The sequence below is a fragment of the Coregonus lavaretus genome (assembly GCF_964263955.1).
Source record: "Coregonus lavaretus genome assembly, chromosome: 38".
NCBI lineage: Eukaryota > Metazoa > Chordata > Actinopteri > Salmoniformes > Salmonidae > Coregonus > Coregonus lavaretus.
Window position 1 is genome coordinate 31,741,563 of NC_140025.1, and position 144,179 is coordinate 31,885,741.

A 144,179-nucleotide genomic window follows, 5' to 3' on the forward strand; every position below is an offset into this window, starting at 1 on the left:
GAGAGTGAAAGACAGAAGCAGGAGATAGAGATAGGGAGAGAGACGGGAGAGAGACAGGGCAGAGAGACAGGGAGAGAGTATGAGGGAGAGACAGGGGAGAGAGACAGGGAGAGAGACAGAGGGGAGAGAGACGGGAGAGAGACAGGGCAGAGAGACAGGGAGAGAGTATGAGGGAGAGACAGGGGAGAGAGACAGGGAGAGAGACAGAGGGGAGAGAGACGGGAGAGAGACAGGGGAGATTGACAGGGGAGATTGACAGGGGAGAGAGACAGGGGAGAGAGTATGAGGGAGAGAGACAGGGGAGTAAGGGAGAGAGATTTGGGTCCACTAGACGTGTCCAGAATCTTCCACAGAAATTATATTACATTGGCTCCTTTAGTGAGGTGGCCACCCAACTACCACCCACTGGCATTTTTCTTTCATAATCCCTCGATGATTCAGCACTGTAAAAGCAAGACAGTATTGCTATTTCTAAAGAGGTAAATGGAAAGACATTTTTTCGTTGATGATTTCGATGGTTCATGTCATTTTAGACGGGGTGTACTGTATCTTTGAGAGGAAGTGTTAAAGGCCATTTTACGTTTAAAAAATGACATTTTAGTTTTTTTTTAACTGAAATTTAAAGCTGCAATATGTAACTTTTTGTGCGACCTGACCAAATCCACATAGAAATGTGAGTTATAGAGCTGTCATTCTAATTGAAAGGAAGTCTAAGAATCTGAAGATCTGTTCTATGTGCCCTATTTCTATGCTCCCCATTCTTAAGTTTTGTTTTTGCATCTTTTACTTTGTTTTTTTTACACAAGCTTCAAACAGCTGAAAGTACAATATTTTTGGTTATTGAAAAAAACAAGCAGAGGTTTTGATGGTACAATGATTCTCAACACTGCTTGTTTTGTCACATAAACTGAACTATTAGAATTTTCGCAAGCAGGAAATGGCGGAGCAATTTCTGCATATTGCACCTTCAAAAAAGGGTTTCTTTCCCAAATCTTCTTGATATTTCTCATCAGTTCACCATTATTATGTTCTTACATATCATTATTTTGCACATACACGTTGCAGAGCTCACCTATTGGTCATCAAAATGATGTGTTTTGACAGGAAGTAATCACAGGCCCACAGTTAGGATAGCAATGGAGCTTGTACTGTAAGTGCTAAATAAATATAATTTGAGAATACATGATAGGTGGACTGAATAGAAAGCGTTTTGAATTGGAAATATATGATGTTTTTTAAAGTAAAATGCTCCTTTAAATTAGTGTTTCTGGGCACACAGTGTGTCCCAGTACTGTCTTAACAACACATGTATTGCACAGTTAAACGTGAATGTCTAGTGTCCTCAGTAACAGCAGAATACATTTACCCACTAACCCATGTAATACAATCTCATTGTTTTGTCTCTGATTCCGCAAATACTTTCATAATTGATAGTTTAATCATCCTTAAAATCGAATGTTTACATGCACGTTATGTTTACTGCAGTCATTAGTTCAATTTGCCATCCAAAATGCCATATTAGGAAAAGAAATGCAAGCACTGTTGGCATCAGATTACTTCTGAAATTACATTTTTACAGTGAATTATTGAATGGTTTGTTATTCTTTCTGAGTAGGCCAGTGGGAGCCTGAAATGGATGGAAAGGATATCTCCGACTGAGAAAACACTGGTTCTTATCACTACAGTATTAGGGACCCTTTCAACCATGCTTGAACCATGCTGAAACCACCACAAATTATAATGGCCAAGAATTGAGCATAGTTGAGCATATTTCTGGGACTTCTATATTCAGAGCCTGAGATTTCCTGTAGACTTGTCTCCCAATATATTCCAAAATAATGCATTTCATTCAGAAGCATGGTGATGTTACTTACAGTGCTATCTACTGGGAGTATAAGTAAGGGCAACAACAGGAGGAGAATTGATAGGCTAATTGAAAAGCTTCACAAGGGAGAGTAGGCATACGAATTGACTTGAAAGACACATAGCTAGTTCAGTACATTCAGCTTGTCTGAGAATGGCAATAACAGTGTCAAATTGCACCTTGTCCATCCTGTCCTAATGTCATTATTGTGTGTATAATTTTGACCATAAAGGCCATGATGTCCATTATATATTGTCAAAACAATGCCTTTATCAGGAACCATTTTGTTTTTGAATATTGCTGTCCATTTATAGACGGTTATACACAGTAAATACCAGTTGTACAAAATGTTTACTCTTCTTTAAACTGTCAAAAAAATCACCACAAACGTGACATTTCCCACAATGCTTTTTTGATTTCATGTACAGTGATAATACAGTGTTACTGATAGTAGGACATCATTTAAGCATTCCATATTCCGCAGTCATGTCAATGAGTCTCTATATATGTCGGTGGCCATTTTTGTTTTACGATGCCATCCAGATGGTGAAGGGGACGAGCAGGGTGGGTACTGTGTTTAGCAGCGTTAGGGAGCCCAGGTACAACATGGTTCCCATTCCACACAGGGCTGTGAGGTAGGCGTTCATCCTACTGCAGATGATCTTCCTCACTGTCAAACAGAACTGCAGGAGAGAGGGTGAAACAAGAGTAAGCATCCTTTGCAGATTTTGTATCCACGAGATGACTAAAATAATACTAAATTGTATTAACATTGAGTGAAAGAGAGGAGTGCTTTTTGCCTTTGTCTTTGTTTGATTGAATTGGGGCCTTTGATATTCTAATGGTTAATCGTTATTGTCAATTTTATTTATTTATTCATCCATATCCATTTGTAACCATTGAGATGCAAATCTCTTTTTAAAGGAGCTCTGGCCAATCATACATACAAATGAAATACAATGACGATACAACAATTTATGAAACAGCATGAGATGTCTTAATTTGACAGACCATTGTGATTCAACCATAAATACCTCTATTCTATACAGTACTGTATAGCAGTGGTTCCCAACCAGGGGTACTAGGACCCCTGGGTACTTGGCCTATCCACAGGGGGTACTTGAGAAGACTCATGAGACCATAGGCTTACTGATCAAATGCACATGAGGGGTACTTCAGGGGTACTCCGGGCAGAGCAAAATTCAGTTGGTGGTACAGTAACTGAAAAAGGTTGGGAACCACTGCTGTATAGGGCTTCAGTACTGAACGTGTTTATCGTTACTTTGAATTATATTACAATGCATTTATTATTTAAATTGAGGACTTCCTGTGTCTACGTTAAAGGGGAAATCTGTGATTTAAACAACATCAAGGTGGGTACCCCTCCACTGTTTTGGTGAACAGCCGCAGCCAAACAGCGACGCATGAAGGCCTTTAATGCATTAACACTAGATGGTGCTGCTCACCAGTGCACTACGGTCCAACTCAACAAGTCTGTGGTTTTGTCCCGATTCTCCACACTTCTCCGTTCTCTCTTGGATTTAACCAAGGTTAGTAACTCCCTCCCTCCGCCACTGCTTACACCAATCAGATGCTTTTGAATCCATGACGTGGAGTGTGCAAGTGCACACTTTTGGAGAAGGGTAGAGAATCGGGAAGCAGCCTTTGAGTTCACTTTTCATTGGCCTAAAAGCATTCAATCCACCGCAACACAGAATCATCCGACCTTTTCAGAGAAATGTACAGCCTTTTAACCGCTCTCATCATACAGTACTTTGCATCAGTGTGCAGTATTCCCACATTGATTGGCTATTGTCTGTGCTAGGGGTGACCACAGCATGTGTAGATTAGACGTTGGTACCAGCACACCTGTGTTGTGTTCAGATAGAAATGCCATGATTAGAGCTTGCCCGATTCCTTACTTACATGCCAGAGAGGTTGCATGTCTGTTCTACCCGATATATTTCTAAGCGTTCCACAACAATGTGCCCTGCTGAACTCAGACCAGGGCTTAGGTGTGCTGATCTATCACCAGCTTTGACTTTTAGATGATAATGCAGGGATCCGTCTGGGACGCTTTATAAATATGGAGCCTGATGACACTCACTTATTATGCTTTAGAGATTTTGAGGAGGATGTCCATGAATCATGATCCGTTGATCATTTGAACCAGGCGTTTTACTGCTGGGCTGGAACAAATTAGCCACATCTGGTGTATGCCAACTGCCGTCATCTGAGCTAAGTTTCTGAACTAAGTAATATAATATAACATGCCACTTAGCAGACGCTTTTATCCAAAGCGACTTACAGTCATGCGTGCATACATTTTTGTGTATGGGTGGTCCCGGGGATCGAACCCACTACCCTGGCGTTACAAGCGCCGTGCTCTACCAGCTGAACTACTCCAACATAGGCTGACATAAACGAGAGACGTTGTAAATCCATTCTCAAACCAAAGGAGTTGAGCAACTAAGCCGCTATTTCACCATAGTTTCCAACACAGTCAGTCGACGTCAGCGTGAAACAGCACTTTTACTTGGAAGACCAAAACATATCTGACGGTTGTAGAAAGGTTTCGTCCTATGCATTTTCCTTTTCCCTATGTTCCGATTTGGCACGTGAGGTGACAGGTCAATTTAACGACAACACTTTATAGTCCCATAATCTGTGTTTTGTTCCATCAAATCCATTGAAATATCTGGCATATTTCCCACACAAACCACATGCCAACACTATTTTCTTTCAGAAAATATCCCTCACGTGTGACGTTTTGATCCTAAGACATAGGTGACTGGATAAATAGAGACATTTCTGTGGTTACAATCACATGTACCAAAAGGGGCATTTCAGAAAGGTTGGAGAGACTATATGCTCTGAGGTAAAGCTGATTCCTTCCAATAAATGTTTAATGTGTAGCCTAATGCTCTAACAGGAAAGCTATATACTAATGCAAGTCATTTAAGAACAAGTTTTTGTAGTTTTTGCTTCCCCTGCGCGTATTTATCGGTAGCTATTCACTTTAATATGTCTCAGTAAGTTCTTCACTCAATAATAAATGAACAGTATTACAAAAAGTTTGTCTGACCGTAATTTGAACCAGCAGTAACTCCTCCCGCCATTGGTTCGTTGCCCTGAGCATTATGTAACACCAAGTACTACAGTGTATAGTACTATTGGCTCATGGTCTACAATGTTATTCCTTCAGTCTCAACTAAAGCATTGTTTTCTTGAGTACCTCCAGCCATTCCACTGATCTATTCCAGGAGTCTAGCACACAACTATTAAAGGGCTTGATGATTGACAGGGTGAATCAGGTGTGCTAAAACTGGGATAGGTCAAATCAGTGGACTGACTGTTGAGGGGAGGTTTGGGAAACCCTATTGTCTAAAGTGACACACTCCTTTGCTTGATTTCAAGTGCCCTGGGGGTCACGTGATGATGTCGCTCTGAGAAGTTTGCAGTGACTGATCTTAGTCGTCCGTGAAATCACCATAGATTTTGCAATCACATCCTACCCCCAAAACGTGTAAGAACAGCGCCCTCTGACAAAGGAGAGAACCCCATACTCCACCTGGTATGTCTGGTAGCTGATGGCCATGCCATAGCGGCAGTACATGACGTAGTGTTCACAGTTGTACCACAGCAAGCTGTAGGTCATGGGGCCCAAGAGCTTCTCTGCCCTCCTGGCCACCTCGTCCCCCTTCAGGGGGGGCTGGCTGCACAGCTTGTCCATGTGGTTGACCAGGATCTCCGAGCCATACGCAAAATCCGCCAATGAGTCCACCCTGACGCTCGCCGACTTGGCGATCACCCCTAGAATCAGCCGGTTGTTGGTCACCATCTTGCCGATGGCTGCCTTGTTCTTGGTGAAGACTGGAAGGATGTCCGGGATGAAGTGGGCCACCCGGTTGTTGCCCAGGTAGATGCCGAAATGGGTGAAGAGAGTTCTAGGAACCTCCAAAAGGTCGCCACGTTTGTACAAGGACAGGTCATACTTAGAGTCTTTGTCCTCTTCATCCACTTTAGAAGAGATGAAGAGGAGGCTGAGGAGTTGGAGGAAGGGAATCATGGTGGCAGAACTATATCCAACGGTTTGACACCTGGCCGTTTTATCAAGGCTAAGGGTCTGGGAGGAGCCAAGCGCGTGGGATTAGAGGTTTCTCAACTTTGCAGTGCAATTTTGACAGAAATAAAGGAGCTTTCCGCTAATCGCGTGGTTTCGAGGGCGGCTTAATTTCACAACCGAGGATTTAATCAGGGAAAGTGTTCCAGTTATGCGGCTTTCATTGGCAAATCAGAAAAACAAACCCCCAGTTTAAAAGGTCATAAAAATGTTATAGCCTGAATAAACAGACGGTGAGTTAATAATGCTGACTCACTCTTGATATGTCTAAAATTGTGAATACGGTACAGTAGAAAGAAAATAATAATGCATAGTCATTACTCAGCAATATTATCCAGAAAATGTAGCTTTTACGTAAATTGACTTAATATGATTAAATATTGGGGATTTGAAATACTATGGGGATATATTGGGGATTTTATGTGGTCAATATTATATCAATAACATGATCATTTGAAAATGCTGTGGGTGGTATTGATAGAGATGCATTGTGAGTATTAAGATGCACTGTGATTGCATGTACCTAACGGTATTGAAACATGTTGGAAAATACTTCAAACGTCAATTATTTACATATTTTCTGGAACCAGACCAAAACAAACCAAATGATAACTTCCAATATCTTTATTAACATTTCTGATATTTACAATGTATTTGTACGAAATGAAATGATCTGCTCTCAAAACACATAGGTAAAAGTATTGTATTAATCAGCGTAGTACTCTTAGAGTTTCAAACTGAATGTATATATATACAAATTATACAAGAGTATCATCATTGAAGAAATTGAATTATTTACAGATTAGACTACAATGACTTACACAGTAAGATAAAAAGTAGAAAACGTGCCTTAGCCAATCTTTTGGGGGGAAATAGGGATGATACTTTGGTCACAGAGGGATCATATGGCCTTTATAATGCCTTAATGGCCTACATACAATACAGTAAGTGTTGACATGAACACTAAAATGTAAATTGCTAGGCCTACAACTACATCGCCCTCTGTTTACTTTTGGCTGGCAAGTATCAAATCAAAAGTGAATGAATGGTAGCGCTTGCTGTAACAATGGCCTATTATATGATATGCCACTATAGGCCTATACCAAAGGCATATGAGTTGGGAGGTGCCAAGTAATGTCATCATAAGGACCAATGAAAAGACACCATCCCAAATAGTTTCTATTGAAATGTCCATAGGATTGTTTGAAGGCTTTGAACTTTGGCCACTCAGCCGGCCATCCACAGAGTGAAGGGGATGAGGATTGTGGGTAACGTAGTTGAAGCCGCCAGGCCAAAGCAGATGATGTAGATCATTCCCAGAAGAACGCTGAGAAAGACACTCCTCTGGTCTCGGATGATTGATTTCAGGCACTCACAAAACTGCAGAGAAAGGAGATAAATAATACACAGGACTTTTATGAACAATTCATTTTAGGCATATTTAATTTCTTTATGTTTTAAATCGAAACTTTTATGAATTATGGAAGAAAAGAGAGAAGAAGACCTTGGATACAACAACACCAAAACAACAAACCAAAGCCCAAATAAATGTATTTTCAGTAACACTGAATAAAACACAATGTTTCTTAATATAGTTGCCTATTATATTAACCATGACATAATATAATTTAAAATGGAGATGCATTATCATGAATATAAATGCAAAATATGGGATTGGAAATATCAAAGGTTGGAGATGCTGTGCCCAATAAGTAATACAACCAGGTCTAACCAAATCTAAATGCAAATCTCTGAAAACATTATCTATGCCATAATCTAAAGATAACAGTCCTCACTGTGATACAGGTCATGCATAGGCAAAATATTTTAAGAAGACACTACATTTACAGTATCTCCAGTAGCGTAAAAGTTAAGGGGTCAGAATTATGCACAACTTAATTGTATTGAAAATAAATAAATAAATAATGCAAGGAAAATAAAATTACCATTTCCGTTTGCTGACTTTTCGCTGCACCGTATCTGCAGTATGTAACAAAATGTTCACAGTTATTCCATAGTAAACTGTAAGGGATGGTGCCGACGAGTTGTTCTGCCCTTTCTGCAACCTCTTCATTTGGGAACGGTTGTTGCGCATTGCATTTTCTATCCATATGATTCACCAATATGTTTGAGCCATACACAAAGTCCTCCAAGGTGTCCACGCGTACCGTGGCACACTTGTACAGGCAACCCATGATGAGTCTCTTATTTGTGATAACTTTTTTGATGATCATCTTATCATTGGTTAGCACGGGCATGATATCTGGGATCAGGTGCGCGACTTTGTTGTCACCCAAGTAGATACCGAAGTGCGTGAACAAAGTTCTCGGCACCTCCAAAAGGTCCCCTCTCTGGAGAGTCAACGGCGCGTGACTATGCGTCTTTCGCTCTTGGCATCCCGACTCTTTGCGTTTCCCATCAGTCAATTTAAACTCAAAAAGTTTGAAGTTGGACAGAAGGCATAGCTTCTCGACGATAAATGTCAACGAGTCGAGCATGGTGAAAGTTCCTTTCCAAAGTTTTCTGAGAGTTGTCTAGGAGAAGTGGGTTTATATGCGTAAGTGCACTAGGAGGGGACAGTGCATCTCAAAGGTAAACCCCGAAGATACGATTGGCCAAAACGGACATTCCCATGGCATTTATGGCACGTATGTTTTTTTCTTTAGTAAACAGAATTTGGCATATTGTTTACTTTACTTTTAATCATTTGTTTATGCTTAAGGTGGACGATGATTTACATAATTTAAGTTCGCAACCATTACATTAGTAGGATATACAAATAAAGTACTACATTATCAGCCTATAATTACAGGCTCATTCTAATCATATTGAACAAGTACATTCGATTTTTATATTATCCATTTTATAACCAAAAAGGCAGATTTGTAAAAATGTATTATTTTATTATGTACAGTATGGGACAGTTGGAAGGTGCTCTTTCAACATTTGGAAGAGCACCTTGTCTGACCTATTAGGCCTACACTGTCTTCTAATGTAACCTAACTCAGGGACCTTTACATTTGTTGTATTCTAAGTAAATTAACCTTGTCTGCAAAGCATTGTGCTACTTTTGGAGCAATCCCTTTTTAACTAATTTACAGTATCTCCCGGTACATTATCCCCAACATGATTTAATGAGACAATCGAGGATGTCTCAAGCATGTTAGCCTCTCCCATCCCATTCATTGCCAATGACCTGGAGTAAAATGGCTGACTTTTGTTTGTACTGTAGATGGTATTAGTTTGTGAAATGTGAGATTCTCTAATTAGACTATTTAGCCGAATACCTTGCAGACCGTAACCGTAGGCTTTTGGCCTGCTTTGTTGACTCATGGTGGCAGGTCTATTCGGACTATCTCCAATCAAGGATCATTTAGCGTGAATATAAATATTGTATTCATTGACCCAATTTCGCTTCCTGACACTGGCATATGATAACAAAGTGACATTCCATAGACCAGCAGTTTACCTGATAATCCTACTGGCTCCAATTCCAGGTTCATCCTTTGCACACAAAGAACTCCTTTAGTGAAAGGAGTTAACCTCCTTTGATATAATGTCTTTCAACATCTACCAACCTGAATACATTGCAATCCATGAAATCAACCTATTCTACACTAAAATATTTTGCACCTACTCATACATAACATTATCTGGCTGCTCATTTCAGAGTTTGGGAAAATAAGTGTGTGACCTATAAAACCTCAGATTTTCTAGGTTACCTGGAATCTAGATGTTTACAACTACGTCAAGTGTTTATTAAAAACTCGTGCCACTTGACCCCAAGAAACGGAACATCAAGTACAATCATCAAGCATTCCCTGTTAACATGTATAATATTTTAGCGTAAACGGGTCCATTCCTTAGCTAGCTAGCTACCTAAAAGAATGAGGAGATGGTAGCTGAAGTTGAACAGGAGAACCAGGTTTTTATTGCCCTCAAAATACAGGCTAACAGAGGGTTAGGAGGGCTGCCTTGGTAGGGCTGCCTTAGCGGGGCTATCGCTGTCAGTCCAGTTTTGGCCTGCCTTCGTTTTGGCCTGCCAACGACCCCCCTCAACCCCAAAACTAGTGGCTTATCATGTTATCATTGAAACTGTACATTAACTTGAGGTCCTGAGTCCATAACAAAGGCTCCAAAGCGGGTTGATGTTGAAAAATACAAAAGTAAACAAAGATGGGGTCCAAATGTCTTGCATGAACTTCTAACCCGCCTCTTATCAACCAAAATATTTGGGGTTGAAAGTTGAGGTCTGACTGTCACTGACCTTTGTAAGACTGCAGATTTGAAGTGGTCTTGTTGGGGTCAGAAAAGGGTTGTGTTGTGGTCACATCAAGGTCAAGTCAAGAGCCTGTTGACCTCAAACCTCCCTCAACCCTAACTGACTGGCGTCTTAAGATGTCAAATCCAACAGGATTTGCAGTTCAGTGTTTGTCTAAGTCTGGACAGATGATCAGATCTTGACAGTGCCTGAAGTGTAGACTTTATCATAAACCACTTCGATATATAGCCTAACAATCCTAACATATGCGCAGAACCTGTATAAATCCACTCTGCTTCCATTGTGTTAGAAAGTGACATGACATTTTGTAACGGTAAAAATTAGAGTCCAAGCGCCTTGTTGCGGAGGAAAATCAGTGCCTGATGACATAGTGCACCCAAAATGTACTTTTTCGCTTAAGTTTTCATGTACCAAATACAAATCTAATGTTCAATGTGTTTCCATTGCAGTTTCAACTCTACTGATAGTTTTGTCACAAAATCTGTTGTGTTAAATAGAAAATGTGCCCAGTCTGGTCTAGCCAACAGCTCGCAGATACAGTGCGGGTAAACTCTGCGGGTAGGTTAGTCTACAATAGCCTACATGATGAGATTATTATGGATAAGAGCAATAATATTTTTATTTACTAAATGGCAGTCAAGCATCGATCATCATGTCACCAGAATAAGACTCTCGATATTTATTGGAAAGGTGCATCAAGCTGATACCGTGCACTTTCACCACCCTGTGAAGTTCATCATAATTTATTTAATCTGTAGCCTAATAAACTCTGTGGTTTCCCGAGTCGTAGTGGGAGGACCACACATCATGTCATCGCGTGACTCCAAGTTTACTTCGAGATGTTGGTTATTATATCAATATTTGTGCATAAAGGAGTTTCCACTGCCATTTCTCGCATAATTAATTTTACGGTTACTAAAAGATCCCACCATGTCGAACGAACAAATGATCTGTCGGCATTTATAAAATGGTACGGAAACTTTCTGTTTCCATCACAGCTGTCATAAAAAATGTTATACGGTATAACTTTAAAAACTGTGGCTGGAAACATGGGTAGAGTGATTTATAAATCTTGAAGTTGACATTAAATTATGCAATTTACATAGATTTTGCATGACATTTTGTGATTTACAAATGAAACATAGACCTACTTATTTGTAACTAACACAACTCTATTCATGGGTATATACATTATTATATAAACCAAATGTTGTCACATTTTAAGAAATGATCATATGCAGAATGTGGTATAAAAATTAAGAACATTATGATAACCACATGTCAACCAGCGCTCTCACGTTCCACTTCTGGTGGTCATACCAAGTTCAGCTGAATGAGTTTACAGTCTGTGACCCTAAATTGAACTCCTAGGTGGTATTCAAACAAACCTTTGGGGTCTCCCCACTCAGAGATTTACTCCCCTGTCAAATGGCCCCATAGTTACAGTGGGGGAAAAAAGTATTTAGTCAGCCACCAATTGTGCAAGTTCTCCCACTTAAAAAGATGAGAGAGGCCTGTAATTTTCATCATAGGTACATGTCAACTATGACAGACGAAATGAGATTTTTTTTCTCCAGAAAATCACATTGTAGGATTTTTAATGAATTTATTTGCAAATTATGGTGGCAAATAAGTATTTGGTCAATAACAAAACTTTCTCAATACTTTGTTATATACCCTTTGTTGGCAATGACACAGGTCAAACGTTTTCTGTAAGTCTTCACAAGGTTTTCACACACTGTTGCTGGTATTTTGGCCCATTCCTCCATGTAGATCTCCTCTAGAGCAGTGATGTTTTGGGGCTGTCGCTGGCCAACACAGACTTTCAACTCCCTCCAAAGATTTTCTATGGGGTTGAGATCTGTAGACTGGCTAGGCCACTCCAGGACCTTGAAATGCTTCTTACGAAGCCACTCCTTCGTTGCCCGGGCGGTGTGTTTGGGATCATTGTCATGCTGAAAGACCCAGCCACGTTTCATCTTCAATGCCCTTGCTGATGGAAGGAGGTTTTCACTCAAAATCTCACGATACATGGCCCCATTCATTCTTTCCTTTACACGGATCAGTCGTCCTGGTCCCTTTGCAGAAAAACAGCCCCAAAGCATGATGTTTCCACCCCCATGCTTCACAGTAGGTATGGTGTTCTTTGGATGCAACTCAGCATTCTTTGTCCTCCAAACATGACAAGTTGAGTTTTTACCAAAAAGTTCTATTTTGGTTTCATCTGACCATATGACATTCTCCCAATCCTCTTCTGGATCATCCAAATGCACTCTAGCAAACTTCAGATGGGCCTGGACATGTACTGGCTTAAGCAGGGGGACACGTCTGGCACTGCAGGATTTGAGTCCCTGGCGGCGTAGTGTGTTACTGATGGTAGGCTTTGTTACTTTGGTCCCAGCTCTCTGCAGGTCATTCACTAGGTCCCCCTGTCTGGTTCTGGGATTTTTGCTCACCGTTCTTGTGATAATTTTGACCCCACGGGGTGAGATCTTGCGTGGAGCCCCAGATCGAGGGAGATTATCAGTGGTCTTGTATGTCTTCCATTTCCTAATAATTGCTCCCACAGTTGATTTCTTCAAACCAAGCTGCTTACCTATTGCAGATTCAGTCTTCCCAGCCTGGTGCAGGTCTACAATTTTGTTTCTGGTGTCCTTTGACAGCTCTTTGGTCTTGGCCATAGTGGAGTTTGGAGTGTGACTGTTTGAGGTTGTGGACAGGTGTCTTTTATACTGATAACAAGTTCAAACAGGTGCCATTAATACAGGTAACGAGTGGAGGACAGAGGAGCCTCTTAAAAAAGAAGTTACAGGTCCGTGAGAGCCAAAAATCTTGCTTGTTTGTAGGTGACCAAATACTTATTTTCCACCATAATTTGCAAATAAATTCATAAAAAATCCTACAATGTGATTTTCTGGAATTTACACCAATAGTCAGTGTCAGCTTTGTTCTTACCCCATAAACTTGAGATTATTACTGAGAGAAGCACGTTGGCGAGGTGCTAGGTGAGAGCTACCAGTTTGAGGATAACCCAAAAATGGCTCTTTATGCACATTGCTTTCTTTTGACTGAACTGGCAGTGATATACACTGTCTAACTAATTTAACCATTTAGGGTTGCAAAGGCAAATAGGGGTGAATCTAAACTTCCACTTAAAGCTGGAAACCTTAGTGGTAAAACTGCCACGTCCGTTTGCGATACAACAACAAAGAAGTTGCTGCAAACCACAAACACTGTTTTTCCCCTCGGACATCATTGCACGCGCGATAGAAGAGCATGATATGTACTTTTTTTTTTACATGCTGTGCGACGCCCCTCAGCTCGGTAACAAAACCTATAACAACAGTTGTGGGGCAGCCAGTTGTGCTGTTTCCCCCTTCTGCGGATTCCATCTTTAAGCAGAATTTCCACTTGGTCATGCATTGATGTCAATGGGAGACTAAATTAACATTTGTCTTAACATAATGTTAGGATTTGCCCCATATTGAGACTTGAAATTATTAGACTAACTGACTGAACAGCCAACTGTACTGTATATGTAATGAAAATGAAATACATCAGTTATCTCTTAGTGGTGAAGCCAATATAATGGCCAGTGAGAGGCTTTGGTGCCATTGGCGGCCATATTGGTACTCCCCAGAAGGAGCAGTCTTCCATAGGAATTAATGGAATTCGACACCACAAAATGTATTTAAGTATTTCTTTGTTGTAATGGGGACAGCAACATTAGTACTCTCTAACAAAATACTTTAAAGATTTTTTTTTTTTTTATGTTTAGTTCATATAATCTAATTTTAAAGTTTTAAGGTGTCTGTAAGGTGTCTGTAATAGAATATACTTGTCAAAAACGAATGTAGACATTAATAAATGAATTTGTATAGCTTCCCGAAAAAATTGTTGCAATGAAGGCGTACCACCAAAATGGCTGCGCGGTGGATTCAATACAGCGCCCCCTGTCAGTCATGTACGGTTTATACACATCAGTGGGTGCAGCAGACTAAATACAGGACTAGAAAAGGGCAGATTGCAGGTTCAAATCTCTCTGCAGTTACATCAGTGTAACTAATAAACAAAACTGCATCTTCGCTATTTACAAGAAGAGGTGTTCTGTTTTCTCATGGTAATGCATACGTGATTAAAAACTCTCCAACACAAACTCCCCTCAACAGACAGTCACACCAACACAGGACAGAGCATCCAAGCCCTATCTTATCAGTTGGTCTCGAGCCTAGAAAATAAGTATTTCTTACTGGCACTTGAGAGAGAACAAGAGCACTAGGAAACACTTTCCATCTGGCGTCTCTCTCCAGTCTCAAGGAGGAGGAAGAGGACAGTTCAATGAGAGTTCGTGGAGAATTCACGGTTGTTTAGGTTTGGGGGCCCGACAGTTCACTCCCAGGTCAGCCAGGCCTTATCTGTCTGGGTGCCTGTGTTTCGCATGTTGTTTCCCATAGTAAAAGTGGGTCACGGAGAGGTAGCCGAGGTGTGATTTATCACCTATGTCAACAGCGGGGTGATAAAAACTGTTTGCTTTGGTATGGAAAGTGAAACAGAACTGAGAGAAGATGTACGACACCCTTGCCAGAAATGTAGCCTGGCTACCAGTAAATAAGATACAACTAGCATTGTGTTTATGGTGGTGTGCATGGTGATACATGTGTGCCCAATACAAAACAGAGCTATTATAAGGGTCAGTTACGGTTAATTTACAGCATGTTACATATTGATCCATCAATAAAGGCCCTAGTGGAAATAAGAAAATGCCGGAGCGCTGCCTGGGTGAATATGTACAGGCCTATTTGTACAATTAAAAACAATTCCAAGGCGCTCTTTAGACTAGAAATGTTATAATGCCCTAGTTTTGTAATAGGTACTAGAGTACAGGCAAGTGCTAGCACAGTATAGCCAAGTTCCTGAGAGAACAATGAGTGCATTTTCTAGAGAGGAATACCATGAGAATGCCATGTATTGTAGATGGAAGTGGGACGAAGTAGAGGAGCACAGCTGGGCTTACTGATCCACCGAATGACCTCCAAGCATACTGTATGTTGAATATAATGGGCCCCTATTGGGGGCAAGTAGGTCTGAGAAAGTGGTCCCCCAGTGGGTCGATCTCTCACAGGAACAGCATTTTAAATATGTGATCTACATTTACATTTTACATTTACATTACATTTTAGTCATTTAGCAGACACTCTTATCCAGAGCGACTTACAGTTAGTGAGTGCATACATTTTCATACATATAGTGGCCTGTGGACTGTGTTTTAGTTGTAACACACTAGGGTTGGGCTGAATCAGCCGATATACAGTACCAGTCAAAAGTTTGGACACACTTACTCATTCAAGGGTTTTTCTTTATTTTTACTATTTTCTACATTGTAGAATAATAGTGAAGACATCAAACTGATGAAATAACACATATGGAATCATGTAGTAAAAAAAAGTGTTAAACAAATCAAAGTATATATTAGATTTTAGATTCTTCAAAGTAGCCACCCTTTGCCTTGATGACAGCTCTGCACACTCTTGGCATTCTCTCAACCAGCTTCATGAGGAATGCTTTTTCAACAGTCTTGAAGGAGTTCCCACATATGCTGAGCACTTGTTGGCTGCTTTTCCTTCAGTCTATGGTCCAACTCATCCCAAACCATCTCAAATAGCCTGTACACAGCCTTGTGGTGTGTTTTGGGTCATTGTCCTGTCGAAAAACAACTGATAGTCCCACTAAGCGCAAACCAGATGGGATGGCGTATCGCTGCAGAATGCTGTGGTAGCCATGCTGGTTAAGTGTGCCTTGAATTCTAAATAAATCACAGACGGTGTCACCAGCAAAGCACCCCCACACCATCACACCTCCGCCTCCATGCTTCATGGTGGGAACAACACATACGGAGATCATCAATTCACGTACTCTGCGTCTCACAAAGACACGGCGGTTGGAATAAAAAATCTCACATTTGGACTCATCAGACCAAAGGACACATTTCCAACGGTCTAATGTCCATTGCTCGTGTTTCTTGGCCCAAGCAAGTCTCTTCTTATTATTGGTGTCCTTTAGTAGTGGTTTCTTTGCAGCAATTTGACCATGAAGGCCTGATTCATGCAGTCTCCTCTGAACAGTTGATGTTAAGATGTGTCTGTTACTTGAACTCTGTGAAACATTTATTTGGGCTGCAATTTCTGAGGCTTGTAACTCTAATGAACATATCCTTTGCAGCAGAGGTAACTCTGGGTCTTCCTTTCCTGTGGTGGTCCTCATGAGAGCCAGTTTCAACATAGCGCTTGATGTTTTTTGTGACTGCACTTGAAGAAACTTTCAAAGTTCTTGAAATGTTCCGTATTGACTGACCTTCATCTTAAAGTAATGATGGACTGTCATTTCTCTTTGCTTATTTGAGCTGTTCTTGCCATAATATGGACTTGGTCTTTTACCAAATAGGGCTATCTTCTGTATACCACCCCTTCCTTATCACAACACAACTGATTGGCTCAAACACATTAAGAAGGAAAGAAATATCACAAATTAACTTTTAAGAAGGCACACCTGTTAATTGAAATGGATTCCAGGTGACTACCTTATGAAGCTGGTTGAGAGAATGCCAAGAGTGTACAAAGCTGTCATCAAGGCAAAGGGTGGCTACTTTGAAGAATCTCAAATATATAATATATTGTGGTTTGTTTAACACTTTTTTGGTTACTACATGATTCCATATGTGTTATTTCATAGTTTAGATGTCTTCACTATTATTCTACAATGTAGAAAATAGTAAAAATAAAGAGAAACCCTGGAATGAGTAGGTGTGTTCAAATTTTTGACTGGTACTGTATAATTACATCGAATATCGTGATATTTGACATTGACCATATATCGTGATGTGCAAGACTATACTTTGAACTTTACAAATCAAAACTGTGCCGTCTTGATCTAAGCCTTAGTTTTTTGCCACAAAAAGATTATTTATTGAGAATGTGACTATAATATCATAATTAAGGGCAACAATTGCACAGTCTGGGACCGAGAGAATGAAAAACAGCTTCTATCTCAAGGCCATCAGACTGTTAAATAGCCATCACTAGCACATTAGAGGCTGCTGCTGCCTATTGAAATCACTGGCCACTTTAAGAAATGGAACACTAGTCACTGTAATAATGTTTACATTTCTTGCACTACTCATCTCATATGTATATACTGCGTTCTATTCTATAATATTCTACTGTATCTTAGTCCATGCCGCTCTGTCATTGCTTGTCCATATATGTATATATTCTTAAATCCCATTCCTTACTAGTTTTGTGTGTATTGGGTATATGTTGTGAAATTGTTAGATATTACTTGTTAGATATTACTGCACTGTCGGAGCTAGAAGCACAAGCATTTCGCTACACCCGCTATAACATCTGCTAAACACATGTATGTGACAAATAACATTTGATTTGAATTGATTTAGTCATTTACGGTGCAAAACGATTATATCGGATATCGCGATATTTGGAGTAGCATATTGTAGAAGTCCGCCCAAATATCGCCCTACCCGATAATACACTACTCATAGCACATATACACTGGGTGTAGAAAACATTAGCAACACCTTCCTAATATTCAGTCATCCCTCTTTTGCCCTCAGAACAATTAGTCGAGGCATGGACTCTACAAGGTGTTAAAAGCATTCCAAAGGGATGCTGGCCCATGTTGACTCCAATGCTTCCCACCGTTGTGTCAAGTTGGCTTGATGTCCTTTGGGTAGTGGACCATTCTTGATATACACAGGAAACTGTTGAGCGTGAAAAACCCAGCAGCGTTGCAGTTCTTGACACAAACTGGTGAATCTGGCACCTACTACCATACCCCGTGCAAACGTACTTCAATCTTTTGTCTTACCCATTCAACCTCTGAATGGCACACATACACAATCCATGTCTCAATTGTCTCAAGGCTTAAAAATCTCCTCCCCTTCATCTACACTGATTCAATCAAGTTCAATCAATCACATTTTATTTATAAAGCCCTTTTTACATCAGCAGACAAAGTGCTATACAGAAACCCAGCCTAAAACCCCAAACAGCAAGCAATGCAGATGTAGAAGCACGGTGGCTAGGAAAAACTCCCTAGAAAGGCAGAAACCTAGGAAGAAACCTAGAGAGAAACCAGGCTTTGAGGGGTGGCCAGTCCCCTTCTGGCTGTGCCGGGTGGAGATTATAACAGTACATGGCCATTAAGGCCAGATTTTTCTCCAAGATGTTCAAACGTTCATAGATGACCATCAGGGTCAAATAAAAGTCACTGTGGTTGTAGAGGTTGCAACAGGTCTGTACATCAGGAGTAAATGTCACTTGGCTTTTCATAGCCGGGCATTTAGAGGTTGAAATAGCAGGTGCGGTAGAGAGAGAGAGTTGAAAACAGCAGGTCTGGGACAAGGTAGCACATCCGGTGAACAGGTCAGGGTTCCATAGCCGCAGGCAGAAGAGTGGAAACTGGAGCAGCAGCACGACCAGGTGGACTGGGGACAGCAAGGAGTCATCAGGCCAGGTAGTCCTGAGGCATTGTCCTAAGGCTCAGGTCCTCCGGGACGGGAGGGAGAGAGGGAGATAATTTAAAGTGGATTGAAGTGGATTTAACAAGTGACATCAATGAGGGATCATAGCTTTCAACTGGATTCACCTGGTCAGTCTATGTCCTAATATTTTGTACATTCAGTGTAGGTTGACCCCAGAGACTGGGGGTTCGATTCCCATGTCCACCCTACCTACTCTGTGTCTCCTTCATCTATCTCCCCCTCTTCCACTAATCTGTCTAAATGAAGCAGAAAAAGATACCCCCCAAAATATTCCATGCATATGGTTCTGTGGTGGAACATGCAACCACACAAAACCCAACAGAACCACGTGGAAATGCTCCAAGCAACCTATTACTGTCTGAGACAGTGAAAAATCAGAATTGAGTTTGAGGTGTTTTGATTGCACTGGTGCAGTTTGTCCTCATTTAAACCTTTGAATACATTCCATTGTAGAAACGCTATAAGCAACCAATTACTGTCTGAGACAAACAGAGATGTGACAGTTTTCCCCTCAGTAAAAAAATCAGAAATTAGTGTTTTGGTTGCACTGGCTCAGTTAGCCTTCGTTTTGAATGCATTCAGATGGCACTGCTCAGAGCAGTGTACCACTACTGCCCAGTCAGAGATCCCAATTCCTCAGATTTCTCAACCCCCTGAATGCTTGAAATCCCTTGGAAAACAGCTTAGAGGAGTGTCAGGCATTTTGCTGGGATTCAACTCCTGGCCTAGTAGGCCTGTATGAAGCTAATGTCTCACAACTCATGCCCAACGTATCAGAACACGGAGCTCAATTCAATCAAACCCTCGTTGTGGAATTGTTCGCTACCACTCTTTTGCCCATGGTCAAATGAAAGCACATGAGCGCTACAACATTGAGATTGCATTCCTAGTCGTCTTTATTGCAGTCTTGTTGGGCATCTCAGGAAATTGCTGTATTGTATTGTAACAAACAGTGACAGGGCAATGTCCCTTGTGGGTCTTGAACCCCTGGTCTCCCAGCTCGAAAGCCTACCTAGGCAAGGGTCTTTACACTGCACTTTATTATAACAAGTCCTTCACACGAACACGACTCTCCGATGACCTCACAGACAGCATCCCACTTCTGACACCAATGTAGCGAAAGGCGACAGTGCAACCCTCCTTGCGGATCTCTTGCAACGCCAGGGTCGTGGGTTCAAATCCTGCTGGGGCCACCCATACGACAATGTATGGCGGCGCTACTGTAAGTCACTTTAGATAAAAGTGTCTGCTAAATGACATACTTCAGGAGATCATAACCAGGCTGTTTAGGCTAGGGTCCAGGCTGATAATCTGTGTCAGGCGACTGAAAACAACAACGACCTAGAACGCCCTGATGGTTCATATTCAGTAGTAGGCCTTTAATAAACAAACAGGAAATATTGTCTCTTCCATGGCCTCAAATGAACCAAGTATTCCTCTCCAAGTCTTGGGACATATGAGGACACTGATATGTTGTTTATAGTCTCGCTGCCAGAAACAAATGGCCATCTGGTTCCATCCTCCAAAAGTTCCTTAAAAATACATACCAGATACCGCAGCCAATTAGGAGCAAAGTTGGCCATTGGAAGCCTTGTTTTTGTTCATAGGCTTTGTTGCTAACAATGTGTGTAGCTTTGGGGCTACACAGTACACCCAATGTGTGTAGCTTCAGTGTTAGCTTCAGGGCTAACAATGTGTGTAGCTTCAGTGTTAGCTTCAGGGCTAACAATGTGTGTAGCTTCAGTGTTAGCTTCAGGGCTAACAATGTGTGTAGTTCGGAACAACTCTCTTCCCAGGAGGACCACAATGAAAAGGACTGTCACAACATTTTTTGGTTGTTTTTACAATGGTGATTAATGTAATTGATTACAGACCGATTATTGATTTTGGACAATGAAATGTGTCATAGCTTTCACATCCTGCCTCATAGTAAAACTTGGTGTGTCAGTATGTCTGACAAACTTTCTCAGGAGGTTCAAAGCCATTTTAGGTCAGCCACTGGCTGCAGTGATGTTTATTCTTTTAGACAGGACAGGAGATGCATGCATATTCCTGAATATAAATACTGAATGCCCTCTATTGTAATATATCCAGGGGGCTAAATGCTTTACCAATTATCCACAACAAACAAGTTTTTCTATTTTCAAAAGGAATTAAAATGTAATCAATGTGTTTCAATACATTGAAATACAATAAAGTCCAAAATTATTGGCACTCTTGATCAATGACTGACTGTATACAGTGCATTCGGAAAGTATTCAGACCCCTTGACTTTTTCCACATTTTGCTACGTTACAGCCTTATTCTAAAATGGATTAAACTAATTTTATTCCTCATCAATCTACACAAAATACCCCATAATGACAGAGCAAAAACAGGTTTTTAGAAATGTTTGCTAATTACAGAAATACCTTATTTACATAAGTATTCAGACCCTTTGCTATGTGACTCGAAATTGAGCTCAGGTGCATTCTGTTTCCATTGATCATCCTTGAGATGTTTCTACAACTTGATTGGAGTCCACCTGTGGTAAATTCAATTGATTGGACATGATTTGGAAAGGCCCACACCTGTCTATATAAGGTCCCACAGTTGACAGTGCATGTCAGAGCAATAACCAAGCCATGAGGTTGAAGGAATTGTCCGTAGAGCTCCGAGACAGGATTGTGTCGAGGCACAGATCTGGGGAAGGGTACCAAAAAATGTCTGCAGCATTGAAAGTCCCCAAGAACACAGTGGCCTCCATCATTCTTAAATGGAAGAAGTTTGTAACCACCAAGACTCTTCCTAGAGCTGGCTGCCCGGCCAAACTGAGTAATCGGGGGAGAAGGGCCTTGGTCAGGGAGGTGACCAAGAACCCGATGGTCACTCTGACAGAGTTCCTCTGTGGAGATTGGAGAACTTTCTAGAAGGACAACCATTTCTGCTGCACTCCACCAATCAGGCATTTATGGTAGTGGCCAGATGGAAGCCACCCCTCAGTAAAAGGCACATGACAGCCCTCTTGGAGTTTGCCAAAGGCACCTAAAGGACTCAGACCATGAGAAACAAGATTCTCTGGTCTGATGAAACTAAGATTGAACTCTTTGGCCTGAATGCCAAGCGTCACGTCTGGAGGAAACCTGGTACCATCCCTACAGTGAAGCATGGTGGTGGCATCGTCATGCTGTGGGGATGTTTTTCAGCGGCAGGGACTGGGAGACTTATCAGGATCGAGGGAAAGATAAATGGAGCAAAGTACAATGAGATCCTTGATGAAAACCTGCTCCAGAGCGCTCAGGACCTCAGACTGGGGCGAAGGTTCACCTTCCAACAGGACAACGACCCTAAGCACACAGCCAAGACAATGCAGGAGTGACTTTGGGATAAGTCTCTGAATGTCCTTGAGTGGCCAAGCCAGAGCCCGGACTTGAGCAGAGACCTGAAAATAGCTGTTCAGCGACGCTCCCCATCCAACCTGACAGAGCTTGAGAGGATCTGCAGAGAAGAAAGGGAGAAACTCCCCTAATACATGTCTGCCAAGCTTGTAGCATCATACCCAAAAAGACTCGAGGCTGTAATCGCTGCCAAAGGTGCTTCGACAAAGTACTGAGTAAAGGGTCTGAATACTTACATCAATTGGATTTTTTTTTTTAATACATTTGCAAAATATCTAAAAACCTGTTTTTGCTTTGTCATTATGGGGTATTGTGTGTAGATTGATGAGGGGAAAATAACGATTGAATCAATTTTAGAATACGGCTGTAACATAACAAAATGTGGAAAAAGTCAAGGGGTCTGAATACTTTCCGAATGCACTGTATATGAATGGACAAAGCCATCGATCACCATTCAGTCTTATGTGAAGACTCAATACCGCATTGAAGCCAAATCAAGTCGGTTAAGATGGTGTCTCAGGTCAGAACAGTTTGTACTGCAGGCTGACATTAGCAACTAAATTATCATTATAACTTATTCTGTGTGCGATTTAAAAGTAATTGGTTCAAGGACATACATCTGGTGTATTATAAGCAAATATTGGTACAATGATTGTCTTCGAAAAATGTGTTTATTTATATGAAGATTGACCCCGAAGACCAATTCACTATAATGGGGTATCCTGTTTTCTGCTAACAATGCCTGCAGTACCGAGGTCGGCCTTGCAATTCGGTGGCAGGTAACAACCCTATGTCCGTCCCAAATGGCACCCTATTCCCCTATAAAGGGCACTACCTCAGAGGGGGCCGTTGTTCTCCCCTGCCCTTTATAAAGATTATTTAAAAAAGACTGTGTAAAATAAATAATACACACACTGAGCTATGTTATTGTTTTTGTTGCAGGGCTGAGGAGACATCGTGCAGCATGGTAAAACATATTGTGTTCTTCTATCCCACGTGCTGTGATAGAAGAAAAAAAAACAGTGTTTGTTGTTTTCAGTAACTTTTTTGTTGTTGTAATATCGCAAAAGGACCTGGCTGTTTCACCATTAAGGATTTCGGCATTAAACTAATACAATTGCTCAGAAAAATAGATTTTGTTTAACAAGTAATATATTTTTTCTATAAAAGATAGTTTTCAATACCTTTCAATACCTCACCTTGCGAGGATAACGGCACTGATCCTTTTTCTCAAATGTTTTAGGAGATTGAAGAACACATTGGGAGGGGTCTTAGAACATTCCTCCATACAGAATCTTTCCAGATCCTTGATATCCTTCATTTGCACTAATGGACTACCCTCTTCAATTCAAACCATAGGTTTTCAATGGGGTCCAAGTCCGGAGACTGCGATGGCCTTTGCAAAATGTTGATTTTGTGGTCAATTAACCATTTTAGAAAAAGGCTCAGTGCCTTAGGTGAAGTATTGAAAGGTATTGAAAACAGTAGTGCCAATCATTTTGACCCCTATCTTTTTGAGAGATAAAAAGTATTACTTGTTAAAAAAAATATATATATATATATCTGAGCAATTGTATTAGTATAAAGTAATATAATTTTCCAAAAATGTTGAGCATACAATATAGCTCAGTATTTGTATATTATTATATATTATATATATATTATCTCTATTTTATAGTATTTTTTGCTCATCAAGGGTGCCAGACTGTAGCACACCTTAACTGTAAAACTATTATTATTATCTTATCATATCGCTCCCTTACCAGTAGGCATGCTTTAGTTACAATTCAATGACGTCAAAAAAACACACTTGAACATGCTGCATTGTCCTTGCGACTTTCGAGTGGGGACATTTGCATGCAATGTACGTAAGCAGGTCTTTTTGGGGGGCACAGCAGTGGAAGTAGCCTCCATTCTAACATTTCTCTACCCTATTCAGCCCCTACGTGCTCTGCTAGGCTCCAATTCAAATCACAAAGTCCTAATAGCTTAATTGTTTGTGTGAGAGTGTCTCAAGAATACGAATAAAAACGTTTTGAGCTCTTCAAAAAAAAAAAGCTGCTTTGGTTTTTGCGCAACTCCAACAAATGGAAACGTGTTTGCCTGACAGGCCGAAGCGAAACTAACAATTAGTGCCCACATGTTACTGAAACTATAATTAAATGCCCTGTCGTAAACAAACGTTTCTTGACAGTGAGGTATTGAAGTGGAATATTGTTTTGACATGCGTCACCACCGACCGTGCCGTCTTTGCCCGCATTGTTCTTTTCTCAACGGGACACAAAAGCCTTTTCAGAAGTGTGTTTGTTCATTAAGTTTGATTCACTTTATAGGCTTAACAACGCTCATTCAGATAGATTGACTGGTTAAAAGAGATTTATCTGTGATTCACAGGCCTGTTAATGGTTGTGGGAACGTTTCCTCCTTTTCACTGTCTGTCAAAAGAATGGTTGTGGGAACGTTTCCTCTTTTTCACTGTCTGTCAAAAGAATGGTTGTGGGAACGTTTCCTCTTTTTCACTGTCTGTCAAAAGAATGGTTGTGGGAACGTTTCCTCCTTTTCACTGCCTGTAGAAAGAATGGTTGTAGGAACGTTCACTCTTTTAGTAACTGTCTGTAAGAAGCTGAGACCCAAACTGAGGCTGTTCTAATATGGACACCGTTGTCTTAAATTTGAGCTCCTGGGTGAAGTTTCTAGTATCATCTTTCCCTCCCCCCAATCCTAACCTTAACCAACTGAATTGTATGGCCTCTCTCTCCAGTGTTCCTCAGATCATGGTAGCTCAACTCCCACTGGTGGTTATCCTAAGAAATGAAGCCATGGTTGGAGTAGGACAAATTTGCCCACCCAACTACTGACAGAGGGTCATTACCAGGGTTGGAAAGAGTACTGAAATATCCTACTCAAGTAGAAGTACTGTTACTTTAATGACATTTTACTCAATAGAAGTCAAATTACTGGTGTGGTGTGGTGTGGTGTGGTGTGGTATGGTGTGGTATGGTATGGTGTGGTATGGTGTGGTGTGGTGTGGTGTGGTGTGGTGCCTTGCACTTCATGTATCGTTTGTTTATTGTTTTGTCGTTGTGTTTATTCGTTAATAAACATGTATGCATATCACGCTGCGCCTTGGTCCGTCCCGTCGATGAATGAACGTGACAGTTACACATTATATTTTCCATGGACTAAATTGAAAAATGAAGCGAGGAAAGGAATGTACTGCAGGAACTAAGTTCATTTATTTTATGAGTTGCAACCAGGCACATATATCTGTATGTAAAAGATTAAGGATGTCAAAAACATACTATTACATTTGAAAATAAATTAAACATTCAAAGCAATTCAAATGTATTGATAAATAAAAAAGCTATACAAAATAAAGTACATAAACAATTAAGTTGCTAGTATACTTCAGTATACTTCAGCCTTCAGAAATAAACGTCTAATAATTTCACCCATTCAATCCCTCATACTTGTTACCTGTCTATGTGACCGGCTGACATTCACTCACTCATTCTCCCTCCCTCCCTCACTCACTCACTCACTCACTCACTCACTCACTCACTCACTCACTCACTCACTCACTCACTCACTCACTCACTCACTCACTCACTCACTCACTCATTCACTCACTCTCTCCCTCTTTCCTTCACTCACAAACTCCCTCTTTCACTCACTCACCTGGGGTGGAAAGTGTACTGAAATATCCTACTCAAGTAGTACTGTTACTTTAATTAATATTTACTCAGGTATAAATAAAATTACTGACTCAAAAAGTACAAGTACTCTGAAAAGCTACTCAATGACAGTAACGAGAGTATTCGTAATTAGTTACTTTACCCCTCTGGTCATTTTTCATCATTACAGATACTTTTCATCCCCCTAATGGTTAAAATTAGTATTGGGGGAAAGGGGAATTTACCCCAATACTAATGTTGTTAACCATTAGGGGGATCAAGGATTATCTGATCTGTGGTTAATAGCAATTTCTACCTCGAGTAGCATGGGGAGAATCTCAATTGCATAATCCTCACGTCCTCTCTCCTCAGCTCCTTCTCAAAACCCATTGGATCAGAAAGCCAGATGTCGCAAAAAGTATGCAATTGAGATTCTCCTATGGTATGCCAGAGCATTGATCCATACCAATGTCTCCTTCAATCATCGGCAAGAAACAAAATAGCATCAGCAAGATTGCTCTAACTGTCTGCCTCAGCATTGCCTATCAAAGACTCCCGAGTGGCGCAGTGGTCTAAGGCCTAGCTGTGCCACTAGAGATCCTGGTTCGAATCCAGGCTCTGTCGTAGCCGGCCGCGACAGGGAGACCCATGGGGCGGCGCACAATTGGCCCAGCGTCGTCCAGGGTAGGGGAGGGAATGGCCGGCAGGGATGTAGCTCAGTTGGTAGAGCATGGCGTTTGCAACGCCAGGGTTGTGGGTTCGATTCCCACAGGGGGCCAGTATGAAAAATAAAATAAAAAGATAATATAAGAGCGTCTGCTAAATGACTAAAAATGTAAAAAAATGTAATATTAACACAAATGAGTCTCCATAATGGAAAATAAATGTTGTGTTGGTGGTAATCATTAGCCTACAGTGCAGTGGCAGTGGCTCTGTGCCCACTAGTTCTGTTAGTATTGAGGGAGGATGGATCAAGTTGTTCCTAACTGCTGATCCAGGGCTAGGTCTATTTGTACTCTCCTAATGTTTAAAGGAAGGATTTGGGGTTAAAGGGGCAATCTGCAGTTTAAACAATAACGTCACCGTCTCTGTTTCGGTAAACAGCTGAGGGATGGGCCTGAAGAAATGTTGGCACTCTCAAATTCATAGTCAGCGCTATGGGTGAAAGGACTGACCATCCGCGTCTGCTAAATGACTAAAATGTAAATATACGAATTATAGTTTTAAGGTTATACAGCCTTTGTTTACAATTGCATTGTTTACTAACTAAGCTTATACACTACATTACCAAAGTATGTGGGCGCCTGCTCGTCGAACATCTAATTCCAAAATCATGGACATTACTATGGAGTTGATCCCCCCTTTGCTGTTAAAACAGCCTCCACTCTTCTGGGAAGGCCTTCCACTAGATGTTGGAACATAACTAACGCCACAAGAGTGAGGTCGGGCACTGATGTTGGGCGATTAGCCTGGCTCACAGTCAGCGTTCCAATTCATCCCAAAGGTGTTCGATGGGGTTGAGGTCAGGGCTCTGTGCAGGCCAGTCAAGTTCTTCCACACCGATCTCGACAAACCATTTCTGTATGGACCTCGCTTTGTGCACGGGGGCATTGTCATGCAGTTGGAGGCACAGAATCATCTAGAATGTCATTGTATGCTGTAGCGTTAAGATTTCCCTTCACTGGAGCTAAGGGGCCTAGCCCGAACCATGAAAAACAGCCCCAGAACATTATTCCTCCACCACCAAACTTTACAGTGGGCACTATGCATTGGGGCAGGTAGCATTCTCCTAGAATCCGCCAAACCCTGATTCGTCCGTTCGACTGCCAGTTGGTGAAGCGTAATTCATCACTCCAGAGAAAGCATTTCTACTGCTCAAGTCCAATGGTGGCGAGCTTTACACCACTCCAGCCAATGCTTGGCATTGCGCATGGTGATCTTAGGCTTGTGTGCGGCTGCTCCGCCATGGAAACCCATTTCATAAAGCTCCCTACGAACAGTTATTGTGCTGACATTGCTTCCAGAGGCAGTTTGGAAATCGGTAGTGAGTGTTACAACCGAGGACAGCTTTTTTTTACACATTACGTGCTTCAGCACTCGGCGGTCCCGTTCTGTGAGCTTGTGTGGCCTACCACTTTGCGTTGTTGCTCCTAGACGTTTCCACTTCACAATAACAGCACTTACAGTTGACCAGGGCGGTTCTAGCAGGGCAGAAATTTGACAAACTGACTTGTTGGGAAGGTGGCATCCTATGACGGTGCCACGTTGAAAGTCACTGAGCTCTTCAGTAAGGCCATTCTACTGCAAATGTTTGTCTATGGAGATTACATGGCTGTGTGAATCCACTAATTTGAAGGGCTGTCCACATACTTTTGTATATATAGTGTATCACTCTCCCCACAAAAACAGCCAAATAGTAGAGGACTGTAACTTAAGGAGTGATTGCGGTCCTAAAATAACCATAAAGGGGACTAACTAATTATAGCTGTCAGAAATAGACAATTTTATTTAGAAAACACTCTAAAATAATATCTAATATAGTATCTTGTCATATGTTTTATACTGGTTTGAGTGGAATTTGCAAGGTAATGTTTGGTTTGAGTGGAATTTGCAAGGTAATGATATGACATGGTTGACCCAGTGTTGTTTTGACCCCAACGAAGTTCACCACGTGAACCTACTGCCCGCGACTATCCCTGTGATCACAAAGCCATGGAAGGAACCACACCAAACCTGTCAATCAATCCCAGTCACATCTGGGAAAGGATGAGTAATAGGACATTTGAGTCACAACGTTATCCCAACATTGAGTCATCTACTAGGACATGAGTGGGATGACCCGGCTCTGTTTACACTCGGACCCCTTATCTGCTACCGAAAGGAGGACCTTGATCTGATAAATATGCCATCAGGGGCCAGAGGCTCTTCATTCTCCAACTGGACAACACCACAACTGGTGTGCCAAAGGCTAGCAACATGGCTCCTTCACTTTTGTCTACAGCCACAGGCGTTCTTTTGCTATTCTCCCTCTCCTCTGCAGTAAGTGTCAAATTTCAATGAACCTGTTTCATTTTCGACGTGTTCTCTCATAAACAGTGTTCTGCAACAACAAGAGATACAGTAGCATCTACTCAGGTAACAGAATGTGCTGTTTTGCTTCTGATCCACAGCAAATAAGGGGAGACTATTCCGAGGAATGCACACCAAGGGACGGATTTGTAAGTATGATTGTACATGGGATGCACCGATGTACTCTACACCGCTCGTTAAGTGGTGTGTGTACTGGAAGAAATTCCCTATCTTACTATTTCATCCTCTTTGTATTGTATGCTTATTGACATTGTTATTTAGATGGATTTGTTGCTAAATTATAGTCCTCACAAGCATATGATATGTAGTTATGCTGGGGTATTACAACCAATTTAGTTGGTGCCTCTTCAAGAACACACGTAAATAAACATTTTCTAGTTTCTTTGAATCCAATGAAATGTTCCAATACTTACACATCCACTGTCACAATATAACAATATATTATAAATATGCATCACAAATGTCACTCTAGTCCATATAAAGTGCACTACTTTTGACCAAAGCTCAATGCACCTTGGTCAAAAGTAGTGCACTATAAAGGGAATGGGGTGTCATTTGTGATGACACCCCATCTCTCACATAGTGTTAAAATTAAAGCATCTGTGTTCTGTGCCTGTTGTAGGGCAAGTACTGCCCAACGACATGTGGCGTGGCTGACTACCTCAACAAGTACAAGCCGGTGGTAGACAAGGACCTTGATGAAATGGAGGATATCCTGAAAAGAATAACCAACCTTACCACAGGGGCCACAGAGAAAGTCACCTATATGAAGGATTCGACAACACAACATCAGAAGTCTGGTGCAGGTAATTGACTTTTCTGTATCTTGGGTTATTTGACTTTTCTGTATCTTGGGTTATTTGACTTTTCTGTATATTGGGTTATTTGACTTTTCTGTATCTTGGGTTATTTGACTTTTCTGTATCTTGGGATATTTGACTTTTCTGTATATTGGGTTATTTGTTAAACTAGCTAATACAAAATAAAAATAAACACAAAATTAACACTATTAGATGTGGTGGAGAAGTCAGTAGCAGAAAAGTCGAAACTTTAAAGAAATACATCAATGAGGTACACTCTGCTTTTCATTGCTATGTGATTTATTTTGCATCACTTCACAAACAGTTTGTCTATAACCTTCATCGAGGTTGTGTTCGATAGGGAGAAACGTTTTGAAACAGAGTGAATCCGAGAGGAACTGTCTGAACTCGTCCAATAAGAGCACATATTTTTGTTTTCCTTTGTAAAATGTTTTTCTACAGTTTGCCCTACTGAAGACACCCAGGTGTTAGGCTCATTTTAAAATAACTATAGACTCTGGTAATTCATGTAGGTTACTGTAACTGAAGCAGGTATTTTGATTGTTCCACAGACGTCCACTACAAAAGGTCATCGAGCATACTGGATGATGTCCTGCGCTTTGAGAAGACCATCGTCTCTCAGGAGGAGCAAATATAGTAAGAATCTAATTTGGTCTCAATTCACTTAGAATTGGACTTGGAACTTCTCCTTAGGAGAGCAATTCACTTCTGGAATTGATTGGCATTTAGTTGGAATTGACCCCGAATGGTCGTATGTCTCTCAGCGGCTAAAGCTGGTTGAAACCAGTCAATGACATCAACAAACAATTATTTCAACCAGTTTTTCCTGCTGGGGACGAAATACCTGCTAAAATTGGAAATACCAGGACTAAGTAAGGGTACAAGTGTCAAATGCTATGTACTTCAAACACATTGATAGTCAAGTCATACACCCACTGACCTACAATTTAAATCACAATCTAAGTTTATGTCCAAATCACCTGAGAAACATTATCAATCTGTTCCCCTCTTTTGCTCAGTCAACTCCAAGGGACACTGGAATCCAACAAGAAGAGGATGTTAGACCTCAAACAGATGTCCATTCAGCTGGATCAGAAATGCAAAGATCCCTGCAAGGATACTGTGGAAATCAAACCCACTACAGGGAAAGGTGAAATCAACAACGTTCTGCTGGTCGTTCTCATTTCATCAGAGAGGTTGCTCAACCCTGCTCCTGGAGAATTCACTCTACATACCCGTCATTTGTCCTTGTTGCTTGTTTAGTCAGAAGCGAGTCAATGGCACAATCAATATAGGCTGAGCAGATTTGTCTCAATCCAGTTATTTGGATGCACTTTAGGGATGGTTAATGAATTATTTTGTTTATATCATATGTTGGCATTTATAAGTGATATTCTTTAAGTAAGGGGTATCAATCCAGTTATATGAATGCATTTTTGATTAGTTTAATTAATTAGTTTATAGCATTTCTTGGCATTTATAAGTGATTCTTCCATAAATAGGTATAGCTTTAATTTAAATGATCAAAAATGGCTGTTAATAAATACCACAGAGTGGATCTTTACCAGGGACAAGGGACAATAATCAACAATGAGCAAGATCATAATCAACATAATCAACATAATCAACATAATCAACATAATCAGCAAGGTAATAGTGCCAGAGCTCATTTCCATCTGTAGTCCCGGAACAGGCTAAAAACAGAATCAAAATACTACAAAACCATTGGGTATAGCGCATTGTCCTATGGGAACAGTAGTCCTTGTTATTAACACATAACAACATGATCATGGCATGTTGTTTTTTTTATATTAGATTGCCAGGATATTGCCAACAAGGGTGCCAAAACCAGCGGTCTGTACTACGTGAAGCCACTGAAGGCTAAGGAGCAGTTCCTGGTCTACTGCGAGATCGACAGCTTCGGCCGCGGCTTTACCGTCCTGCAGAGGGTACGTGTGTTCTTCCCTACACATAGTATATTAATTATGGTTGGCCCATGCAGGATTCAAACCCCAACACCACCATGCTCCAACCCACTGAGCCATTGGAAGTTGGAACCAGGGTTGGGGACAATTCTATTTGAATAAGTAAACATTCCAATTGGGATTTAAGTTTTCGGATTGACTAAAGTGAAATGGTATTGACCCAAACCTGATTGGAACCACATACTGTATTATTATCATAACCACCGTCCAACATATATCTCCACAGAGACGTGATGGCAGTGTGGACTTCAACAAGGACTGGGTCCAGTATAAAGAGGGCTTCGGCTACCTGACCCCAGATGACACCAGCGAGTTCTGGCTGGGCAATGAGAAGATGCACCTGCTCTCCACCCAGTCCACCATCCCATACGTGCTCAGGATCGAGCTTACCGACTGGCAGGGCAACAAGAAGTATGTACAACTAAATTCGCTACTAAGGCTACTATTAATGCACAGTTAGGTTCTACATTCCCCCTCCTGAATAGAAAATGAATTAACTGGTGTTCATAATGTGGTGGGAACGGCTCGAAGTCTTATCCCATCAAGTAAAACTGGTTCCAATGATGTCACTCCAACCTGTTGTAAGGACGTTATAATGACATCATTGCAACCAACTTGACCCACTGGGATGCTTACCAATCCAATTCTGTGGTGTCTAGGTTTCACGCATTAGAAATGCTATAAATACCATATTTCGCTATTATCAATTCCCCCTCAAAGTTATTGGGGGCTTGGCATCATTGGTCTTGCCTGTATGACACATTTACTCGCGCAATTCTCTCCACTAAATTAATGAAATATTTAGGGGTGAATCCTAACTTCAGCAAGGCAACTTTTCACTTAGTCATTAATATCAAGAAGAGACTAAGTTGAAATTCAACTTAAGTGGAAGTTAGGATTCGCCCTTTAATATATTTAGTGCTGAAATATTTAGTGCCATTTAGTGCCATTTTTATGAGGAATTGTGGAAATAAGCAGCAGTAAGCCTTTTCTTTGGTGAGGTGTCAAACTTTCAAATAACATGTTTTTCCACACAAACCTCTGGACTTTAGTTTGCGGAATAGATTTTCTGGTGCCAAGTTACATAGCTGAAAGAACTGACCTCCACAATCAAAGCAAACAACGTATTCTACTTTGTGACACTGGTTTTGGAGGCCAGTACTCAAGCCGTCAGGCTAATATGCTGCATTTTATATGAATACTTTGTGGCCTGTGTGGTCTAATGCTTAGTGCCGCGGACCCCGGCACATGCACCACAGTAGGCATGGGTTCAAATCCGACCCAATGCCTTTCTGACCTGCACCGCTCCTACCTTTCTTGTCATCTTCTCACTGGCTTATTTATTCAATAAAACCACACGCATAAAACCAATTTATAAAAATAGCTAATCATTTTATTTCTTTAGACATGCTGACTACGCCATGTTCAAAGTGGGTCCGGAAGTCGACATGTACCGCCTGACCTACGCCTACTACTTCGGCGGTGATGCGGGTGACGCGTTCGACGGCTTTGACTTCGGAGATGACCCCAGCGACAAGTTCTACACGTCCCACAACGGCATGCAGTTTAGTACCAGCGACAAGGACAACGACAAGTTCCAGGGTAACTGTGCTATGCAGGACGGCTCCGGTTGGTGGATGAACCGATGCCACGCCGCCCACCTCAACGGGAAATACTACCAGGGTAAGGACACGCACAGGTGCACACTCTCACACTCTCGCTTTTCTTTTAACCCCTTTTTCTCCCCTATTTCGTGATATCCAATTGGTAGTTAGCGTTGTCCCATCGCTGCAACTTCCGTATGGACTTGGGAGAGGCGAAGGTCGAGAGCCATGCGTCCTCCAAAACACGACCCTGCCAAGCCGCACTGCTTCTTGACACAATGCTCACTTAATCCGGAAGCCAGCCGCACCAATGTGTCACAGGAAACACTGTACAACTGGCGACTGTGCTAGCGACCCAGGAGTCGCTAGAGCGCAATGGGACAAGGACATCCCGGCCGGCCAAACCCTCCCCTAACCCAGATGACGCTGGGCCAATTGTACGCCGCCTCATGGGTCTCCCGGTCGCGGCCGGCTGCGACACAGCCCGGGATCGAACCCGGGTCTGTAGTGACACCTCAAGCACTGCAATGCCATGCCTTAAACAGACCGGCCTCCTGAGTGGAGCAGCGGTCTTCCTTTTAAAGAACACTACTCTCCAAGTAACATGAACCATACAAGAGTTATACATTTATGCAAATCACTACCAACCTTTACGAATGTCCGTTTTGGGGGTTCTCTGAAATGTTTACTGTTATCGTTCCAAGAAGGCCACATTTACGAGTAGGCCCAACACTGTTATTTTCATACTTATAACAAACTTTTGATTGACACCTCTGTCTTTCGATCTTTCCATCCCTAGGTGGGAAATACACGGAGAAGGACGCCGGCGAGTCAGGCTACGACAACGGCATCATCTGGGCCACGTGGCAGAGCCGCTGGTACTCAATGAAGGAGACTACCATGAAGATCATCCCCACCAATAGGATCGCGGCGGCGGACGGACAGCAGACCGGAGGGGTTAAACAGTTTGGAGGGCTGGGAGACAACTAAAACACATATTGCAATATCGTCTTAGCTAGAACTTTCTTGAAATTTCCAGGCACAGATTAAGCCAAGTCCTGGACTAAGAAGCACATGGAGAATCTCTATTAAACATGCATTCCAGGATTAATCTATGTCTGGGGAAATGGCCCTCTGTCTTGTTGTATCTTTGTTTTATTGGTTCAATCAATTTCGTGTTTTGTCCTCTTGCCTAAAATATGATCTATGATCAAATCCCTGTTGTTGGATCTTGGTAGATTGGTTTGACTTCTTCTATTTAGCACCTTCTGTTAGAACAAACTTGATCTAGTGTCTATGGAGTTTTATTAGATCTGGTTGGTTTGACCAATGAATAAATGTTTTTCTAAATGTAAGATGTATTTTGAGCTGGTTTTAGATACCCCTGCCCCCACTACATTATCTAAGGTGCACGTGTAACTGAACCCGGGTGGTCTGAATGCAATAAGATTGTGTAAGCCCTCTGAGCTAAAAGCCAAGGCAATACCTCAGGGAGCTAACACAAGTCTTCAAGTCTCAGGCCAAGGCACTGAATCACGTTGGTTACACAAGGGTCTAGCATTTAAAAGACCATGCCAATTTCTTTATTGTACTTTCCCTGATATCCATTCCTGGTACCGCTTGTAACTGCGCAAAATATGATACCCATTTATATGACATACATTTTCTTTAGAAATACAACAAGCAGGATATGATAAGTTGCACATAGGCATCTGATGATAAATTGCAGAAGCATGGAAGTTGGTGGCGGCATTGAAATGCTTTTAAAGAAAAGGCACTGTGCTGGGAAGACATAACTCAATCAATTCGTTCAACTATTTTTAACTATTCTAGATAACGATTTTTAGAAGCTATTTTGATACACTGGTCCCCTCGGGCCTTATTGCTGAAATAGAACATCATAAAGGACATACCAGGATTTTTTATAATTTAACTCTGTTTCTGTATGTTTTTTCCATACTGAACATGACCCTGTTTTTGGTGGGCACTTTTGTCTTAGAGGGGAAAAAACACACCACATACTCTCTTTAATAGGGTAAATTCCTACTTCACATTCCAACCTAATAGTGTTACTTTGTTTCCCGTTGACACATCCTCTCAGAATTCAACCCAGGCATAATCACCCCCCCCCCCCCCCCCCCCGGATGATTATTCTGCTATTCAGAAGTTATATATGTTATATATATGTGATATCAGAACTTATATATGGCCAATATACCACGGCTAAGGGCTGTTCTTACGCATGACGCAACGCGGAGTGCCTGATACAGCCCTTAGCCGTGGCACACCTGAGGTGCCTTATTGTTATTATAAACTTGTTACCCATGTAATTAGAGCAGTAAAAATAAATGCTTTGTCATACCCGTGGTATATGGTCTGATATACCATGGCTGTCAGCCAATCAGCATTCAGGGCTGGAACAACCCAGTTTATAATACAAAATAAATACCTACAGTGGGGGAAAAAAGTATTTAGTCAGCCACCAATTGTGCAAGTTCTCCCACTTAAAAAGATGAGAGATGCCTGGAATTTTCATCATAGGTACACGTCAACTATGGCAGACAAAATGAGAGAGAAAAATCCAGAAAATCACATTGTAGGATTTTTTATGAATTTATTTGCAAATTATGGTGGAAAATAAGTATTTGGTCAATAACAAAAGTTTCTCAATACTTTGTTATATACCCTTTGTTGGCAATGACACAGGTCAAACGTTTTCTGTAAGTCTTCACAAGGTTTTCACACACTGTTTCTGGTATTTTGGCCCATTCCTCCATGCAGATCTCCTCTAGAGCAGTGATGTTTTGGGGCTGTCGCTGGGCAACACGGACTTTCAACTCCCTCCAAAGATTTTCTATGGGGTTGAGATCTGGAGACTGGCTAGGCCACTCCAGGACCTTGAAATGCTTCTTACGAAGCCACTCCTTCGTTGCCCGGGCGGTGTGTTTGGGATCATTGTCATGCTGAAAGACCCAGCCACGTTTCATCTTCAATGCCCTTGCTGATGGAAGGAGGTTTTCACTCAAAATCTCACGATACATGGCCCCATTCATTCTTTCCTTTACACGGATCAGTCGTCCTGGTCCCTTTGCAGAAAAACAGCCCCAAAGCATGATGTTTCCACCCCCATGCTTCACAGTAGGTACGGTGTTCTTTGGATGCAACTCAGCATTCTTTGTCCTCCAAACACGACGAGTTGAGTTTTTACCAAAAAGTTATATTTTGGTTTCATCTGACCATATGACATTCTCCCAATCCTCTTCTGGATCATCCAAATGCACTCTAGCAAACTTCCGACGGGCCTGGACATGTACTGGCTTAAGCAGGGGGACACGTCTGGCACTGCAGGATTTTAGTCCCTGGCGGCGTAGTGTTTTACTGATGGTAGGCTTTGTTACTTTGGTCCCAGCTCTCTGCAGGTCATTCACTAGGTCCCCCCGTGTGGTTCTGGGATTTTTGCTCACCGTTCTTGTGATCATTTTGACCCCACGGGGTGAGATCTTGCGTGGAGCCCCAGATCGAGGGAGATTATCAGTGGTCTTGTATGTCTTCCATTTCCTAATAATTGCTCCCACAGTTGATTTCTTCAAACCAAGCTGCTTACCTATTGCAGATTCAGTCTTCCCAGCCTGGCAGGTCTACAATTTTGTTTCTGGTGTCCTTTGACAGTTCTTTGGTCTTGGCCATAGTGGAGTTTGGAGTGTCTGTTTGAGGTTGTGGACAGGTGTCTTTTATACTGATAACAAGTTCAAACAGGTGCCATTAATACAGGTAACGAGTGGAGGACAGAGGAGCCTCTTAAAGAAGAAGTTACAGGTCTGTGAGAGCCAGAAATCTTGCTTGTTTGTAGGTGACCAAATACTTATTTTCCACCATAATTTGCAAATAAATTCATAAAAAATCCTACAATGTGATTTTCTGGATTTTTCCCCCTCAATTTGTCTGTCTTAGTTGACATGTACCTATGATGAAAATACAGGCCTCTCTCATCTTTTTAAGTGGGAGAACTTGCACAATTGGTGGCTGACTAAATACTTTTTTCCCCCACTGTACCTGAACATAAGGCTCAGTCAATCCTTTATTTCCTACAATACCAACAGTACAGGAATTACAACCCATACTGTTGTTGTCCCATTGGTGTGTGGCATTTTCAAGACAAATGTTCTCCACACATGCTTTGAGAACAACATTTGTAATTGTTGTCACGTGATCTACTAGACTGCATGGACAAAACCATGTTTGGATGTTATTTGGTAGATTTGACACTATGACCAAAAATACTCTCTCTCTCGCTCTCTCTCTTTCTCCCGTCTAATCATAGGGATCTCAGAAAGGCCTTGTGTGCGTGTGTGTGCACGTTTGCGTGTCTGGGTGGGTGTGTGTTTGTGGGTCGATGCGTTGGTTTCTGCTGACTGGTATTAGGCTATGTGTGGGTGTTTATTTGTCTTTGTTTGTACATTGTGCAGGTCCCCTATGTGACCACTCATTATGTCAATATTACCCAACATACATTACATTTTCCTATCAGCATTTTTATGGGGTCATCCAAAATTCAAAATGAGTAAATTAATGTATTTAATAACATACTACTGTACTACAGGCTACTATCTCTGAAGTAAGGTTAAACAACAGCAACTGTCATCAATTGACTATCACTTTTCCATCCAGTAGATGGAAAGTAGGATCAGGGAAAACTTTCATTCATCCCTTTGGGAATGTAGTATCGATGTTGGTTGATTAGAAGTCCACGTCTCTGACAGACATTCCATACTTGTAAGGCAGTTACTCATATTGAGTAAAATATGTTAGCTGCAATATGCTTAATCGTATTTTTGAAGCATTGGACAGCAGGGAAATAACACAAACAGACTAAAATCTACAGTTGAGATTAAGAGATTTTTGTTTGTTCTTGATTGTGATCGAAATACACATTGAAAATTGCAGAATGCAGATGTGGGTCTTGAATGGGGGTAATTTAGAATTTAGACTATTAGACAAATATTAATATATGTACTTTGCTTGGCAAACATGGTCCGAGTGCCATTTTTTCCAGAGGTTTTCAAAATGCAGTATTGACATATTCAGAACATAAGGTCAGGATGAAATCCAAATAGACACTTTGAACTGTCTGAAACCCCCCCAAAAATAAAATAGCAGTTTTGCCAGGATAGTCATCATAGCTTGTCTATCTTGAATTAAAAGCTGGCATTATATAAACTATAAATAAGCACTGAATTGTTATTGTGTAGGGTTCAGCAGCACAGCATAATTAATCCTTAAATCATACAAGTTACTGATGTGGCCATAGGGTGGCGTTTACCGTCAGCTATATGGGGAAAAATTGACCCGGAAATGAACACGTGAATTTGGTTGTTTACCTCCGGTGCATCTAAACAGCATCTGCGTTTGTTTAGCAAGCTGGATCTAGCTACATTTCTACATCTGTTTTATCTAAAGTTTTTATAGATAGTCAAGCTATCTGGCTAAATAACATCAGAAATGACTGAGGTATGTGCTATTTCGTGCATCTTTATGCCAGTAAAGCTGAAATAACAACAGGTGTAGCTTACGCGCCAGTAGCTAACGTTAGCATGATAGCTAGCTAGCAACGTTAAGTTATGCCTGGCCTATTTGAAGCACACTTGAAAGTATTCAATTTGGAAAATTAATATTAGTTAGATCAGCTGTATGTATATATACATCTAGCCCAAGTAAGTTACATCCGCGGATGTGGTATCGTGGAGTTGATATATACTTGGCTAGCTACCATGCATCATGAATATGTAGCTAGGTAGCTAGCAATTAAAAAATTCGAAAGTAATATTTCCGTGTATTTCATTTTTCAGGATGTGCAGAAGCACTCTGTGCACACGCTCGTGTTCAGGTCCCTCAAGAGGACTCATGATATGTTTGTAGCTGACCATGCCAAACCAGTCTCCTTGGATGAAACAAGGTACTCATGTTTTGGATATATGCTTTCTTTATTCTGCCATCTAACTACTCGTTTCTGTGTCGTTGTGTGAGATAAAGAGAAGCTGGGTGGGGGTGTGTTGGTCCAGTCTGTCTGTCTGTGTGTTCAGGATAGACATAATAGTTTCCAACCATACACTTGCTTACAGCACCACTCGGGTTGGACAGGCTTCCTCTTTAGATTAAGACACTGGGACCCAGAGCGAGATAAGGCTCGGAAAACCTACCTCCGTCCAGGGATGAGAAATTCGTTGTACTCTGAATTGTCCCATTATCAAATAAAATACAATATTATTTGTTACATGCTTCGTAAACAACAGGTGTAGTGAAATGCTTACTTATAGGTCATTTTCCAAAAATGCAGAGTTTAAGATAAACATAATAGAAATAGTAACACGAGGAATAAATACACAGTGAATAACGAGTAAAAATAACATGGCTATATACAGGGAGTACCAGTACCGAGTCGAATGTGCAGGGATACAAGGTGATTGAGGTAGCTATGTACATATAGGTAGGGACTAGGCAAAAGGATAGATAATAGACAGTAGCAGCAGTGTATGTGGTAAGTGTGTGGTGTCAGTATACATGTGTGCGCATGTTATGTGTGTGTGTGGGCGTACGTAGTGTGTGTATGTATGTGTTGGGGTGTGGGTAGAGTCCACTGTGTGCACATAGGAGAGTTAGTGAAAACAAGTGTGTGTTCTGGGGTGTCAGTGTAAGTATGTGAGTTACACTCTGTTCTGTCGAGAAGAGTGAACGACTCGTTTTTAAGTGAACTGCCGTTTTCATCTTCAAGCTAGCTAGCAATAGCCATGCAGCCATTATGGAGTGGCACGTCACATTGAACAACAAAGGAGCTGATTGGCTGACACTGCCCTTCCAAAATGGCTGCTGTGGGTTCTGCTACAGCAGTCGTTCAAACTTCTCGGTGTAACGGTTGGGATAATGGGACAATTCAGAGTACAGCGCATTTCTCATCCCTGGAACGAGTTATGTTTTCCAAGCCATATCTCGCGCCACGTCCGCAGTGTCTTAATCTAAACAGGAAGCCTGTTAGACCCCAGTGCAGCTGTAAGCAAGCGTAGGGTCTGAATCTATTCTGGCTATATTCAGGACAGAGGCTCAGTCTCTGAAATGGCTAAGGTTTTCCAGTAGGGTTGGGCGATATATGTAATTAATTTCAATGTATGTTTTAGCACGGTATTCCAAATGCCTGTATCGCAATCATCTATTTTTTGTTTGTTTTATAAGTGTTTATGTCCACTTGTTCTCGTGTTGTCTTTTGGTCTCGTCTCCTTCGCTCTTTCTGCTGTGAAGGTGTGCCTTCCCATTTACACACACAGCAAGCTCCTCCCCTGCCACTCAGAACAACAAAGATGAAAGATCACTTCTTCCTCTCTGACAACAAGCGGTTTCAACTCGCTATTTGTATTTGAGGTTTGGTCCAACAGAATCGCTCATATGGACACTGAAACACATTGAGACATTATCTTACTGTAATAGAGGAGAACTTTCTATACCTTTTTTATGTGTCAACTGCTCAAGTTGTGCAAAGAGCAGACCCTATTACAACGGGAGGATTATTGAAAATTGATTCTGGAAAATGAATGCTCAGTTTCTGTCACGCGCAACATTGCGGTACCACTAGCAGTATTTTAGCCACTGACTATTACACTAGCTGTCTAGTTTGTGTTTTATAAATATAAGGAATTGGCAACTCATTCTGAGAAATAAGGTAGGCCACTTGATTTCAACATCTGAACAAAGTGGACAGGCTAGCATGCTGTTCAAACAGTTGGAGACGTACAGAAGGTTGTGTTCATAACAATTCAACTGTTCTACCTTGTTATCTAGCAAATAGATCCAAGTTGGCTAGACCGTAAATATGATGATTAGCTGGCTACTCACTAGCACTTGGGCTTGTGCTTGAGAGATTGTTTATGAAACCTGTGTTCATTTGCTATAATGCCTGCTACAAGAAGTTGGTCATTGTTAGTGAATGTACATTGTGCATGGTTCTGGTTAAATTTGTAACAAAAAGGGCATTTTCATAGACAGACTTGAAAGCCAGATCAGTGATCATTGCAAGCCAAAAAAAAGCAGGTAACACTATTTTGATAAAATACTGTAATCATTAGAGGGTCGTATGATTGTGGAAGGCTTATATTTAGCCTCTGTATAATTTCACAAGCGCTGAATACATTAGATTATTGCTGATTGTTTGAAATGTAGTGTATTTTACCTTTTAATTGTACAACAAAGCTTTTTTTTTTTACTACAAGTTTATATATATTGTTAATCACCTATACGTTTGAAAATATCTAGATATTATTTTTAGGCCATTTCACCCAGCCCTACTTTCAGGCTCTGATATGTTCAATTGATATGTTCAATTGAGTTAACTAGTGTTTCCATTCGTAGTCACAAGGTGAAGATGGCAGCGAAGCTAAGGGCTGACTACAGTGCCGTTCTACACATGCCCGTTCTGAAAGAGGGAAAGGACAGACCACTGGGATCCAACATGCATAGCAATCAGAACAATGCCCAACCTGGTAAGAATGCCATCACGTCAACATCAATCATTGACAAATCATTATTGATTTCATGGGCAATGAATGAGCACTTTAAAACTGTTACAAGTTCAAAACCTCCAAGTATTTCTCATTATAACCCTCTGGCCTTCCAGGTGATGATCCAGAGTACTTGATCACTGGGACCCACGCATACCCCTCTGCACCTGGTAATTAAAACAGTCTTACGGTAGGGTTCCCTTACTGTGGTCCTGGAGAGGTACTGGGGGTGCAGGCTTTCGTTCCAGCCCTATCCGAACACACCTGATTCAGCAAATCATGGCAGAAGATCATGATTATTTGAATCTAGTGTGATAAATAATGGTCTGGAACAAAACCCTGCACACCCAGTATCTCTCCAGGACCAGACGTGGAGAACCCTCCCTGTGGTTAACCCCAATACCCAAACAACACTACTGTTCATATTGTCATCCTCAGGGGTGTTACGTCACTTTTATAATGCTGAGTATTGTCATCCTCAGGGGTGGCTCTGACGGTGGACACTCAGATTCATAGGAACCCCAGTGAGGGGGGAGTTCATGCCATGGCTCTTGCCCTGCCACCATCACAAGCCAGGTACTTACTTCAGATGATGCACGGTAGATGTGTTGAAGGGAAAAGACAACAGACATAATTCAATAGTTCAATCTTTTTGACACAATACTGTAACACTACAACCTCTTGTACAGACCCCAGATGTTAGAGAAATAATCAAAGGGTTATTGTATCCAAGCAACACGAGACCCTAATCGGGGTTGCCTATCTTAGAAGAGTGCACTTTGAGACCATCCGGCATCCATTTAGTTTTTTGTGTAATTGCAGGCTGGACGCCAGTCGTACAGCAGCCAGTGTCGGGGACATTCACCGACACGCAGGGGGGGCAGAGAGGTCTCATGCTCCTCACTCACATGCTATGGTGGGTAACGCTCTCTGATACTTAGTGTTATTGCTACACACCTTTCTGCACCAACATTCCACTAACGTGACAACAGTCTCGTATGATATAATGCTACCACTACGAATAATAAATCCCTTTCTGTCCTCTTTCTAGTCTCTTCTGGAAGGAGGCGGCACCAAAAACTCTTCCCTCGTGGCCAGAAAAGCCCCCACTATGCCCAAGCCCCAGTGGCACGCGCCATGGAAGCTCTTTCGGGTAAGGACATCATTTTGTCATATCTAGGGTTCCTGAATTTCCTCTACATTGTGCACAAACTTTATCCCTTTGAATGTACTACAATAATCATAGAATATCTTTATGTAGGGCCTATGAGGTTAAGATACCTTCAGGGGTGTTGACTTGCTCCCTGTTTTGTGTGGTAGCTGATACAGGTTTGCTTTATCCCTTCCAGGTCATCAGTGGTCATCTGGGCTGGGTGAGGTCTATTGCCGTAGAACCCGGCAACCAGTGGTTTGTCACCGGCGCTGGAGACAGAACCATTAAGGTGAGTACAGAGCGAGACCGAGAGATCTGTAACTTCTAAACAGTAGAAAAAAGGTGCACTATGTAGTAATCACTTCGCCATTTCCTGGTTGCAAAAATTCTGATAGTTCGTCTAATTTCAGTTTGTGACAAAACAAGCATGTGTAGTGCAGAGAATCATTGTACCACCTAAACCGCGGTGAAATATATTTTCCATAACCCAAAATATTGTTTTTTCAGCTGTTTTAAGCTTGTGTACAAAACCGAAACACAGACACACAAACGAAACATAAGAAATAGTGCACATAGAACATATATACCGCTTCTTCGACTTGCTTTCAATGAGAATGACAGATCTATAACTCAGATTTCTATGTGCATTTGATTGGGTCGCCCAAAAAGTTACACATTGCAGCTTTTATAAGAAGTGACATCATAAGGGTATTGGGGCACCCATTTGATCTATTCAATGTCTGTCAAATGGTGGCATTTAGTCATGTATCTCGTAATAGATCTGGGATCAGCTATAAGTTTGACCGTGACGTTAAATCCCCATTGCTTCTCATTCTCCTGACAGATCTGGGACCTGGCCAGTGGTAAGCTAAAGCTCTCCTTAACGGGACACATCAGCACGGTGCGCGGCGTGGCCGTGAGCACCAGGAGCCCCTACCTGTTCTCCTGCGGTGAAGACAAGCAGGTCAAGTGCTGGGATCTGGAGTACAACAAGGTACTGTACTAGTACCCTTTCATTTCTGCTTTACTTTATCTGATGTGTTTCAATGCACTGCTGTTGGCCCATTTATTATTTACCGTAATTTTCGGACTATAAGCCGCGCCTTTTTCCCAATTTTTCGACCCTGCGGCTTATATAACGGTGCGGCTAATCTATGGATTTTTACAGCTAACGGCCACTAGAATACCTCCTAAATCTATGGATTGTACAGGTTACAGTCCACCAACTTTAACTCTATGGGCTCTATGACCGGTCCGCGCCCCCCACCTTTAAGCGGCGGGCTCCAGCAGGAAAAGCTGGAGGCCGGAAAAGAGTGAGACAGGTAGCGCGCAAAAGTGAAAGTGGAACCGAGAGTGGTACGAGAGACAGAACGAGAGACAGAACGAGAGCAAGACAGTTTGTCTCTTTCCCGACAATCCCCTCTGTGCACGAACCCTTACATATGGTAATTAAACATTAAAACACCTGCGGCTTATAGTCCAGTGCGGCTTATAGTGCGGAAAATACGGTAGTTAAGTATTTAGTATAGTTACGCCCACTCATTTCTGCTCTACTTCACGTGTTTCAATGGCGTATTGTTTTTCCAATTATGATGTCGTTTTTTAGGTGATTAGGCACTACCACGGCCACCTCAGCGCCGTGTACGACTTGGACCTGCACCCAACCATCGACGTGCTGGTCACATGCAGTCGAGATGCCACAGCCAGGGTAAGTGTTGCTAATGACCAGTTGGCTTGACTTTCAAAAACATTATTTCTGTGGAACATTTTGGAGTGTATTGGGAGTTCAATATGACATTTCTGTGTCTATAGGTGTGGGATATCAGGAGCAAAGCCAACGTGCACACCCTGTCCGGACACACCAACACAGTGGCCACAGTCAGATGCCAGGCTGCCGAACCTCAGATCATCACCGGTACGGACACGGATACATTGCACCTCTTTTGCCTTGCTGTGTTCATATATTGGGTAGTTGACTCACTCCAAAGTACCATCAATGGCTTGTCATCTTGAACATTTTATTATGAGCTGGCGCGAGGAGAAATCAGAATTGTTAAAATGTTGACCTTTTCTCCTGGTTCATGTTCAGTAGGGAGAAAATAGGAGATACCACTTGAACTTGTCCAATAAGAACAGTGTTTTATTGTTAGTTTCAAAACGTTTTGCTACATTGTGATCTTCTGAACACAACCCCGCTCTTTCCGTTCCAGGGAGCCACGACTCCACCATCAGGCTATGGGATCTGATAGCTGGGAAGACCAGAGCCACACTCACCAACCACAAGAAGTCTGTCAGAGCACTGGCCCTACATCCCAGACAGTACGTAAATTCCTGCTATGTTGTTAATGATGATGCATATGTTACACCCAAGTTAGTCAACTTCTATTATCTAATTGTAGTTAATGATAGGATTGCTAATTGCATTTGTATAATGACACGTTGGCTGCACGTTACAGGTATACCTTGGCCTCTGGCTCTGCCGACAACATCAAGCAGTGGACGTTCCCCGACGGCAACTTCATCCAGAACCTCTCTGGACACAACGCCATCATCAACGCAATGGCGGTCAACTCAGACGGCGTGCTGGTATCAGGAGGTATGAAAACGTCCTTCACTTTTTCCAACAGACCTAGTGTATATATGTTGCTATTGAAATAAGACAGTTTTGAGCCTCTGTCATGATGATTGGGTCAGATTCTTTCAATTCATAGTACATTGAATGACTCTGAAGGGAATTGTTGCTTCGAAGGTGCACTACTAAGGATGGGCAACAAACAAAAAGTGATAACTGCAGAGGCTGGAAGCAAAGATATTGAAGGGCTAAGTAATAGGAAATCCTATAAACGGCTAGGACCTAGACACTGCTGTCTATCTATACCGACGTCTTGATCTAGATACAGCTAATCCTTACGGTTTTTTATTGTCTCCGTTAGCTGACAACGGCACCATTCACCTGTGGGACTGGCGGACAGGCTACAACTTCCAGCGTATCCACGCTGCCGTGCAGCCCGGCTCGCTGGACAGCGAATCGGGAATCTTCGCCTGCATGTTCGACCACTCAGAGAGCAGGCTGATCACGGCCGAGGCCGACAAGACCATCAAGGTGTACAAAGAGGACGACACCGCGGTAAGAGATACTTTTGTCCTGTGCTGTATATCTACACAGGTTTTTGTTGTTTTGAGATGTGGATTTTTTATTTACAACCTCATACAAAGTGGATGTTTCTTCAAACTGTGAAAATGACAAAGTCACTAAAAATACTGCTAAACTAATGAAACTGAATAAGTATTACTTTGAGTGCTTCATAAGTTCTTGTTTCTGACTAGGGTGGTATTGTTTTTTCTTTCAGACTGAAGAAAGCCACCCAATCAACTGGAAACCGGAGATCCTCAAGAGGAAAAGATTCTAGTAAAAAATCTAAAATAATAAAATAAAACTTCCTTCATTAATTTCTGTTGTAAATATTCCCATCAATAGAACTCCCATAATTTTTGAAAGAAGAATATTCACACAAAAACATATTTTGAACAAGTTGGCTTTTATTTTCACTTGAATCTTTTTTGCTTTCAATGTACTCCTTTTTCTAAGTACCATTTACAGTCTTCAGTGTACAATGTTAGTCCAACAAAGCAGCCATTTTGGATAGCCAAGAACCTTCCAGAATGTTTGTTCTTGATGATGACCGCTCTCTCATAGCTCTGGTCACTCTCGTCCACCATGGGAAGCAACTCCTCAACTCCGTAAGGGCTCGCCTTAGTGTCACATAGTCCCCACTCAAATCCTGTAAATGTGGCAAATTTTAGATTTTCTCATCATTAGAAACCGTAGTTTGAAAAGGTCAGGTTTAATTTTTTTTATTGATCCAAGAGAATCACCAACTGTATATACAAGAGAAACGTAATTTGTTGTGCAATCTGGTGTATGAAATAAATCACTGTATGATGAACAGAACAACCATTAAAAAATAACATGTTGCTTCTCATTTGAAGTGCCGTGAAGCGTGACTCACCCATGTAACCATTGGTGACAACGTTCCGATAGTGTTTGCTGCCACCCCTTGATCTTCTCCCGGTATCCGTTGTCTCCTGTGTGTTCCTGGAGGTCAACCATATTCCTGGTTTCACTGATAACAGGGATCTTCTGCTCACCTGTTAGACAAAGCAGAGGTACACTGTAATGGAAAACTAATTTATACAGTAATTTGGGGTATTATCAACATTAAAATACACAAACATTATTATTGCAGGTTAACACTGAACTGATTGAATCTGGGCCGTAATTCAGATATTTTATTAGACTGTTCATGGGCAAGATTTGAAACTGTGACCTGATCTTTATCCAGTGTGCCAGCAGGGGGGAGGGCACCAGGCTTGTTTGTTTACATATTTAAAGCTGTTCAGTTAGAAGTTTAGAAACGTATAAAGCTAGTAGATTAGAAATGTGATAAGTTAAGAAGGTTGGGTAAGGTTGGAATGGGGACTTGAACTGGGAACCTTGCAAGTCACAACCTCCATGTAACGCCCACCTCCAACCTTCTCCTGTAAGACAATACATTTTTCTGTCTCTACACCTAAACTTTGCCTACTGTTTTCATCCAACCAATCACGTTTGGTTTGGCTATGAGGCGGAGCTTTCCTCATAACAAGATTGATGCCAGTCTTATGGTACTGATGGTTTGTTTACGTAGCAGGTTAGGAGAACTAACGTAGACGGTTAGGAGAACTAACATAGCTGGTTAGGAGAACTAACGTAACTGGTTAGGAGAACTAACGTAGCAGGTTAGGAGAACTAACATAGCTGGTTAGGAGGACTAATGTAACTGGATAGGAGAACTAACGTAGCAGGTTAGGAGAACTAACATAGCTGGTTAGGAGAACTAACATAGCAGATTAGGAGAACTAACATAGCTTGTTAGGAGAACTAACATAACTGGTTAGGAGAACTAACGTAGCAGGTTAGGAGAACTAACATAGCAGGTTAGGAGAACTAACGTAGCAGGTTAGGAGAACTAAAGTAGCTGATTAGGAGAACTAACAAAGCAGGTTAGGAGAACTAACATAGCTGGTTAGGAGGACTAATGTAACTGGATAGGAGAACTAACGTAGCAGGTTAGGAGAACTAACATAGCTGGTTAGGAGAACTAACATAGACGGTTAGGAGAACTAACGTAGCAGTTTAGGAGAACTAACGTAGCAGGTTAGGATAACTAACGTAGCAGGTTAGGAGAACTAACATAGCAGGTTAGGAGAACTAACGTAGCAGGTTAGGAGAACTAACGTAGCTGATTAGGAGAACTAACAAAGCAGGTTAGGAGAACTAACATAGCTGGTTAGGAGAACTAACATAGCTGGTTAGGAGAACTAACGTAGCTGATTAGGAGAACTAACATAGCAGGTTAGGAGAACTAACGTAGCAGGTTAGGAGAACTAACATAGCAGGTTAGGAGAACTAACGTAACTGGATAGGAGAACTAACGTAGCAGGTTAGGAGAACTAATATAGACGGTTAGGAGAACTAACGCAACTGGATAGGAGAACTAACGTAGCAGTTTAGGAGAACTAACGTAGCAGGTTAGGATAACTAACATAGCAGGTTACGAGAACTAACGTAGCAGGTTACGAGAACTAACATAGCAGGTTAGGAGAACTAACATAGCAGGTTAGGAGAACTAACATAGCAGGTTAGGAGAACTAACGTAGCAGGTTAGGAGAACTAACGTAGCAGGTTAGGAGAACTAACGTAGCTGATTAGGAGAACTAACAAAGCAGGTTAGGAGAACTAACAAAGCAGGTTAGGAGAACTAACATAGCTGGTTAGGAGAACTAACATAGCTGGTTAGGAGAATTAACATAGCTGATTAGGAGAACTAACGTAGCTGATTAGGAGAACTAACATAGCAGGTTAGGAGAACTAACGTAGCAGGTTAGGAGAACTAACATAGCAGGTTAGGAGAACTAACGTAACTGGATAGGAGAACTAACGTAACTGGATAGGAGAACTAACGTAGCAGGTTAGGAAAACTAACGTAGCAGGTTAGGAGAACTAACGTAACTGGATAGGAGAACTAACGTAGCAGGTTAGGAAAACTAACGTAGCAGGTTAGGAGAACTAACGTAACTGGATAGGAGAACTAACGTAGCAGGTTAGGAGAACTAACATAGCTGGTTAGGAGGACTAACGTAACTGGATAGGAGAACTAACGTAGCAGGTTAGGAGAACTAACATAGCTGGTAAGGAGAACTAACATAGCAGGTTAGGAGAACTAACATAGCTAGTTAGGAGAACTAACATAACTGGTTAGGAGAACTAATATAGACGGTTAGGAGAACTAATGCAACTGGATAGGAGAACTAACGCAGCAGTTTAGGAGAACTAACGTAGCAGGTCAGGATAACTAACGTAGCAGGTTACGAGAACTAACGTAGCAGGTTACGAGAACTAACATAGCAGGTTAGGAGAACTAACATAGCAGGTTAGGATAACTAACATAGCAGGTTAGGAGAACTAACATAACTGGTTAGGAGAACTAACGCAACTGGATAGGAGAACTAACGTAGCAGTTTAGGAGAACTAACGTAGCACGTTAGGATAACTAACGTAGCAGGTTACGAGAACTAACATAGCAGGTTAGGAGAACTAACATAGCAGGTTAGGAGAACTAACATAGCTGGTTAGGAGAACTAACGTAGCAGGTTAGGAGAACTAACGTAGCTGATTAGGAGAACTAACAAAGCAGGTTAGGAGAACTAACATAGCTGGTTAGGAGAACTAACGTAGCAGGTTAGGAGAACTAACGTAGCAGGTTAGGAGAACTAACGTAGCAGGTTAGGAGAACTAACATAGCTGATTAGGAGAACTAACGTAACTGGATAGGAGGACTAACGTAGCAGGTTAGGAGAACTAACGTAGCAGGTTAGGAGAACTAACGTAGCTGATTAGGAGAACTAACGTAGCAGGTTAGGAGAACTAACATAGCTGGTTAGGAGGACTAACGTAACTGGATAGGAGAACTAACGTAGCAGGTTAGGAGAACTAACATAGCTGGTTAGGAGAACTAACATAGCAGGTTAGGAGAACTAACATAGCTAGTTAGGAGAACTAACATAACTGGTTAGGAGAACTAATATAGACGGTTAGGAGAACTAACGCAACTGGATAGGAGAACTAACGTAGCAGTTTAGGAGAACTAACGTAGCAGGTCAGGATAACTAACGTAGCAGGTTACGAGAACTAACGTAGCAGGTTACGAGAACTAACATAGCAGGTTAGGAGAACTAACATAGCAGGTTAGGAGAACTAACATAGCAGGTTAGGAGAACTAACATAGCTAGTTAGGAGAACTAACGTAACTGGATAGGAGAACTAACGTAGCAGGTTAGGAGAACTAACATAGCTGGTTAGGAGGACTAACGTAACTGGATAGGAGAACTAACGTAGCAGGTTAGGAGAACTAACATAGCTGGTAAGGATAACTAACATAGCAGGTTAGGAGAACTAACATAGCTAGTTAGGAGAACTAACATAACTGGTTAGGAGAACTAATATAGACGGTTAGGAGAACTAACGCAACTGGATAGGATAACTAACGTAGCAGTTTAGGAGAACTAACGTAGCAGGTTAGAATAACTAACGTAGCAGGTTAGGAGAACTAACGTAGCAGGTTAGGAGAACTAACGTAGCAGGTTAGGAGAACTAACGTAGCTGATTAGGAGAACTAACAAAGCAGGTTAGGAGAACTAACAAAGCAGGTTAGGAGAACTAACATAGCTGGTTAGGAGAACTAACATAGCTGATTAGGAGGACTAACGTAGCTGATTAGGACAACTAACATAGCAGGTTAGGAGAACTAACGTAGCAGGTTAGGAGAACTAACATAGCAGGTTAGGAGAACTAACGTAACTGGATAGGAGAACTAACGTAGCAGGTTAGGAAAACTAACGTAGCAGGTTAGGAGAACTAACGTAACTGGATAGGAGAACTAACGTAGCAGGTTAGGAAAACTAACGTAGCAGGTTAGGAGAACTAACGTAACTGGATAGGAGAACTAACGTAGCAGGTTAGGAGAACTAACATAGCTGGTTAGGAGGACTAACGTAACTGGATAGGAGAACTAACGTAGCAGGTTAGGAGAACTAACATAGCTGGTAAGGAGAACTAACATAGCAGGTTAGGAGAACTAACATAGCTAGTTAGGAGAACTAACATAACTGGTTAGGAGAACTAATATAGACGGTTAGGAGAACTAACGCAACTGGATAGGAGAACTAACGTAGCAGTTTAGGAGAACTAACGTAGCAGGTCAGGATAACTAACGTAGCAGGTTACGAGAACTAACGTAGCAGGTTACGAGAACTGACATAGCAGGTTAGGAGAACTAACATAGCAGGTTAGGAGAACTAACATAGCAGGTTAGGAGAACTAACATAGCTAGTTAGGAGAACTAACATAGCAGGTTAGGATAACTAACATAGCAGGTTAGGAGAACTAACATAACTGGTTAGGAGAACTAACGCAACTGGATAGGAGAACTAACGTAGCAGTTTAGGAGAACTAACGTAGCACGTTAGGATAACTAACGTAGCAGGTTACGAGAACTAACATAGCAGGTTAGGAGAACTAACATAGCAGGTTAGGAGAACTAACATAGCTGGTTAGGAGAACTAACGTAGCAGGTTAGGAGAACTAACGTAGCTGATTAGGAGAACTAACAAAGCAGGTTAGGAGAACTAACATAGCTGGTTAGGAGAACTAACGTAGCAGGTTAGGAGAACTAACGTAGCAGGTTAGGAGAACTAACGTAGCAGGTTAGGAGAACTAACATAGCTGATTAGGAGAACTAACGTAACTGGATAGGAGGACTAACGTAGCAGGTTAGGAGAACTAACGTAGCAGGTTAGGAGAACTAACGTAGCTGATTAGGAGAACTAACGTAGCAGGTTAGGAGAACTAACATAGCTGGTTAGGAGGACTAACGTAACTGGATAGGAGAACTAACGTAGCAGGTTAGGAGAACTAACATAGCTGGTTAGGAGAACTAACATAGCAGGTTAGGAGAACTAACATAGCTAGTTAGGAGAACTAACATAACTGGTTAGGAGAACTAATATAGACGGTTAGGAGAACTAACGCAACTGGATAGGAGAACTAACGTAGCAGTTTAGGAGAACTAACGTAGCAGGTCAGGATAACTAACGTAGCAGGTTACGAGAACTAACGTAGCAGGTTACGAGAACTAACATAGCAGGTTAGGAGAACTAACATAGCAGGTTAGGAGAACTAACATAGCAGGTTAGGAGAACTAACATAGCTAGTTAGGAGAACTAACGTAACTGGATAGGAGAACTAACGTAGCAGGTTAGGAGAACTAACATAGCTGGTTAGGAGGACTAACGTAACTGGATAGGAGAACTAACGTAGCAGGTTAGGAGAACTAACATAGCTGGTAAGGATAACTAACATAGCAGGTTAGGAGAACTAACATAGCTAGTTAGGAGAACTAACATAACTGGTTAGGAGAACTAATATAGACGGTTAGGAGAACTAACGCAACTGGATAGGATAACTAACGTAGCAGTTTAGGAGAACTAACGTAGCAGGTTAGAATAACTAACGTAGCAGGTTAGGAGAACTAACGTAGCAGGTTAGGAGAACTAACGTAGCAGGTTAGGAGAACTAACGTAGCTGATTAGGAGAACTAACAAAGCAGGTTAGGAGAACTAACAAAGCAGGTTAGGAGAACTAACATAGCTGGTTAGGAGAACTAACATAGCTGATTAGGAGGACTAACGTAGCTGATTAGGACAACTAACATAGCAGGTTAGGAGAACTAACGTAGCAGGTTAGGAGAACTAACATAGCAGGTTAGGAGAACTAATGTAACTGGATAGGAGAACTAACGTAGCAGGTTAGGAAAACTAACGTAGCAGGTTAGGAGAACTAACGTAACTGGATAGGAGAACTAACGTAGCAGGTTAGGAAAACTAACGTAGCAGGTTAGGAGAACTAACGTAACTGGATAGGAGAACTAACGTAGCAGGTTAGGAGAACTAACATAGCTGGTTAGGAGGACTAACGTAACTGGATAGGAGAACTAACGTAGCAGGTTAGGAGAACTAACATAGCTGGTAAGGAGAACTAACATAGCAGGTTAGGAGAACTAACATAGCTAGTTAGGAGAACTAACATAACTGGTTAGGAGAACTAATATAGACGGTTAGGAGAACTAACGCAACTGGATAGGAGAACTAACGTAGCAGTTTAGGAGAACTAACGTAGCAGGTCAGGATAACTAACGTAGCAGGTTACGAGAACTAACGTAGCAGGTTACGAGAACTGACATAGCAGGTTAGGAGAACTAACATAGCAGGTTAGGAGAACTAACATAGCAGGTTAGGAGAACTAACATAGCTAGTTAGGAGAACTAACATAACTGGTTAGGAGAACTAACGCAACTGGATAGGAGAACTAACGTAGCAGTTTAGGAGAACTAACGTAGCACGTTAGGATAACTAACGTAGCAGGTTACGAGAACTAACATAGCAGGTTAGGAGAACTAACATAGCAGGTTAGGAGAACTAACATAGCTGGTTAGGAGAACTAACGTAGCAGGTTAGGAGAACTAACGTAGCTGATTAGGAGAACTAACAAAGCAGGTTAGGAGAACTAACATAGCTGGTTAGGAGAACTAACATAGCTGGTTAGGAGAACTAACGCAACTGGATAGGAGAACTAACGTAGCAGGTTAGGAGAACTAACGTAGCAGGTTAGGAGAACTAACGTAGCAGGTTAGGAGAACTAACATAGCTGATTAGGAGAACTAACCTAACTGGATAGGAGAACTAACGTAGCAGGTTAGGAGAACTAACGTAGCAGGTTAGGAGAACTAACGTAGCTGATTAGGAGAACTAACATAGCAGGTTAGGAGAACTAAAGTAACTGGATAGGAGAACTAGCGTAGCGGGTTAGGAAAACTAACGTAGCAGGTTAGGAGAACTAACATAGACGGTTAGGAGAACTAACATACAGTGAGGGAAAAAAGTATTTGATCCTCTGCTGATTTTGTACGTTTGCCCACTGACAAAAACATGATCAGTCTATAATTTTAATGGTAGGTTGATTTGATCAGTGAGAGACAGAATAACAACAAAAAAATCCAGAAAAACACATGTCAAAAATGTTATGAATTGATTTGCATTTTAATGAGGGAAATAAGTATTTGACCCCTCTGCAAAACATGACTTAGTACTTGGTGGCAAAACCCTTGTTGGCAATCACAGAGGTCAGACGTTTCTTGTAGTTGGCCACCAGGTTTGCACACATCTCAGGAGGGATTTTGTCCCGCTCTTTGCAGATCTTCTCCAAGTCATTAAGGTTTCGAGGCTGACGTTTGGCAACTCGACCTTCAGCTCCCTCCACATATTTTCTATGGGATTAAGTTCTGGAGACTGACTAGGCCACTCCGGGACCTTAATGTGCTTCTTCTTGAGCCACTCCTTTGTTGCCTTGGCCGTGTGTTTTGGGTCATTGTCATGCTGGAATAACCATCCACGACCCATTTTCAATGCCCTGGCTGAGGGAAGGAGTTTCTCACCCAAGATCGTCCCTTTGATCCGGTGAAGTTGTCCTGTCCCCTTAGCAGAAAAACACCCCCAAAGCATAATGTTTCCACCTCCATGTTTGACGGTGGGGATGGTGTTCTTGGGGTCATAGGCAGCATTCTTCCTCCTCCAAACACAGCGAGTTGAGTTGATGCCAAAGAGCTCGATTTTGGTCTCATCTGATCACAACACTTTCACCCAGTTCTCTGAATCATTCAGATGTTCATTGGCAAACTTCAGACGGGCCTGTATATGTGCTTTCTTGAGCAGGGGGACCTTGCGGGTGCTGCAGGATTTCAGTCCTTCACGGCGTAGTGTGTTACCAATTGTTTTCTTGGTGACTATGGTCCCAGCTGCCTTGAGATCATTGACAAGATCCTCCCGTGTAGTTCTGGGCAGATTCCTCACCGTTCTCATGATCATTGCAACTCCACAAGGTGAGATCTTGCATGGAGCCCCAGGCCAGATTGACAGTTATTTTGTGTTTCTTCTATTTGCGAATAATCGCACCAACTGTTGTCACCTTCTCACCAAGCTGCTTGGCGATGGTCTTGTAGCCCATTCCAGCCTTGTGTAGGTCTACAATCTTGTCCCTGACAACCTTGGAGAGCTCTTTGGTCTTGGCCATGGTGGAGAGTTTGGAATCTGATTGACTGATTGCTTCTGTGGACAGGTGTCTTTTATACAGGTAACAAACTGAGATTAGGAGCACTCCCTTTAAGAATGTGCTCCTAATCTCAGCTCGTTACCTGTATAAAAGACACCTGGGAGCCAGAAATCTTTCTGATTGAGAGGGGGTCAAATACTTATTTCCCTCATTAAAATGCAAATCAATTTATAACATTTTTGACATGCGTTTTTCTGGATTTTTCTGTTGTTATTCTGTCTCTCACTGTTCAAATAAACCTACCATTAAATGTATAGACTGATCATTTCTTTGTCAGTGGGCAAACGTACAAAATCAGCAGGGGATCAAATACTTTTTTCCCTCACTGTAGCAGGTTAGGAGAACTAACGTAACTGGATAGGAGAACTAACGTAGCTGGTTAGGAGAACTAACATAGCTGGTTAGGAGAACTAACGTAGCAGGTTAGGAGAACTAACGTAACTGGATAGGAGAACTAACGTAGCAGGTTAGGAGAACTAACGTAGCAGGTTAGGAGAACTAACGTAGCAGGTTAGGAGAACTCTGTAGCTCAGCTGGTAGAGGACGGTGCTTGTAACGCCAAGGTAGTGGGTTCGATCCCCGGGACCACCCATACACAAAAATGTATGCACGCATGACTGTAAGTCGCTTTGGATAAAAGCGTCTGCTAAATGGCATATTATATTATTATATTATTATTATAACTAACGTAACTGGATAGGAGAACTAACGTAGCAGGTTAGGAGAACTGACGTAGACGGTTAGGAGAACTAACGTAGCAGGTTAGGAGAACTAACGTAGCAGGTTAGGAGTACTAACGTAACTGGATAGGAGAACTAACGTAGCAGGTTAGGAGAACTAACGTAGCAGGTTAGGAGAACTAACGTAGCAGGTTAGGAGAACTCTGTAGCTCAGCTGGTAGAGCACGGTGCTTGTAACGCCAAGGTAGTGGGTTCGATCCCCGGGACCACCCATACACAAAAATGTATGCACGCATGACTGTAAGTCGCTTTGGATAAAAGCGTCTGCTAAATGGCATATATTATTATTATTATTATTATTTATCACAAATATTTAATTTCGTTCAATATATTGTTTTATTGTTGGGTATATATACATGATTGTTTTTAGATTTGGGTGTATTGTTTTATTGTTTGTCTCTCTTAGTGGATATCTTAATGACATACAGACACAATGTCATGCCCTGACTTATGGGACTCTAGTATGTTGAGTCAGGGTGTGGTATTCTATGTTGTATTTTCTATGTTTACGTTCTAGGTGTTGTAGTTCTATGTTTGGCTGGGTGTGATTCCCAATCAGAGACAGCTGTCGCTCTGTGTTTAGCCTGAGGACTTCACGTTTGGTTTGGTTTGTTGTTTTGTTCGTGTGTTTATCGGTGAAATAAACATGTATGCCTTTCACGCTGCGCCTTGGTCTGACCCGTCCTTAAACGAACGTGACAGAAGATCCCACCAAACACGGACCAAGCAGCGTGCCCAGGAGCAAACACCCTGGACACAGGTGGGGAAGATGTGGTCTTGGGAGGAGATATTTGCAGGGAAAGGACCATGGGCGAAAGTAGATGCCCAGGCAGGAGAGGAGCAACGGCAACACAGAGGGCGCCAGTCGAGAAGGAAGCCCGAGAAGCAGCCCCAAGAAAATGTTTGGGGGGGGGGCACACGGGGTGGTTGGCGGAGCCTAGGTTCAGAGCAGAGCCAACTCCCCGTACTCACGCTAGGAAGCGTGTGACTGGGCAGGCTCCGTGTTATGCGGAGCTGCGTACTGGGTCGCCAGTGCGCCGGCACAGTCCTGTACGTCCTGTGCTAGCACCACGCACGTGCCGTGCGAAAATGGGCATCCAGCCAGGACGGGGTGTGCCGGCTCAATGCTCCTGGTCTCCAGTACGCCTCCTCGGTCCCGCATATCCTGCGCCGGTTCTACGTACTGTATCGCCAGTGCGCGTGCACAGCCCAGTGCGTCCTGTGCTGAAGCCTCACACATACTGTACGGAAGTAGGCATCCAGCCAGGACGGGTTGTGCCAGCTCTCTGCTCCAGACCTCCAGTCCGCCTCCACAGTCCGGCCCGGCCCGTTCCTGTTCCTCGCACCAAGCCAGTGGTGCGTGTTCCCAGTCCGGCCCGGCCCGTTCCTGCTCCCCACACCAAGCCAGTGGTGCGTGTTCCCAGTCCGGCCCGGCCCGTTCCTGCTCCCCGCACCAAGCCAGTGGTGCGTGTCGCCAGTCCGGCCCGGCCCGTTCCTGCTCCTCGCACCAGACCAGTGGTGCGTGTGTCCAGTCCGGCACGGCCCATGCCCATTCCACCGGTGCCAGACCAGACCAGGGGCGTAACGGGGTGGCTGAGAGAATGTGGTCGTCACGCCCGGAGCCGGATCCGCCTCAGAGGCGGAATACCCACACGGACACTTCCCTGTCATGTCAGGTTGGTGCGGTCGGAGTCTGCACCTTTGGTGGGAGGGGGGTACTGTCACTCCCTGACTTATGGGACTCTAGTATGTTGAGTCAGGGTGTGGTATTCTATGTTGTATTTTCTATGTTTACGTTCTAGGTGTTGTAGTTCTATGTTTGGCCGGGTGTGATTCCCAATCAGAGACAGCTGTCTCTGATTGGGGATCATACTTAGGCAGCCTATTGGCAATCATGGGTTGTGGGATCTTGTTCCGTGTAGAGGCTTGTTTTGTGTTTAGCCTGAGGACTTCACGTTTGGTTTGGTTTGTTGTTTTGTTTGTGTGTTTATCGGTGAAATAAACATGTATGCCTTTCACGCTGCGCCTTGGTCTGACCTTAAACGAACGTGACACACAAACCCATGTCCAAGATTGAACTGATCCTCTCTTGCCCCACAGCTCTCACAAAGACAAGCGGACATGGACTGTTTTCATTTTATTTTATTAATCTGCATAAAATGTTTAGTAATGACTTAACGTTTCCACAATTGGGGAATGGATCAGCTTAATATTGCAGATAGATTGTATCTTCTATCAATGTAATTGTCTGCATCACATCCAATCCCCCATGTTTTTTTTATATTTTATTTATATATATACTCCCCTTTATTACTTTTCAACCCCACCATCCTTTCCCTACTTGGAGTAAATTAGTGAACAACAATGCCCAGGCCTCTACTTCCGGTCTATACTTACTATCTACACCTTATGGACAGAGTTAATTTTACAATAATTCTATTATATATATATATATATATATATATATAATTTTTTTTAATTTTATTTTTTTTTGCTCCTGAACTTCTTCTACTCTCAACCTCTCCGATCATTTTCATGATGTCCATCCGGTTTGCTTCTATATGCCATATCTTTCTAACTGTGCTCTTTCCCAAAAGTTCCCAACATACAACCTATATACTTATTATGGACACAGTATGCTTACATTATTAGCTATCTTTGTTATTATTTGTTGTTATTTGTTATTAGTCCCATCCTTCAACTCTATTCAATACCTCCCATCTATCTCTTAACACCATCCATATAGGATTTCTATTTGCCATATATATTTCAACCGTACTGTGATGTTTTACAAAAGTTCTGAACCTTTCTATTCTCATTGCTTCTACAGATTGTGAATTAAAAATAAACAGTTTTGCTAAAAGTATTATTATATTGTTGATTGATTGACTATGACTTTTCAGATCACCCAGTAATGCTATCTGCAAGGTTAGTTCCAGGTAAATATTGCAATCCTTTAGCCATTCCTGGACCTGTGTCCAAAAACAAGCTACAAATGGACAGAACCAAAACAAATGATCCAATGATTCCGTCTCTTCACAGCAAAATCTGCAGAGCTGGGAAGATTGTATCCCCCATATAAATAACATTCTATTGGTAGCAAGAATTTTATATAATAATTTAAATTGAAAGATTCTAATTTTTGAATCCGGTGTCGTTTTGCGTGTCAGTTCATAAACACTATGCCATGGGATCGGTACATCAAAGATCTCTTCCCAACTATTTTGCAATCTATATGGGACGGCTGTCAATCCTTTGGTCCTTAAGTGAAACTGATATACTTTTTTATTTATCACAGTTTTCCTTAACCAATTATGTTCTTTAATGCAAGGCCGACAGACAAGTTCCTTACTTTCTCCCCCTTCCACTTTCCTCTTCCATTTTTGCGGTAAGGCTGCAATTATTTGGTTGTAATTTTGGGTAGAGCAGACATTTCCATATGTTTTTGTTAGCTGCATGTGCATCATAACTCCACCAGTCCTACCGATGATAGCATTTACGAAGATTATACCTTTTTTAAACATTCTGTCAAAAAATAAAGGTTTTTTGTCAATTAGTATATTTGAATTTAACCACAATATTAGTTGCATTATTTGTTCTGTCGTTTCTGGAGGATTAAATTGAAATTGCAACCAACTTTCTATGGCTTGTTTTAGAAATAGTGACATTTGGGAGATTATTTCCTTTTCAAATAACTGAAAGTGAGAGGTTGTAATCTGAATAAAGGGAAAAAGGCCTTTCTTGAACATTGGGTGAGACAATCTTACTAATTTGCTTGAGAACCAGTTCGGATTTAAGTATAACTTTTGTATGACTGAAGCTTTTAGTGATAGGTCTAATGCTTTAATATTTAATACTTTCTGTCCTCCGAATTCATATTCATTATATAAATATGGGGAGAACACCTTGCACAAATTTAGAATAAAAAATAATCACAAACTTTCCAAAAATATCCATGCAAGAAGACTTTAAACAAGCTCTAGACTGAGACGGAGTTTTTTCAGACAGAAAAGTACCTGTTAATCATATGTTATGCTAGTCAGTTGTATTTGTCTTACAGTTATTGAGCGCATACATTTTTTTTCTTCCATACTGGTCCCCTGTGGGAATCGAACCCACAACCCTGGCGTTGTAAGCGCCATGCTCTACCGACTGAGCTACACGGGACTCGTCACCACACGCCTACAAAACCCCCCAATAAAATTCCTAGAAACTGGCCATGAGTAGATATGATGGTGAAAGCTACATATACGTACACATAACATACTGTTAGTTAGCTGTCTGTGAGTGCTGTTAATGTAGAGACTAATGACTACTTGGAAGCTCCATTTGAGGAGATTTGTGCGTATGATGTCCTTTGTAAATTAGTTGTAACATGGAATGTTCCATTCAAGGATGCAAAGTTGTTCTTTACAACGTGTTTTGATTGGATGCGTAGCAATGACAAGGGGCCTTTCTGAAATGCTGACTCACGTTACTATGAAACAAAGAATGAATAGAGATCAGCCATGTGAAGGGTTAATTATGTTCCAGAGCACAGAGCAACACTGGGTGGGGAGGAGCATGTCAACATCACTTTAAGTGAAACTGAAGTGTTTAGACGTACTGTATGTTGCGCACACAAGTAAACTGTCTCAAACTCTTCTGAAAAATCTGTTACGACAGCTACGCAGTCTCTGTTTTAAAAAGAATACTACAGTATATAGTACCGAAAAATCGGAGAAAGCACCCACACTCTTTCACACACAGATACAGGTGAGTAGAGATTAACAAGGGCAGGTGAAGATAAATTCTACTGTGTGAATTCTTGCATTCTACTGTTTTCTTTATCAACTACAATACTCTCTGTTTGTTTAACTTTATTTTGAACATTGACTAATTAAACTGTATGTTGTATAGTTAAACAACTTTAATCAAGATTTGTTAGTGTCTCTAAATGCCGTGTTGACAATGGAACTGAAACTATCGGGAGCTGACTCATTCCAGGAAATCATTTAAAGTTCCACTTTCTCTCACTAGATATGGCATCATCTAGCAGTCTCCAGTCTGAAGAGCGGTTCCTGTGCTCTATATGTCTGGACATTTTCACTGAGCCAGTCACTACTTCATGTGGACACAACTTCTGCATGGCCTGTGTCACAAAGTACTGGAATAGCAAGGACCTGTGTCAATGTCCACTGTGTCGGGAGACATTTCCCAGACGACCTAAGCTTCGTGTCAACACAACGTTCAGAGAGGTTGTAGAGAATTTTAAAAAGATGAGAGAAAGAGGTAGAAATGGGTCCCCTCCTAAACCTAAAATAGTGCCCTGTGACGTCTGCACTGGGACGAAGCGCAAGGCCCTAAAGTCCTGCCTGGTGTGTCAGACCTCGTTCTGTGAGACTCACCTGGAGCCTCATCAGATAGCCTCACCCTTAAAGAGACACAAACTGATCGACCCTGTGGTGAACCTAGAAGACAGGATGTGTAAGAAGCATGACAGACTCCTGGAGATGTTCTGTAGGACTGACCAGACATGTGTGTGTCAGTTCTGCACTGAGGCAGACCACAAGACTCATGACACTGTCTCTATAGAGGAAGAGTGTGGAGAAAGGAAGGCTCAGCTGGGGAAAACTGAGGCAGAAGTGCAGCAGATTATCAAGGAGCGACTGATGAAGGTTAAAAGTATCAAACTCTCAGTAGATCTCAGCAAGAGAGGCGCAGAGAGAGAGATAGCAGAGAGTATGCAGGTTTTCACTGCTCTGATGTGCTCCATTATGAAAAGCAAGGGTGAGCTTGTTAAGGTAATTGAGGAGAAGCAGAAAGCAGTAGAGAGGCAGGCTGAAGGGCTCATTAAAGAACTGGAGCAGGAAATCACTGAGCTAAAAAGGAGAAGCACTGAGCTGAAGCAGCTCTCCCACAGTGAGGACCACCTCCAACTTCTCCAGAGCTTCCTATCCCTAGTGTGCAACCCTCCACCGACCAAGAGCTGGTCTGAGATCAGTGTTCACAGTGATCTGTTTGTGGGGACTCTGAGGAGAGCTGTGTCTCAGCTGGATGAGACACTGAATAAAGAGATGGAGAAGCTGCCTGGAGTCAAACTGAAGAGGATTCAGCAGTATGCAGTGGATGTGACTCTTGACCCTGATACAGCACATCCCAGTCTCATCCTGTCTGAAGATGGGAAACAAGTAAGATGTGGAAACACACTACAGAATCTTCCTGACAATCCAAAAAGGTTTGATTGTCATCGGTTTGTCCTTGGAAAGAATGGCTTCTCCTCAGGAAGATTTTACTATGAGGTGACAGTTAAGGGTAAGACTAGATGGAATTTAGGAGTGGCCAGAGAGTCCACTGACAGGAAGGGGATTATCACACCGAGACCTGAGGATGGACTCTGGACTGTGTCGCGAAGGGATGAGAATGTGTACCTTAATGGAACCTTGAACTCTATCCTCTCCCTGAGAGAGAAGCCCCAGAAGGTAGGGATGTTTGTGGACTATGAGGAGGGTCAGGTCTCCTTTTATGATGTGGAGGCCAGGTCTCATATCTACTCTTTCACTGGATGCACCTTTACAGAGAAGCTCTATCCATTCTTAGGCCCCTCTGATAATGATGATGGTCAAAACTCAGCCCCTCTCATCATCTCTCCTGTCAATCACACACATTGATTAAACGATGGAGAGGGAACAGATAATCAATTAATTACATTCACAAATCATTAAATATATCAATTTAGAAATGATTATATTTAGTCAGTTGACATGACACATGACTAGAATTTCCATGTATAATAATAAAATATATGCCATTTAGCAGATGCTTTTATCCAAAGCGACTTACAGTCATGCGTGCATACATTTTTTTTTTTTTTGTGTATGGGTGGTCCCGGGGATCGAACCCACTACCTTGGCGTTACAAGCGCCGTGCTCTACCAGCTGAGCTACAGAGGACCACATGTATGTCCTCTGAAATCTCATCATCAAATGAAAATGGAATCTTCTTTACTCTGTTAGGGACAAATTGAAAATGACTGGGGAAGGGGTGGTCCAAAATATGGGAGGGTTGTCAAACCTTTTTTATTGCTTTGGGGAGGGTTGTGTGTTTTTTTTGGGGGGGGGCACAGGGGAGGTTGGTGCGTTTTATCCCCTGGTTTACATTTGCCATTCTGCACGTATTTTCCCTATAAACAATGGCTTAACTTACTTTCTATATTATCCTATTACAGTTTAGAAACGTTTGGGGAAGGTGTGGCTATTATTAAGCTTTAGCTACTGCAGGCCTTTGATATGAACGCAGTGTGCCCCGGCGCTCCCACTGACTCTGGCAGTTGAATTTGAGGTGAGGAAGGACGTTTTAGGCCTACCAGAGTTATTCCTATAATCTAACAATATAATGCTTATCTTTATACAACATATTCAGATAGAAAATTAACGAATGACCTTTCTTCTGTAGGTCTATATCTGTATAGCAGATGCAGTAGCCATCTGACATAAATAAATGCATATCGGTGTCGTAGCATGCCACCAGCATATCTCTATCTCTCTGGGGTTAGGCCTAAGCTTATTTTCCTGTATATACAGTGGCTTGCGAAAGTATTCACCCCCCTTGGCATTTTTCCTATTTTGTAGCCTTACAACCTGGAATGAAAATTGATTTTGGGGGGATTTGTATCATTTCATTTACACAGCATGCCTACCACTTTGAAGATGCAAAATATTTTTTATTGTGAAACTAACAACAAATAAGACAAAATAACAGAAAACTTTAGCGTTTATAACTATTCACCCCCCCCCCCCCCCCCCCCCCCCCCCAAAGGCAATACTTTGTAGAGCCACCTTTTGCAGAAATTACAGCTGCAAGTCTCTTTGGGTATGTCTCTATAAGCTTGGCACATCTAGCCACTGGGATTTTTGCCCATTCTTCAAGGCAAAACTGCTCCAGCTCCTTCAAGTTGGATGGGTTCCGCTGGTGTACAGCAATCTTTAAGTCATACCACAGATTCTCAATTGGATCGAGGTCTGGGCTTTGACTAGGCCATTCCAAGACATTTAAACGTTTCCCCTTAAACCACTCAAATGTTGCTTTAGCAATAGGCTTAGGATCATTGTCCTGATGGAAGGTGAACCTCCATCCCAGTCTCAAATCTCTGGAAAATTGAAACAGGTTTCCCTCAATAATTTCCCTGTATTTAGCGCCATCCATCATTCCTTCAATTCTGACCAGTTTACCAATCCCTGCCGATGAAAAACATCCCCACAGCATGATGCTGCCACCACCATGCTTCACTGTTTGGATGGTGTTCTCGGGGTGATGAGAGGTGTTGAGTTTGCTCCAGATATAGTGTTTTTCTTGATGGCAAAAAAGCTCAATTTTAGTCTCATCTGAACAGAGTACTTTCTTCCATCTGTTTGGGGAGTCTCCCACATGCCTTTTGGCAAACACCAAATGTGTTTGCTTATTTTTTCGGCCCACTCTTACGTCAAGCCCAGCTCTGTGGAGTGTACGGCTTAAAGTGGTCCTATGGACAGATACTCCAATCTCTGCTGTGGAGCTTTGCAGCTCCTTCAGGGTTATCTTTGGTCTCTTTGTTGCCTCTCTGATTAATGCCCTCCTTGCCTGGTCCGTGGGTTTTGGTGGGCGGCCCTCTCTGCAGGTTTGCTGTGGTGCCATAATCTTTCAATTTTTTTATAATGCATTTAATGGTGCTCCGTGGGATGTTCAAAGTTTCGGATATTTTTGTATAACCCAACCCTGATCTGTACTTCTCCACAACTTTGTCTATGACCTGTTTGGAGAGCTCCTTGGTCTTCATGGTGCCGCTTGCTTGGTGGTGCCCCTTGCTAAGTGTTGTTGCAGACTCGGAGGCCTTTCAGAACAGGTGTATATATACTGAGATCATGTGACAGATCATGTGACAATTAGATCGCACACAGGTGGACTTTATTTAAATAATTATGTGACTTCTGAAGGTAATTGATTGCACCAGATCTTATTTAGGGGCTTCATGGCAAATGGGGTGAATATATATGCATGCACCACTTTTCTGTAATTTATTTCTTCGCATTTTTTGAAACAAGTTATTTTTTCATTTCACTTCACCAATTTGGACTATTTTGGTATGTCCATGACATTAAATCCAAATAAAAATCAATTTAAATTACAGGTAGTAATGCAACAAAATAGGAAAAATTCCAAGGGGGAGGAATACTTTTGCAAGGCACTGTAACTAAATGAGGGGGGAGTGTGTTCAATTTATTTGACAGTACTTATGTACATGTGATATTTCCAGTATTATTATTTTTTTATTATTTTCTTTGCAAATATGTATAAAAACTTGTTTTTATCTTTGTCATTATGGGGTATTGTGTGTAGATTGAATTCACTATATATCGTTTTATTGTTTCTCCCTCTTAGTGGATATCTTAATGACATACAGACACAAACCCATGTCCCCATTGATCTGAACCTCTTTTACACAACAGCTCTCACAAACACAGGTGGACATTGCTTATTTTTGTTGTTTTATTACTCTGCTAAAAATTTTATGAAAAATATTCCGGGTTAAAACTCTGTTTGCATTCATAAATAGAGATACTGTCATATATAATCATTTTTCTATGTATAGAGTATTACAAACTCAATAAGCAGTAATGACTCAATGTTGCCACAATATAGGGATTGTCAGTTATGATAATGCTTTTCCTTTAACATAAGACAATATATTTAACAAATATCATGGTAAACCTATTACACATGTAATAAAGAAAATGGTTAACTTGGAATGCCTTTTGGTTTCTGTCTTCTGGTTTGTTTTGGTCAAACCGAAGTCCCTCCTCCATGAGTCTACAACAATAAACAAGTGTTCAACTTTACTATCGTCTTCATCAGCATTTTGGGTGGATGGTTCTAGATTATGGAGTTACAGGGAAAATCCACTCCACATCGATTTTTTGGTATTTGTTTCATTAGTTCATTGTTGATACAGTCCCACAATGTTTGACATGTCAGGTGTCAAGTTTTCAAGATATTGGACTTCCAAGAAGCAAAGTGTCACCTGCCACATCATCATGATGATGCAAAACATTTTGGAACTGTATCTACAGTGGACGAATGGAAAAAAATACCAAATGTTGTTGAGTGGATTTTCCCTTTAACTTCATGATGAATTGGCCAATACGGATAAAGCTAAATTGAAATGTTTCTTACAGAAGAAATATGAAAAGCATATGCATAAGCATAGTAGCAATTGAAAAGGAACAGTTTGGAGATTATGTGAAAATTATTAGACCAAAGTTGAGGACACAACAGTTCACCTGACAAAAGAATGAATCCAAACATTACACTGGTGATTTTATGTGCATTTTACATTTACTGTATTTTTCACCTCATTTGTTACATTCAGTAACATGATAAGACTATTCCTGGAAAATGTGGGGTAGGTGCAACATAATACAAAAGAATGACAAGGGTTTGAATGAGAGGACTAACTGGTGTCTCCAAGTGGCCACACACCTCTCCAAAGTAATGGCAATGGACATTTAGGACTCAAAGAAGAGTCTTTAACTATAAGGTGCATTTTTGAGCTCTCCTAGCTGTGTCATTGAGGAACTAGAGCAAGCACACTAGTAGTTGTTTGGTTTGGAACACAACCCTGCATCCCCGCCATCACACAATTACTATTGTTGTTTACGCAATCCAAAAAGAAAGCTTGTTCTATTGGCAGCATGACTAGCTAGGTTATAAAAGACGATCTTGAGGTGTTAGGCTTTCGTAAGGCAATTTGAGGAAAAACAGATTGTAATTTTGGTCTGCATAGAAAGGAGCAATGAGTACATTCACGTGCTTGTTCTGCTGCAAATGTTCTTCACAATAGACAAAAATAGGCTCATTCTGCTCAGAACAACCCAGGGTATGACGCCATGTCATCTTGTAACTTGACATCACACATAGTGATAAAAAACGTTGGCATTGTATATGACATGAGTTGTTGATATGGAAATGTGAAGTACACGTTTGGACTCACAGGTGTTTGGCTTACTTGTATGACATCAAAGCGGTATTTCTTATAATCCTCAACGTCTCATCTTTCAAAATACATAGAGTCCTCTTAATTTACAGCATTTCCCTCACTCAAGCAAACAAAAGTTGCCCAATAAACGGGCGGGATGGGGGCAACTTCTTGTCGCGTGCAGTGTTGAACTTCAGAACAGCTGTCAGTCAAAACCCATATAGCGCTGCAAGGCGCAGAGCCTGAGCTCTGACGTCATTTATAGCATGTTACTGTACAGCCACTGACTTCCAATTTAAATGCTTATCAGTGCCCACATTTTCAACCTTAACACCTAAAAAACGATGTATTCTCTGTTGGAATGGTTTTGTTAACTCCCCATGTACTTCATATCATGACCGTCTTGGGCCGATCCCTTTACAACATTTTCTTACTGTTCTCTACACACTCCTGGAGAGAGGGAGAGAGAAGAGAGAGAGAGAGTGACCGTGTGTGTTCTGTGTTGACATGATAGGGGGCAAGTATAATTTAGTGTAATACAGTATGTGCATAAACGCTATTCACCATAAAGGAATTGATTAAAGTGGTACTCTGTAGAAAAACAGGCTATGTTCCATTATCCACAGTAGCATAACACTAAGAATGTTTGTCCTGATGTAATTGGAATGATAGTGTGGATAATGGAACAGAGACATATATAAGGCTACATCCCGATTCTCCACCCTTCTTGAACGGAAAGGCTGGAGCAACGAACAGCCCTTGCTGTCTCTGCCAGGCCGGTTCCCCTCTCCACTGGGGTTCTCTGCCTCTAACCCTGTTGCAGGGGCTGAGTCACTGGCTTGCTGGTGCTCTTTCATGCCGTCCCTGGGAGGGGTGCGTCACTTGAGTGGGTTGAGTTACTGACGTGATCTTCCTGTCTGGGTTGGCGCCCCCCCCTTGGTTTGTGCTGTGGTGGAGACCTCTGTGGGCTATACTCGGCCTTGTCTCAGGATTGTAAGTTGGTGGTTGGGGATATCCCTCTAGTGGTGCGGGGGCTGTGCTTTGGCGGAGTGGGTGGGGTTATATCCTTCCTGTTTGGCCCTGTCCGGGGGTTTCTTCGGATGGGGCCACAGTGTCTCCGGACCGCTCCTGTCTCAGCCTCCAGTATTTATGCTGCAGTAGTTTATGTGTCGGGGGGCTGGGGTTAGTTGGTTATACCTGGAGTACTTCTCCTGTCTTATCCAGTGTCCTGTGTGAATTTAAGTATGCTCTCTCTAATTCTCTCGTTCTCTCTTTCTCTCTGAGAACCTGAGCCCTAGGACCATACGTCAGGACTACCGGGCATGATGACACCTTGCTGTCCCCAGTCCGCCTGGCCTTGCTGCTATTCCAGTTTCAACTGTTCTGCCTGCGGCTACGAAACCCCTACCTGTCCCAGACCTGCTGTTTTCAACTCTTAATGATCGGCTATGAAAAGCCAACTGAGAGACCTGAGCCCTAGGACCATACGTCGGGACTACCGTCCGTGGTGACTCCTTGCTGTCCCCAGTCCGCCTGGCCTTGCTGCTATTCCAGTTTAAACTGTCCTGCCTGCGGTTATGGAACCCCTACCTGTCCCAGACCTGCTGTTTTCAAACTCTTAATGATCGGCTATGAAAAGCCAACTGAGATTTATTCCTGATTATTATTTGACCATGCTTGTCACTTATGAACATTTTTGAACATCTTGGCATGGTTCTGTTATAATCTCCACCCGGCACAGCCAGAAGAGGACTGGCCACCCCTCATAGCCTGGTTCCTCTCTAGGTTTCTTCCTAGGTTTTCGCCTTTCTAGGGAGTTTTTCCTAGCCACCGTGCTTCTACACCTGCATTACTAGCTGTTTGGGGTTTTAGGCTGGGTTTCTGTACAGCACTTCGAGATATTAGCTGATGTAAGAAGGGCTATATAAAATAAAATTGATTGATTGATCTTCTAAAGTGAACACAACATGAAGTTAACAATGGTTGAAACTCCTTCTAGCCAATGATTACACCAATCCATTCCTTTTTGGTGGAGAATCGAGACGCAGCCATAGTCTCCCACCCAGCCTCACCTCCCTTCCCCTCACCATTAGGGCCTAGTCCATGTAGAACTTTGGGCTGGGGCTGCGGTCATTGTGCTTGGTGTCCACAGCGAAGCAGACGAAGAGCATGTCCACCACGATCTCAAAGACAGACAGGAAGCAGTGGGCCACCAGCCAAGAGAACAGACAGACGATGAGCAGCGGCAACACCCACACCGTGTAGTCCTGCTGGTAGTTGACGCCAGAATGCCGGCGAACGCAGTGCATGAGACGATCAGTACCTGGACACTCAGGAAAAGATGGAGAGAAAGGAGGGTGAGAAAGGGAGAAAAGAGGAAAGGGTGTCATGACTCTCCTGACAGTGGATCAAAGGACCCATCAGCTAGGCAAATGTTTGAAGATAGCCAGACCCCCTCTTGACACCTTAACACTGGGTCATACATTTATGCAGGAGAGAAACTTTCTCTCTCTGCCTTTCGGTATCCACCAAAGGAATGCCTTTGTCTAGAGAGAGTGTGGCCCGTCTAAAACTGTAACGTCAAAAGATTGGACATTGGAACATTATTTCAGACATGCAAACAGGGACGGCTTGTTCAATAGGGCGATATGGGCGACGCACTGCCAAACGGGAAAAGGAAGGGATTTTTTTTTTAATCAATTATTTAAAAAAAAAAAAATATATATATATATATTTTTTTTTTATAAATTTATAAAAAATTATATCACGGCAACAGCAGTTATCAGTGTTCACGTCTGATCTGCCAGCCACTAAATGTCAAATCAGGCTAAAGTCGTGCTTCAAATGGCCCCGCCCGTTTTTTGGGCGATTTCAGTCAGGTTGAAAATCGCCCAGAAGTCTCTCATAGCCTGTCATGTAAAATCTATTTTTTTCACATTTCAAAGCTTTCAATACATTCTCTATGGGTGTCTGTGGGCTTGCACTTACGCGCTTTCGTCATACATAACGTAACCACGAATGAACGTAACTAAGAAAAGACCAGGTAGCAGCCTCAATCAATTCACTACTACTATCAAAATGGCTAGGCTTCAGTCCAACTCGATTGTGTCTTTGAAAGAAGTTCCTTTTTGTCGGCGAACAAATTAAGATAAATTGGCAACGAAACAATTAGGACCTCCCAGACCAAATTTAATAATTCAACAGGTTTCTACTAAAGGCGGAAAGTCCTACACCCGAGGATTTTCCAAAAATTGGTACGAACGAAAAAAGACATTGCGACTCACTCAACTGGATGACGAGGGATACAGGCTAGCTGTCCGCCGCCACAACGATGAGGTTAGTGTTGATAATCACAAGTTTACTGGATGTGGATATGGTGTAATAAAGGCAGTTTATTCAGAGGTAAATATATCTGGAATCGCGTTCACGGACCCGTTCGTCAAACTCTTAGGGAGCTATACATTAAGCCCCATTACTTACCATATCAGATAAGAGAAATTGCTGCAGCTACATATATTTTACATCCTGGCCCTACATAGTTCACTATTTGCATCACTTACCAAAATATTACATGTGGTCATATATGCTTGGAAAGTGGAGATGCCATAGAACGTCAAAAAAGTAAACATTGCTGGAGACACATTGTCGTTTTGGAGAAGACATCGCGTTTGCTAGCGAAGAGATTTGTTGTGGCAAATGAACTTGGGCTGGGAATTGCCAGGAACCTCACGATAAGATATATGCATCAGCATTGCGAGTCTCATGATTCTATACGTATTGCGATTCGATACTGTGATTTTATTGCGCACCATATGTCTGTTGCAGAGGGATCAGAAAGCCATGAGAACGAGTTTTGATCAGTCATGGAAATAAAAGTGCTGAAAACTAATTGGCTCCCAATGTGAAAAGATTGAGAACAAGCTATGAAGGAACAATAATGGTGTTTTGGTGCAGGTACAGCCAACTAGCGCTAAAATATTGCGATATTGTCAATACAGTATATCGTAAAGTATCACTATGTAACTCGATTTCTTTCACCCCAATCCCTCAAATTAACGGTAAATAACTGAATTGTTTGCCCCACATTTAGCTAAGATGATTAGCTAGCCAGCTAAAATGTTTTATTTAGTTAGCAGTCGCATCTACAATAGTTTACTGTCAATAACATGTCTCCAAAAATGACGTGGTGTCTCCAATTGTGTTGACATTTTACAATTGCAATGCGCATCCATGAGTATCCACTTTCTGTAGCTCAGCTGGTAGAGCATGGTGCTTGTAACGCCAAGGTAGTGGGTTCGATCCCCGGGACCACCCATACACAAAAATGTATGCACGCATGACTGTAAGTCGCTTTGGATAAAAGCGTCTGCTAAATGGCATATTATTATTATTATTATTATTATTATCTGAAGAGAGCCCCGAAACATTGTGTGCAGACATTTTATGCAATAAATGAAGTAGGTTCAATCTAGTAGTTCTGATCTTCTGATTGGTCCTGATGAGTTGGGCGAGGTCACCTCCAGGCTACTGTCACTGTTGCATTGGCTCTGAGTCGGGTTCTCTGTCTTCAAATGTTCAGCCTAAGAGAGGGGATTTTTGTGTGTGTGTGTGTGTGTGTTTAACAGTGATGATGTGTGTGTGTGTGTGTGTGTTTAACAGTGATGATGTGTGTGTGTGTGTGTGTGTGTTTGTGTGTGTGTGTGTCCTCAGAGCAAGAACTCGTGAGTTGGAAGAACTGAGAGGCCTATGGCGTGGGTGTTGTCCTTGGCCACCTGCTGACAAGGCTGACAAGATAGGACCCTTTTGTCCATTGTTATTGGATAGGAACAGAACTTATAACCAGCTCCTGACCTAAATAGATCTTAGCACAACATTTTACTCAACATATCATATTCCATATTCACTATAACAAATATATTTACTACGACATTAGCAAGAACCGCCACATCCTCAGCCGGCTAATCCAGTGTGTGAAGTTTTGCGGAGTGTTTGAGTTAGCTTTGCGAGGCAAAGATGAAACTGAGGGCTCCACCAACCCTGGTAAGCCAACACTTTTGAGATCAGTCAATAAATGCTTCTGGTATTGACTTATATGCTGCCCCTGTCTTCATGTTGTTGCTGGACATATCTTTTTTTTAAATGTGTGTAGGTCACCTAAATCATCAGAAAAATTGCCCCTCCTGAGAATTTTTTCAGGAGCCGCCACTGCATGATGCAAATGTGTGGAATGGTCAGTGGTGATCTAAAAGTATAATCATGTCATATTGTTTATTATTTTGTGATGTCATTAAGGATGGTATCAAGAAATAACTGTAACTCTGAAAGTGTACATATTCTACTTGTCAAGTTTACATCTACATGTTGAATTAAATATATGATTAAGTATGAGAGTATTTTGGTTAAGATAGAATGTGATTTTAGCCTTCTAATGAGATAATTGTTTTCTCATTAGAACTTTTGCCCAGTCAGTAACCACGCCCAAGTGAGCACAGACTTTGTGTCGGCATGATGGAACGCCCCCTTTTTACCCGAGGATAAAAGCCTTGGTAACTAAATATACATTAGACCAGGAAGCGTGGAGCTGTGGCTACACAGCTTTAAATGGTTAGACCAAACAGACCAGCCGACGTACAGCGCGAGCTGAACGTTACAAATGGTTGAAACTCTAAGACCAGGAAACATGAGACGTTAGTCCACACGTTTGAATTGGTGAGAAACTCTGAAACTCTCAATCTCTACACAAGAAGAAGAAACTCACTAGACCGTAATGCAGCTGGCATGTAAAGTAGTCTAGAACTTTGACTAAAGACACGAGGTGACAAGGACAATCCCATCTCAGACAACCACTGGTACTTCTGAAGTATCTGTCTAACAACCACTTCACATCCAGAGAAGCTCTACAAAGGACATTGTGACCTCTGGTGGACAAACCAGAGCCTTACACCCATTGACACCTTCCCCATAGGAGTGATTGGTTTCAACAGAGAGACAACGGAGAAGACATTCTACACGTAAATACATTGCATTTCTTATCCAAACGGCCGGCGGTTAGGGTGATAAGTATTCTGATTACCGTGATCGTAGTTTCCAAATGTATGTACGATAAGTTCGACTCTCTTTGTCCCTCTCTCTCTCCTTCTATTGACCCCTCCCTTTTTGATAACAAAGCAGTCATGCTTTTGTTAGTCCGCTAGGGTTTTTTCTCATGCATTAAGTATGTCTGTATTCTGTGTTATTATTTAGTTAGCTAGTAAATAAATATTTAAGCCAATTTGTGTATTGTTGATTCATAAGTAAGGTTAGAGTTCTTGCAGGTTCAAGGATTATGCGATGTTCATAATGAGACTGATGAGGTAATGATTAGTAAGTGACTGTTATTGGTATATAACATATATATATATCTTCTAAGAGTTTAATTCGGGAGATGGTAACTCGTTAAACAACTTCTTCCGTGGTGCCCCAAATTCCTAATGAGTTAATTGTTACATGATCGCTATGTGGCCGCTACCTTTCCAAGAAAGAGGACAAAGTCCCCCACGGTGTTGATGGTGGCCACTCTGAAGGCATTCTCTACCAGGATGACGAAGGCGTTGCACGCCGACATACAGAAACTGGTGCTGTTGATCTCTGTGGCCGTGTACGCATTCTGTGGTGAACAGGAGACAGGAGTATCATCAATAACAATGTGTGATTGCCGTCATCTTGGAATGAGTCTCCATTGTAAAATAGATTGTTGTCAATGATATAACATGTGTAATAGTAAGAATAATCAATGTCTCACATGAAAATCAATCTGATTCTGATAGAACACTTACTTGATTCAGGTATGTTAGACACTTCTTCAGGCACCACAAGCAGCAGATGCAGGCTTTCAGCATACAGCGATCACAGGCATTTTCCTACAAACAGAAAATACATTCAGCTTTAGTTCTCCACCCATTGTCTGGTTTGACTTGACAAACTGGTGGTTGGTATGAGCGAAAGTGAGTGTGTTTAAAGGCATAATCTGGGATATTTCTTGCTGCTAATGGTCAAATCTTGCCTGGCTACCCAGACTCATTGCTCTGGCCAAACGCCACGCCCACAAACGTTTGTTTCTTATCGATAGAGCAGCTAAATAATTCAGTGTGAGTCTTCAGGCAAGGTCAAATCTACCTAGACTGAGTTATTTGTTCATCCCCATGTGGAATTTGACTTCTGTTGTTTTTTATGTTTTTGGAAAACCTTCCAAACATCTGAAATAATTCCTTGTTTAACATTTCTGATTCACACTTTTTCTACCTTGATCAGTAACAAAATTAGAACACTTCAGTGGAGAGTCCGGATTCCGCCCTCCAGCCCAACATTCCACGTGAGTACGCAGATCTCTCTGATATCTTCTCTTCATCAGAGGCTAAGTCTCCCTCCTCACACGCCCTGGGACTGCACCATTGACCTGATGGAGGGACAACAACCCCCCGAAGAGTCGCATTTACTCCCTTTCCAGGGCGGAGACTGAGGCCATGGAGAAGAATGTGGCGGAGACCCTGAAACAGGGGTTCATCAGACGCTCTACCTCTCCTGCCTCCGCCAGCTTCTTCTTCATGGCAAAAAAAGACGGAGGACTCAGGCCATTTTTTGACTACATGGGGCTGAACGCAGTCACCACCAAGTACCGGTACCCCCTCCCTCTTGTTCCGTTGGCCATCGAGCAGCTATGAGGGGCCCGGTACTTTACCAAGTTGGACCTGAGGAGCACCAACATCCTGATCCGAATCCGGGAAGGAGACGAGTGGAAGACGGCTTTCAGCACTACCTCAGGCTACAATGAATACTGCGTCGTGCCCTAAGGCCTCGCCAACCCACCTTCTGTATTCCAGTCCTTCGTCAATGACGTGTTCCGAGACATGCTGAGTAAACAGGTGGTGGTGTACATCGACGATATCCTGATCTACGCGGCTACGTTCGAGGAGCTCGTCAGGGACATCAGAGCTGTCCTACTCCGCCTCCAGGAACACAGCCTGTTGGTGAAGGGGGAGAAATTCGAATTCCACCAACAGGCCATCTCTTTCCTGGGATACACGATCAGTCCTCAGGGGGTGTTCATGGAAAGAGAAAAGACAGACGCCGTTAGGTCATGGCCAGTCCCCACCACCAAGGGCCTACAGAGGTTCCTGGGTTTTGCCAATTTCTACCGGCATTTCATCAGGTCCTTCAGCTCCATAGCCGCCCCGCTCACCTCTCTCCTTAAGGGTGGGCCTCAGAAGCTGGCCTGGAACCCTGATGCTGACGCTGCCTTCAAGAGGCTGAAGGAGAGGTTCACCACCGCGCCCATCCAGAATATGCCCAGAACTCCCTCGTTCACTCCTCCACAGGGCCAACTCCCTTCCAATGCGTCCTGGGGTACCAGCCGGCCCTGGCCAATTGGACACCCTGTCAGACCGATGTGTCCGCTGTCGACGAGTGGTTCCACAGGGCCGGACAGGTCTGGGATGCCGCCCATGTCCGTCTCCAGAGGGCCATTAGTCGGCAGAAGGACCAAGGACGTCTCCTCCCGTTGCTCCCCTCCGGCGCTCTGATTCGCCGGTCTACTGAGTCACCGGTCTGAGTGCACCACCTCGGCAACACAGGAATGGAAACCCAACGCACCCTAATGACCTCCAGTGCACCTGCTCCTCATCATCTCATCACCACCACTATATAGACCTGGACTGTTCAGTCATTGTTGTGTGTAATTGTTAGCGTCGTGTCGTTTACTCGCTCCTTGTTATTCTCTTTCTCATTGTTAAGTAAACCTTGACCTTGTTGATTCCTGCGTCTGCGTCCTGCCTCTTCGTATCCTCAGTACTCGTCACAGAAGTGGGCCAGTCGCAGAATAAGGACATGATGGAGGTCAGGGTCATCTGGGATTTATTCCTGATATCCACCACAGGGTAGAATAAAATGGAGTTAGGAAATAGTCAAACTGATACCGGACAGACCTGGATTCAAATAGTATTTGTTTTCTTTCAGGCACTTTGAGCGTTTGACTGAGCCTGTATATGGAGTGCCAGACATAGACATTTAATAATTATATTTCTATGGTGCCAGATTGGTGGGGTTTGTACTTCTGGGCAGGGACGGCTTGTTCAATAGGGCGATATGGGCGACGCACTGCCAAACGGGAAAAGGAAGGGATTTTTTTTCTAATCAATTATAAAAATAAAAATAAATATATATATATATATATTTTTTTTAAATAAATTTATAAAAAATTATATCACGGCAACAGCAGTTATCAGTGTTCACGTCTGATCTGCCAGCCACTAAATGTCAAATCAGGCTAAAGTCGTGCTTCAAATGGCCCCGCCCGTTTTTTGGGCGATTTCAGTCAGGTTGAAAATCGCCCAGAAGTCTCTCATAGCCTGTCATGTAAAATCTATTTTTTTCACATTTCAAAGCTTTCAATACATTCTCTATGGGTGTCTGTGGGCTTGCACTTACGCGCTTTCGTCATACATAACGTAACCACGAATGAACGTAACTAAGAAAAGACCAGGTAGCAGCCTCAATCAATTCACTACTACTATCAAAATGGCTAGGCTTCAGTCCAACTCGATTGTGTCTTTGAAAGAAGTTCCTTTTTGTCGGCGAACAAATTAAGATAAATTGGCAACGAAACAATTAGGACCTCCCAGACCAAATTTAATAATTCAACAGGTTTCTACTAAAGGCGGAAAGTCCTACACCCGAGGATTTTCCAAAAATTGGTACGAACGAAAAAAGACATTGCGACTCACTCAACTGGATGACGAGGGATACAGGCTAGCTGTCCGCCGCCACAACGATGAGGTTAGTGTTGATAATCACAAGTTTACTGGATGTGGATATGGTGTAATAAAGGCAGTTTATTCAGAGGTAAATATATCTGGAATCGCGTTCACGGACCCGTTCGTCAAACTCTTAGGGAGCTATACATTAAGCCCCATTACTTACCATATCAGATAAGAGAAATTGCTGCAGCTACATATATTTTACATCCTGGCCCTACATAGTTCACTATTTGCATCACTTACCAAAATATTACATGTGGTCATATATGCTTGGAAAGTGGAGATGCCATAGAACGTCAAAAAAGTAAACATTGCTGGAGACACATTGTCGTTTTGGAGAAGACATCGCGTTTGCTAGCGAAGAGATTTGTTGTGGCAAATGAACTTGGGCTGGGAATTGCCAGGAACCTCACGATAAGATATATGCATCAGCATTGCGAGTCTCATGATTCTATACGTATTGCGATTCGATACTGTGATTTTATTGCGCACCATATGTCTGTTGCAGAGGGATCAGAAAGCCATGAGAACGAGTTTTGATCAGTCATGGAAATAAAAGTGCTGAAAACTAATTGGCTCCCAATGTGAAAAGATTGAGAACAAGCTATGAAGGAACAATAATGGTGTTTTGGTGCAGGTACAGCCAACTAGCGCTAAAATATTGCGATATTGTCAATACAGTATATCGTAAAGTATCACTATGTAACTCGATTTCTTTCACCCCAATCCCTCAAATTAACGGTAAATAACTGAATTGTTTGCCCCACATTTAGCTAAGATGATTAGCTAGCCAGCTAAAATGTTTTATTTAGTTAGCAGTCGCATCTACAATAGTTTACTGTCAATAACATGTCTCCAAAAATGACGTGGTGTCTCCAATTGTGTTGACATTTTACAATTGCAATGCGCATCCATGAGTATCCACTTTCTGTAGCTCAGCTGGTAGAGCATGGTGCTTGTAACGCCAAGGTAGTGGGTTCGATCCCCGGGACCACCCATACACAAAAATGTATGCACGCATGACTGTAAGTCGCTTTGGATAAAAGCGTCTGCTAAATGGCATATTATTATTATTATTATTATTATTATCTGAAGAGAGCCCCGAAACATTGTGTGCAGACATTTTATGCAATAAATGAAGTAGGTTCAATCTAGTAGTTCTGATCTTCTGATTGGTCCTGATGAGTTGGGCGAGGTCACCTCCAGGCTACTGTCACTGTTGCATTGGCTCTGAGTCGGGTTCTCTGTCTTCAAATGTTCAGCCTAAGAGAGGGGATTTTTGTGTGTGTGTGTGTGTGTGTTTAACAGTGATGATGTGTGTGTGTGTGTGTGTGTTTAACAGTGATGATGTGTGTGTGTGTGTGTGTGTGTGTTTGTGTGTGTGTGTGTCCTCAGAGCAAGAACTCGTGAGTTGGAAGAACTGAGAGGCCTATGGCGTGGGTGTTGTCCTTGGCCACCTGCTGACAAGGCTGACAAGATAGGACCCTTTTGTCCATTGTTATTGGATAGGAACAGAACTTATAACCAGCTCCTGACCTAAATAGATCTTAGCACAACATTTTACTCAACATATCATATTCCATATTCACTATAACAAATATATTTACTACGACATTAGCAAGAACCGCCACATCCTCAGCCGGCTAATCCAGTGTGTGAAGTTTTGCGGAGTGTTTGAGTTAGCTTTGCGAGGCAAAGATGAAACTGAGGGCTCCACCAACCCTGGTAAGCCAACACTTTTGAGATCAGTCAATAAATGCTTCTGGTATTGACTTATATGCTGCCCCTGTCTTCATGTTGTTGCTGGACATATCTTTTTTTTAAATGTGTGTAGGTCACCTAAATCATCAGAAAAATTGCCCCTCCTGAGAATTTTTTCAGGAGCCGCCACTGCTTCTGGGACTATTATATTGGTGATATTGCACCTGGGAAGCTCAATCAAGTGCAGCTAACGTATTTGACAGAAGAAGAAATACACGATGAACCCTGGTCTGATACAGGAGTAGATATGATGGTGAAAGCTACATATACGTACACATAACATACTGTTAGTTAGCTGTCTGTGAGTGCTGTTAATGTAGAGACTAATGACTACTTGGAAGCTCCATTTGAGGAGATTTGTGCGTATGATGTCCTTTGTAAATGAGTTGTAACATGGAATGTTCCATTCAAGGATGCAAAGTTGTTCTTTACAACATGTTTTGATTGGATGGGTAGCAATGACAAGGGGCCTTTCTGAAATGCTGACTCACGTTACTATGAAACAAAGAATGAATAGAGATCAGCCATGTGAAGGGTTAATTATGTTCCAGAGCACAGAGCAGCACTGGGTGGGGAGGAGCACGTCAACGTCACTTTAAGTGAAACTGAAGTGTTTAGACGTACTGTGTGTTGCGCACACAAGTAAACTGTCTCAAACTCTTCTGAAAAATCTGTTACGACAGCTACGCAGTCTCTGTTTTAAAAAGAATACTACAGTATATAGTACCAAAAAATCGGAGAAAGCACCCACACTCTTTCACACACAGATACAGGTGAGTAGAGATTAAACAAGGGCAGGTGAAGATAAATTCTACTGTGTGAATTCTTGCATTCTCCTGTTTTCTTTATCAACTACAGTACCTACTGAATGTTTAACTTTATTTTGTACATTGACTAATTTATACTGTATGTTGTATGGTTAAACAACTTTAATCAAGATTGGTTAGTGTCTCTAAATGCCGTGTTGACAATGGAACTGAAACTATCGGGAGCTGACTCATTCCAGGAAATAATTTATAGTTCCAACTTCTCTGTCTAGATATGGCTTCCTCCAGCAGTCTCCAGTCTGAAGAGCAGTACCTGTGCTCTATCTGTCTGGATGTGTTCACTGAGCCAGTCACCACTTCATGTGGACACAACTTCTGCATGGCCTGTATCACAAAGTACTGGAATAGCAAGGACCTGTGTCAATGTCCACTGTGTCAGCAGAAATTCTCCAGACGACCTAAGCTTCGTGTCAATACAACGTTCAGAGAGGTTGTCGAGAATTTTAAAAAGATGAGAGAAAGAGGTAGAAATGGATCCCCTTCTAAACATAAAATAGTGCCCTGTGACGTCTGCACTGGGACAAAGCGCAAGGCCATGAAGTCCTGCCTAGTGTGTCAGACCTCGTTCTGTGAGACTCACCTGGAGCCTCATCAAATAGCCTCACCCTTAAAGAGACACAAACTGATCGACCCTGTGGTGAACCTAGAAGACAGGATGTGTAAGAAGCATGACAGACTCCTGGAGATGTTCTGTAGGACTGACCAGACATGTGTGTGTCAGTTCTGCACTGAGGCAGACCACAAGACTCATGACACTGTCCCGATAGAGGAAGAGTGTGGAGAGAGGAAGGCTCAACTGGGGAAAACTGAGGCAGAAGTGCAGCAGATTATCCAGGAGCGACTGAAGAAGGTTAAAAGGATCAAACTCTCAGTAGATCTCAGCAAGAGAGGCGCAGAGACCGAGATAGCAGAGAGCGTGCAAGTCTTCACTTCTCTGGTGCGCTCCATTAAGAAAAGCCAGGGTGAGCTTGTTAAGGTAATTGAGGAGAAGCATTTAGCAGTAGAGAGGCAGGCTGAAGGGCTCATTAAAGAACTGGAGCAGGAAATCACTGATCTAAAGAGGAGAAGCACTGAGCTGAAGCAGCTCTCCCACAGTGAGGACCACCTCCAACTTCTCCAGAGCTTCCTATCCCTAGTGTGCAACCCTCCACCCACCAAGAACTGGTCTGAGATCAGTGTTCACAGTGATCTGTGTGTGGGGACTGTGAGGAGAGCTGTGTCTCAGCTGGAGGAGACACTGAATAAAGAGATGGAGAAGCTGCCTGAAGTCAAACTGAAGAGGATTCAGCAGTATGCAGGGGATGTGACTCTGGACCCTGATACAGCAAACCCCTGGATCATCCTGTCAGAGGATGGAAAACAAGTAAGATGTGGAAACACACTACAGAATCTTCCTCACAATCCAAAAAGGTTTGATTGTCATCGGTTTGTCCTAGGAAAGGATGGCCTCTCCTCAGGAAGATTTTACTATGAGGTGACAGTTAAGGGTAAGACTAGATGGAATTTAGGAGTGGCCAGAGAGTCCATTGACAGGAAGAGGATTATCACACAGAGACCTGAGGATGGATTCTGGACTATGTCGCGAAGGGATGAGAATGTGTACCTTAACGGAACGAACTCTATCCTCCAATCCCTGAGAGAGAAGCCCCAGAAGGTGGGGGTGTTTGTGGACTATGAGGAGGGTCAGGTCTCCTTTTATGATGTGGAGGCCAGGTCTCATATCTACTCTTTCACTGGATGCACCTTTACAGAGAAACTCTTTCCATGCTTAGGCCCCTCTGATAATGATGATGGTCAAAACTCAGCCCCTCTCATCATCTCTCCTGTCAATCACACACACTGATTAAACGATGGAGAGGGAACAGATAATTTATTAATTACATTCACAAATCATTAAATATATCAATTTAGAAAGTATTATATTTAGTCAGTTGACATGACACATGATTAGAATTTCCATGGATGTCCTACTAAATCTCATCATCAAATTAAAATGGAATCTTCTTTACTCTGTTAGGGACAGATTGAGTGTTGCTTTAGCAATATGCTTAGGGTCATTGTCCTGATGGAAGGTGAACCTCCGTCCAATTCTCAAATCTCTGGAAGACTGAAACAGCTTTCCCTCAAGAATTTCTCTGTATTTAGCGCCATCCATCATTCCTTCAATTCTGACCAGTTTCCCAGTCCCTGCAGATGAAAAACATCCCTACAGCATGATGCTGCCACCACCATGCTTCACTGTGGGGATGGTGTTCTCGGAGTGATGAGAGGTGTTGGGTTTGCTCCAGCGTTTTCTTGATGGACAAAAAGCTAAATTTTAGTCTCATCTGACCAGAGTACTTTCTTCCATATGTTTGGGGAGTCTCCCACATGCCTTTTGGCAAACACCAAACGTGTTTGCTTATTTTTTTCTTTAAGCAATGGCTTTTTTCGGCTTAAAGTGGTCCTATGGACAGATACTCCAATCGCTGTGGAGCTTTGCAGCTCCTTCAGGGTTATCTTTGGTCTCTTTGTTGCCTCTCTGATTAATGCCCTCCTTGCCTGGTCCGTGAGTATTGGTGGGCGGCCCTCTCTTGGCAGGTTTGCTGTGGTGCCATATTCTTTCCATTTTTTAATAATGGATTGAATGGTGCTCCGTGGGACGTTAAAAGTTTCTGATATTTTTTTATAACCCAACCCTGATCTGTACTTCTCCACAAGTTTGTCCCTGACCTGTTTGGAGAGCTCCTTGGTCTTCATGGTGCCACTTGCTTGGTGGTGCCCCTTGCTTAGTGGTGTTGCAGACTCTGGGGCCTTTCAAAACAGGTGTATATATACTGAGATCATGTGACAGATCATGTGACACTTAGATCGCACACAGGTGGACTTTATTTAACTAATTATGTGACTTCTGAAGGTAATTCGTTGCACCAGATCTTATTTAGGGGCTTCATAGCAAAGGGGGTGAATACATATGCAAGCACCACTTTTCCGTTATTTATTTTTTTGAAGTTATTTTGGACTGTTTTGTGTATGTCCATTAACACGTTGTTTACACGTCAATCCTGAGCATCCCAAACATGCTCAATGGGTGACATGTCTGGTGAGTATGCAGGCCATGGAAGAACTGGGGCATTTTCAGCTTCCAGGAATTGTGTACAGATCCTTGTAACACTGGGCCGTGCATTATTATGCTGAAACATGAGGTGATGGCTGCGGATGAACAGGATCTCATCACGGTATCTCTGTGCATTCAAATTGCCATCGATAAAAGGCAATTGTGTTCATTGTCTGTAGCTTATGCCTGCACATACCGTAACACTACCTCCACCCTGGGGCACTCTGTTCATTACAATGACTTCAGCAAAACGCTCTTCCACACAACGCCATCCATGATGTCTGCCATCTGCCCGGAACAGTTGAAACTGGGAGCACACTTTTCTAGCGTACCCGTGGCCATCAAAGGTGAGCATTTGCCCACTGAAGTCGCTTACGATGCCGAAATGAAGTCAGGTCAAAACCCTGGTGAGGATGATGAGCACGCAGATGAGCATCTCTGAGACGGTTTCTGACAGTTTGTGCAGAAGTTCGGTTGTGCAATACCACAGTTTTATCAGCTGTCTGGGTGGCTGGTCTCAGACGATCTCTAAGGTGACGAAGCCGGATGTAAACTGGTGTGGTTACATGTGGTCTGCGGTTGTGAGGCCGGTTGGACGTACTGGCAAATTCTCTAAAATGGCGTTGGAGGAGGCTTATGGTAGAGAAATGAACATTATATTATCTGGCAACAGCTCTGGTGGACATTCCTGCAGTCAGCTTGCCAATTGCACACTCCCTCAAAACTTGACACATCTGTGGCATTGTGTTGTGTGACAAAACTGCACATTTTAGAGTGGCCTTTTATTGACCCCAGCACAAGGTGTACATGTGTAATGATCATACTATTTAATCAGCTTCTTGATATGCCACACCTGTCAGGTTGATGGATTATCTTGGCGAAGGAGTAATGCTCACTGACAGGGATGTAAACTAATTTGTGCACATAATTTGAGAGAAATAATGTTTTTTGTGCGTATGGAACATTTCGGGGATCTTTTATTTCAGCTCATGAAACATAGGACCAACACTTTAAAGGCTGTGTTTATATTTTTGTTAAGTCTAAAACATCCTCATCAAGGTAAATGGCTCTTTCATATGTGATTCACAGTAGTAACATTATCCTATTAACAGGCGAGGGAGCACACCTTGCACACATTTTAATTTCTAATAATTAATTAATTAAATTAAAACATTTAAAAAATGTCCATGCAAGAAAATGTCTGTTATGCTAGTCAGTTGTATTTGTCAAAAAAAAAATGTATGTACCAATGCAACACAATTAGCGACCATTATCATCATTACCACAATCTAAGAAGACATTGATATACAAACACTTGTACTGTACAGTAGTAGTGGTTACAAAATAACAGTGAAGACATGGAACGCATTTGAACAATTTAGTTTCACCCACAAGAAGCTAAACTAAAAAACACCAACTTTACAGTCTGTAAAATAGAACCAAACTACACTATCTATATTCTTGACAGATATACTTTTGTTATACATATATAAAAATAAATATAACAAAAAGGCATTGTGCTTTCAGAAAAAAATTGTTTAATGTAAAGTGTGGCATAAATTAATAAACAGGTTATTGAAAATATTGTAGTCCCTGGGACTGGAGTGATATCATGTAAACCTATTACACATGTAATAAAGAAAATGGTTGGAATGCCTTTTGGTTTCTGTCTTCTGGTTTGTTTTGGTCAAACTGAAGTCCCTCCTCCATGAGTCTACAACAATTTTATTTATTTATTTATTTTATTTCACCTTTATTTAACCAGGTAATCCAGTTGAGAACAAGTTCTCATTTACAACTGCGACCTGGCCAAGATAAAGCAAAGCAGTGCGATAAAAACAACAACACAGAGTTACATATGGGGTAAAACAAAACATAAAGTCAAAAATACAACAGAAAATATATATACAGTGTGTGCAAATGTAGCAAGTTATGGAGGTAAGGCAATAAATAGGCTATAGTGCAAAATAATTACAATTAGTATTAACACTGGAATGATAGATGTGCAAGAGATGATGTGCAAATAGAGATACTGGGGTGCAAATGAGCAAAAATAAATAACAAGGGGTGAGGTAGTTGGGTGGGCTAATTTCAGATGGGCTGTGTACAGGTGCAGTGATCGGTAAGCTGCTCTGACAACTGATGCTTAAAGTTAGTGAGGGAGGTAAGAGTACCAATAAACCAGTGTTAAACTTTACAGTTGTCTTCCATCAGCATTTTGGGTGTATGGCTCTAGATTCTGGAGTTACTGGGAAAATCCACTCAACATCGATTTTTTGGTATTTGTTTAGTTAGTCCATTGTTGATACAGTCTCACAATGTTTGACATGTCAGGTGTCAAGTTTTCAAGATATTGGACTTCCAAGAAGCATACTGGGACTGTATCTACAGTGGACTAATGAAGAAAATACCACATGTTGTTGAGTGGATTTTCCCTTTAACTTCATGATGAATTGGCCTATATGGATAAAGCTAAATTGAAATGTTTCTTACAGAAGAAATATGAAATGCATATGCATAAGCATGGTAGCAATTGAAAAGGAACAGTTTGGAGATTATGTGAAAATTATTAGATCAAAGTTGAGGACACAACAGTTCACCTGACACAAGACTGAATCCAAACATTACACTGGTGATTTTATGTGCATTTTACATTTACTGTATTTTTCGCCTCATTTGTTACAATCAGTAACATGATAAGACTATTCCTGGAAAATATGGGGTAGGCGCAACATAATTCAAAAAAATGACAAGTGGCCACACACCTCTCCAAAGTAATTTCAATGGACATTTAGGACTCTAAGAAGAGTCTTCAACTATAAGGTGCGTTTTTGAGCTCTCCTAGCTGTGCCGTTGTGGAACTAGAGCAAGCACACTAGTAGTTGTTTGGTTTGGAACACAACCCTGCATCCCCGCCATCACACAATTACTATTGTTGTTTACGCAATCCAAAAAGAAAGCTTGTTCTATTGCCAGCATGACTAGCTAGGTTATAAAAGACGATCTTGAGGTGTTAGGCTTTCGTAAGGCAATTTTTACTCTGTAAAAAAACAGGCTATGTTCCATTATCCACAGTAGCATAACACTAAGAATGTTTGTCCTGATGTAATTGGAATGATAGTGTGGATAATGGAACAGAGACATATATAAGGCTACATCCCGATTCTCCACCCTTCTTCTAAAGTGAACACAACATGAAGTTAACAATGGTTGAAACTCCTTCTAGCCAATGATTACACCAATCCATTCCTTTTTGGTGGAGAATCGGGACGCAGCCATGGTCTCCCACCCAGCCTCACCTCCCTTCCCCTCACCATTAGGGCCTAGTCCATGTAGAACTTTGGGCTGGGGCTGCGGTCATTGTGCTTGGTGTCCACGGCGAAGCAGACGAAGAGCATGTCCACCACGATCTCAAAGACAGACAGGAAGCAGTGGGCCACCAGCCAAGAGAACAGACAGACGATGAGCAGCGGCAACACCCACACCGTGTAGTCCTGCTGATAGTTGAGCGCCAGAATGCCAGCGAACGCAGTGCATGAGACGATCAGTACCTGGACACGCAGGAAAAGATGGAGAGAAAGGAGGGTGAGAAAGGGAGAAAAGAGGAAAGGGTGTCATGACTCTCCTGACAGTGGATCAAAGGACCCATCAGCTAGGCAAATGTTTGAAGATAGCCAGACCCCCTCTTGACACCTTAACACTGGGTCATACATTTATGCAGGAGAGAAACTTTCTCTCTCTGCCTTTCGGTATCCACCAAAGGAATGCCTTTGTCTAGAGAGAGTGTGGCCCGTCTAAAAACTGTAACGTCAAAAGATTGGACATTGGAACATTATTTCAGACATGCAACTGTGTGGAATGGTCAGTGGTGATCTAAAAGTATAATCATGTCATATTGTTTATTATTTTGTGATGTCATTAAGGATGGTATCAAGAAATAACTGTAACTCTGAAAGTGTACATATTCTACTTGTCAAGTTTACATCTACATGTTGAATTAAATATATGATTAAGTATGAGAGTATTTTGGTTAAGATAGAATGTGATTTTAGCCTTCTAATGAGATAATTCTTTTCTCATTAGAACTTTTACCCAGTCAGTAACCACGCCTAAGTGAGCACAGACTTTGTGTCGGCATGATGGAACGCCCCCTTTTTACCCGAGGATAAAAGCCTTGGTAACTAAATATACATTAGACCAGGAAGCGTGGAGCTGTGGCTACACAGCTTTAAATGGTTAGACCAAACAGACCAGCCGACGTACAGCGCGAGCTGAACGTTACAAATGGTTGAAACTCCAAGACCAGGAAACATGAGACGTTAGTCCACACGTTTGAAATGGTGAGAAACTCTGAAACTCTCAATCTCTACACAAGAAGAAGGAACTCACTAGACCGTAGCATTACCAGTCTGCAGCTGGCATGTAAAGTAGTCTAGAACTTTGACTAAAGACACGAGGTGACAAGGACAATCCCATCTCAGACAACCGTTGGTACATCTGAAGTATCTGTCTAACAACCACTTCACTACCAGAGAAGCTCTACAAAGGACATTGTGACCTCTGGTGGACAAACCAGAGCCTTACACCCATCGACACCTTCCCCATAGGAGTGATTGGTTTCAACAGAGAGACAACGGAGAAGACATTCTACACGTAAATACATTGCATTTCTTATCCAAACGGCCGGCAGTTAGGGTGATAAGTATTCTGATTACCGTGAGCGTAGTTTCCAAATGTATGTACGATAAGTTCGACTCTCTTTGTCCCTCTCTCTCTCCTTCTATTGACCCCTCCCTTTTTGATAACAAAGCAGTCATGCTTTTGTTAGTCCGCTAGGGACTTTTCTCATGCATTAAGTATGTCTGTATTCTGTGTTATTATTTAGTTAGCTAGTAAATAAATATTTAAGCCAATTTGTGTATTGTTGATTCATAAGTAAGGTTAGGGTTCTTGCAGGTTCAAGGATTATGCGACGTTCATAATGAGACTGATGAGGTAATGATTAATAAGTGACTGTTATTGGTATATAACATATATATATATCTTCTAAGAGTTTAATTCGGGAGATGGTAACTCGTTAAACAACTTCTTCCGTGGTGCCCCAAATTCCTAATGAGTTAATTGTTACATGATCGCTATGTGGCCGCTACCTTTCCAAGAAAGAGGACAAAGTCCCCCACGGTGTTGATGGTGGCCACTCTGAAGGCATTCTCTACCAGGATGACGAAGGCGTTGCACGCCGACGTACAGAAACTGGTGCTGTTGATCTCTGTGGCCGTGTACGCGTTCTGTGGTGAACAGGAGACAGGAGTATCATCAATAACAATGTGTGATTGCCGTCATCTTGGAATGAGTCTCCATTGTAAAATAGATTGTTGTCAATGATATAACATGTGTAATAGTAAGAATAATCAACATCTCACATGACAATCAATCTGATTCTGATCGAACACTTACTTGATTCAGGTATGTTAGACACTTCTTCAGGCACCACAAGCAGCAGATGCAGGCTTTCAGCATACAGCGAGCACAGGCATTTTCCTACAAACAGAAAATACATTCAGCTTTAGTTCTCCACCCATTGTCTAGCTTGACTTGACAAACTGGTGGTTGGTATGAGCGAAAGTGAGTGTGTTTAAAGGCATAATCTGGGATATTTCTTGCTGCTAATGGTCAAATCTTGCCTGGCTACCCAGACTCATTGCTCTGGCCAAACGCCACGCCCACAAACGTTTGTTTCTTATCGATAGAGCAGCTAAATAATTCAGTGTGAGTCGTCAGGCAAGGTCAAATCTACCTAGACTGAGTTATTTGTTCATCCCCATGTGGAATTTGACTTCTGTTGTTTTTTATGTTTTTGGAAAACCTTCCAAACATCTGAAATAATTCCTTGTTTAACATTTCTGATTCACACTTTTTCTACCTTGATCAGTAACAAAATTAGAACACTTCAGTGGAGAGTCCGGATTCCGCCCTCCAGCCCAACATTCCACGTGAGTACGCAGATCTCTCTGATATCTTCTCTTCATCAGAGGCTAAGTCTCCCTCCTCACACGCCCTGGGACTGCACCATTGACCTGATGGAGGGACAACAACCCCCCGAAGAGTCGCATTTACTCCCTTTCCAGGGCGGAGACTGAGGCCATGGAGAAGAATGTGGCGGAGACCCTGAAACAGGGGTTCATCAGACGCTCTACCTCTCCTGCCTCTGCCAGCTTCTTCTTCATGGCAAAAAAAGACGGAGGACTCAGGCCATGCTTTGACTACATGGGGCTGAACGCAGTCACCACCAAGTACCGGTACCCCCTCCCTCTTGTTCCGTTGGCCATCGAGCAGCTATGAGGGGCCCGGTACTTTACCAAGTTGGACCTGAGGAGCACCAACATCCTGATCCGAATCCGGGAAGGAGACGAGTGGAAGACGGCTTTCAGCACTACCTCAGGCTACAATGAATACTGCGTCATGCCCTAAGGCCTCGCCAACCCACCTTCTGTATTCCAGTCCTTCGTCAATGACGTGTTCCGAGACATGCTGAGTAAACAGGTGGTGGTGTACATCGACGATATCCTGATCTACGCGGCTACGTTCGAGGAGCACGTCAGGGACATCAGAGCTGTCCTACTCCGCCTCCAGGAACACAGCCTGTTGGTGAAGGGGGAGAAATTCGAAATCCACCAACAGGCCATCTCTTTCCTGGGATACACGATCAGTCCTCAGGGGGTGTTCATGGAAAGAGAAAAGACAGACGCCGTTAGGTCATGGCCAGTCCCCACCACCAAGGGCCTACAGAGGTTCCTGGGCTTTGCCAATTTCTACCGGCATTTCATCAGGTCCTTCAGCTCCATAGCCGCCCCGCTCACCTCTCTCCTTAAGGGTGGGCCTCAGAAGCTGGCCTGGAACCCTGATGCTGACGCTGCCTTCAAGAGGCTGAAGGAGAGGTTCACCACCGCGCCCATCCAGAATATGCCCAGAACTCCCTCGTTCACTCCTCCACAGGGCCAACTCCCTTCCAATGCGTCCTGGGGTACCAGCCGGCCCTGGCCAATTGGACACCCTGTCAGACCGATGCGTCCGCTGTCGACGAGTGGTTCCACAGGGCCGGACAGGTCTGGGATGCCGCCCATGTCCGTCTCCAGAGGGCCATTAGTCGGCAGAAGGACCAAGGACGTCTCCTCCCGTTGCTCCCCTCCGGCGCTCTGATTCGCCGGTCTACTGAGTCACCGGTCTGAGTGCACCACCTCGGCAACACAGGAATGGAAACCCAACGCACCCTAATCACCTCCAGCGCACCTGCTCCTCATCATCCCATCACCACCACTATATAGACCTGGACTGTTCAGTCATTGTTGTGTGTAATTGTTAGCGTCGTGTCGTTTACTCGCTCCTTGTTATTCTCTTTCTCATTGTTAAGTAAACCTTGACCTTGTTGATTCCTGCGTCTGCGTCCTGCCTCTTCGTATCCTCAGTACTCGTCACAGAAGTGGGCCATTCGCAGAATAAGGACATGATGGAGGTCAGGGTCATCTGGGATTTATTCCTGATATCCACCACAGGGTAGAATAAAATGGAGTTAGGAAATAGTCAAACTGATACCGGACAGACCTGGATTCAAATAGTATTTGTTTTCTTTCAGGCACTTTGAGCGTTTGACTGAGCCTGTATATGGAGTGCCAGACATAGACATTTAATAATTATATTTCTATGGTGCCAGATTGGTGGGGTTTGTACTTCTGGGACTATTATATTGGTTATATTGCACCTGGGAAGCTCAATCAAGTGCAGCTAACGTATTTGACAGAAGAAGAAATACACGATGAACCCTGGTCTGATACAGGAGTAGATATGATGGTGAAAGCTACATATACGTACACATAACATACTGTTAGTTAGCTGTCTGTGAGTGCTGTTAATGTAGAGACTAATGACTACTTGGAAGCTCCATTTGAGGAGATTTGTGCGTATGATGTCCTTTGTAAATGAGTTGTAACATGGAATGTTCCATTCAAGGATGCAAAGTTGTTCTTTACAACGTGTTTTGATTGGATGCGTAGCAACGACAAGGGGCCTTTCTGAAATGCTGACTCACGTTACTATGAAACAAAGAATGAATAGAGATCAGCCATGTGAAGGGTTAATTATGTTTCAGAGCACAGAGCAACACTGGGTGGGGAGGAGCACGTCAACGTCACTTTAAGTGAAACTGAAGTGTTTAGACGTACTGTGTGTTGCGCACACAAGTAAACTGTCTCAAACTCTTCTGAAAAATCTGTTACGACAGCTACGCAGTCTCTGTTTTAAAAAGAATACTACAGTATATAGTACCAAAAAATCAGAGAAAGCACCCACACTCTTTCACACACAGATACAGGTGAGTAGAGATTAACAAGGGCAGGTGAAGATAAATTCTACTGTGTGAATTCTTGCATTCTCCTGTTTTCTTTATCAACTACAGTACCTACTGTATGTTTAACTTTATTTTGTACATTGACTAATTTATACTGTATGTTGTATGGTTAAACAACTTTAATCAAGATTGGTTAGTGTCTCTAAATGCCGTGTTGACAATGGAACTGAAACTATCGGGAGCTGACTCATTCCAGGAAATAATTTATAGTTCCACCTTCTCTGTCTAGATATGGCTTCCTCCAGCAGTCTCCAGTCTGAAGAGCAGTTCCTGTGCTCTATCTGTCTGGATGTGTTCACTGAGCCAGTCACCACTTCATGTGGACACAACTTCTGCATGGCCTGTATCACAAAGTACTGGAATAGCAAGGACCTGTGTCAATGTCCACTGTGTCAGCAGAAATTCTCCAGACAACCTAAGCTTCATGTCAATACAACGTTCAGAGAGGTTGTAGAGAATTTTAAAAAGATGAGAGACAGAGGTAGAGATGGGTCCCCTCCTAAACCTAAAATAGTGCCCTGTGACGTCTGCACTGGGACGAAGCGCAAGGCCCTAAAGTCCTGCCTGGTGTGTCAGACCTCTTACTGTGAGACTCACCTGGAGCCTCATCAGATAGCCCCACCCTTAAAGAGACACAAACTGATCGACCCTGTGGTGAATCTAGAAGACAGGATGTGTAAGAAGCATGACAGACTCCTGGAGATGTTCTGTAGGACTGACCAGACGTGTGTGTGTCAGTTCTGCATTGAGGCAGACCACAAGACTCATGACACTGTCCCTATAGAGGAAGAGTGTGGAGAGAGGAAGGCTCAACTGGGGAAAACTGAGGCAGAAGTTCAGCAGATTATCCAGGAGCGACTGAAGAAGGTTAAAAGGACCAAACTCTCAGTAGATCTTAGAAAGAAAGAAGCAGAGAGAGAGAAAGCAGAGTGTGTGCAGGTCTTCACTGCTCTGGTGCGCTCCATTAAGAAAAGCCAGGGTGAGCTTGTTAAGGTAATTGAGGAGAAGCAGAAAGCAGTAGAAAGGCAGGCTGAAGGGCTCATTAAAGAGCTGGAGCAGGAAATCACTGAGCTAAAGAGGAGAAGGACTGAGCTGAAGCAGCTCTCAAACAGTGAGGACCATCTCCAACTTCTCCAGAGCTTCCTCTCCCTAGTGTGCAACCCTCCACCCACCAAGGACTGGTCTGAGATCAGTGTTCACAGTGATCTGTTTGTGGGGACTGTGAGGAGAGCTGTGTCTCAGCTGGAGGAGACACTGAATAAAGAGATGGAGAAGCTGCCTGATGTCAAACTGAAGAGGATTCAGCAGTATGCAGTGGATGTGACTCTGGATCCTGATACAGCACATCGCTGGCTCATCCTGTCTGAAGATGGGAAACAAGTAAGATATGGAGACACACCACAGAATTTTCCTGACAATACAAAAAGGTTTGATCGTTTTGGCATTGTCCTAGGAAAGAATGGCTTCTCCTCAGGGAGATTTTACTATGAAGTGACGGTTAAGGGGAAGACTATGTGGACTTTAGGAGTGGCCAGAGAGTCCATAGACAGGAAGAGGAAAAGTACACTTGGCCCAGGAGATGGACTCTGTGTTGTGTACCTAAGGGATGTGAATGTGTATAAAGCCAGTAACTCCCCCCCTGTCGTCCTCTCCCTGAGAGAGAAGCCCCAGAAGGTGGGGGTGTTTGTGGACTATGAGGAGGGTCAGGTCTCCTTTTATGATGTGGAGGCCAGGTCTCATATCTACTCTTTCACTGGATGCACCTTTACAGAGAAGCTCTTTCCATTCTTAGGCCCCTCTGATAATAATGATGGTCAAAACTCAGCCCCTCTCATCATCTCTCCTGTCAATCACATACACTGATTAAACAAATCAGTTACTTTTCCAAATCATTACATGTATCGATATATTTCCAAATTAGCATACAGTTGAAGTCGTTAGTTTACATACACCTTAGCCAAATACATTTAAACTCAGTTTTTCACAATTCCTGACATTTAATCCTAGTAAAAATTCCCTGTCTTAGGTCAGTTAGGATCACCAAATGAAAATGTAAACTGTTCTGTACATCTAAACATGGATAATACATGCTTGTATTTACTGAAAATGAAGACTATCAACTGGATTAAATAAAATAAAAGTAGTCCTTAAAGTTATGTTGTTTTGATTATTCATATAATATACCCATCATTATTTTACAGAGGGAAAACTATCCTTTAAAGTGATATTCCTTTTCTCTGTTTTTTCTCTTATTCCCTCTCTAAGTTGATCTGATGATGAAAGCCAAACTCAGCCTTTGAACTTGTTTTGGATGTAGGTGAACGTGACAAAGCACTTTAAAGAGCGAATCCACAGAAGCTGCCCGCTTCTGTTTTGGTAAACAGCTGAGGGATGGGCCTGGATCATTTTAACCACTCAGATTAATAGACAGAGCTATGGATGCAAGGACTGAGCATCCATGATATCAAAATTATAGTTTTAACTATGTTTTGAGGCTATATCGTTTTTTTTCTTCATTTAGAATGTTCACAAACATTGGAGACAAACAAGCTTATATTTTGGGTTCAAATGGGGTGTAACAGTTGAACTAAGGGCATGAGGCATTTATAAGTTATATTTTTCAAGAAACAATGGGCGTATATCATTCATTTATAAGTCCAGAAATTGAGGTAGAAACTACAGATTGCCCCTTTAAGCTTGTTTATACTGTATAAGTGAATTGGTAAAGGACATACTCAGCCTTTCTAAATCAAATCAAATCAAATTGCATTTGCCACATGCGCCGAATACAACAGGTGTAGACATTAGAGTGAAATGCTTACTTACAAGCCCTTAACCAACAATACATAAAAAAATATATATATATTTATATATATATATATAAAAAAGTGTTAAGTAAAAAAATAAAAGCAAATAACTATAGAGCAGCAGTAAAATAAAATAACAGTAGGGAGGCTACATACAGGGGGTACCGGTACAGAGTCAATGTGTGGGTGCACCGGCTAGTCAAGGTAATTAAGGTAATATGTACAAGTGGGTAGAATTAAAGTGACTATGCATAAATAATAAACAGAGTGGCAGCAGCGTAAAAGAGGGGGTAGCCATGGGGGGGCAGTGCTAATAGTCCGGGTAGCATGATTAGCTGTTCAGGAGTCTTATGGCTTGGGGGTAGAAGCTGTTGAGAAGCCTTTTGGACCTAGACTTGCCGCTCCGTTACCACTTGCAGTGCGGTAGCAGAGAGAACAGTCTATGACTAGGGTGGCTGGAGTCTTTGACAATTTCTAGTGCCTTCCTCTGACACTGCCTGGTATAGAGATACTGGATGGCAGGAGGCTTGGCCCCAGTGATGGACTGGGCTGTACGCACCACCCTCTGTAGTGCCTTGCGGTCAGAAGCTGAGCAGTTGCCATACCAGGCGGTGATGCAACCAGTCAGGATGCTCTCGATGGTGCAGCTGTATAACTTTTTGAGGATCTGAGGACCCATGCCAAATGTTTTCAGTCTCCTGAGGGGGAATAGGCTTTGTCGTGCCCTCTTCACGACTGTCTTGGTGTGTTTGGACCATGATAGTTCGTTGGTGATGTTGACACCAAGGAACTTTAAGCTCTCAACCTGTTCCACTACAGCCCCGTCGATGAGAATGGGGGTGTGCACAGTCCTCTTTTTTTTCCTGTAGTCCACAATCATCTCCTTTGTCTTGATCACGTTGAGGGAGAGGTTGTTATCCTGCCACCACACAGCCAGGTCTCTGACCTCCTCCCTATAGGCTGTCTCATCGTTGTCGGTGATCAGACCTACCACTGTTGAGTTGTCAGCAAACTTAATGACGGTGTTGGAGTCATGCCTGGCCATGCAGTCATGGGTGAACAGGGAGTACAGGAGGAGACTGAGCACGCACCCCTGAGGGGCCCCCGTGTTGAGGATCAACAAGGCAGATGTGTTGTTACCTACCCTTACCACCTGGGGGCGGCCCGTCAGGAAGTCCAGGATCCAGTTGCAGAGGGAGGTGTTTAGTCCCAGGATCCTTAGCTTAGTGTTGAGCTTTGAGGGCACTATGGTGTTGAACGCTGAGCTGTAGTCAATGAACAGCATTCTCACGTAGGTGTTCCTCTTGTCCAGGTGGGAAAGGGCAATGTGGAGTGCAATAGAGATTGCATCATCTGTGGATCTGTTGGGGCGGTATGCAAAATGGAGTGGGTCTAGGGTTTCTGGGATAATGGTGTTGATGTGAGCCAAGACCAGCCTTTCAAAGCACTTCATGGCTACATGGTGAGCACTACGGGTCAGTAGTCATTTAGGCAGGTTATCTTAGTGTCCTTGGGCACAGAGACGATGGTTGTCTGCTTGAAACATGTTGGTATTACAGACTCAGTCAGGGACATGTTGAAAATGTCAGTGAAGACACTTGCCAGTTGGTCAGCACATGCTCGGAGTACACGTCCTGGTAATCCATCTGGCCCCGCGGCCTTTTAAATGTTGACCTGCTTAAAAGTCTTTCTCACATCGGCTACGGAGAGTGTGATCACATAGTCATCAGGAACAGCTGGTGCTCTCATGCATGCTTCAGTGTTGCTTGCCTCGAAGCGAGCATAGAAGTGATTTAGCTCGTCTGGTAGGCTTGTGTCACTGGGCAGCTTGCGGCTGTGCTTCCCTTTGTAGTCTGTAATAGTTTTCAAGCCCTGCCACATCCGACGAGCGTCAGAGCCGGTGTAGTACGATTCAATCTTAGTCCGGTATTGACTCTTTGCCTGTTTGATGGTTCATCGGAGGGCATAGTGGGATTTCTTATAAGTGTCTGGGTTAGAGTCCCGCTCATTGAAAGCGGCAGCTCTACCCTTTAGCTCAGTGCGGATGTTGCCTGTAGTCCATGGCTTCTGGTTGGGGTATGTACGTACGGTCACTGTGGGGACGACGTCATCAATGCACTTATTGATGAAGCCAGTGACTGATGTGGTGTACTCCTCAATGCTATCTGAAGAATCCCCGAACATATTCCAGTCTGTGCTAGCAAAACAGTCCTGTAGCTTAGCATCTGCGTCATCTGATCACTTTTTTATTAACCGAGTCACTGGTGCTTCCTGCTTTAGTTTTTGCTTATAAGCAGGAATCAGGAGGATAGAGTTATGAGACTTCCTTAGTATTAGATTTTATGCACCAGCTGTTGTTTACAAATATACACAGACCGCCACCCCTTGTCTTACCGGAGTCAGCCGTTCTATCCTGCCGATGTAGCGTATATCCCGTCAGCTGTATGTTGTCCATGTCGTTGTTCAGCCACGACTCGGTGAAACGTAAGATATTACAATTTTGAATGTCCTGTTGGTAGGATAACCGTAATCTTAGGTCGTCCAATTTGTTATCAAATGATTGTACATTGGCCAATAGGATTGATGGAAGAGGCAGTCTACTCGCTCGCAGTCGAATCCTTACAAGGCACACCGACCTATGTCCACAATATCTCTGTCTCTTTATCATGCAAATGACGGGGATTTGGACCTTTTCGGGTGTCTGTAGGATATCCTTCGCGTCCGACTCGTTGAAGAAAACATTGCTGTCCTGATATCCAGAAGCTATTTTTGGTCATAAGAGACGGTGGCAGAAACATTATGTACAGAATAAATTACAAATAACGCGAAAAAACACACATAATAGTACAATTGGTTAGAGGGCTGTAAAACGGCAGCCATCTTCTCCGGCGCCACTTCGAGACTGGTTCCACAGTTCTGTACTCTGATAAAGGACATACTTTTCCATTGAGCTGGCTATGGATCTAAGACAGTAAACATAATAATGGAAGTACTGTGCCTTTGAGCAGGTTGTTGGTTTAGGATAGTGATTATGATAAAACAAATAATTTTCCTTTGAGCTGGCTGTGGATGTAGGTGAGGATGAGTTGAGGGATCTCCAAAAGGGTAATGATGAAGGAGACTTTGGCCACAGTGCCCAAGTGGTAGCGGGCCAGACTCAGCATAGACGACAGGATGAGGGTCGGCGGCAGCTGGGATTTATTCCTGATTTCCTCCCCAGGGTACAGGAAAAGCAGAGTTAGAAATAGAGAAACTCATACAGGACAGACCTGGGTTCACAATATATTTGTTTTCATTCAAATACTTTGATTGAGCAGGTATGGACTGAAAAACGAATACTTTGAACGTACTGGATCACTAAAAAATACAATTATTACGTTATCTTGTAGTTTTCCAATAAAATGGTCTGATGGTGATGTGGATATACTCGGAATACATATCCCAAATGAAATAAATGATCTCACTCCAATAAATTGTAATAGAAAGTAAGTAAAAATAGATAAGATCTTGCTAACATGGAAATGTAAATACCTGTCTATTTGTGAAAAAATCACCCTGATTAACTCTTTAGTATTATCCCAGTTTACCTATTTGCTTATGGTCTTGCCTACGCCTAGCGAACAGCTTTTTAAATTATATGAGAAAAAAAATATTCTATTTTCTTTTGAACGGCAAGCCAGACAAAATTAAACGGGCCTATTTATATAATGAATATGAACAGAAATTATTACATATTAAAGCATTAGACCTATCACTAAAAGCTTCAGTCATACAAAAGTTATACTTAAATCCGAACTGGTTCTTTAGCAAATGAGTAAGATTGTCTCACCCCATGTTCAAGAATGGCCTTTTCCCATTTATTCAGATTACAACCTGTCACTTTCAGTTGTTTTAAAAGGAAATCAACTCCCAAATATCACTATTTCTAAAACAAGCCATAGAAAGTTGGTTCCAATTTCAATTTAATCCTCCAGGAACGACAGAATGCAACAAATATTGTGGTTAAACTCAAATATACTAATTAATAAAATAAATGTTTAAAAAAGGTATAATCTTCGTAAATGATATCATAGGTAGGACTGGTGGAGTTATGTCGCACATGCAGCTAACAAAAACATATGGAAATGTCTGTTCTACCCAAAATTACAACCGAATAATTGTAGCATTACCGCAAAAATGGAAGAGGAAAGTGGAAGGGGGGAAAAGTAAGGAACTTGTCTGTCGGCCCTACATTAAATACCATAAATGGTTAAAGAAAATTGTGATAAATAAAAAAGTATACCAGTTTAATTTAAGGACCAAGGGATTGACAGCCGTCCCATATAGATTGCAAAATAGTTGGGAAGAGATTTTTGACGTACCGATTCCGTGGCAAATTGTTTATGAACTGATAGGCAAAACAACGCCGGATTCAAAACTTCGAATTTTTTAATTTAAATTATTATACCACTGGAATTGTATTTATATGGGGGATACAATCTTCCCAGCTGTGCAGATTTTGCTGCGAAAAGACAGAATCATTGGATCATCTGTTTTGGTACTGTCCATTTGTAGCTTGTTTTTGGTCACAGGTCCAGGAATGGCTGAAGGATTGCAATATTTACCTGGAGCTAACCCTGCAGATACCACTACTGGGTAATCTGAAAAGTCATAGTCAATCGATCAATAATATACAAATAATTTTAGCAAAAATGTTTATTTTCAATTTACAATCTGTAGAAACAATGAGAATAGAAGGGTTCAAAACATTTGTGAAACATCCCAGTACAGTTGAAAAATATATGGCAAATAGAAATCCAATAGTATAGTGAGTTCAGACGGGAACGGTGCATTACTGAGGCAGGGTTATAGATTGTTCAGGGTTATGTTCTTGCTGGGGGTATAGACTGGTGAAAACAAGGTTCTATGGTCAGGTTGGAGGTGGGTAGTAGCAGTGGTGGGAAAAAGTACTCAATTGTCGTACTTGAGTAAAAGGTACCTTAATAGAAAATGACTTAAGTAGTATTTTACTGGGTGACTTTCACTTATGTAAAAGTATCTGGTTCTCTGTAGCTCAGCTGGTAGAGCACAGCTCTTGTAATGCCAAGGTAGTGGGCTAGATCCCCGGGACCACCCATACACAAAAAAAAAAAAAGAATGTATGCACGCATGACTGTAAGTCGCTTTGGATAAAAGCGTCTGCTAAATGGCATATTATATTATTATTATTATAATATGGATGGTGTTAAGAGATAGATGGGAGGTGTTGAATGGAGCTGAAGAATGGGACTAATAACAACTAACAGCAACTAATAACTACAAGATACAGTGAGGGAAAAAAGTATTTGATCCCCTGCTGATGTTGTACGTTTGCCCACTGACAAAGAAATGATCAGTCTATAATTTGAATGGTAGGTTTATTTGAACAGTGAGAGACAGAATAACAACAAAAAAAGCATGTCAAAAATGTTATAAATTGATTTGCATTTTAATGAGGGAAATAAGTATTTGACCCCTCTGCAAAACATGACTTAGTACTTGGTGGCAAAACCCTTGTTGGCAATCACAGAGGTCAGACGTTTCTTGTAGTTGGCCACCAGGTTTGCACACATCTCAGGAGGGATTTTGTCCCACTCATCTTTGCAGATCTTCTCCAAGTCATTAAGGTTTCGAGGCTGACGTTTGGCAACTCGAACCTTCAGCTCCCTCCACATATTTTCTATGGGATTAAGGTCTGGAGACTGGCTAGGCCACTCCAGGACCTTAATGTGCTTCTTCTTGAGCCACTCCTTTGTTGCCTTGGCCGTGTGTTTTGGGTCATTGTCATGCTGGAATACCCATCCATGACCCATTTTCAATGCCCTTGCTGAGGGAAGGAGGTTCTCACCCAAGATTTGACGGTACATGGTCCCGTCCATCGTCCCTTTGATGCGGTGAAGTTGTCCTGTCCCCTTAGCAGAAAAACACCCCCATAGCATAATGTTTCCACCTCCATGTTTGACGGTGGGGATGGTGTTCTTGGGGTCATAGGCATTATTCCTCCTCCTCCAAACACGGCGAGTTGAGTTGATGCCAAAGAGCTCCATTTTGGTCTCATCTGACCACAACACTTTCACCCAGTTCTCCTCTGAATCATTCAGATGTTCATTGGCAAACTTCAGACGGGCATGTATGTGTGCTTTCTTGAGCAGGGGGACCTTGCGGGCGCTGCAAGATTTCAGTCCTTCACGGCGTAGTGTGTTATCAATTGTTTTCTTGGGGACTATGGTCCCAGCTGCCTTTCAGATCATTGACAAGATCCTCCCGTGTAGTTCTGGGCTGATTCCTCACCGTTCTCATGATCATTGCAACTCCACGAGGTGAGATCTTGCATGGAGCCCCAGGCCGAGGGAGATTGACAGTTGTTTTGTGTTTCTTCTATTTGCGAATAATCGCACCAACTGTTGTCACCTTCTCACCAAGCTGATTGGCGATGGTCTTGTAGCCCATTCCATCCTTGTGTAGGTCTACAATCTTGTCCCTGACATCCTTGGAGAGCTCGTTGGTCTTGGCCATGGTGGAGAGTTTGGAATCTGATTGATTGATTGCTTCTGTGGACAGGTGTCTTTTATACAGGTAACAAACTGAGATTAGGAGCACTCCCTTTAAGAGTGTGCTCCTAATCTCAGCTCGTTACCTGTATAAAAGACACCTGGGAGCCCGAAATCTTTCTGATTGAGAGGGGGTCAAATACTTATTTCCCTCATTAAAATGCAAATCAATTTATAACATGTGTTTTTCTGGATTTTTTTGTTGTTATTCTGTCTCTCACTGTTCAAATAAACATACCATAAAAATTATAGACTGATCATGTCTTTGTCAGTGGGCAAACATACAAAATCAGCAGGGGATCAAATACTTTTTTCCCCCCATTGTTTGTATATATATACAGGTAAAAGTCAGTAAATTAGAATATTTTGAAAAACTTGATTTATTTCAGTAATTGCATTCAAAAGGTGTAACTTGTACATTATATTTATTCATTGCACACAGACTGATGCATTCAAATGTTTATTTCATTTAATTTTGATGATTTGAAGTGGCAACAAATGAAAATCCAAAATTCCGTGTGTCACAAAATTAGAATATTACTTAAGGCTAATACAAAAAAGGGATTTTTTAGAAATGTTGGCCAACTGAAAAGTATGAAAATGAAAAATATGAGCATGTACAATACTCAATACTTGGTTGGAGCTCCTTTTGCCTCAATTACTGCATTAATGCGGCGTGGCATGGAGTCGATGAGTTTCTGGCACTGCTCAGGTGTTATGAGAGCCCAGGTTGCTCTGATAGTGGCCTTCAACTCTTCTGCGTTGTTGGGTCTGGCATTCTGCATCTTCCTTTTCACAATACCCCACAGATTTTCTATGGGGCTAAGGTCAGGGGAGTTGGCTGGCCAATTTAGAACAGAAATACCATGGTCCGTAAACCAGGCACGGGTAGATTTTGCGCTGTGTGCAGGCGCCAAGTCCTGTTGGAACCTGAAATCTCCATCTCCATAGAGCAGGTCAGCAGCAGGAAGCATGAAGTGCTCTAAAACTTGCTGGTAGACGGCTGCGTTGACCCTTGATCTCAGGAAACAGAGTGGACCGACACCAGCAGATGACATGGCACCCCAAACCATCACTGATGGTGGAAACTTTACACTAGACTTCAGGCAACGTGGATCCTGTGCCTCTCCTGTCTTCCTCCAGACTCTGGGACCTCGATTTCCAAAGGAAATGCAAAATTTGCTTTCGTCAGAAAACATGACTTTAGACCACTCAGCAGCAGTCCAGCTCTTTTTTTCCTTAGCCCAGGTGAGACGCTTTTCGCGCTGTTTCTTGGTCAACAGTGGCTTGACACGAGGTATGCGGCAGTTGAAACCCATGTCTTTCAAGCGTCTCTTGGTGGTGGATCTTGAAGCCCTGACTCCAGCAGCTGTCCACTCCTTGTGAATCTCCCCCACATTTTTGAATGGGTTTTTTTTCACAATCTTGACTAGGGCGCGGTGATCCCTATCGCTTGTACACTTTTTCTGACCACAGTTTTTCCTTCCCTTTGCCTCTCTATTAATGTGTTTGGACACAGAGCTCTGAGAACAGCCAGCCTCTTCTGCAATAACCTTTTGTGTCTTTCCCTCCTTGTGCAATGTGTCGATGGTCGCCTTTTGGACAGCTGTCAAATCTGAAGTCTTCCCCATGTTTGTGTAGGCTTCAGAACTGGACTGAGAGACCATTTAAAGCCCTTTGCAGGTGTTTTGAGTTAATCAGCTGATTATTTTGTGGCACCAGGTGTCTTCAAAATGTAACCCTTACACAATATTCTAATTTTGTGACACACGGAATTTTGGATTTTCATTTGTTGCCACTTCAAATCATCAAAATTAAATGAAATAAACATTTGAATGCATCAGTCTGTGTGCAATGAATAAATATAATGTACAAGTTACACCTTTTGAATGCAATTACTGAAATAAATCAAGTTTTTCAAAATATTCTAATTTACTGACTTTTACCTGTATATATATATATATATATACAGTTGAAGTCGGAAGATTACATACACCTTAGCCAAATACATTTAAACTCAGTTTTTCACAATTCCTGACATTTAATCCTAGTAAAAATTCCCTGTCTTTGTTCAGTTAGGATCACCACTTTATTTTAAGAATGTGAAATGTCAGAATAATAGTAGAGAGAATGATTTATTTCAGCTTTCATTTATTTCTTTCATCACATTCCCAGTGGGTCAGAAGTTTACATACAGTCAATTAGTATTTGGTAGCATTGCCTTTAAATTGTTTAACTTGGGTCAAACGTTTCAGGTAGCCTTCCACATGTTTCCCACAATAAGTTAGGTGCATTTTTGACCATTTCTCCTGACAGAGCTGGTGTATATGAGTCAGGTTTGTAGGCCTCCTTGCTCGCACACGCTTTTTCAGTTCTGCCCACAAATGTTCTATAGGATTGAGGTCAGGGCTTTGTGATGGCCACTTCAAAACCTTGACGTTGTTGTCCTTAAGCCATTTTCCATTGGAAGACCTATTTGCGACCAAGCTTTAACTTCCTGACTGGTGTCTTGAGACCTTGCTTCAATATATCCACGTAATTTTCCTTCCTCATGATGCCATCTATTGTGTGAAGTGCACCAGTCCCTCCTGCAGCAAAGCACCCCCACACCGTGCTTCACGGTTGGGATGGTGTTCACCGCTTGCAAGCATCCCCCTTTTTCCTCCAAACTTAACGATGGTCATTATGGCCAAACAGTTCTATTTTTATTTCATCAGACCAGAGGACATTTCTCCAAAAAGTACAATCTTTGTCCCCATGTGCAGTTGCAAACCGTAGTCTGGCTTTTTTATGGCGGTTTTGGAGCAGTGGCTTCTTCCTTGCTGAGCGGCCTTTCAGGTTATGTCGATATTGGACTCGTTTTACTGTGGATATAGATACTTTTGTACCTCCAACATCTTCACAAGGTCCTTTGCTGTTGTTCTGGGATTGATTTGCACTTTTCGCACCAAAGTACCTTCATCTCTAGGAGACAGAACGTATCTCATCCCTGAGCGGTATGACGGCGGCGTGGTCCCATGGAGTTTATACTTGCGTACTATTGTTTGTACAGATGAACGTGGTACCTTCAGGCATTTGGAAATTGCTCCCAAGGATGAACCAGACTTGTGGAGGTCTACCATTTGTTTTCTGAGGTCTTGGCTGATTTATTTTTATTTTCCCATGATGTCAAGCAAAGAGGCACTGAGTTTGAAGGTAGGCCTTGAAATACATCCACAGGTACACCTCCAATTGACTCAAATGATGTCAATTAGCCTATCAGAAGCTTCTAAAGCCATGACATCATTTTCTGGAATTTTCCAAGCTGTTCAAAGGCACAGTCAACTTAGTGTATGTAAACTTCCTACCCACTGGAATTGTGATACAGTGAATTATACGTGAAATAAATTTGTCTGTAAACAATTGTTGGAAAAAATTACTTGTGTCATGCACAAAGTAGATGTCCTAACCGTCTTGCCAAAACTATAGTTTGTTAACAAGAAATTTGTGGAGTGGTTGAAAAACGAGTTTTAATGACTCCAACCTAAGTGTATGTAAACTTCCGACTTCAACTGTATATATATATATATGATTTGAATTTTTTGTAAACTTAAGTATACTTTACAATACTTGTAATATATTAAAATACACTTTTTTTTCGATTGGGAAGCAAATCTTTTCCAAACTGCCTGAACTCCATTTGCTGTCGATCTTTAATTTGTTGTTCATTAATGAATTGTGTATTTTGTAAACAAGAGGACCACAATGGAAATACGTTTCTAAACTTTTTTTGTGTTATCCTCAATGATTTTTAAATGCATTGTATCCACATGTGTGGTTGTGTTTTTTAAATTGTCAAATAAAAAATATATAATATCAAGAATGAATAGAGATCAGCCATGTGAAGGGTTAATTATTTTCCAGGGCACAGAGCAGCACTGTGTGGGGAGGAGCATGTTGATGTCACTCTGTAGCTCAGCTACAGAGTGACATGCTGTCCTCTGGAGCTCAGCTGGTAGAGCACGGCGCTTGTAACGCCAAGGTAGTGGGTTCGATCCCCGGGACCACCCATACACAAAAATGTATGCACGCATGACTGTAAGTCGGTTTGGATAAAAGCGTCTGCTAAATGGCATATTATTATTATTATTATTATTATTACTTTGCTAATGTGAAACTAAAGTTGCTAGACATATTGCATGTTGCACACACAAGCAAACTCTCTCAAACTGACGCTCCAGGGCTTTCTTTGGTCAGAAAGATCAGAGAAATCAAATTCTCTTCAGGTGAGTAGAGATTTACAAGGTCAGATCAAAATTCATTCTACTGTGTGAATTCTTCTATTCTTCTGTTTTATTTTACAGTACCTATGTTTAACTATATTTGGTAAATTGACTATTCTAAACTGTATGTTCTTTGTATGGTTAAACCTTTAATGTTATGTTGGCGATAGCACAAAAATTATCGAGACATGACTCATTCAAGGAAATAATCTCTAGTTCCACCATCTCGCTCTAGATATGGCTTCCTCCAGCATTCTCCTGTCTGAAGAGCAGTTCCTGTGCTCTATCTGTCTAGATGTGTTTACTGAGCCAGTCACCACTTCATGTGGACACAACTTCTGCATGGCCTGTGTCACAAAGTACTGGGATAGCAATGACCTGTGGCAGTGTCCACTGTGTAAGGAGAAATTCTACGGACGACCTGAGCTTCGTGTCAACACAACGTTAAGAGAGGTTGTAGAGAATAAATAAAAAAATGAGAGACAGAAGTGACGATGAGTCCGCTCCTAAACTCGGAAAAGTGCCCTGTGATGTCTGCACTGGGATGAAGCGCAAGGCCCTAAAGTCCTGCCTGGTGTGTCAGACCTCTTACTTTGAGACTCACCTGGAGCCTCATCAGATAGCCTCACCCTTAAAGAGACACAAACTGATCGACCCTGTGGTGAACCTAGAAGACAGGATGTGTAAGAAGCATGACAGAATCCTGGAGCTGTTCTGTAGGACTGACCAGACATGTGTGTGTCAGTTCTGAATTGAGGCAGACCACAAGACTCATGACACTGTCCCTATAGAGGAAGAGTGTGGAGAGAGGAAGGCTCAGCTGGGGAAAACTGAGGCAGAAGTGCAGCAGATTATCCAGGAGAGTCTGCAGAAGGTTAAAGAGATCAAATTCTCAGTAGATCTCAGCAAGAGATATGCAGAGAGAGAGATAGCAGACAGCGTGCAGGTTTTCACTGCTCTGGTGCTCTCCATTGAGAAAAGCCAGGCTGAGCTAATTGAGGTGATTGAGGAGAAGCAGGAAGCAGTTGAGAGGCGGGCTGAAGGGCTTATTAAAGAACTGGAGCAGGAAATCACTGAGCTAAAGAGGAGAAGCACTGAGCTGAAGCAGCTCTCCCACAGTGAGGACCACCTCCAACTTCTCCAGAGCTTCCAATCCCTAGTGTGCACCCCTCCACCCACCAAGGACTGGTCTGATGTCAGTGTTCACAGTGATCTGTGTGTGGGGACTGTGAGGAGAGCTGTGTCTCAGCTGGAGAAGACACTGAATAAAGAGATGGAGAAGCTGCCTGAAGTCAAACTGAAGAGGATTCAGCAGTCTGCAGTGGATGTGACTCTGGACCCTGATACAACACATCCCTGGCTCATCCTGTCTGAAGATGGGAAACAAGTAAGATATGGAGACACACCACAGAAACTTTCTGACAATCCAAAAATGTTTGATCGTTTTGCCATTGTTCTTGGAAAGAATGGCTTCTCCTCAGGGAGATTTTAATATGAGGTGATTGTTAAGGGGAAGACTTCATGGATTTTAGGAGTGGCAAGAGAGTCCACTGACAGGAAGGGGATTATCACACTGACACCTGAGGATGGACTCTGGACTGTGATGCTAAAGGACGTGAATGTGTACCAAGCCTGTACCTCCCACTATATCCTCCTCTCCCTGAGAGAGAAGCCCCAGAAGGTCGGGGTGTTTGTGGACTATGAGGAGGGTCAGGTCTCATTTTATGATGTGGAGGCCAGGTCTCATATCTACTCTTTCACTGGCTGCACCTTTACAGAGAAGCTCTTTCCATTCTTCGGCCCCTCTGGTAATGATGATGGTCAAAACTCAGCCCCTCTCATCATCTCTCCTGTCACTCACACAGGCTGATTAAATGATGGAGAGAGAACTGTTTGTCCTAACAGATATTTTAAAATGCACATTTACAAATCATTACATGTATCAATATGTTTACAAATTAGTGTATTTAGTCAGGTTGACATGTCACATGATTCGAATGTCCACGGATGTCCTCTGAAATTGTATCAACAAATGAAAATGTAAAGTGTTCTGTACATCTTAACATGGATAATAAATGCTTGTATTTACTGAAAATGAAGACTCAAGTGGAATGAACGTAAATAAAATAAGTAATAAAAGATGTGTTGCTTTGATTATTTACCCATAATAATTTTACAGTGATATTCCTTTTCTCTGTTTCTCTCTTATTCCCTCTCTAAGTAAACCTGATAATAAAGGCCAAACTCAGCCTTTGAACTGGTTGTGGATGTAGATTAATATGACTTTAAAGAGCAAATCCACAGTTGAAACAATAACAAAGTGGTCTCCCAGCTTCTGTTTTGGTAAAAAGCTGAGGGATGGGCCTGGAGAAATGTAACCACTCTTAGAATAATAGACGGAGCTATGGATGCAAGGACTGACCATCCAGTATGTCAAAATCATTGTTTTAACCATGGTTTGAGGCTATACAGTTTTTGTTTACATTTACAATGTTTACAAACATTGGAGACAAACAAGTGTATATTTTGGGTTCTCATGGGGTGTGACAGTTGAACTATGGTCATGAAGCATTTATAAGTTATATTTTTCAAGAATCAATGGGTATCTATCATTCATTTATCCATCAAAATATTGATGTAGCAATCACAGATTGTCCCTTTTAATTTTGTTTTTGAAACTGTATAAGTGAATGTGGTAAAATACATACTCAGCCTTTGAGCTGGTTCTACAGTTCTGTACTTCGATAAAGGACATATTTTTCCATTGAGCTGTCTGTGTATCTAAGACAGTAAATATGATAAGGGAAGTACTGTGCCATTGAGCTGGTTGTTGGTTTCAAATCAAATCAAATCACATTTTATTTGTCACATACACGTGTTTAGCAGATGTTATAGCGGGTGTAGCGAAATGCTTGTGCTTCTAGCTCCGACAATGCAGTAATATCTAAGAATTTCACAACATATACCCAATACACACAAAAAAGTAAGGAATGGGATTTAAGAATATATACATATATGGACAAGAAATGACAGAGCGGCATGGACTAAGATATAGAATAGAATGCAGTATATACATATGAGATGAGTAGTGCAAGATATGTAAACATTATTAAAGTGACTAGTGTTCCATTTCTTAAAGTGGCCAGTGATTTCAATAGGCAGCAGCAGCCTCTAATGTGCTAGTGATGGCTATTTAACAGTCTGATGGCCTTGAGATAGAAGCTGTTTTTCATTCTCTCGGTCCCAGCTTTAATGCACCTGTACTGACCTCGCCTTCTGGATGATAGCGGGGTGAACAGGCAGTGGCTCAGGTGGTTGATGTCCTTGATGATCTTTTTGGCCTTCCTGTGACATCGGGTGCTGTATGTGTCTTGGAGGGCGGGTAGTTTGCCCCCGGTAATGCGTTCAGCAGACCGCACCACCCTCTGGAGAGCCCTGCAGTTGTGGGCAGTGCAGTTGCCATACCAGGCGGTGATTCAGCCTGACAGGATGCTCTCAATTGTGCATCTGTAAAGGTTTGTGAGGGTTTTAGGTGGTAAGCCAAATTTCTTCAGCCTCCTGAGGTTGAATAGGCTCTGTTGCGCCTTCTTCACCACACTGTCTGCGTGGGTGGACCATTTCAGTTTGTCGGTGATGTGTACGCCAAGGAACTTGAAGCTTTCCAACTTCTCCACTGCGGTCCTGTCGATGTGGATAGGGGGGTGCACCCTCTGCTGTTTCCTGAAGTCCACGATCATCTCCTTTGTTTTGTTGATGTTGAGTGAGAGGTTATTTTCCTGGCACCACACTCCCAGAGCCCTCACCTCCTCCCTGTAGGCGGTCTCGTCATTGTTGGTAATCAAGCCTACTACTTTTGTGTCGTCTGCAAACTTGATGATTGAGTTGGAGGAGTGCTTGGCCACACAGTCATGGGTGAACAGGGAGTACAGGAGGGGGCTGAGCATGCACCCTTGTGGGGCCCCAGTGTTGAGGATCAGCGAACTGGAGATGTTGTTTCCTACCTTCACCACCTGGGGGCGGCCCGTCAGAAAGTCCAGGACCCAGTTGCACAGGGCGGGGTTCAGACCCAGGCCCTCGAGCTTAATGATGAGCTTGGAGGGTACTATGGTGTTGAATGCTGAGCTATAGTCAATGAAAAGCATTCTTACATAGGTATTCCTCTTGTCCAGATGGGATAGGGCAGTGTGCAGTGTGATGGCAATTGCATCGTCTGTGGATCTATTGGGGCGGTAAGCAAATTGAAGTGGGTCTTTGGTGACAGTTAAGGTAGAGGTGATGTGATCCTTGACTAGTCTCTCAAAGCACTTCATGATGACAGAGGTGAGTGCTACAGGGCGATAGTCATTTAGTTCAGTTACCTTTGCTTTCTTGGGTAGTGATTATGATAAAACACATATTTTTGGTTGTAGATGTAGGTGAGGATGAGGTGAGGGATCTCCACCAGGGTGATGATGAAGGAGCCTTTGGCCACGGTGCCCAGGTGGTAGCGGGCCAGAGGCAGCATAGATGACAGGATGTGGGTCAGCGGCAGCTGGAATTTATTCCTAATGTCCACCACAAGGTACAGGAAAAGCAGAGTTAGAAATATACAAACTCATACAGGACAGACCTGGGTTCACAAGATATTTGTTTTCTTTGAAATACTTTGAGCGTTTGATTGAGCAGGTATGGAGTGCCAGATGGGCAGGGTCTGTACTTTTGGGACTATTTAATTGCTTCCGTTGCATCAGGAGAGAACAATCAAGTGCACCTAACGTATTCAACAGAAAATCAAATACTTTGAACCCTGGGCTGATACGGGGCTATTTCCTAATTAACACATCACAATCACAAGCATTTCACTGTATTCATTAAATGTACTGTTTTATTGTTGGGGATATACACTGTTTTTAGGACACCATGAAAAAAAAACATGTCCCCCTTAGAACGTATCCTGTCTTGCCCCAAAGCTTGTTTTCCTTTCTTTTATTACTCTGTATAAAAATGTTATCAAAAATATTATTGGTTCAAACTCATGAAGGGAATAGAGATACAGTCATATAGAATCCCTTTTTTCATGGATACAATATTACAAACTCAATAAGCAGTAATGACTCAGTGTTTCCACAATTTAGGGATTTCCAATTCTGGTCATGCATTGCCTCTGACATAAGACAACCTCAGCACTTGTACGACCTGCATTTAATATATTAAACTAATATAAAACATCCTCATCAGAGTAAATGTCTCCTTCATATTTGATCCACAGTAGTAACATGATCGTGTTAACAGGTGAGGGAGAACACCTTGTACAAATTTAGAATTTGAAAAAAATCACATTTCCAAAAATGTCCATGCAAGACAATGTCTGTTATGCTAGTCAGCTGTATTTGACAAAATTGTATTAGATGTACCAATGCAGCGCAAGTAGCGACCATGATCATCATTAACACAATCTAAAATTACATTGATATACAAACACTTCTAGTGTACAGTAGTAGTGGTTAAAAATAACAGTGATGACATGGAATGCATTTTAATGAGGGCGGGCTCCTCAATGAGGGAGGGCTCTTTGCATTCCAGGATTTACAAACAATATTTAAATTTACCAGGCAAATCCTTCTTCTTTTATTTAAAACTTTGCTCTGACATGTAGGATTAGGGTGTCCCTTGATGCGAAACACTACCAATTGACGCCCTCCGCTAAATTTGAGAGAACCGGTCTAATCCCAGGGGACTGGTTTCTGATCTATACTTGCATTTCTTAAAAGCATCTCAGAAGCCCCTGCCAATTGACCAACTATGGAAGAGAGCACAGGAGGTTGGTGGTACCTTAATTGGGGAGGACTGGCTCGTGGTAATGGCTGGAGCGGAATATGTGGAATGGTTTCAAATACATCCAACATGGTTTCCATGTGTTTGATGCCATTCCATTCGCTCCGTTACAGCCATTATTATAAGCTGTCCTCCCCTCAGCAGCCTCCAATGGAAGAGAGAGGTCTCACATTCAGTCACTAAAATTAACTGGCAATCTGAATGGTCTAATTATATTCTTTATTCTAGAAATCCCAATCATCAGAATATCTATTTTATTAGGAAGTATGTTCCTCAGCTGTGCATGTTTCCTTATGTGGAATAAACAATCATTGTCAACTTTCTCTGCACTCTTCTGAACAGGAATTCAGAAAGTACTTCAAAACTCAATATTGGCACTGAAACTGCAGTGCCTTGCAAAAGTATTCATACCCCTTGGATTTCTTCACATTTTCTTGTTACAAAGTGGGATTAAAATGTATTTAATTTATTTAGATCTTATTTAGGTGCTTCATAGCAAAGGGGGTGAATATATATGCATGCACCACTTTTCTGTAATTAATGTTTTCGCATTTTTTGAAACAAGTTATTTTTTCATTTCACTTCACCAATTTGGACTATTTTGGTATGTCCATTACATGAAATCCAAATAAAAATCCATTTAAATTACAGGTAGTAATGCAACAAAATAGGAAAAACTACAAGGGGGAGGAATACTTTTGCAAGGCACTGTAACTATATGAGGGGGGAGTGTGTTCAATTTATTTGACAGTACTTATCTACATGTGATATTTCCAGTATTATTATTTTTTTATTGTTTTCTTTGCAAAAATGTATAAAAACGTGTTTTTATCTTTGTCATTATGGGGTATTGTGTGTAGATTGAATTCACTATATATCGTTTTATTGTTTCTCCCTCTTAGTGGATATCTTAATGACATACAGACACAAACCCATGTCCCCATTGATCTGAACCTCTCTTACCAAACAGCTCTCACAAACACAGGTGGACATTGCTTATTTTTGTTGTTTTATTACTCTGCTAAAAATTTTATTAAAAATATTCCGGGTTAAAACTCTGTTTGCATTCATAAATAGAGATACTGTCATAGAGAATCCTTTTTCTATGTATAGAGTATTACAAACTCAATAAGCAGTAATGACTCAATGTTGCCACAATATAGGGATTGTCAGTTATGATAATGCTTTTCCTTTAACATAAGACAATATATTTAACAAATATCATGGTAAACCTATTACACATGTAATAAAGAAAATGGTTGGAATGCCTTTTGGTTTCTGTCTTCTGGTTTGTTTTGGTCAAACCGAAGTCCCTCCTCCATGAGTCTACAACAATAAACAAGTGTTAAACGTTACTATCGTCTTCATCAGCATTTTGGGTGGATGGTTCTAGATTCTGGAGTTACAGGGAAAATCCACTCAACATCGATTTTTTGGTATTTGTTTCATTAGTTCATTGTTGAACAGTCCCACAATGTTTGACATGTCAGGTGTCAAGTTTTCAAGATATTGGACTTCCAAGAAGCAAAGTGTCACCTGCCACATCATCATGATGATGCAAAACATGTTGGGACTGTATCTACAGTGGACGAATGAAAAAAATACCACATGTTGTTGAATGGATTTTCCCTTTAACTTCATGATGAATTGGCCTATATGGATAAAGATAAATTGAAATGTTTCTTACAGAAGAAATATGAAATGCATATGCATAAGCATGGTAGCAATTGAAAAGGAATAGTTTGGAGATTATGTGAAAATTATTAGACCAAAGTTGAGGACACAACAGTTCACCTGACACAAGACTGAATCCAAACATTACACTGGTGATTTTATGTGCATTTTACATTTACTGTATTTTTCGCCGTGTTTGTTACATTCAGTAACATGATAAGACTATTCCTGGAAAATGTGGGGTAGGTGCAACATAATAGAAAAAAATTACAAGGGTTTGAATGAGAGGACTAACTGGTGTCTCCAAGTGGCCACACACCTCTCCAAAGTAATGGCAATGGACATTTAGGACTCAAAGAAGAGTCTTCAACTATAAGGTGCGTTTTTGAGCTCTCCTAGCTGTGTCATTGAGGAACTAGAGCAAGCACACTAGTAGTTGTTTGGTTTGGAACACAACCCTGCATTCCCCGCCAACACACAATTACTATTGTTGTTTACGCAATCTAAAAAGAAAGCTTGTTCTATTGCCAGCATGACTAGCTAGGTTATAAAATACGATCTTGAGGTGTTAGGCTTTCATAAGGCAATTTGGAGAAACATATTGTAATTTTGGTCTGCATAGAAAGGAGCAATGAGTACATTCAGGTGCTTGTTCTGCTGCAAATGTTATTCACAATAGACAAAAATAGACTCATTCTGTTCAGAACAACCCAGGGTATTAAGCCATGTCATCTTGTAACTTGACATCACACATAGTAATCAAAAACGTTGGCATTGTATATGACATGAGTTGTTGATATGGAAATGTGAAGTACACGTTTGGACTCACAGGTGTTTGGCTTACTTGTATGATGTCATGAACCCTGCATCCTGAGTCGGTTCCTGCCTGTGTTGTCATTTTCTGCTCGGAATCTCCAGTTTCCTGAGGGTTCTGGAACGCTCCCTGCCTGGTTGCCGGGCGACGTTGCTAGGCGGGAGCTCTCCTGATTAACCGCACCTGCATCCCATCAGCGATCTGCACACCTGGTCCTGATCATCACCCTTTTTAAGCTCTGACCTGACATCCATTCCCTGCCGGATCGTTAGCCATGAACAGTATGTTTATCAGTGTATCAGCCTTAGAGCTTCTAGCGTTAGTTTTGTTGTTTTGCACCTTGTTGGCTTGCTGTGTACTTACCTCCGTTTTGTTCTATCTGCAGTCACTCACCCGGAACCTTCACCCAACCCCTGCCTGGTGGTCGGCGGCTGCCGAGCCATTATTGGACCTGCCACTGCACCCCCACCAACTCATCTCCGCCGCCCGCTCTGTTCCCTGGATTATTCAGCATCGCTTTTGAATCTGTTAAATAAACACTCACCTTCGTTTCAACTCACCTTGTCCTGGTCTGCTTCTGGGTTCTGGCTTTGTAACCCGTGACAGAACGATCCGGCCAGTAATGAACCCAGCGGACCTGGACTCTGTTCGCCATGCCATTACCCATCAGGAGAAGATGTTGGGACAACATAGCACGGCACTACAGGAGATAGCGTTGTCAGTTCGGAACCTTTCCACCAGTCTGACGAAGATCCAGGCCCAGCTCAGTTTGCCGGTGGAGAATCCACTACCGGTTTCACCCATCTCGCCTGCCGCTTCTGGAGCTGTGTCCTTCCGTGAGCCCAAGGTTCCGACGCCGGATAAATATGAGGGGGAGCTGGGAAGATGCCGTTCTTTCCTTATGCAGTGTGGCTTAGTGTTCGATCTACAGCCCAACTCTTATGCCACAGACAAGGCTAGGATAGCCTTTGTTATTGAGTTGCTGCGTGGTCGAGCGCTGGAGTGGGCTTCAGCCGTTTGGGAACGACAGGACACCTGCATGGCTTCATACCAGGAGTTCACGGCCGAGATGAGGAAGCTATTCGACCATTCCGTCCGAGGTATGGACGCAGCTAGGCGCCTGTTTTCGCTTCGCCAAGGAACTCGCAGCGTTGCCGACTTCGTGATCGAGTTCAGGACGTTGGCTGTGGAGAGTGGGTGGAATGAGGAGTCTCTGCAAGCGGCCTTTTACCAGGGCCTGTCGGAGCAGCTCAAGGATGAGTTGATCGCCTATCCGGAGCCTAGTGACCTGGACAGCTTGGTAGCCTTGTCTATTCGGGTGGATAACCGAGTTCGAGAGCGAAGGAGGGAGAAGCAATGGGGCCCGTCCAATCGATCAGCTTCTCAGTTCCCAGTCGGGTCGGGGGGTGGACCAGAATACGTCGATCATTGTCCACCACACAGGATTAGTGGAGAGGTCCTGCCTCCCGATTCTGAACCCATGCAAGTGGGGCGGCACGGGTTAACCAAGGAGGAGCGCCAACATAGACGTAAGACCAACTGCTGCCTCTACTGTGGTAGTTCGGGACATTACATCTCCACTTGTTCCCGGCGGTCGTCAAACTGCTCGGCTCGCTAAAGTTGGGAGGACTTTTAGCGAGCCAGTTTCAACCTCTCAATACCTCTGTCAGACCCCGTTTCCCGGCTACCCTCATGAACAGGAATCAGAGCTTAGCGATTAACGCTTTTGTCGATTCAGGTGCCGATGGAAGCTTTATTGATGCCGAAGTGGTGGAACAGCTGGGGCTTTCCAAGGAGCAATTACCGGAAGCCATTGAAGCTACCACCCTGAACGGCAGTAGTCTGGCACGTATCACGATGAGGACTGAACCGGTTAAGATGCTGTTGTCAGGGAATCATTCTGAGGTGATCTCATTCTTCATTCTGCCTTCTTCCCATGTTCCTCTGGTCCTTGGATACCCCTGGCTGAAAGAACACAATCCCACGTTCGATTGGGTGACTGGCAAGGTAACTAGTTGGAGCCTTGATTGTCATGCTAACTGTCTCAAGACTGCCTGTTCCCATTCGGTTCCCAGTCCGGTGATTGAGGCTAAACCCCCAGATTTGTCCCTGGTTCCCGAGACATATCACGATTTGGGGGAAGTGTTTAGTAAGCAGAGGGCTCTGTCACTTCCTCCACACCGACCATATGATTGTGCCATCAACCTGTTCCCTCGAGCTGTCTATCCCAAGGGACGGTTATACAGTATCTCCCGACCTGAACGTGAGGCTTTGGAGACCTACATCAAGGAGTCCCTAGCTGCTGGTCTCATTCGTCCCTCGTCATCACCCCTAGGGGCAGGATTCTTCTTTGTGGGTAAGAAGGATGGCTCTCTTCGACCGTGTATTGATTATCGGGGGTTGAATGATATCACGGTTAAGAACAAGTATCCCCTGCCCTTGATGAGCTCTGCCTTCGACTCCTTACAGGGTGCTACTGTGTTCACCAAGCTAGACCTACGCAATGCGTATCACCTGGTCCGGATCAGAGAGGGGGACGAGTGGTTGACGGGTTTCAATACACCGATGGGTCACTTCGAGTATCAGGTGATGCCGTTTGGACTGACCAATGCTCCAGCTGTATTCCAGAGTATGGTGAATGACGTCCTGAGAGATATGATCGGTCTCTTTGTGTTTGTTTACCTGGATGACATTCTGATCTTCTCGAAGGAACCTTCCAACCACGTCCAGCATGTCAGGCAGGTTCTGCAGCGATTGTTGGAGAATCGCCTGTTCGTGAAGGCCGAGAAGTGCGAATTTCACGCCCACACTACATCCTTCCTCGGGTACATCATCTCCAGGGGAGAGATTAGGATGGACCAGGAGAAGGTTAGGGCGGTTCTGGAATGGGCCCAGCCCGGTACGAGATTGCAGCTCCAGAGGTTTCTGGGGTTTGCGAATTTCTACCGCAGATTCATCCGGGATTACAGCCGTTTGGCCGCTCCGTTAACTGCCCTGACTTCCAGTACCAGGACCTTCAATTGGAATCCGGAGGCGGATCGAGCGTTCCTGGATTTGAAGAGGCGATTTACCAACGCACCGATTCTCTCTCAACCTGACACGGCCCGTCAGTTCGTCGTTGAAGTGGATGCGTCTGATGTGGGGGTTGGCGCCATCCTGTCCCAGCGATGCTCCACTGACGGTAAACTCCATCCCTGCGCCTACTACTCTCGTCGTCTTTCGTCTGCGGAGAGGAACTACGATGTGGGTAACCGGGAGCTTCTCGCGGTGAAGCTTGCCTTGGAGGAGTGGCGCCACTGGTTGGAGGGGGCGGAGCAACCGTTTATTGTCTGGACTGACCACAATAATCTTGCTTACGTGCAATCGGCTAGACGTCTCAACTCCCGTCAGGCCAGGTGGTCTTTGTTTTTCGGACGCTTTAATTTTTCCCTGACGTTCCGACCTGGATCTAAGAACGGCAAGGCGGACGCCTTGTCCCGGATGTTCTCCAAGACGGAGGAGAGTGGGGCCAAGACCGAGACGATTCTTCCCCGGAACTGTGTCGTGGGAGCAGTTATGTGGAAGATTGAGGAGGAGGTTATGGCGGCCCTTCGGACGCAGCCCGGTCCCGGTAACGGTCCACCAGGTCGGTTGTTTGTGCCTGAGTCGGTTCGTTCTGCTGTCCTCCAATGGTCCCACGCCAGCAAGATGGCTTGTCACCCTGGCGTGGCTCGGACGATGGCGTTACTTCGCAGACGATTTTGGTGGCCTGCCATGGGAGAGGATACTCGGAGGTTTGTTGCTGCCTGTCCAGTGTGTGCGCAGAATAAGAGTGCCAATCGGCCCAGCTCTGGACTACTTCACCCCCTCCCTATTCCCCGGCGACCATGGTCGCATCTGGCCCTGGACTTTGTCACTGGGTTGCCCTCTTCTGAGGGGAACACGGTCGTTCTGACTATCGTGGACAGATTCAGCAAGTTCGCCCACTTTGTGCCCATTTCCAAGCTTCCCTCTGCCTCTGAGACGTCCGAGATCCTGGTTAGGGAGGTTTTCAGGGTCCACGGGTTGCCCAGTGACATCGTTTCCGACCGTGGTCCTCAGTTTACCTCTGCTGTCTGGAAGTCCTTCTGTTTGGCCATTGGAGCTACAGTCAGTCTCACATCTGGTTTTCACCCCCAATCTAATGGTCAGGCGGAGAGAGCCAACCAGAAGATGGAATCCACGCTACGCTGCCTTGTCTCCTCCAACCCCACCTCCTGGGTCTCTCAGTTGCCTTGGGTTGAGTATGCCCACAATACTCTCCCTACATCTGCCACTGGGATGTCTCCCTTCCAGTGCCTGTATGGCTACCAACCTCCCTTGTTTCCTTCTCAGGAGAAGGATCTCTCAGTGCCCTCTGAACCTGGTGGCCAACTACAAGAAACGTCTGACCTCTGTGATTGCCAACAACAGTTTTGCCATGTCATGATTTTCAGTGGGGTCAAGTACGTATTTCCCTCATTAAAATGCAAATCAATTTATAACATTTTTGACATGTGTTTTTCTGGATTTTGTTGTTGTTATTCTGTCTCTCACTGTTCAAATAAACCTACCATTAAATGTATAGACTGATCATGTCTTTGTCAGTGGGCAAACGTACAAAATCAGCAGGGGATCAAATACTTTTTTCCCTCACTGTACATTCAAGGATACTTTATTGACACACACGGATGAAATGGACATGGAAAGGTAATGGAATGATAGTGGTCCTGTAATGGACAGATAACAGGGGTAATTAATATGCACAATAACTGATAGCACAAGTAGAGCAACAACGCTATTAACAAAGGAAGGGCTGTATGAATGGCATAATGCTACCTGCGGAGTATTACACAACACAGTAAACACAGAGAGGCAACTTACAATAGGCAATGGTAGTAACTATAAAGAACAACAAGCAAGAATGATATACATGTTACAAACTCACTTTGTGCACGTACACTATCCCACGGTATCTCTGTGCATTCAAATTGTCATCGATAAAATGCAATTGTGTTCATTGTCCGTAGCTTATGCCTGCCCATACCATAACCTCACTGCCACCATTGGGCATTCACAACGTTTACATATGCCAACAGCTCGCCCATATGCTGCTTTACAAGTGGTCTGAAGTCGTGAGGCCAGTTAGAAGTACTGCCAAATTCTCTAAAGCCGCCTTGGCTTATGGTTGAGAAATTAACATAAATGTATCTGGCAACAGCTCTGGTGGACATTCCTGCAGTCAGTAAGCCAATTGCACGCTGCCTCAAAACTTGAAACATCTGTGGCATTGTGTTGTGTGACAAAACTGCACATTTTAGAGTGGCATTTTATTGTCCTCAGCACAAGGTGCACCTGTGTAATTATCATGCTGTTTAATCAGCTTCTTGATATGCCACATTTGTCAGGTGGATGGATTATCTTGGCAAAGGAGAAATCCTCGCTTACAGGGATGTAAACAAATTTGTGTACACAATTTGAGAGAAATAAGCTTTTTGTGCGAATGGAACATTTCTGGGATTTTTATTTCAGCTCATGAAACATGGGACCAACACTTTATATGTTGCGTTTATATTTTTGTTCAGTGTAGTTATTAGGTTGGGAGATTGGGATATTATCTGGGCTAGCTAAAGCCAACTTCATGGTTAGTAGTATTACAGAGAAAAAATAACAAGACAAATTTAAACATCACAAATCTGAGGGGGCAAGTGACCCTGTGCCCCCTTTGGGCGTGACGTCTCTGCTATCAACCACATCATTTTGTCTCCGTGAATATTCAAAACAGACACATTCATTCAGGTCTGGTACTGTTCCTACCATATAGATCAGGGATGGACAATTCCAGTGGCTTCACACTTTTTCCGCACACTCTAGGAGCTCAGATGCAATAATTTAATAACCTAATAACCAACGTTTCGACAGACAAGCTGTCTTCATCAGGGTATCCTGACGTTGGTTATTAGGTTATTAAATTATTGCTTCTGAGCTCCTAGAGTGTGCGGCTCTCCTTTTCTTTTTCAAGTGTTCTACTCCGATAGCCAGCACCTCGCCTAAATAGGTGTGCGTTTCTTTCGCCTCCATATTAATCTGGTACTGTTCCTACCATATAGATCAGGGATGGACAATTCCAGTCCTTGGGGGTCGGAGTGGTGTCACACTTTTTCCCCATCCCTAGCAAACACAGCTGATTAAACGTATTGCATTCTAAACTGAAGCCCATGAGTATTTGATTATTAGAGTCAAATGTGTTAGCTGGGGCTGGGGAAAAAGTGTAACACCAATCAGGTCCCGAGGACTGGAGTTGCCCATCCCTGATATAGATGCTCTGTTTGCACACATCGAGGGATGTGGAGACAAGGGAACACACATAAACAGCTTTGTCCTTTTAGAAGGTCGTCATAATCCTTACATAAATATGATGTGTATGCAAGAAATGCAGAGCTACTTCAAAAAACATATTGACAGAGTCTAGTATCTAGTAATCTAATCAATTAGTTTTCAACCCCTTTGTTATGACAAGCCTAAATAAGCTCAGGAGTAAAAATGTGCTTAAAAAGTCACATAATCAGTTAGATGGACTCACTATGTGTGCAATAATAGTGATTTTCAAACGACTACATAATCTCTGTACCCCACACATACAATTATCTATAAGGTCCCTCAGTCCAGCAGTGAATTTGAAACATAGATTCAACCACAAAGACCAGGCAGGTTTTCCAATGCCTCGCAAAGTAGGGCACCTTTTGGTAGATGGGTACAATTAAAGCAGACATTGAATATTCCTTTGAGCATGGTGAAGGTATTAATTACGCTTTGGATGGTGTATTAATACACCCAGTCACTACAAAAATACAGGCGTCCTTCCTAACTCAGCTGCCGGAGAGGAAGGAAAACGATCAGGGATTTCACCATGAGGCCAATGGTGGCTTTAAAACAGTTAGAAAGTTTAATGGCTTTGATAGGAGAAAACTGAGGATGAATCATCAACATTGTAGTTACTCCACAATACTAACCTAATTGACAGAGTATGCACTCACTAACTGTAAGTCGCTCTGGATAAGAGCATCTGCAAAATGACTAAAATGTAAATGTAAAAGAAGGAAACCTGTACATGCATAGTGTTTGCAATAAGGCACTAAAGTAAAACTGCAAATAATGTGGCAAAGAAATGAACTTTATGTCCTGAATACAAAGCGTAATGTTTAGGGGAAATCCAACACAACACATCACTGAGTACCACTCTTCATATTTCCAAGCATGGTGGTGGCTGCATCATGTTATGGGTATGCATGTCATTGGCAAGGACTAGAGACTTTTTTAGGATAAAAAGAAACGGAATAGAGCTAAGTACAGTCAGAATCCTAGAGGAAAACCTGGTTCAGCCTGCTTTCCAACAGACACTGGGAGACAAATTCCCTCTTCAGCAGGACAATAACCTAAAACACAAGGCCAAATATTCACTGGAGTTGCTTACCAAGATGACACTGAATGTTCCTGAGTGGCTTAGTTACAGTTTTGACTTAATTCGGGCTTGAAAACCTATGGCAAAAAAAAAATGGCTGTCTATATAATGTATATTGCATATATTTTACAATCCAGTTGTGCAAAGCTCTTGGAGACTTACCCAGAAAGACACAGCTTTAATCGACTCAGAGGTGTGAATACTTATGTAAATGATATATTTCTGTATTTCATTTCCAATACATTTGCAAAAATTTCTAAAAAGTGTTTTCACTTTGTCATTATGGGGTATTGTGTGTAGCTGCATGAGATAAAATATTATAATTGAATCCATTTTGAATTCAGGCTGTAAGAAAACAACATGTGGAATAAGTTAAGGGGTATGAATACTTTCTGAATGCACTGTATATCTGCAAGAAAGTGATAAATAAGTGAATGTTTGAAAGGGGGTCATATAAACATTGCCTTATTTATATTTTTACAGACAATATTAAGTGAATTCTGTCTGAAATAGTCATGCTATATTGGGCATAGTTTCTCAGACCAAATTTCCATTCTGGCTGAAACAAAGCAATCTGATCATGCTCCAGTCAAATACAGCTATAGGGAATGCCTATACATTGTCCAATCTCCTTCCACACATTGATTTCATTCTTCGCATCTTTATTCAGAAACAAACAAACTTGAAATTAAGTGCTGTTTCAGTGTCTTGTTGCAGGTTGTGCAATGTTCAAAAGTGTGTGTGATATTAGCATTAACTTGTGTGTGTGGTGTCAAGTGTGGATGGTCCTATGTATGCAAATAGCCGAGATTGGATATTTCAGCACAATGGACAGCAGCGACATTGGGATAGCGAGATCTGTAATTCAGCAACACATGACACTGGATAGCGGCTGTCTCAGGTGAACTTGGCATTGGGAAAATCCCATCTAATAGGAAACGAGGCATAGGAGGCAAAAAGACTGAAGGAGAAGACTCCCACAGGAACTCTATGCTTAACTGTTCTGCCACATTCATTTCAAATGTTACATTTATCGATTTGTAAATAAAGGGGAACACATCTGCGAATAATGTAAATTGACTTTTCTAACTACACTGTACAGCTTTAGTGTGTCTGTGTGTCATAGGTACAACTGTAAGCAATTCACTTCTCAAATCCTTCTCAAATGTCTGTTTAATGTGAGAAACAAAATTAAAAACAACCGTTAGACTAATACAATGCGTACTGTCACAAATTATTACTATTCCCAACAAGACAACGAAGTGATGGTCTTTACCCACCATGGAGACTTATAAAGGCTACTTCCCCCCCACCAAAAGTTCCCACGCAGAGCGATGTTGTTTACTACATCATTATGCATATGTAGCGTGGTTCGTTCTGCGTTGTGTACTTTTAATTAGGACACTGCCACAACTGGAATTCTGATGGTTGGATAATTTTTATTCGACCTGCACACGAAGAGACAAAAAAAAGATGTTAGCCCTTGGTGCAGCCACAGCTCTCGGGCACCTTGATAGTTGAAGGTCAGGCCAAAGAGAACAGGTGCTGCATACACACATTCATTGCCTAATAACACAACTATACAATACAAGTAAAATGATATACAACATAATTCTGACAAAATAAAAGACATACCTGCACACGAAGAGACAACACACAATATGTTAGCCCTTGGTGCAGCCACAGCTCTCGGGCACCTGCGTGAGCACATAGAAACTCACTCAAACACTGACCCAAATACTCCCGAGTTACAATAGGTACCCAAATTAGCGAGCTTGGTGAAAGTTGTTAACATAAATCTTTATATTGTCCACATTGTAACAAAACCTATAGTTGCGTAACAGCACTTTGTGTAACTTTACCACAGTTTTATATTGACAAATTATGGCGCCAAGGACAACATACCTTGCTAGTTGAAGGTCAGGCAAAAGAGAACAATAAGAGGGTACATAAATACAGATAACCCGCGATGGACCAACCCAAAATATACAAAACTTTTACAATTAGGTGTATTTACAATATAGATACATAAAAATGTTTGTACACCAAAAAATAACATTAGCTATGCAGCTGTAATTAAATAAAGAAACCACATTGAAGTATTATTATTATTATTATTATTATTATTAACTTATTAACATCCCCTCTTGACCTGGCCTACTTGAACTGTCCTTGTGTGCAACTTGGTGCATAATCTAGGGGAACAACATCACACTACTACATTCACCCCTACTGTTTTACACTAGATTATAAACACAAAACAAAACACATTACCTCGAAGGTAACAAAGCAAAGAAAGAAAAAAAACATTTCACACCCACAGGGCGACAGAGTAACCCAGTGTAGTCCCTTAATTCTAGACCCACAAATGGTCGATCAGCTGGAAAGCTATCCCGTGAAGGATTAGGAAAAATAAGAGGTAGCTAATCCCTTATTCAACCCTATACAAAAAATGCCAAATACATTTTATGCTGATGAACTACACACAAAGTTACATGAATTGTCGAAAATATTAGACAAACCCACAAATCACTCTAAGACCCACTTAGATTACCACATACACACAACAAAGAAAAGGTAGGCAATATCCTACCGTCACTGAGAAACCAAGAATTGTTTCATTTCCTGTGTAGACATAGTTTGGATTAGCCTATTCACTGGCTTAATAAATCTACCTAGTGTAGTCCGAACACCCTCACCCAAAAACCTAGCAGGAATGTCACGGACAGCACCAACCGTGCTCAAAGGTCTAACCTCAGGTTGGGGAGTACTACAGATCGGCATATCCGGAGCCAGCACACTTTCAATTTCCGACTCAACGCTAGTAGTGTCAGACGACTGATCAGAATCCTGGTAGATTGTCACAGACCAGACTGACAAAGCATCTTCAACCAAGTTAACAACATCAGGCACAGCACCATCCCAGCTGAGTGGAGTTTCACTATCAGAATTCTTGTAGGCTTTGGGGATCTCAGCCCCGAAACCTGAAGGTCTGTATGGAGGACCGGGCCAAAATCCCTGCTGCAGTGTGTGCAAACCTGGTCAAGACCTACAGGAAACGTATGATCTCTGTAATTGCAAACAAAGGTTTCTGTACCAAATAATAAGTTCTGCTTTTCTGATGTATCAAATACTTATGTCATGCAATAAAATGCAAATTAATTACTTAAAAATCATACAATGTGATTTTCTGGATTTTTGTTTTACATTCCGTCTCTCACAGTTGAAGTGTACGTATGATAAAAATTACAGACCTCTACATGCTTTGTAAGTAGGAAAACCTGCAAAATCGGCAGTGTATCAAATACTTGTTCTCCCCACTGTATGTACTGGATATCATTTTTATTTGACATTTTTAGTCATTTAGCAGACGCTCTTATCCAGAGCGACTTACAGTTAGTGAGTGCATACATCATTTTAATTTTTCATACTGGCCCCCCGTGGGAATCGAACCCACAACCCTGGCGTTGCAAACGCCATGCTCTACCAACTGAGCAACATCCCTGCCGGCCATTCCCTCCCCTACCCTGGACGACGCTGGGCCAATTGTGCGGCGCCCCATGGGTCTCCCGGTCGCGGCCGGCTACGACAGAGCCTGGATTCGAACCAGAATCTCTAGTGGCACAGCTAGCACTGCGATGCAGTGCCTTAGACCACTGCGCCACTCAAAGGGTGCCAGCTTTGCAACCCATCTCTGCTCGCATGCATCGTCTCGGCTTTGTAAGAATATATTTGAGTGGATTGTTGTCGGTCCACACAGTAAACTTATGCCCTCGCAGCCAATGGCTGAATTTATCATGAATGGCCCATTTCATGGGTAGAAATTCCAGCCGGTGAGCAGGATACTTGGATTGTGCATGATTAAGAGATTTACTAGCAAAAGCTATCAGCCTGGCTATGTCCTTCCCATCTTGCACTTGTGATATTACAGCTCCCAAACCACTAGTAGATGCATCCATGGAAAGTAGAAATGGCTGAGAAAAATCTGGATGAACCAGCAGTGCCTGGTCAACTAGTGCTGATTTCAAAGCTTCAAAAGCGAGTCAACATTCGGCAGTCCAGTCTGCAGCAGTGAGCCTGCGAGGGGGACCAGGCCTCTTTTTACCCTTGCCTCTCCTAGGCTTCTTCTGACCTGTAGTTAGCTGAAACAATGGCCTAGCAACCATGGAACAATTCTCAATGTAGTGCTGATAGTATACTACCATACCAAGGAAAGAACCTATTTTGATAGGAGACGGTGTGACACCATCAGCTTCCATTATCTCACTCTCAGTCACATTCAAAATGGTTTGAACTTTAGCAGGGTCAGTGGCTACACCCTCCTGAGAAATGATGTGGCCCAAAAACTTAACAGACCTCCTCAGAAACTTGCACTTAGACGGAGACAGTTTAAGGTTGTGCTCCTGCAACCGCTGAAAAACCATCTCAAGTCTCTGCAGACTCTCTTCCTCCGTCTTAGCAAAAACCATCAGATCATCCAAGTAACAAAGGAGACTTAGAACGTTTTGGTCACCAAAGATGGTCAGCATCATTCTCATAAAAGTAGCCGGGCTGTTGCAGAGGCCCTGAGGTAACCGATTGTACTCGTGCAGACCTAAAGGGGAGGAAAAGGCAGTGTATTTCTTGTCCTCTTCATGCAGTGGCACGTTGTAATACCCTGACGTCAAATGCATTGTGCTGAAGAAGGCATTACCTCCCAGCGCGGCCAGTACATCAGCCTGATGAGGCAGGGGATGAGCATCCTTTACTGTGCGGGCATTTAACCACCTGAAGTCAGTACATAGGCGCAAGTCCCCATTCTTTTTCCATACCAGCACCAATGGTGAGGCATACTCGCTGCTGGATTTTCTGACGATTTGCTTTTCCTCCATATCATCCAGTGTTTCCCTGAGTTTTTGGTAATGAGCTGGAGACAGCCTACGATAAGGTAATCGAAATGGGCGGTCATCAGTCAGCCGTATGCGATGGCAGAACTCCTTTGCCTCGCCACAATCTAGGCTATGTCTAGAGAACACTGTGTCATACTTCCCAATTAAGTTGACAAGTTTATCTTTCCAGAACTGTGAAACTGGACACTCCTCAACAGACAGGCCTTGAAGTCCAAGATTGCTCAGTGTACTGTTGCCATTAACTACACTGCCACCAACTGAACTCTTAGCTGTCAGACTGCCATGTGATCTGTCACATTGAGCCTTTGCCACATTCTGATAAGCTGCTTGCTGCTTGACATCATCAAAATCCTCCAAAGCAATGCAAGGGTACACATCCGCCACGTTAGCATTTCGTCTCAGGGTAACTGCCGATGTTGTTGGATTCACAATTTTCACAGGGAGCCATCCATCCCCCCACAGAGGCGTAACTACTCTCCCCACTAGTATATGTCGATTCACACAACGACACGTGCTTGGCTCGACAACAACAGTACTGCCCACAGAGAGTTTTGTCTTTAGGGGTAGGCGACCCCACACCAGATGCTCACTCATTGGTTGGAGCGTTACTGCTCTCTTCAACTTAATGGTGCCCACTTTATCTGGGATGGAGTCTCCTCTCCATCTCTCCAGATTTGACATCACACTGGCTAGAGGAACCTGGTGTACCCGCCACCCGCCAGTAGCTGTCATTTGATTTGAACTGTCTAATCAGAGACTTCAACATATTAGTGCACACAATGAGTTCATCAACCTGCCCATCAACAATAAGCACTGGGACTACATAACTGAAGCCATAAAGCTGAATTTTTAAGTCACACATGCCCACTGGGCTAGTTTGCTTCCCACCACAACCCACCAGGATGATGTCTGAAGGAGCTAGAAAGTTCCCCTCTACCACTCCTGCCTCCCTCAACCGAGGTACAATATCTGCACGCAGAGTAGTAGCCATGGACCCACTATCTAACATCCCCTTCAGCTCAACTTTATCCTGTACTAGCACGGTGGTGTAAAACAAACTGTCATTCTGAGTAACTCTCATTGTGTTCTGAAAAATTACTGTGTTGTTCTTGGGTACTGACTCACAAAAGTAAGAATAAACAGATTGGATATCATCATCAGTGGAGGAAAAATAGGAATGCCCCACATTGCCCTCCTCAGAATGGAGGCTTTCTAGTTTTCCTGAGACCTGCCAGTCTGTCCACATCCAGGGCTCTGTCGCTGCCCAGCCTCACTACAGTCAAAGCTCATGTGGCCCGGAGAGAAGCACTTGAAGCACAGCTGGTGCATCTGACAGTGAGCTTTGGTCCAGTGATTAGTGCTTCCACAGACAGCGCACTCACGCTGACGTTTGTGGAACTGTTTACGGGGCCCTCTACATTTAACATTTTTAAGTCATTTAGCAGACGCTCTTATCCAGAGCGACTTACAGTTAGCGCATACATTACTTTTTTTTTTTTTTTCATACCCCCCATGGGAATCGAACACACAACCCTGGCGTTGCAAACGCCATGCTCTACGAACTGAGCTACATCCCCTGCCGGCCATTCCCTCCCCTACCCTAGACGACGCTGGGCCAATTGTGCGCCGCCCCATGGGTCTCCCGGCTACGACAGAGCCTGGATTCGAACCAGGATCTCTAGTGGCACAGCCTTAGACCACTGTGCAACTCACATACTGAGTATTGCTGAGTATTGCTGACCAGAGCCTTCTCTAACAAAGTCAAAACTTTCTTTAATGTCCCACCCTCAGATACAGATGGTGCTTGGTCTGGTTCACGGCCACATTGAGAAAAAGATGACACATTAGGTATTTTCACAGGACTCACTCCCTCCTGAGGGCAGTCAAAAACGGCAGCCACCTGCTGTGAAAGTTGTGTTCTACATGCTTTACGTTCCCTTAACAGTTCATCCAACCGATCCTGTACCTCACTGGCTGTCCAGTCACGAATGGGTTTGCTCTTGAACACTTGGGCCAACTCTTTATCAGGACAGTTGCGTACAAACATGACTGCCAACTCTGAGCACTGATTGGGTAAGGTCCTGCCCTCACTCACAAGGTACTGTTCGGCTGCCTCTGCAGCTTTGTTAAGCCTAATCCAGAAATCTATTGGACATTCATTAGCATATGGTTTGATTGAATAGAAATCAGCTAATGGCATACCTGAGCAGACAGTATCCCCAAAGTGTTGCTTGAAAACACTGAACACCGCCTTAACATCTGTGACAACAAGGTTGTTACGCATCCAGACTTTGGTCACATCCCGTGCCCTCCCCATGAGCCTAGACATCACCTCCCCAACATTCCCAGACCCAGTGTAACCCCTCTTCTCTAGGTAGACTCCCATTAACTCCTCCCACTCCAGGACAGAGTACTTATCTGAGCCATCACCCCTAAAAAGAGGTGGAGCACTAACATCTGACTTCACAACCAGATTCAGCTTGGACGCATCAATAAAGGTTGACCCACACTGCTCAGGCAGGGGAAACTGCTGGGGTTGGTGAGGGAGACGGGGAGGAGAAAGACTGGAAACCCCAGGCTGCAGTAAACTCGCTCTGATAGATTCTGCTATCTCTGAACCAATCTGCTTAATAAGGTCACTAAGCTGACTCGGAGGCGTCCCATTATCACCGAGTACTGTGGATGATGGTACATCAAAAGACAGAGGTGGGATACCCTGGTCAGGTGGAATAAACAGCCTACCCCTCCCAGTGCTTGCAAACTCAGGACTAGCAATCGCTCTACTCCCAGGAGCTGACTGTACAATTGGTGTAAATGGAAGGACACCCCTCCCTCTACCCACACTAAAATCCCCAGCATAACACATCTTATGGACTAAAGAATCTTCTATGGCTCAACAGAGCACTAAAATACAATGTAATTTAGTGCATTCAAAGACCCCAACATTTTTTTATGGCAATAAACAAATTCATTCAAAACATACAAATAAGCACGAATACCTGTATCTAATGAATTTGCTACATTCACTTTCACTGTTTACAGTATATATTAACTTACAGTAAACCATCAACAAATTCGCATGCGCAGGTCCTGCACCTCATCCACATGCACAGCTCCGGCGGTCGGCTTGAGCTGACCAGTCGGCAGGTCACTGCACCAGTTTGTAGCGTGGTTCGTTCTGCGTTGTGTACTTTTAATTAGGACACTGCCACAACTGGAATTCTGATGGTTGGATAATTTTTATTCGACCTGCACACGAAGAGACAACACACAATATGTTAGCTCTTGGTGCAGCCACAGCTCTCGGGCATCTTGCTAGTTGAAGGTCAGGCAAAAGAGAACAGGTGCTGAATGCACACATTCAGTGCCTAACAACACACTATACAATACAAGTAAAATGATATACAACATAATTCTGACAAAATAAAAGACATACCTGCACACGAAGAGACAACACGCAATAGCTTAGCCCTTGGTGCAGCCACAGCTCTCGGGCACCTGCGTGAACACATAGAAACTCACTCAAACACTGCCCCAAATACTCCCGTAACAAAACCTATAGTTGCGTAACAGCACTTTGTGTAACTTTACCATAGTTTTATATTAACAAATTACGGCGCCAAGGACAACATACCTTGCTAGTTGAAGGTCAGGCAAAAGAGAACAATAAGAGGGTACATAAATACAGATAACCCGCGATGGACCAAACCAAAATATAGAAAACTTTTACAATTAGGTGTATTTACAATATAGATAGATAAAAATGTTTGTACACCAAAAAATAACATTAGCTATGCAGCTGTAATTAAATAAAGAAACCACATTGAATTATTATTATTATTATTATTATTATTATTATTATTATTATTATTATTATTATTATTATTATTATTATTAACTTATTAACATCCCCTCTTGACATGGCCTACTTGAACTGTCCTTGTGTGCAATTTGGTGCATAATATAGGGGAACAACATCACACTACTACACATGTATTCAAGTCATACCTTTATTGTCATTCATGCTCTTGTTTTTAACCGAGTAGTTTTGCAAAAGTGTAACCTGCGTCAATTCAGAGCTAGGAAATATTGGAATAACGTGCTTAAGAGGACCCCTGACACGCACAACAGGATAACACAACAACCACATTTTCAATTGACAATCATTGATTTAAATGGATGTGGTCAATAGATTTGTATAGGCATATATACTAATTTAATTTAACTTGTAAGCCAAGGATGGATTAGTAGGTCTATGCAACATGCACCTGGATAACCGCGTCATGAATCGGAACGGGCTCCAACGTCCTCATATACACATTATGACAAAATAAAGAGCTTAATCTTTCACGAAATAAAGACATAGAAGAAAACAGGTTCTAGAAACTCAGTTTCTCCATGGCAATAGAATGTAAACATGTATATTGCGCCAAACATAACCAAATATCGCCTACAACTCAATTCACAGCGCAGCATATTGGACGACTCCACAGGCATTGATCTTTCGCGACTTTAAGTAATTCCTGTTATCTCTAGAGCATCCCGTATATCTATAGTGCTGCATTTCGTCCCCCTCTGACCATGGATAGGGTTGGGAGCATTCCTGAGTTCACTTATGGTCCCACTAAGGTAATCTTAGGAGATATTCCTTTTAGCATACTGTAAATGCCTGTGCATAATGTACCTAATAAAGCATAATTATTTTAATTATCTTCAAAGGAATTCTGTAGAAGCAGTCTTTATTTTCAGTCTCTGCAGGCCTGCTGGGAGGAAGTATATTACAATAAACAGGTAAGATTCATCCCACAAAAACAGTAACCAAAGAAAAAAATAGATAGATTTAATCCCAAAACAAGAGTTTTATTTCAAGACAGTTTAGAGAAGATGGTCATAAGAGTTTTTAATATCAATTGCAAATTGTGAGAAATGAGCAGTTGTGAAATGTTGCGAGAGGCCCTTCTGAAAGCACATTATATGGTCTTTAGTGGCACGGTCTCACACCTTACCTCATCTTGCAGAAGAAGCTCATGGTCCACTATCTGCTGCTCCAGAGTCGAGGCCAGGTCTCGCCCCATGTCACCATGGAGCACATGAGCGACTGGCTGGTGTCTCAGGGCAAAAAATCCCTTAGGGAGAGGTGAGTACCACGTCAGCTTTCACCTTCACTGCCATTCTCTGTCACCAGCAGCACTCCAGGAGGTGTGGGTAAAATAAACAACAACAAAAAAGGAAGCCAGGAAAGTTGAAATGCTTTGTGTTTTATTTGAAGGGTGTGGAAGGAAACCCTGGAGGAGGGGAACGAACTCGCTCGGCTGGTAAGAGAATGAGAGTTAGAGACTTAGACTATCAGTCAGTGAGCTCTTTTCTAGCCTTTCAACAACTAGTTAGTACAGCCGAATATATCTGTTGTGAAATTACACTAATGGGACTTCCTGTTTCCTACGGCAGACCTGGGAAGTAAACACCTGCCTAAAAATGATTGACATGGAGCACAAGGCTGTCTGCAAGCTCCGCCGCTCTATGCACCCCACCTCACCAGCTGGCGCTGACATGTGAGTTCCATTTACTGCCCTGTATACGGCTTGCTCCATTCATCTACACATCTGGAGCTATGCAGAAAGAAACTAGGGCACTGTTTTCTGTGTGAACATTGCACATTGTTTAGCTTTCTCTGCTGCTTTTTGTTGATTTCAGCGACCCTAAGGTCCACAGCATCGTGGAGAGAGCTGTGAGGAGCATTCTGGAAAAGCGGTCCAATGAGCCCTGTAGCAACCTGCTCAGCCCATCCCAGGTGGTGGTGGAGCTGGTGCCCAGGATCCTCCTGGCCCTGTGGCTTCAGCCAGAGGAAGGCCATTCAGATCACCCCATCCTCCTAAGCGGAATGGCTGTGAGTATGGTGGTGGCCGTAGGGGAGAAGCTCTCCAGCATGTTGAAGGCCTCTTCTCCTCACACCCCTTTCTCCCGGGCTGCTGCTTTTGACTCTGTGAGGTCGATCCTCGGGAGAATCAGCCAGTCCTTCTCCCTGGATGACATCAATACCCCTTTTTTTATGAGCTCTGTCTGTGCCTTTGTGGCGGACGAGGTGAAGAGCTACTTCCAGCCTACTGCAGACACCCTGCCAGTTCCCCCTGTCCTAGTGGTGGCCGTCTCCGCCACACTACCAGCTGACATCCAAGCAGGTGAGTAGCACTCATAGAGAGCACTCTGACAGATGCCTTTTGTCATGGCATCCTGGTGCCTTGTAGTAGTAGAGCCAATCAGGATTTTAATTGTCACCCCTAACACAGATGCAGACCAGGCTTCTTCCCACCTGGAGGTTGTGGAAATCCCCCATAACACAGAGGCAGACCCAGCTTCTTCCCACCCGGAGGTTATGGACATCACCCCTAACACAGAGAAAGACCCGGCTTCTGCCCACCTGGAGGTTGAGGGAATCACCCCTAACACAGAGTTTGACACAGCTTCTCCCCACCTAGAGGTTGTTGACATCACCCGTAGCAGAGAGGCAGACCCGGATTCTTCCCACATAGTGGTAATGGACATCACCCCTAACACAGAGGCACACCCGGATTATTCCCACCTGATGGTTGTGGACATCACCCTTAACACAGAGTCAGTCCCGTCATCTTCCCACATAGTGGTTGTGGACATCACCCCTAAAACAGAGGCACACCCGGCTTCTTCTCACCTGGAGGTTGTGGACATCACCCCTAACACAGAGGCAGATCCGTCTTCTTCTCACCTGGAGGTTGTGGACATCACCCCTAACACAGAGGCAGACTCAGCTTCTTCTCACCTGGAGGTTGTGGACATCCCCCCTAACACAGAGGCAGACCCGGTATCTTACCACCTGGATGTTGAGGACATCACCCCTAACACAGAGGCAGACCCGACTTCTTCTCACCTAGAGGTTGTGGACATCACCCCTAACAAAGAGGCTCACCTGGCTTCTTCCCACCTGGAGGTTGTGGACATCACCCCTAACAAAGAGGCAGACACGGCTTCTTCCCACCTGAAGGTTGTGGACATCACCCCTAACACAGAGGCAGAGCCAGCTTCTTCCCACCTGGAGGTTGTGGACATCATCCCTAACACAGAGGCAGACCCGGCTTCTTTCCACCTGGAGCTTGTGGACATGTCCCCTATCACAGAGGCAGACCCAGCAACTTCCTACCTGGAGGTTGTGGACATCACCCCTAACACAGAGGCAGACCCATCTTCTTCCCACCTGGAGGTTATGGAAATCATCCCTAACACAGAGAAAGACCTGGCTTCTGCACACCTGGAGGTTGAGGGAATCACCCCTAACACAGAGTTTGACCCAGCTTCTCCCCACCTAGAGGTTGTTGACATCACCCGTAACAGAGAGGCAGTCCTGGCTTCTTCCCACATAGTGGTTATGGACATCACCCCTATCACAGAGGCACACCCGGATTCTTCCCACCTGATGGTTGTGGACATCACCCTTAACACAGAGTCAGACCTGGCATCTTCCCACCTAGTGGTTGTGGACATCACACCTAACACAGAGGCACACCCGGCTTCTTCCCACCTAGTGGTTGTGGACATCACCCCTAAAACAGAGGCAGATCCGGCTTCTTCTCACCTGGAGGTTGTGGACTTCACCCTTAACACAGAGGCAGACTCGGCTTCTTCTCACCTGGAGGTTGTGTACATCACCCCTAATACAGAGACAGACTCGGCTTCTTCTCACCTGGAGGTTGTGGACATCACCCCTAACACAGAGGCAGACCCGGCTTCTTTCCACCTAGAGGTTGTGGACATCACCCCTAACAAAGAGGCAAACCCATCTTCTTCCCACCGTAAGGTTGTGGACATCACCCCTAATACAGAGGTAGACCCGGCTTCTTCTCACCTGGAGGTTGTGGAAATCACCCCTAACAAAGTGGCAGAACCCGTTTCTTCCCACTTGGAGATTGTGTTCGTCACACCTAACACAGAGGCAGAACCCGTCTCTTCCCACTTGGAAGTTGTGGACATCACCCCTTACACAGAGGCAGACCCGGCTTCTACCCACCTGAAGGTTGTGGACATCACCCCTAACACAGATGCAGACCCAGCTTGTTCTCAGCTGGAGGTTTTGGACCTCACCCCTAACACAGATGCATATCCGGCTTCTTCACTCTTGGAGGTTGTGGACGTCACACCTGAAGAAAAGCCTCTCATGGTGGCCGTCTCCGCCACTCTGCCATCTGACATCCAAGCAGGTGAGTAAGACTTATAGAAAGCACTCTGACAGGTGCCATTTGTCATGATAACATGTAAAGTGTTGGTCCCATGTTTCATGAGCTGAAATAAAAGATCCAATTCAACTGGCCAGTGTTTAGAACCTTCGGATTGCATTTATTTACATTCTGTCCCGCTTTTGTCCCTTTCCAGAGGATGTTGCTGTGGTCACCCTGGACGTCACCCCACACGTCACCAAGGACGTGACCCTAGATGTTCCATGCAGGGCGAGGAAAGGGGCAGTCCGGCGTTTTTTTTGCAGGCTTTGGAGGGCAGTGTGCTGCTGCGCTTGCCACAAGGAAGAGGAGGAACAATATTAATTATTCATTAGACCAGAAACAGGATTGAACCATTAAAATTACTTTTTTTGCATTATAGTTGCCTTCAATTCTGATTTTCTTCTGTTTAATTCTTAATTAATTTCAGAACATTTCTCTAAACTTTGTGGAGTACGTTGTGTAAATAAGTGGGAAACATCCCAATCCCAATTTTAATGCTTTTAATAATTTACTTATTACATTTTTTAAAATGTGTTATTTGACAAAAAAGTGGAGGGCGCTCAACCAACTTTGAGTCGAGGTGCAACCAAAAACCTTAATCATAATATAAAAGGAAAAGCGCAACTCTTTCTCACTATTAAAAATGATATTAAAAATATTTAAGCAAGGTTAAAAGATTAACGTTTTGGCCTAGTCTATGACCATATGCAAGTTGTGTTTGCCCAGTAAAATGGGGAGCCAGACTCACCCTGGTTCTTGAGGGTTGCAGACACTGAATAATTATCATTTGAAATAAATTGCACTTTTCAAGTCTTGACTAAATATCTTTAATGAATATGAATTAAACATTTTGTTTTATTTTTTTATTTCAACTTTATATAACCAGGTAGGCCAGTTGAGAACAAGTTCTCATTTACAACTGCGACCTGGCCAAGATAAAGCAAAGCAGTGCGATAAAAACAACAACAACACAGAGTTACACATGAGATAAACAAAACATACAGTCAATAACACAATAGAAAATCTATATACAGTGTTTGCAAATGTAATAAGTTATGGAGGTAAGGCAATACATTTAGTATTAACACTGGAGTGATAGATGTGCAGAAGATGATGTTCAAGTAGAGATACTGGAGTGCAAATTAGCAAAATAAATAACAATATGGGGATGAGGTAGTTGGGTGGGCTAATTACAGATGGGCTGTGTACAGGTGCAGTGATCGGTAAGCTGCTCTGACAACTGATGCTTAAAGTTAGTGAGGGAGATAAGAGTCTCCAGCTTCAGAGATTTTTGCAGTTCTTTCCAGTCATTAGCAGGAGAGAACTGGAAGGAATGGTGGCCAAAGGAGGTGTGATATACTTGCAGGAGCGCATACCACGGGTGGGTGTTGCTATGGTGACCAATGACTTCAGATAAGGCGGGGATAGATGACCTGGAGCCAGTGGGATTGGCGACAAATATGTAGTGAGGGCCAACCAACGAAAGCGTACAGGTCACAATGGTAGGTAGTATATTGGGCTTTGTTGACAAAATGGATGGCACTGTGATAGACTACATCCAATTAGCTGTGTAGAGTGTTGTAGGCTATTTTGTAAATAATATCGCCGAAGTCAAGGATCGGTAGGATAGTCAGTTTACGAGGGCATGTTTGGCAGCATGAGTGAAGGAGGCTTTGTTGTGAAATAAGAAGCCACTTCTAGATTTAACTTTGGATTGGAGATGCGTAATGTGAGTCTAGAAGGAGAATTTACGGTCTAACTAGACACCTAGGTATTTGTAGTTGTCCACATATTCTAAATCAGACCTGCCGAGAGTAGTGATTCTAGTTGGGCGGGCGGGTGTCGTCTGCGTAGTGGTGGATCTGAGAGTCACCAGTAGCAAGAGCGACATCATTGATATACACAGAGGACAGAGTCGGCCGAGAATTGAACCCTGTGGCACCCCCATAGAGACTGCCAGAGGTCCAGACAACAGGCCCTCCGATTTGACTCATTGAACTCTATCTGAGAAGTAGTAGGTGAACCAGGCGAGGCAGTCATTTGAGAAACCAAGGCTATTTGTCTGCCAATAAGAATGCGGTGATTGACAGAGTCGAAAGCCTTGGCCAGGTCGATGAAGAATGCTGCACAGTACTGTCTTTTATCGATCGCGGTTATAATATCATTTAGGACCTTGAGCTTGGCTGAGGTGCACCCATGACCAGCTCGGAAACCAGATTGCATAGCGGAGAAGGTACGGTGGGATTCGAAATGGTCGGTGATCTGTTTGTTAACTTGGCTTTCAAATACTTTCGAAAGACAGGGCAGGATGGATGTAGGTTTGTAACAGTTTGGATGTAGAGTGTCACCCCCTTTGAAGAGGGGGATGACTGCGGCAGCTTTCCAATCTCTGGGGATCTCAGAAGATACGAAAGAGAGTTTGAACAGGCTAGTAACAGGGGTTGCTACAATTTCTGCGTCTAATTTTAGAAAGAAAGGGTCTAGATTGTCTAGCCCAGCTGATTTGTAGGGGTCCAGATTTTGCAGCTCTTTCAGAACATCAGCTATCTGAATTTCAGTAAAGGAGAAGCCGGGGGGGTGGGGGGGGGGCATGGGCAAGTTGCAGCGGAGGGTGCAGAGCTGGTGGCTGGGGTAGGGGTAGCCAGTTGGAAAGCATGGCCAGCCGTAGCAAAATGCTTATTGAAATTCTCGATTATAGTAGATTTATCGGTGGTGACAGTGTTTCCTAGCCTCAGTGCAGTGGGTAGCTGGGTGGAGGTGCTCTTATTCTCCATGGACTTTACAGTGTCCCAAAACTTTTTGGAGTTAGTGCTACATGATGCAAATTTCTGTTTGAAAAAGCTAGCCTTTTGCTTTCCTAACTGATTGTGTATATTTGTTCCTGACTTCCCTGAAAAGTTGCATATCGCGGGGGCTGTTCGATGCTAATGCAGTACGCCACAGGTTGTTTTTGTGCTGGTCAAGGGCAGTCAAGTCTGGGGTGAACCAGGGGCTATATCTGTTCTTAGTTCCGAATGTTTTGAATGGGACATGCTTATTTAAGATGGAGAGGAACGCACTTTTAAAAAACAACCAGGCATCCTCTACTGACGGAATGAGGTCAACTACAATTGACTTGAGGATCAGAGCAGGAAGGCTGACTGGCTAGCCCTGAAGGCCCTCTGCCTGTACCTCTGTGTGGTTAATCTCAGCCAAGAGGTTGTATGGGTTTTCTGTCTCTCTCTGGGTGTGAATCACTATCACTATGACCTCTTGCTCAGCCTCCCCTCTCATTCCTTGCTCACAGGAGCAGGTGTGATGGCATCCAGGGTAACTCTTCCTCTCCTGTATCTAACCCATCTTTCTGGCTGTGAGTTCGATTGAGGTCACTCGTTCTCTCTCCCAGGGTGTTGGATAGTTTCTCCTCCTCTGTGTCTTGTGTATTTTCTACATTGTAGAATAATAGTGAAGAAATCAAAACTATTAAATAACACATATGGCATCATGAAGTAACCAAAAACTTGTAAAACATATCAAAATATATTTGAGATTTGAGATTCTTCAAAGTAGCCACCCTTTGACTTGATCACAGCTTTGTACATACAGAATAATACGAAATGTTCTGAGACCAGGTTGCGCTTTCACCTCCCCCGGTAAGAGGGGAATAAGGTAACCTCAGAGTTACATTCAAGGATACTTTATTGACACACACGGATGAAATGGACATGGAAAGGTAGTGGAATGATAGTGGTCCTGTAATGGACAGATAACAGGGGTAATGAATATGCACAAAAACTGATAGCACAAGTAGAGCAACAACGCTATTAACAAAGGAAGGGCTGTATGAATGGCATAATGCTACCTGCGGAGTATTACACAACACAGTAAACACAGAGAGGCAACTTACAATAGGCAATGGTAGTAACTATAAAGAACAACAAGCAAGAATGATATACATGTTACAAACTCACTTTGTGCATGTACACTATCCCACGGTATCTCTGTGCATTCAAATTGTCATCGATAAAATGCAATTGTGTTCATTGTCCGTAGCTTATGCCTGCCCATACCATAACCCCACTGCCACCATGGAGCATTCACAACATTGACATCAGCCAACAGCTCGCCCATACGCTGCTTTACAAGTGGTCTGAAGTCGTGAGGCCAGTTAGAAGTACTGCCAAATTCTCTAAAGCCGCCTTGGCTTATGGTTGAGAAATAAACATAAACGTATCTGGCAACAGCTCTGGTGGACATTCCTGCAGTCCGTAAGCCAATTGCACGCTGCCTCAAAACTTGAAACATCTGTGCATTGTGTTGTGTGACAAAACTGCACATTTTAGAGTGGCATTTTATTGTCCTCAGCACAAGGTGCACCTGTGTAATTATCATGCTGTTTAATCAGCTTCTTGATATGCCATATTTGTCAGGTGGATGGATTATCTTGGCAAAGGAGAAATGCTCGCTTACAGGGATGTAAACAAATTTGTGTACACAATTTGAGAGAAATAAGCTTTTTGTGTGCGAATGGAACATTTCTGGGATTTTTATTTCAGCTCATGAAACATGGGACAAACACTTTACATGTTGCGTTTATATTTTTGTTCAGTGTAGTTATTAGGTGGGGAGATTGGGATCCTATCTGGGATAGCTAAAGCCAACCTCATGGTTAGTAGTATGACAGAGAAAAAATAACAAGACACATTTAAACATCACAAATCTGAGGGGGCAAGTGACCCTGTGCCCCCTTTGGGCATGACGTCTCTGCTATCAACCACATCATTCTGTCTCCGTGAATATTCAAAACAGACACATTCATTCAGGTCTGGTACTGGTCCTACCATATAGATCAGGGATGGACAATTCCAGTCCTTGGGGGTCGGAGGGGTGTCACACTTTTTCCCCATCCCTAGCAAACACAGATGATTAAACTTATTGCATTCTAAACTGAAACCCATGAGTACTTGATTATTAGAGTGAAACGTGTTAGCTGGGGCTGGGGAAAAAGTGTAACACCAATCAGGTCCCGAGGACTGGAGTTGCCCATCCCTGATATAGATGCTCTGTTTGCACGCATCGAGGGATGTGGTGACAGTGGAGACAAGGGAGCACACAGAAACAGCTTTGTCCTTTTAGAAAGTCGTCATAATCCTTAAATAAATATGATATGTATGCAAGAAATGCAGAGCCACTTCCAAAAACATATTGACAGAGTCTAGTATCTAGTAATCTAATCAATTAGTTTTCAACCCCTTTGTTATGGCAAGCCTATATATTATGTGCTTAACAAGTCACATAATCAGTTAGATGGACTCACTATGTGTGCAATAATAGTGATTTTTGAACGACTACATAATCTCTGTACCCCACACATGCAATTATCTATTAGGTCCCTCAGTCGAGCAGTGAATTTCAAACATAGATTCAACCATGAAGACCAGGGACGTTTTCCAATGCCTCGCAAAGAAGGGCACCTTTTGGTAGATGGGTACAAATAAAGCAGACATTGAATATTCCTTTGAGCATGGTGAAGGTATTAATTACGCTTTGGATGGTGTATCAATACACCCAGTCACCACAAAAATACAGGTGTCCATCCTAACTCAGCTGCCAGAGAGGAAGGAAAACGCTCAGGGATTTCACCATGAGGCCAATGGGGACTTTAAAACAGTTAGAAAGTTTAATGCTTTGATAGGAGAAAACTGAGGATGAATCATCAACATTGTAGTTACTCCAAAATACTAACCTAATTGACAGAGTATGCAATCACTAACTGTAAGTCGCTCTGGATAAGAGCGTCTGCTAAATGACTAAAATGTAAATGTAAAAGAAGGAAACCTGTACATGCATTGTGTTTGCAATAAGGCACTAAAGTAAAACTGCAAATAATGTGGCAAAGAAATGAACTTTATGCCCTGAATACAAAGCGTAATGTTTGGGGCAAATCCAACACAACACATCACTGAGTACCACTCTTCATATTTCCAAGCATGGTGGTGGCTGCATCATGTTATGGGTATCCATGTCAATGGCAAGGACTAGATACTTTTTTAGGATAAAAATTAATGGCATAGAGCTAAGTACAGGCAGATTCCTAGAGGAAAACCTGGTTCAGTCTGCTTTCCAACAGACACTGGGAGACAAATTCCCTCTTCAGCAGGACAATAACCTAAAACACAAGGCCAAATATTCACTGGAGTTGCTTACCAAGACGACATTGAATGTTTCTGAGTGGCTTAGTTACAGTTTTGACTTAATTCGGCTTGAAAACCTATGGCAAAAAAAAAATGGCTGTCTATATAATGTATGATGCATATATTTTACAATCCAGTTGTGCAAAGCTCTTGGAGATTTACCAAGTAAGACACAGCTTTAATCGACTCAGGGGTGGGAATACTTATGTAAATGAGATATTTCTGTATGTAATTTCCAATACATTTGCAGAAATTTCAAAAGCGTGTTTTCAATTTGTCATTATGGGGTATTGTGTGTAGCTGCGTGAGAGAAAATATTATAATTGAATCCATTTTGAATTCAGGCTGTGGAATAAGTTAAGGGGTATGAATACTTTCTGAATGCACTATATACCTGCAAGAAAGTGATAAATAAGTGACTGTTTGAAAGGGGTCATATAAACATTGCCTTATTTATATTTTTACATATAACATAAAGTTAATTCTGTCTGAAATAGTCATGCTATAATGGGTGTCGTTTCTCAGACCAAATTTCCATTCTGGCTCAAACAAAGCAATCTGATCATGCTCCAGTCAAAAACAGCTATAGGGAATGCCTATACATTGTCCAATCTCCTTCCACACATTGATTTCATCTTTATTCAGAAAGAAACAAACTTAAAATTAAGTGTTGTTTCAGTGTCTTGTTGCAGGTTGTGCAATGTTCAAAAGAGTGTGAGAGAAAAAGCATTAACTTGTGTGTGTGGTGTCAAGTGTGGATGGTCCTATGTATGCAAATAGCCGAGATTGGATATTTCAGCACAATGGACAGCAGCGACATTGGGATAGCGAGATCTGTAATTCAGCAACACATGACACTGGATAGCGGCTGTCTCAGGTGAAGTTGGCATTGGGAAAATCCCATCTAATGGGAAACGAGGCATAGGAGGCAAAAAGACTGAAGGAGAAGACTCCCACAGGAACTCTTGGCTTAACTGTTCTGCCACATTCATTTCAAATGTTACATTTTTCGATTTGTAAATAAAAGGGAACACATCTGCAAATAATGTAAACTGACTTTTCTAACTACACTGTACAGCTTTAGTGTGTCTGTGCGTCATAGGTACAACTGCAAGCAATTCGCTTCTCAAATCCTTCTCAAATGTCTGTTTAATGTGAGAAATAAAATGAAAAACAACTCTTAGACTAATACAATGCATACTGTCACAAATTATTACTATTCCCAACAAGACAACGAAGTGATGGTCTTTACCCGCCATGGAGACTTATAAAGGCTACTTCCCCCCCCACCAAAAGATCCCACGCTGAGCGATGTTGTTTACTACATCATTATGCATATAATTCAAGTCATACCTTTATTGTCATTCATGCTCTTATTTTTAACCGAGTAGTTTTGCAAAACTGTAACCTGCGTCAATTCAGAGCTAGGAAATATTGAAATAATGTGCTTAAGAGGAACACACCCGTCGCTATGGGCGGGCCATAGGGGGCCGGGCCCGCCCCCAAAAATGCTTGGCACCCCCCACTTGAGGCACAGATCTCTTAAAAAGTGAGGTGGAACTTTCTGAGGTGGAAGTTGGGAGAGTTATATTTCAGTGAAACGTAAGTGAAGGAGGCCCCGCTCTCTCGCTTTCCCAGATGTTTAGTTCATTTCATTCCGATCTCCTTTGCATTATTGTAGCCATTTTCTGTAGCCTGTCAACTATGCGTCTGTCTATCCCTGTTCTCTCCTCTCCGCACAGGCTATACAAACGCCTCACACCGCGTGGCTGCTGCCACTCTAACCTGGTGGTCCCTGCGCGCATGACCCACGTGGAGTTCCAGGTCTCCGGTAGCATCTGGAACTGCCGTTCTGCGGCCAACAAGGCAGAATTCATCTCAGCCTATGCTACCCTCCAGTCCCTCGACTTCTTGGCGCTGACGGAAACATGGATTACCACTGAAAACACTGCTACTCCTACTGCTCTCTCCTCGTCTGACCATGTGTTCTTGCATACCCCGAGAGCATCTGGTCAGCGGGGTGGTGGCACAGGAATCCTCATCTCTCCCAAGTGGACATTCTCTCTTTTTCCCCTGACCCATCTGTCTATCTCCTCATTTGAATTCCATGCTGTCACAGTCACTAGCCCATTCAAGCTTAACATCCTTATCATTTATCGCCCTCCAGGTTCCCTTGGAGAGTTCATCAATGAGCTTGACGCCTTGATAAGTTCATTTCCTGAGGATGGCTCACCCCTCACAGTTCTGGGTGACTTTAACCTCCCTACGTCAACCTTTGATGCATTTCTCTCTGCCTCCTTCTTTCCACTCCTCTCCTCTTTTGACCTCACCCTCTCACCGTCCCCCCCTACTCACAAGGCAGACAATACGCTTGACCTCATCTTTACTAGATGCTGTTCTTCTACTAATCTCACTGCAACTCCCCTCCATGTCTCCGACCACTACTTTGTATCCTTTTCTCTCTCGCTCTCCTCCAACACTACTCACTCTGCCCCTACTCAGATGGTAATGCGCCGTCGCAACCTTCGCTCTCTCTCTCCCGCTACTCTCTCCTCCTCCATCCTATCATCTCTTCCCTCTGCTCAATCCTTCTCCCTCCAATCTCCTGATTCTGCCTCCTCAACCCTCCTCTCCTCCCTTTCTGCATCCTTTGACTCTCTATGTCCCCTATCCTCCCGGCCGGCTCGGTCCTACCCTCCTGCTCCGTGGCATGACGACTTATTGCGAGCTCACAGAACAGGGCTCCGGGCAGCCGAGTGGAAATGGAGGAAAACTAGACTCCCTGCGGGTTTGGCATCTTTTCACTCCCTCCTCTCTACATTTTCTTCCTCTGTTTCTGCTGCTAAAGCCACTTTCTACCACTCTAAATTCCAAGCATCTGCCTCTAACCCTAGGAAGCTCTTTACCACCTTCACCTCCCTGCTTCTATCCATTTTGAAAAGAAGGTTGACGAAATCCGATCCTCGTTTGTTAAGTCAAATGACACTGCTGGTCCTGCTCACACTGCCCTACCCTATGCTTTGACTTCTTTCTCCCCTCTCTCTCCAGATGAAATCTTGCGACTTGTGACGGCCGGCCGCCCTACAACCTGCCCGCTTGACCCTATCCCCTCCTCTCTTCTCCAGACCATTTCCGGAGACCTTCTCCCTTACCTCACCTCGCTCATCAACTCATCCTTGACCGCTGGCTATGTCCCTTCCGTCTTCAAGAGAGCGAGAGTTGCACCCCTTCTCAAAAAACCTACACTCGATCCCTCCGATGTCAACAACTACAGACCAGTATCCCTTCTTTCTTTTCTCTCCAAAACTCTTGAGCGTGCCGTCTTTAGCCAACTCTCTTGCTATCTCTCTCAGAATGACCTTCTTGATCCAAACCAGTCAGGTTTCAAGACTGGTCATTCAACTGAGACTGCTCTTCTCTGTGTCACGGAGGCTCTCCGCACTGCCAAAGCTAACTCTCTCTCCTCTGCTCTTGTCCTTCTAGACCTGTCTGCTGCCTTTGATACTGTGAACCATCAGATCCTCCTCTCCACCCTCTCCGAGATGGGCATCTCCGGCGCGGCTCACTCTTGGATTGCGTCCTACCTGACAGGTCGCTCCTACCAAGTGGTGTGGCGAGAATCTGTCTCCGCACCACGTGCTCTCACCACTGGTGTCCCCCAGGGCTCAGTTCTAGGCCCTCTTCTATTCTCGCTATACACCAAGTCACTTGGCTCTGTCATATCCTCACATGGCCTCTCCTATCATTGCTACGCAGACGAAACAAAACTAATCTTCTCCTTTCCCCCTTCTGATAACCAGGTTGCGAATCGCATCTCTGCATGTCTGGCAGACATATCAGTGTGGATGACGGATCACCACCTCAAGCTGAACCTCCCGGGGAAGGACTGCCTGTTCCATGATCTCGCCATCACGGTTGACAACTCCGTTGTGTCCTCCTCCCAGAGTGCAAAAAGCCTTGGCGTGACCCTGGACAACACCCTGTCGTTCTCCGCTAACATCAAGGCGGTGACCAGATCCTGTAGGTTCATGCTCTACTACATTCGGAGAGTACGACCCTGCCTTACACAGGAAGCGGCACAGGTCCTAATCCAGGCACTTGTCATCTCCCGTCTGGATTACTGCAACTCGCTGTTGGCTGGGCTCCCTGCCTGTGCCATTAAACCCCTACAACTCATCCAGAATGCCGCAGCCCGTCTGGTGTTCAACCTTCCCAAGTTCACTCACGTCACCCCGCTCCTCCGCACACTCCACTGGCTTCCAGTTGAAGCTCGCATCTGCTACAAGACCATGGTGCTTGCCTACGGAGCTGTGAAGGCACCTCCGTACCTTCAGGCTCTGATCAGTCCCTACACCCAAACGAGGGCATTGCGTTCATCCACCTCTGGCCTGCTGGCCCCCCTACCTCTGCGGAAGCACAGTTCCCGCTCAGCCCAGTCAAAACTGTTCGCTGCTCTGGCACCCCAATGGTGGAACAAGCTCCCTCACGACGCCAGGACGGCGGAGTCACTCACCACCTTCCGGA

The 144,179-nt window shown here is 42.8% G+C and overlaps 6 protein-coding genes and 1 pseudogene across 7 annotated transcripts; 5 read left to right on the forward strand and 2 right to left on the reverse strand.

Annotated features, from left to right (window-relative positions):
- Positions 1–2,269: 2,269 nt before the first annotated feature.
- LOC311112440 (lecithin retinol acyltransferase-like) lies at positions 2,270–5,933 on the reverse strand (the record flags this gene model as incomplete). Its single annotated transcript, XM_084155569.1, has 2 exons — positions 2,270–2,547; positions 5,436–5,933. 2 exons carry the CDS (start codon positions 5,931–5,933, stop codon positions 2,392–2,394), a joined length of 654 nt encoding a protein of 217 aa, XP_084011695.1. The 3' UTR covers positions 2,270–2,391.
- A 663-nt stretch (positions 5,934–6,596) lies between these two features.
- lrata (lecithin retinol acyltransferase a) lies at positions 6,597–8,523 on the reverse strand. The gene is made up of 2 exons (XM_084155568.1): positions 7,934–8,523; positions 6,597–7,367 (listed from the first exon to the last, which is right to left on the reverse strand). Exons 1-2 carry the CDS (start codon positions 8,483–8,485, stop codon positions 7,215–7,217), a joined length of 705 nt encoding a protein of 234 aa, XP_084011694.1. The 5' UTR covers positions 8,486–8,523; the 3' UTR covers positions 6,597–7,214.
- A 20,266-nt stretch (positions 8,524–28,789) lies between these two features.
- Positions 28,790–34,732, forward strand: fgg (fibrinogen gamma chain). The gene is made up of 9 exons (XM_084155557.1): positions 28,790–28,916; positions 29,048–29,095; positions 29,590–29,773; positions 30,340–30,424; positions 30,808–30,938; positions 31,604–31,737; positions 32,000–32,184; positions 33,179–33,456; positions 34,177–34,732. The coding sequence occupies exons 1-9, from the start codon at positions 28,854–28,856 to the stop codon at positions 34,365–34,367; spliced, it is 1,299 nt and encodes a 432-aa protein (XP_084011683.1). The 5' UTR covers positions 28,790–28,853; the 3' UTR covers positions 34,368–34,732.
- A 2,507-nt stretch (positions 34,733–37,239) lies between these two features.
- On the forward strand, positions 37,240–47,056 carry plrg1 (pleiotropic regulator 1). The gene is made up of 15 exons (XM_084155673.1): positions 37,240–38,885; positions 39,224–39,330; positions 41,772–41,902; positions 42,037–42,090; positions 42,403–42,496; positions 42,743–42,836; positions 42,972–43,073; positions 43,270–43,362; positions 43,918–44,067; positions 44,680–44,781; positions 44,886–44,988; positions 45,284–45,392; positions 45,530–45,669; positions 46,007–46,200; positions 46,424–47,056. The coding sequence occupies exons 1-15, from the start codon at positions 38,877–38,879 to the stop codon at positions 46,481–46,483; spliced, it is 1,542 nt and encodes a 513-aa protein (XP_084011799.1). The 5' UTR covers positions 37,240–38,876; the 3' UTR covers positions 46,484–47,056.
- Positions 47,057–60,853: 13,797 nt separating this feature from the next.
- LOC311112134 (uncharacterized protein) lies at positions 60,854–84,144 on the forward strand. Its single transcript, XM_084155111.1, has 2 exons — positions 60,854–62,723; positions 79,660–84,144. Exons 1-2 carry the CDS (start codon positions 61,100–61,102, stop codon positions 81,288–81,290), a joined length of 3,255 nt encoding a protein of 1,084 aa, XP_084011237.1. The 5' UTR covers positions 60,854–61,099; the 3' UTR covers positions 81,291–84,144.
- A 6,587-nt stretch (positions 84,145–90,731) lies between these two features.
- On the forward strand, positions 90,732–93,104 carry LOC311112060 (E3 ubiquitin-protein ligase TRIM21-like). The gene is made up of 2 exons (XM_084155041.1): positions 90,732–90,912; positions 91,178–93,104. The coding sequence occupies exon 2, from the start codon at positions 91,180–91,182 to the stop codon at positions 92,809–92,811; it is 1,632 nt and encodes a 543-aa protein (XP_084011167.1). The 5' UTR covers positions 90,732–90,912; positions 91,178–91,179; the 3' UTR covers positions 92,812–93,104.
- An 11,718-nt stretch (positions 93,105–104,822) lies between these two features.
- LOC311112059 (E3 ubiquitin-protein ligase TRIM21-like) lies at positions 104,823–106,651 on the forward strand (annotated as a pseudogene). The gene has a single exon. The product of its transcript is annotated as an E3 ubiquitin-protein ligase TRIM21-like (transcript).
- The last annotated feature ends 37,528 nt before the right edge of the window (positions 106,652–144,179 follow it).

Coding starts and splice junctions, on each gene's coding strand:
- lrata (XM_084155568.1), bottom strand. CDS start 8,485: ATGCTCGACTCGTTGACATTTATCGTCGAGAAGCTATGCCTTCTGTCC. Junction 7,368..7,933: donor AAAGTCAGCAAACGGAAATG/GTAATTTTATTT, acceptor CTTTCTCTGCAG/TTTTGTGAGTGCCTGAAATC.
- fgg (XM_084155557.1), top strand. CDS start 28,854: ATGGCTCCTTCACTTTTGTCTACAGCCACAGGCGTTCTTTTGCTATTC. Junction 29,096..29,589: donor GCACACCAAGGGACGGATTT/GTAAGTATGATT, acceptor TGCCTGTTGTAG/GGCAAGTACTGCCCAACGAC. Junction 29,774..30,339: donor ACATCAGAAGTCTGGTGCAG/GTAATTGACTTT, acceptor ATTGTTCCACAG/ACGTCCACTACAAAAGGTCA.
- plrg1 (XM_084155673.1), top strand. Junction 39,331..41,771: donor GTCTCCTTGGATGAAACAAG/GTACTCATGTTT, acceptor TTCCATTCGTAG/TCACAAGGTGAAGATGGCAG. Junction 41,903..42,036: donor TCAGAACAATGCCCAACCTG/GTAAGAATGCCA, acceptor CTGGCCTTCCAG/GTGATGATCCAGAGTACTTG.
- LOC311112134 (XM_084155111.1), top strand. CDS start 61,100: ATGGCATCATCTAGCAGTCTCCAGTCTGAAGAGCGGTTCCTGTGCTCT. Junction 62,724..79,659: donor CTCTCCTGTCAATCACACAC/ATTGATTAAACG, acceptor TTCTCTGTCTAG/ATATGGCTTCCTCCAGCAGT.
- LOC311112060 (XM_084155041.1), top strand. CDS start 91,180: ATGGCTTCCTCCAGCAGTCTCCAGTCTGAAGAGCAGTTCCTGTGCTCT.